The 144,179-nt window shown below is 39.3% G+C and overlaps 1 protein-coding gene across 3 annotated transcripts; it reads left to right on the top strand.

Annotated features, from left to right (window-relative positions):
• Positions 1-36,314: 36,314 nt before the first annotated feature.
• NECTIN3 (nectin cell adhesion molecule 3) lies at positions 36,315-99,299 on the top strand. 3 transcript variants are annotated; one of them, XM_084306045.1, is made up of 9 exons: positions 36,315-36,596; positions 61,266-61,604; positions 67,597-67,893; positions 69,788-69,905; positions 72,638-72,789; positions 86,501-86,639; positions 87,955-88,036; positions 97,914-97,976; positions 98,515-99,299. In XM_084306045.1, exons 1-9 carry the CDS (start codon positions 36,428-36,430, stop codon positions 98,689-98,691), a joined length of 1,536 nt encoding a protein of 511 aa, XP_084162171.1. In that variant the 5' UTR covers positions 36,315-36,427; the 3' UTR covers positions 98,692-99,299. The 3 variants fall into 3 exon arrangements, with proteins under 3 accessions (XP_084162171.1, XP_084162172.1, XP_084162170.1); XM_084306046.1 differs by lacking the exons at positions 97,914-97,976; positions 98,515-99,299 and adding an exon at positions 90,665-90,721; XM_084306044.1 differs by lacking the exons at positions 86,501-86,639; positions 87,955-88,036; positions 97,914-97,976; positions 98,515-99,299 and adding an exon at positions 81,524-82,880.
• Positions 99,300-144,179: the final 44,880 nt, after the last annotated feature.

Genomic DNA, 144,179 nt, shown 5'->3' with positions numbered 1-144,179 from the left:
CCACATTTCCTGCAGTAAGCCAGTTGCACTATGCCAGTGATCCTACGTTGTGGAAGAAGGTGTCATATATAGTTACCCCTCAAAGGCTTCATATATCAAATATTGACTAGTAAAATGCTTTACCTGTCAAGTGTGCAGTCTTTTTAATATTGCTGGATTTACATTTGAAGCTTGAGGAGAAAGTCATCTGAGCAGAAGTATAAGAGACAGTATGTCTTTAAACAGAGATGCAAAGAAAGAGAGAAAAACAGGTCCTTCCAAGTAGCACACAAACTACATTCTTTGACAGGAGAGTAGAAAAAAAAAGAAAAAATACAAATTAAAAGAGAAATATTTGATCACACAATAAATTGGAATGGGAGGAGGTACCTCATTCAAACAAAAAGGATAATTTTCTTGGAGAACGAGGTTCAGGGTCAATTTAAAAGAAAATCCAGAATAGTGGGCAAAACCTTGGTATCTAAATATTGGCTTGGTACATGGGGCATTATTCTTAAGCAAGAAAAGTCTTTTGGCACTCGTTTGTAACACCTGGAATAAAACAATGTGTTTTGCTGGCAGAAAGGTCCTTGCTTGCCCTTATGCAAAGCACATGCAAGTTTGCTTGCCTGAGTAGTGGGACAGGGTGAGTCATATAGCCACACTGAACCCAGTCATATACTGAATTTTAGCAGGGTTTAGCTCAGCCCACTGGAGAGATTAAGAGAAGGTTCATGCCTGGCTGCCCAGATTATGAGGTTCAATCTGTGTGCATAGTTCTACGTGGAAATATTCGCAGATACTCCAGAGATCTACCCAAATCCCCTGTATTAAATCTGTGGAATGTCTTTGACTCTACAGTGAATTATTCAACAAATCTTTTTCCTTTGCCAAAATATTCCCTTTACTTTTATTCTGTTTTTTCACCCATCTGATCCACAATTACATTTGTCCCAAATACTTACATCACCTAGTCTTTTCCTTTAAACGCCCAGGAGAAACATTTTGAATGTTATTTACAAATTTCTACCAGCTGTTACCTGAACCTAAAAGTGTTTCCAGCATGTCCAGGTGAAAACCCCCCTTCTCTCTGGGCCCAGCAGCCAGCGTCCCCCTGGGGCTGTTATTCATGGTGCTTATTTCCGCATGTTTGTGCACAGCATGTGGTGCCTGTGGTGCTACATGGCAATCCTTTGGAAGAAGAAGCTGCACAGTGACAGGGCAGGTGGGCAGATCTGGACAGAAAAGCTGGGCATTGCTCTGAGAGATTGAGCTGCTGCTCTGGGGCAAGCGTGAGCCATGAGAGCTTCAGACCCCTCCATTCCGACCACTGGTGCAATTTTTGGCAGAGTTGAGAGGAATTTTTCATCTCCACCCTGAAAGAGGCAGCAATTTTTATCCATGCACAGATCACATTGTGTTCCTCATCCAAATACACGCTATGTAGAAATCTCCCAAGCAGATTAACAATTATGTTTTAATGTCTTGGATTAACAACCTGAAAAACAAGTGTTATACAAATACATTTCTGAAATTAGCAGATGTGTAACTCTGCAAATTTAGAAGACTTATATAAACCAAGTCAACAACATAAATCAGAAAAATATTTTGATGTCATTCAAGCTGTCAGTAATGTCCAATCCCATTTTGAAAAGATATCAGCATATAAAATGGATCTGTCAGAGTGTATTGACAAATGAAAATCTCATGTAATTGAATATCTCTGTTTGGACTACTGTTCTGTTTGCTCTTATCAGGACTAATTTATCAGTTCATATCAAAGATGTCTTCAGCACATTTGGAATAATGTCCTGTCTTTTGTTATCTGCATAAGCACATTTGGTATCTTGCAATACTCTAAGATGAGAGAAGTGTTTTACTACTGTACATCACCAATAATTCATCTGTTTGTAGCAAAAGTGTGGCAATGAAATTACTCAGCCAAAACAACTCTTCTAAGTATACTTCACTGGAGATTTTGTATGGTGAAAAGCAAAATCAATAACTTACAGAGCAGGAAAATGCTTAACAGTGGTCAGCACCATCTCTTGCTATTCAGTGATAAAGTGTACAACAGGACATAATAGTTTTCTCTAAAGGGGGTAAAGTTAAGGACGGCTTCTGGGTGTACTCACAAGCTCCAGAAATTGTTGTTTGTTGTTTTTGTTTTCTTTTTCATTTGTTTTTGGGAGGAATGTGGAGAGGAATTGTCAGCACTGGGATAACTTCCATTACTCTTTGCTTCCTTCTTTAGGATCTCCTCAAGGTTATCCCCAGAGCCAGTGTGAATCTTTAGGATCTTTTGGACTTTTCCTGTGTTTACAATTATGTATCACAGAATCACAGAACTACAGAATAGTTTGGGTTGGAAGGGACTTTAAAGACCACCCAATTCCAGCCCCCTGCGATGGGCAGGGACACCTCCCACCAGACCAAGTTGCCCAAAGTCCCATCCAACCTGGCCTTGAACACCTCCAGGGATGGGGCATCCACAGCTTCTCTTGGCAGCCTGTGCCAGGGCCTCACCACCCTCATCATAAATACTTTCTTCCTTCTTACTGATCCAAACCTATCCTCTTTTAGTTTAAAGCCACAACCCCTTTTTCTGTCCCTGCACTCCATGACAAAGAGTGTCCCTCAAGCTTTCCTGTAGCCCCCTTTACGTACTGGAAGGCCGCTATAAGGTACCCCTGGAGACTTATCTTCTCCAGGCTGAACGTCCCAGCTCTCTCAGCCTGTCTGCATAGGAGAGGTGCTCCAGCCCTCTGGTCATCCTGTTGCCTTCATCTGGACTCTCTTCAATGGGTCCATGTCCTTCTTGTGCTGGAAGCCCCAGAGCTCAACACAATACTCCAGATGAGGTTTCACATGAGCAGAGTAGAGGGGGAGAATCACATCCTTTGACCTTCTGGTCATTCTTCTTTTTATGTAGAATATTTCAAACCTCTTTATTTACGTATCACTGCGAGAGTTTGGAAAGACTAACATCACCAAGTTGAGAGACCTTCAAGTATTCACAGGTTAAAACTTCAAGGAGACTAAAGAACTGCTGAAGGATGGAAAGAAGAAAAAAAAATTAAGAAATCAGGAATAACTTCCTGGTCCTTCAGTCAAGTAAAGCTGTGAGATAGATAGCCAAGGGAAAAAAATGGAAACTCCACTGACTAGGAAAACTTTTTTTTTTTTAAAAAAAAAAAAAAAGGACAAAGAAAATTCAAGTAAATTAAATCCAATCTATGAGTTGGTTATTTGGTTTATCCCCTATATCTACATCTCCTACTGTACTTTAGGTCAGGCTAGGTCTACATGCAGAAAGTTCTGCTGATATACTCAAGTCCATGTAGTAAAAGGGCAACTTCTTCTTTACATCACAATGCCAGGAAAAAAAAAATAATAATAAAATAAATAAATTATTGTGGACAGTTGTTCCAAAAGAAAATATTTTTATATAATTTGGGGCCATTGAAATTAGGCCAACAGTTAGCATCTCCTAAATATATGATCTAGGTAGTGAGGCTATGCCAGCATAGCTACATGAGTGTCTAAAGAAAATATTTTGAATATAAGTTTCACTTTCTATTTTTCAGCCCTAAGGGATAGCTGGCCCATGAATAGGACCCACAAGACTATAGATGGACTTACCAGACATAGATGTACAGTGTCCTACTGTATATTGGTTAACACAGTGAAAAATATGCTTTGTTTTATACAGTCCTGTAATTCTTCTTCAGCAGAGCTACAGCTCAGTTTTTGCACCTGAATGAATGTCAAGCCCTGGCATTTTAGCATAATCATTTCTATCCAGTGGTGATTCTAGCAAGCTTGGTAAACGTATGCATATTTTACACATAAGCAATGAAAAACTAGCTGAAGCTTATGAACACAGTGATGAATTTATAATCTAAATCCAAGCTACGGTGTATTAGTGTAACAAGAGTTCATAATTCTTTCTGCAGGCTAAGGAATGTCAATAGGCTGCTTCATAAAATAATGAATGTTTGTAGTCATAATTTCATGGGTTGACTGCAATTTAATAGCCTTTATTTCCAATATAAGTTCATGAAGGATATCAGTAGTAAAGAGGTTCGCAAGAAATATGGTCTGTCAAAATTACTATTAAGCTGTAGTTGGTGTGTTTGTTGCAGTTTTTTGCATGCTATTACTGTTTATGTGATGATCCAGTTTCATAAAACTTTATTTGCCAATTAAAAGTCAGACATCTGCAATGGTTTTACTGCGTATTCTTATCAATCAATTAGAAGGTGACATGACTCTGGGTTGCACCAGTTTTATGCCTGTCCAATACAAATTGCTTCTAAGGGGCTTTTGATTTATGCAACGTGAATCTAAGCACATGCACTTTGCATTCTTTCCCTCTATCTCCCTCTGAGAATTTGTGGTGTTGGAAGGTGTCACATTCACTACCGAAGGGATTAATTTCCTAGTTATTCAGCAGAGACAAAGCAAGCAACAGCATCCTACACACAGACCTGCCAATGTGCTCAGTCTTGACCCGCCTCCAGGGCAGAGCGGATAATGCATTCCCTGTGCTGCTGACTCCTTAGTAAGAGCACAGAGCAGAGCGAAAATCAGTGCTATTAGCACTCTTCCACTAAGAAACGGACCTCAGAACTTGTGATTTGAACCGGTGACCTAAAGACTTTGTATGCTTTTATCAAACCTTTGAGATAGCCAGGTTCAGCATTTAAAATGTATGATCGTTTTATGTTCACTAAGTCTAGGACACACCAAATTCACTGATATATTCATGGATTTCTTTTTCAGCAACAAAGCTGGCCAGGGCAGTTCTTGTTGCCCACTGCCACTCCCTCTCTCCATCCCACTCCCTCCATTGTGTGTCAACAACTGTGCAGTGAACCAAGTTAAAAAATAGAGTGCCATGAAAGAATTAAAGGAGAGAAGAAAAGTGAGAGTTACGTATACCAGTGCTGATGTTGAAAGAAAAATATGTGTAACCATGTTCTCGGTTCATCACATGCCAGTTCTGATGAAGCTGGTCCTAAGTATTTATATATTAACTATACTGCATAGTACAGAAATTATTTTTACATTCTGAAGCTTGCAGGATAAATCCTACAATGAAATAACAAATTATTCTGCAACTGCTCTAAACTTATCCTCTATATGAAAACAACAAAAGTGAACAATAAGCTAATTAAAGTGGTAGTGAGGAGGATGAAGCAACGTACAAGAAGGAGAGCAGGAGACTGACCTGAGTCTTGACTCAACTCTTTGTGCAAATCAATTACAAGTGCTTCAGGTTTTTTTGTATTATAAGTAAAGAAAAAAAGTAATAATAGTCTTTCATTCTTAAGAAGCTCTGAGCTTTGGAGGAGATGAAAAGAGTTACAAAAAAAGTGCAAATTACTGTGCTTACTCATTTATATTAAGAAAACGTCAGTTTTTCATTAAATATTTTGCTTTTTTCAGAAGAATGAGATCCATATCTTCATGTAACAGAACTTTTTCAGCCCATTCAGATGACCAAAGTGTGTGATTCATTTGCTGTGTGCAGCAGCATTAAGCTGTGCCACAGTTTTGTCTGTGCTTCCTGGTGAGATGGGCTATGATCTCAAAGACTGGCAGCCTAGGGCACGATTCAAGCTTGGATGGGAGATCTATACGAATGCATGTTATAGAGTCTTTTTGCTTCAGCAGGTGTCACATTTCTCTGAGTCAGTATTGAATTGAGACCTTAATTTGGCAGTAGAAAGCAGCGTGCTTTTGGAGGTGTCCTTTAGCCAATAATAAAGTAATACCAGGAACCCAGCCACACAGGCATACTTCGTTTTCAGTGGTTGTGTTTTATCAGAGATACCTGTAGGGTTCATAACCCTTATTAGCTGCAAAGCAACATCTCATGGGTGTTTTCTTTCAGGGAAACTTCAAATATTACGAGGTCTTATCTTAACTATGCTATTTTATCTTAATCCTCTTGGAAAAATATACAGTTTCTACACATCCTGGCTGTAACACTGGCACACCTGCTAATTCTTGCACAGTGTGCTTGGCCAGCCTGTTGCTCAGTGTTTCAGAGCTTTGCATCCAGTTTGTCTTGGTCTATTCCATCTTTTTTGCTGTTTCTCAACTCCATTTCTAGCAGCAAACCTTAGATTTTCTCCTCCTTAATCCACTTTGATGTAGCAGCACCCACTAATTGACTGAGCGTTCAGCAACGACTATCAGATAAAGTCCTGTTTTCAGGGCAGGTGCTGCCAGCTGTCCGAAGCAGAATTATCTGTCGGGCCAGTCCAGAAGCGTGTATGGACTGTCCATTTCAGGCAGTCACACATTGTTTATATATACATATTTTAATTTACTATTCAGCATCCTCTAACATGATGAATAATAACAGTGCCAACAATAAAAATGAGCTGTACTTATTAGTTTGGGGACAAGAGGTAGAAAAATTGAGCAGATAACTCCTCCATACAAGTTACAAAGTACTGAAGATAGAATAACAGGAGGGATAAAATGCTTTGAACCTACCCACTTTTTGACCTACCCATCCAGAAACTGGTCTTGACCCCAGTGCATCAGAATGGTCCCTGACCTCCTGATATCAGCCCCTCACAGCTGAGAGGAGCGCATCTGCCCTTGCTGGTGACATCCTGGTAAGATGTGATCACTAGGCTGGTGACACAGAAACAGTCTTGCAGCAGGGTGGTAGCTCAGGGCCACCTGGAAACCCAGCAGTGGAGTGAGATGCTCTGAGTGAATAAACAAGACATACAGGAGTCATAAGCAGAGGGTTGTAAAGCAGCCCATATTTGACCTATGAATCTCTAATGTAATGTGTGTTTCAGTGGAAAAAAAAAAAAAAAAAAAAAAGTTATATAAATATAATAGATTAACAGGTTTCGTCTAGTGTTACTTGATTTCTCATTTTTCTGTTGTTTGTGTTGTAAAAGGTATTAGATGTGCTCAGTATGCTAACAAGAGTAATTAATGCCGACTTGTCATTTCCAGTGACTTGCTTTTGGCATACAAATGCGCATCCCATTCCATGAGCTCTAGTAAGTGTATATGTTACTATTTCCTTATATAAAGCTTGTTTATCAGAGGAAATAATGTTTAGCTATTTAACACTTGCTGTGCCTGTTGTTCATCTTGCTAGTTTTTTCATAGCAAGCCCAAAAGAGATCTGAAATCCAGCTTAGCAAAGGCTAAACAGCCACAAAATGTTTAGTTTCTGTTAAACCAGTGGTACTGACAAAGTCTATTTTGGTTGTGAGGCTGGTGAGGCTTTTGCAGAGACATCAGAAAAACAGCACTCCTCACTTTTCCTTCCGTAAGCTTAGGAAGTATTTATATGCTTATAAATACAGACGCTGACCAGGAGCCAAGGTTCCTGCTGGCTTCATTGAGATGGTTAAATGAATATTAATAAAACCAGCCATGACAGGGTTTTCTAAATTTTGTGAGACTTTTCCTCTCACTTCTGAAGTTGGAGAGGGGATTTATACTTGAGCTTTGAGCCCAAGGAAATTCCTTTTGGCTGTGTCAATATCACAGCGGATTTTGAACACAAGTAACATCAGTGGGGAATGTAAACAAACCTTTCAAAAGAATAAATGAATATAAATACATACAAAGGGATATTACCGGGCACCTTAGTTTCATGGAGAGCCAAAGTTCTCTATCATTTGCCATCTGAAGTGGATTCTGAACTGAATCCAAATCTGAGAAGTTTCATCTTGTCCTCCCCAACGTCTGCTTTCCCATCTGAAATTCTGTGAAGTCACTAAGTCTCAGCTTCAGTGAACCCAAGGCCATGTCCCGAACAGGCTTCAGACTCTGACTCCTTGCCCCAGAACAGCAGAGCTGTGAATACTGAATCCAAGTGTTAAAATCACCACCAAAGCTGGGAGCAAAGCAGGATTTCTTTTATCAGCTGCAGGGCTCATGTATGGCAGCTTAAACTGATTACAGAACTATGGCTTTTTTTTTTTTTTTTTTTTTTTTTCTGAAATTTAGATTTCAGTAGCTTTAACGTGAAAGAATTGCATTGCACAAGTCAAGTAAACAGCTTGGTAATGATCCACAGAGCTGAGCTTTGGATCAAGATTACGAGTTTTGTTAAGAAATTAGAAGAGTTAACAAGTTTTGGTTCAGCAGGGAAAAACAGGGATGAGTGAAAACCCCTTAATGAACCCTATGAACAGGAACTGTAAGTCCTCACAGGCCAAGTGACCAACTGAGCAAGGAGGCCGAGGTCCTCCTGTCCATGACTGAAACATGCGGGATATATTTAGCAGTTGTTAAGCGCAGTTGCAAGTTGTGAAGCTAATAAGTCGATCCTCTCTGCCAAAGCTTTTGGTCATGTTTTGGGCTAAAGACATTGCTGTCCTTAGAACAGAAGCCTGAGGCAATCTAACGGGGTTTTAAAAAAATTGTTTGTAAGCACATACACATGCCACTTGGCGAACTTCTCTTTCATTCTTGCTGACAGCAGGAACTTGTTGAATCAATATGATTCCAACATATCAGCCCACAGACTTGTGGGGTTTATATTTTCATTAGGAGTACATATGTGTGCTCCTTTGTCCTCTCCTCAGCCCATTTTTTTTTCACAGTAGGAATTCTCTCCGCATATTTGGCGTGGAGGCACATCAGCACTGTACCACCTCCGGCGAGCATCGAGAGGCTTTCCAACATAAAGCTGATGAATCTGCATGGCTCGGAAAAATAACTACGAGAGGGGAAGCGTAGTTCTGTTTCATTGTGTGGCTCGCTTTGGAGACCATTTCCCAGGCAGCTGTTTCCAAGAGGAAAAATCTTGCCCCATCTCTCCCGCTGCTGGAGGGCCTGTGCCAGGCTGCAGCCTCCTGCAGGTGCCTTGCCCACCAGGGCAGAGGGGTGGAAAGGGGTAATTACTCATTAGCACTTAGGGAAATGATGGAGGAATGCTTTGTATCAGTTCTTTGCCTTGGGGATGTCCTGTAGCAGTCCCTGAGCTGGAGGCCTAATTTACTGCTGCCCTCAGGGTAAGTATTTCTGCCACCAGAAAGATGTTTGCTCCCTGCAGCTCTCAGGAGAAAATAGAGAAGACAGGCACCAGCTTGGTCTTTAGCCAGTTTCTTCACGTGTCACCGTACTCAACATGTGTTTCTCTGCTGAAACAATCCTTGGGTACTTCTGAGGGTTTCACTCAGTCATTTCCCCATGCTTTGCTGTTTTTTTTGTTTGTGCTCTGGTGCTGCTGCTTCATTCCTTGTATTGTTTTCTGTGGGGAGTGGAAAAGGCATGTTGTCCTGCAAGCTAAAGGTGGCACAGACTGTTTTCATCATCACATTAATGTAAACATAGACAGATAGACAGATAGAGGTTTTGTTTTTCTGTTTCGAGCTGCAGGGAACTTTCCTAGTTTTGCTGCTGCCACAAAGCGTGCAGCTCTCTGAAATGGCTGTCTGCCTGTTCCAAGCTTGCTTCCAGAAGGAAACTGGCATTTAGCATTCATGACAGGATGAGACTTTAAAGGAAAAGGTATTTTTTATTCTCATTTTCACATACAGCTTTCTGTTTGTCTTCCCTCCCTAAAGCAAATGTTAAAATCAGACACCTGCAAGGCAAACATACCACTTCAGCTGCGTGACTGTTGCAATATGCTTCCAACACTTAATACAGACATTTTTCTGTTGACCACTTCACATGATGACTTAATAGAAAATAAATGATGGTCTTATTTGATTGAAATTTTCTCCCTCTCTCTCTGTCTCTCCATTTCTTCTTTTATTTTATTTTTCCTTGCTTTTTTCTCTTAATAGGGAAAGAAGGATAAAAAAAGGGAAATAAAAATGGGTCAGAAAGTGATGAATGACATCTAATGAGTTGCATGGGAAAGTTAGGAAGTTCCAAAAATAAGGGTACTGAATTAGGATCACATGTGTTAAGAAGTAAGTGTAATGGAATTAAAGCAAGATGTAGTTTAAAGGTTCATGTTCCTGAGGTATAACAAAAATGAAATGCTAAGTGAAGCAAAAATTGAGAAAGTATCATCATAAGTTAATATTGGTTAATATTGGAAATATTGGAAAATATTGGAAAAGGAAAAGCTAGGGTGAGCTTCTCTGGACTGAGGTAAAGAAAGGAAGAAAGTGGTTTCTGAGTGTAGCATGCTGTCCACAGGAATGCAGGCAAATGGGGGTATGAAAAAGCTGCTACAATGATGCTAAGGCAGGAGGATTAAAAAAAATAAAATATAAAAATAAAAATTAAAAAAAAAAAAAAGAAAAAAAGAAAAAAAGAAAAAGCAGTATTCTACTTGCCTGTCTGTCACTGAGTGCATAGGCCCTCAATGATCTCTTGACGGCCCAGCTTCAACAACACTGTGAAAAGTGAAGGAGAAAAACAAGTCCAGGCTCTGAAAACACATGAACTGCTCAGGGGGCACATAGAAAACAAGGAATTGGATCTTTTGTGAGTGAGAAAAAGCCACGTTAGTCAGGGAAGGGAATGACTTTGATTTATTTTGTTGCTAGCTGATAGTTCTGTTTAATCTGTGGTTAATGTAAAACCTTTAGACAACGTTTTAGACAATGTTTTCAATCCTAGGTGCTTAAACAAAGGCTGTTAAATCCATTTTCAGCACAGAAATAAAGGAGGACTGGTTTTCAAAGGCAATGTCTTCAGTGAGGTTTACTGGTGCTGTGTCAGCTCCCAGTCAGCTGCCAAAATATGGATTTAGTAGCCCAGATGCCAAGTCGTCAGCCAAGTATGAAAAGTTTGGCCACAAAATCTGCTGTTGTAGCCTTGGTGCCCGAAAAGCTTAGGAAAAAAAAAAAAAAAAAAAAAAAAGAAAAGGAAAAAAGAAAGAAAGAAAAAAAAACTTTGGAGAAAAACACAGTCCAACAACATTTCATTTGTTGTTTTCACCTGTTCAGAGCTTGTGGTGTTTGTGACCCTGGGAGGAAAATCCATGACAATTCCTAGGACAGCTTAGGAAGCACTTTGCTTCTCTTCTGTATATTCCTTTAAATATTCTTTTGTTTGCCTATCTACAAGCAAGGTACAAAGAGCTCAGAGAGTAAATTAAATGGTTATTTTGTTTCCTGAACTTCATTGTATTTGTGCTGCTCTGGAAAACTAACAGTCTTGTAGGTTTCCGTTCTAATCAGAAGGCAAAAATCTTTTGTAATATTGAATCATTGACAATTTAGTGAAAAGATTAAAAACACACCAAGCAGAGGATATATAATTTAATTTGCCTGAGACAACTGCTATTAATTTATTCTATCCATTAAACTTTCACTTGTTAAAAACCTAGAATGCATCTATTTGTGAGAAAAATTAGATTATAACTCCCTCCTGACTCATGCAATTTTTCACATCAATGGCAAAACCCTAAGTTGAAGAAAAGTTTATGAAGCTCTTTTTATAGGTATTTCTAAGTTTCATCTGAGAGCAATGTCCACTTCAACACATTTTAATAGTGACCAAACAGTCTGAAAATCATCCAAGAGTATTCAGCCAGTTAAAGTCTCCAGCAGGCACGCTGGAGACATAAGCAACCTTACTTACAGGTTCCTAGAAACACCATATAGGACCTCACCAGAGTTATGAAGCCAGCTGCTTTATTGATCTTGATGAATTTGATCAGTGCAAAGCTGACAGCCTTCGGCTCACACTGGAGTCAATGCATCTAGGCACATCTTCTGTGAGCCCTTAAAGGTCCAGATTAACATATTGCTTTTGCGTATCAGCATTTGAATATCTCTTGCAGAAAGGGCCTGACAAAAGTGCTGAGCACTCAGAGAACAAAGAGGTCTGGAGAGCAGAGAGGACTGTCATGTAAATAGCTGATGGAGGCTTTTGATAGAGACACTGTCCACAAAACTGCATCCGCAGCCATGCTGAGCATCCTTCAGACTAAGGATCTGCAAGAAGAGTTTAAGCAGCAGCTGAAGAGGCGGTAAGCCAGGACGTGATACCCAAGGACCAGCCCCTGGGTTAGTCCTGCAATATAAACAAGGCAATCCCTGAGGTCTGCTCTGAAACTGTTTCTCATCATCCCAGGATTTCCGTTGGATTAATTACAAGATTAATGCCTGGAAAACCTTTGAATTTCCTTTCAGCAGCATAAGGCAGCAGTGAAGTTATTTGTCCAATTAAAAATCTCCATTTGACCTTCCACCCTTATTTTAAAAGTGGCAATTTGGCAAAACAAACGCATGAATACTAATGACAGTTGTCATCCTTTCCCTGGTTTATCTGCGCTGCATCCTCAGCTGCTGCTGTTATGATGATTTGGGATTTTATTTGTATTTAAGCTTAAGTAAATGCAGGTGCAAATTGGACACAGTGTTGCAGTTCCTGTCATGGAGCCTTAAAAACCCTCATTCCAGAGATGCTTCTTGTTAAATACACAAATGGGAACAACTTGCCTTTCACTAAGTCCTTCCTAGACAGTGAACTACTGCTCTCCTTCACAGATTTCTATCAGAGGATCTTTCAGACTGCTGACCGCTATAAAATCTTGCTATTGTCCCTACCTGCTACAAATAGCTTAGCCAACTCTGAACTAAAACCGGAGTCTTTTCACTGGATTATGCATTGCAAAAGGCTTTGGATTATTTTGTATGACTAGACCCCTTATTTATAACAAAGAAGATTATGGTATTAAACAATAAAGAATTTTTGGACTCATGGGGGTTCAAATCTTTAATTATTTTGCTAAAAACTTCAGGATAGAAGGCTCTTGATAATCTTCTAGTGCAATTGATACCATAGCAATTGGTACATTTCTGAACACTTAAAAAAAAATACTATGCACAGCTCCTCTGATACTCTAGGTGGCAAAACAAGTCCCACTCACACTGTACCAATACTGAGTGCACCACTGAGCCATATTAACAGGAGCCATTGCCCAGGCCTGGTTTAATAAAAGTGCTTGAGAACTGATACATTTCAGCACTAGTTATTGTTCTGTTGTTATCAGCATTTACATAGGGCTGGCTGTCTCGCAGCCTTTCCATTTATTCACTGTTATTTACACATGGGACATCGGATGCAACTCACAGAGGTAGAAGAGAGCCCCCAGTGAGCAATTCCTCACACGGGACATCCCACAAGCACCAGCCTCGTGAACCTTAATTTTCTGTGAGGAGTTTACTCGTGGTTGACTGTCTCTGGCTTTTTCATTCTGAGCTCAAGGTGAAATTCCTGCCATGGGCATGCATTTATCACACTCTCTGATGTGTGCATTCTCAGATACATAAAAAGATGGGAGCTCTAATGGTAACATTTACCATAAAAAGACACAAAAAGGCTCTTGTTCACCTCTCTGACCACTTATTTTCTTTAAATTTGTAGGACCTGAACTATCTTTTAAACCTGTACCTCCCTATCAAAGGTTATTGAAATTGGATGGCTAGTTCAAATCTACTCAATGGAGGGAAAAATGCGGTGGAATTACATTATCCAGTTTCCATAGGAAACGGAGCTAAAAATTAAGTGGCCTACTTTACACCACTGGTGCAGATGAAGTATATTCCAGGAACATGACCCTGATGAGGTGAGAAACAGAAAGTGCTGGAGTCGGACCCAATGTGAACAGGGGGAGAGGAGGAAATCTGCAGGCACTGATGGTGGCCTGTACAGACAGGCTGGTGTCCATCCACGTGGCCATGAGGAAGCATACAGATCCCTGAGGCTCAGGAGACCTTTGTGAGCCAAAATTTCTGACTTTTGTGCAGCACAGAATGTCAAGAGAGATGTTAGAGGAAGAATTGATGGTGATCAGACAAATGAGGAGATGTTTGGGAGTCAATGCAGTCAAGGACTTGTACAAAATATGATTACATCGGTACCCAACAACAGATAAGTACTTGAGTAGTGGTAGGAAAGGATTTTTTTCAACAGGGCTGAGATGGAATAAATGCAGACGTCCTCCAAGAAAACATGCTACTTTATTTATACCACTGCTGAATTCAGCTTATGACCTCTTGCCCCATAGGAATTTTGGTCCAGCATTCACTTTAATGAATCTGTCCCACACAGGAGAGCAGCCTGGAGAAATTCCTATTTACTTGTAGCAACGTGCAGCCAAGCCATGTAATCTGCATTGCCTGACAATGTGTTCTCCTACTGTAATAACCAGCGACCTTGGAATGATTTAAACTGTAAATAACTTCTGGGGCTTATCAGAAGAGGAACAGTGAAGAGAATAATAAAACAGTTAACTGTACTTGATACGCTGAGAACTCACCATTAGTCTCACCTACGGTGAGGCAACTACCTTCCCATGAAAAACAACAGCAGCTCTCTTCTCTGCGACAAGGATCCATGCTTTGAGAACAGATGGTGCTACTTTGCATGCCAAGAATTCTGTAGTTCACTATTTATTAAATTGGCCAGAGAAGACCGTATGACCAGTTTGCAGATATTTCACATGAGCTGGGTTGTATGCATTGTTCACTCTGAGCTCCTGTTTGCTCTGAGGACCTTTTACACTGTTAAGGAATGGAGTCTGCACGTGACTGGAAATCAGGTCCTCAGGTCCTCTGATTTTTCCTCCAGCCTTTTTTTTTTTTTTTTTTTTTTTTAATCCTCTTTCTATTTTATACCTCAGTTCCTTTTTTATTTAAAACATTGTTGGAAGATGATGTAAATTACTTTACTATGTCCCCAGTACAGATGATGTCGGGGTCTAAAGCTGGTCAAGAGGAAGCACTACTGCTTTCACTTCATGTTTGTCTGGCGTCTCGTTTGAGTTCCTCCTGTGACCTAGGTCCACAGTTCATGATTGCTCTACTTCCTCTTACAATAAGTGCCAGAACTCCTACGTCTTCAAAAGCAGCATGCCCACAGATTCCAGCAGACCAAAGAGCAATCCTTCTAGCTCTCTGTTGACTCCTCTCCCCATAGTGACACAATGCACTGAAGTCCAGGACAGCTATAGATATTTCTAGAGGGAGTAACTGAGATGTTTAGATGTGTGGTGTTTCTCAGGATTCAGCCTGGATGCTGAAGTTTTAATCTTCTCAATTTCAGTCACCTTTTCAGCACTGTAATATACTGCAGTATTATGATAGCTACAGGAAAAAAGAAAAAAAAAGAAAGAAGAAGAAGAAAAAAAAGGCCAGACTGAGCTAATCTCTGTGAAGCTGCAGTTCTCTGTAAAGAACAATTCCTGTTATTGATTTTGGCTATTTGATATTTCTGTGTTTTGGAGATTGCTCTGAAAGGAAAGTATGGCCCTCCAGTAGACATTTACAGCACTTCATAAGGTCCCAAATTACTTGACAAATGCAGCTTTGCATAACCTGTAATCACCGTCTACAAGGGGGGCCTACTCTGCCCCTGGTTGTGAAAAAGCACACACAGTGCTTCTTTACAAATGCCTGCAATTGCAGTAGCGAGGCTCCTGAGAGAGGCAGCACGTGCCACAGGCGTTACAACTCGGACCTGTGTGTGCTGAGCACCGAAAGATCGGGCTTGTTTGAGAACAGATGTGCCCTCGGATCTCTTTTCTGTGTTCACTGCCTAAGCTTCTCAACTTTTTACCTTTCCTTTAATGAAAAAAACTGTTTTGTGTTGCATTAAACAGCGCATTTCTGTCTTCATTTTGAAGACTGAGAATGGATTTCATTACAGATCTACATCTCTAGACAGCTTAGCTCCTTAAGTAAAAGGATCCCAAGCCTTTGGAGATCAGAGCAGCTAAGGAAATGTTTTAAAAATGAGGGGGAAGTTGTTCAGTGGCCGAAGTCTCAGATTTACAAGCCAGCAGATCCTGTGTAATCAAATCACGTTTCTTTATGGTTGGTTCCAAAGTCACCTCAGCAGGCAGGGCTGAGGGCCTGCAGGATGGGTTTGTTGGAATTGCAGCCTGTTTGGAAATGGGATATGGTGGTGGGAGGGGAGGGAGAAGGGAAGCAGCCGAGCAGGCAGGGAAGAAATAAAGGAGCTCTGACTTGAGATCGCTCATGCTGCTCTCCATGCTGCTGCTGTTAGCCATGCTTGTTTCAGATTTCTTAGCCCTCTCTGGCTACAAGACTTCAGAAAATTATCTCTTTTCGTGTTTGTTCAGACCTGGACTAATGCATAGACAGAACATGAGACAGAGCATTGGATAACATGGTTACTAAAAGGAAAAAATCAAACAAAAAGTACTGGGATCTTGGCAGGACCAGGCTTGCAGTAGGAACCAAATGTTCCAAACAGGGCACACAGTCACTGTCCAGTGGTGATGGGGGTGTCTGTTGCAAGAGTCTTTGGAGCTGCATCTTCAACAGGATCAGGGGAGACCCCTCAAACTACTGTTTTTCTCATGTCTTGCAATCCAGCAGGTCATGGTCCCATGTGACCAGCCCAGTAGTGATGAATTATTCATCCCTATTCATACACCTTAACTATATTAAAAAGTTCCTTCAAATATCCTAGCTACAGAGTTCAGGCTGTCCTACATGGCCATTTCTGGAGGAATGATTTCTATTGACTATTTACAATGTCTTATCTATGTACAGTCTGATTATTTCTGCAGTAGGGACGCTTTGGGACACTCCATCCAAAATAAATGCAATTAGGTGTATAAATTAGACTAGACACCACAGGAGTTGCCCTGGGGGCAATTTCTAGAAGAAATATTCCCATTCAATGGGGTCTTGTAACAACATTCTGCCAGTCATTCACCTTGTTTCAAGTTGCTTCATTGTCTTGAGCCAACTTATTATCTCATCTATGATGAGATGGTTGGGATACTCCTGAACACCCAAGAAATTCATGATTTGAGAGCACTCAGTGTACATACAGGCACAGCCCTGTAACCCAGCTATGCCACTATTATTATTAAACGACAAACTTGATTTACCTATTTACAACTCACAACTTCAGTCTCATAGTTCTTGCTACACCTGGCTGTCTTGGATGTGGAATGATGAAGACATGAAGTTTTTCTGCTGATGACGATAAATCATTTTCTGAATTAGAATGTCTTTTTTGCAAATAATTTTTTCAGCAATAGCTGGGAGGGATCACAACGATCACTCAGCTATTGGTCTGCCCTCCTTCTAGATACTGGTGGGGACTGAACTCAGAGCTGCAAGCTGGAATTTAATTTCTGATTTCTGATGTACTTTAAAGGTAAAATTCCAGTTCTAGCATACCTGTTATCACAGTTCTAGCATACCTGTTATCTCCTACAATTTGAGACAAGACAGAATTGCAAGCATGATCTGGACTTCATTTGTCTGCTTTTAATTGAAAATATATTGAATCTTTCGATTCTCAGCAAGACTGGAAGAAAAATCCAGTCTGATCATTATTCTGCTAGAGACATGATTTATTAAGATGAAGTAGCTTATTCATATTTGAGAGTTACAGTATCCTATAAAGTATTGCTCTTGATACTCATTTTTCATAATGAGTGCATTTCTAAAAAGAGCCACCCAGAAAATGGTCTGAACAGAAGAGAGTGGGGATTGAAGCAGAGGAAGTGGGAGGGAAGAAGACATTTACTGTACATTTCAATGTAGTATCACTTATTCCAGCAAAACTACACTGTTTCACACTGAAGAAGGATCTAGGTTGAAGTGTCTGTAACTGGGAATCTAAGCCTGTATCTACCACCTGAATCAATATGTAAAAACTCAGATAGCTGAGCACCCACTGATCCTGGCACTTTCTCTTTTTATATGCACATAAAACAATCTTTAAAGATTTTCTTGGTAGTACATTTAATTCTTCCTCTTCAAATAATGACATTTACATGGTAATCTTTCTTATCTTCAAAGCTTTTATCCAAGCTTTACAGGATTTCTACTGTACAACAGCAGTGTTTACTGAAACCAATCAGCAATCACATAACTCCTCTGTAGATATTCCAGTGAATGTTCTTTGGGACAGTTCCTGCTAACATAGCAGGAAACATGCAGTGAATGGGAAATGACGTGAATGTCTTCATTTGGATCAGGATTCTGTCAGTTCCCCAGTGGAAAGGGTGTGACCTTCACAGAATCAGGTTCCTTGTTTTAATGTTGAAGTATTTTAATAACCTACTTTAATAATGCAGGTAAAGACAAGGAGCATTGCTGATTTCCAAATTATATAATAGTTTTGCATCAAAGCAAAATGAAATGTTTTCTTACTAATTCTTAACCATAGGTATTCAGACAGCTTTGTCTTTTTACATGAAGATTCAAAATATGACATTCTGTCAAGTCCTGTAGCTTTCCTGGAAGATTGGTGATATTTTCCTCTATGCATAGCTAATAAAGTATTAAAATAAATTGCTGGACTCAAAATAAAAGCAAGAAGAATTATCTAGGGGACAAGCATGTCATTTGAAGGGGTGAAAAGTTTCCTGAAACAGTTCTTAGGGAATAAGCCCACTCTATTCCTTCTTCCTGCAGCGATCTGTACAGTACAGCAATATGGATACGCTATTCTGTGCAATTTCACAGATCATTGCATCAGCGTCTTGTTTTAACTTATTACCAGTACCATATGATAAAATCCAAGAAATCACTGAAAATGCAAATCATCTTAATCACTGGCAACATAGTGATTTACGGAGAAATCAGTTAGAGCTATACACCTCGCTTTCTAATCACATCTAGGTTTGTCCTGCTACAAAGAAAGTATATTCACTGATTTATTAAATCACCTCAGACAAGATGAAGTTTACTGGAATGAAAAACTATGGTGTCAGTAAAGCAGAGAAGATCGTCTATCTGAAGAGACATCTTTTTATTATTATTATTGTAATGTTTGTGTTCTATCTTTATTATTCTACAATTTACACTGAAGACTGGTAAACGTGAAGGAGATCTGTCTCCTAACTAGCTAGTTGTCTTAACTAACATTCCTTTACTAAGTTTTTAGCTTGTGCTTTTCTGTTCTTGTTATAACAAACATCTTCCCATTTGAAGTGAGAAAATGCCATGCATTCCCGTGGACAAAACCAGAGCTTTAAAAAAAGCTCAGAAAAGATTTTGCACAGTTCACATGTCAGACAAACTTGTGCAGGCTCAAATTGCAAAAGAAGACAAAGATCAGAAATTCCTAGAGGTCTGTACGTAGGCATCCACAAAAGATGTCTGTAATACTTGAGTAATATTGGTACAATGTTGTGCAGGCACAGAGGATACAGTGGGCATTTTATAGAAATCTACTTTACTAGGAGTTTGAGGACACAAAAGCAAGCAGAGAATGAGAAGTCTGCATGCAGATTTCAAAGCAATTTCAGTCATGGGAATGAAAACATGGGTCAGTCTTGTTTTTCAGTAGGACGTAATGAAGTGACTCATAATACAGAGAGCAAGTATGAATTAGCATGGTATTACAATGACATGGATACTAAAAATGGGAGAATTATATACAAATGTTGCTAGGTGAAAGAGAAATCTCAAATTAAATCAACATTTTCTGTGTAAATAAATGTGCATATGGGTGTACATGCGTTAAGTGTAGCAACCTCCCCCTGACCTCTAGGAGGCAAAAATTTACACATTATTTTTTTCTTACACCTTTTAGTTATAATTTTTCTTATTCTGGGTCACCTTGTGTCCCAGCCCACGGGAAGATGGAAAAGAAAGTTTAATCATGAAAATCTGTTCTCACTACACTGAATGGCAAAAACAGAACTGCTTTTCTTCTCTCAAATAATTTACTCAAGAGTTTTACTTTCCCAGGCACCAGTTCTGCAACATACATCATTGGAATGATAACTGGAGGCATGGGGGGAACCACTGTCTTCTCTGTGCCCATAGCAAGTTGTAGGAGTGCTTCAAATATATGGTCTACTGGAGAGATGAGGTTCTAGGTCTCTCCACCTTTCTTGGTTTCAAAAATTGCAGCTGTTAAGGATTTCAAAGCATGGAGTTTTGAGCTTTGCCTTTCTTGTGGCCCTTGGGTGTTGGGCCCCTGCTCTTCCCTGCCAGCACCACTGTGATGGGACCTGCCACCAATTCCCATGCTTCCATATTACAGGAAATATTGCAAATATGATTGCAGCTGCGCACTGCACACTGTTTTGTACCTTTCCCAGGGCTCAGCGAATGGTGAGATAACAAATTATTTTTCTACAGAGTGCTTGAGTGTGCACTTGTATTTCCTGCACTTATATTGAAGTCCTAGACAGAACTGTGATATAATTGATGGTGATGGCAATGTAAATTACATTCTGGATATAACTCAAAATATCTGAGATAGATATTATGCTTATTACTGACGTAGGTTTGAAATTATATCAATGTCATCTCAGAAGTATGATAAATATCTGAGACTAATACCTGCAATTGCTTTTTAGATCTGGCTTTTCAGCACAAGGACTCTGAAGGGAGCAAAAACTGAGTTCTCTCAAACATATGGCTGTTAAGCAGTACTAGACACTGACTTTCATTTTCAAACTCATAATTTTGTAATTTGGCCACATACTACTTCATCATGAGGAACATAAATCAGACTCACAGTTTATACACAAGTATTCATCTTAGTATTTATGGTTAAAACACTTTCTTATTTTTGCTTACCATCTTTGTGTGGAATTTTGTAATTCTGTAGCTCAGTACTTTGAACAGTAAGAAATCATTACAAAATTGTTTTGAAAAAATAATATCATTAAAATAATAAAGATTTTAGCTGCTATGTATGACATATAATGACCCAAACTGCAATAACAAAAATAAGCATCTTGGGTGATGCATGTAACACAATGATTATAATGTACCTCATCAAGATACATCAAGGTGATTTATTCTGAGGGGAATATGTCATCTATTTAAATGTATATATATATATATATATATATATTTTTTTTTTTGACTAGGTCTACCTGTTAGTCTCATGAGTAAGCAGTGACCAAAATTAGTAATGGGATAAAAAATTTTAGAGCATACTTAAGCAGCTATAAAAGTCCAACCAAGACATTTTCTGAGCCAATATTTAATTAATTATTAATCGTGGCAACAGGAGATCTTTTCTGTTGAAATAGCCACACTTTCCAGAGAAGCTTATTCAAAGAACTCAAGCCTCTGGCCACCAATGACCACAACAGTACTTAATAAATTAATTGCAAGTATAGATCTCAATATTGAGGTCAAATACTATTTCAGAAATTGAAGTCCTTCCAAATTTTCCATTGGGTTTTTACATTTTACTTCCTCTTTTAAAACAGTGCAGCCATGCCACCCCTTCTAAATGCCATGGTTTTAACACTGCAAAGTTGATCTCATCTCAGGAAGATTGATGAGAACTTGAAAACCTGTGAAACCTCAGCAGGTTTGATTTTAGTTTGGTGAGGCTTTTTATTATTACTGTTTTACTTTCTATTATTTTCTTTGGTAGTTAGCTTTTGTTCAATAGAATGTGGTTGCACTCTATCAAAATGTCAAGACATTTCACTATTCATCTCAACATAAATCTTAATTGTGTTAAAATGAGCAAAATGTTCCCTTCTGGCAAATCTAACAAAGATTTTAAAACAGTCAGTGAAGTCAGTTGATGCTGAATCGGTACTGTTTGATATTGATATGAAGTTTTCATGATAACCAGACAAGTGTTACATGGCTCAGGTTCAGGAACTACAACCCAGTGTCATGCCAACAGTCTTTATGTATGGCACTAAGCTGGAAAATAAATTAGTAGGAGATCAGTAAAAATGACTGTGATTGTATGTCAGTGTGTGTAGGTCTCCAAAATGTTAATCTCTCCTGAGCTTCATCCTCCACTGGAACTAAAGGGTTTGTCACATGAATTAAAAATGTAGGGTTATGTTTTGTAAGTTACTTCCCTAGTGGGGTGCCAGAGAACAGGAAAAAAAAAAAATTAAAAGGCATGAGACTTCAAATTTGAGATGGATGTCTCAGAAGGGAGAATTATTAGAGTGGAGAATGGGTTTGTAGTGCCATTTTTGTAATCAGTTAAGGGCAAATGTAAGGAAGGAGTGATTTCAGATCTTAAGTCATCCATGTGTATGCTTATGTCTTTATAAATGTGGAGAGAATAGAACCAGCAGACAGCATCCCTTACATCAACATCCAAACAAACCCATGCATGTTTTGGAGCCCAACCCCCTGAAGGTGTGTCATTTTAAAAGATGCATATACAAATGCTGCATAGACGCAGTTATGTTTGGGTTTCATGTCAAAGCATGGAAAGAAGACTGATTGCTATTAGAGCCTCCGAGGCTTCAAACATCAGGCTGTTAGTCACTTCTTGTGTAGCCCGTGAAATTGTTGGTCTCAACAGTTTCCCTTGGTGCTGATGATATGCTCTCAGGGGACAGCAAAGAAAGAAAAATCTGCCAGGAGTCTAACTGTAGTTAAGTGGAAATAAGTAAGCAAGATCAGAGCTTACAAAAGGTAGACTTACTGCATTTCTTTTCCAGCTGACAAAACAGAAATTGCTTTTGGCAATGTTAGCGGAGTTAGTACTCCAGTGTGGAGCAGTGTTGGGAACAATACTAAACAAAATCCTGCATTGTTCTTTCCAAAGCTGTCCTGGGCTCAGGTTGGGTAACACACATGATACCTGCAACTGGCCTTGTAACGCAGTCAACATCGCATGTACTTACTAGTGACCAAATAGAGTAGCAACAAAGTTCAGTCAGAGTGTGCAATGCCTCTTCCTTTTGTCTTCTAAGTCATTGTGCCAGCTTTTACGTGCTCAAGCACTTTTCACTCTCCTTTTCACACTTGTACAGGAGGCACTTGTCTGCCTCCAGTCACATAATGTCTGCTCAGAGGCATATTTGTACTTAAGAAAAAGATACAAACTTCATATGTAAACAACTTGCATAAATCATGATGTCTTAGTCCAAAATATGTTCACAAGGGCAGGCCTTCCCTTTCCCTAATTTGTATGCCTATAATGCAAATGCCTACAACTAAGATAGTTAGTTCAGGCTTTCTAATTTTCCAAGTAAGAAGCAGACACTTTTAAGGGTGTGTTCACCCACCCTACTTCAGATACCCACTTCATGATGAGATGAACTCCTCCACAGAAATGCTTTTTCCTGTCCTGCATCTATGGAGAAAATCGAGGATGGGGAAAATATATTTACTTTTCATTACATGAATCCCCTTATAAGTCCAAGAACACCTTGCATATGATACAAGACTCTTCCTCTAGGTGTCTATGGTGTCATCCTACACTGTAATACGTTTGGGGTCTTTATGTAGAGTCCATGTGAGAATACAGTGGCCTTAGTTTTTTATTTTTTTTGTTTGATTTTCCTGAAGCGATAAGTTGGGCAGGGCACTGCTTGTTAAATTACTGATTTTTTTTAGAAGTTATCACCTGTTACATGACACTGACAAAGCCATATCTTCCAGAAGAAGGTTATCCATAACTATGATGGCATTGACAAACACCTTTGCAAGGCTTCCTAGTGGCAGCTGGACATGCTGTAGGGTAATAGTCCCATAAGTATGAGAATGCAGTTTCTCAAGCTCATTGCCCTGCTTCACCCCCAGAGGAAGTAGCTGTCCCAGCTATTCAAAGGCTGAAATGGGATCTGCTGTGTAGCTGGGGTTTGATCCATTAATTACTCCAAGGATTACATCTAAGGCCTGCAGCTGACTTTTGAAACAGTCTGGAGCCAAAGGAAGGAAAAAGACACGAATCTTTTATTTGCAAAAGTCTGACACTGGTCAATGTAAGGTGCCACATTTTACAACACAGGAATTTTATTTGTCATCCTCACATCAAGCTCCAGATTACAGTAATCATGCATGGAGGTGAACAATAAAAAATCATTGTTCCCTGGTACTTCGATAATTTTATGAATTTTGCTCATATGAGATATCAGAAAATTACACGTTTATGTAGACTTAAATGTTTTAATGCCATTAGGATCTACTCTAAATGGTTCTGGCTATCAGTTGAACACTCTACGGAGAACAACAAAGAAGTTCTATTTACTAGCAGGAGAGCTGTTTCTGAACGTTCATATTCTTGTATGGAGTCATCCCCTTAGTTTGAAGCTCTAGTTTGAAGCTCTAGAACTGGAACAGTTTTGCAGAAGATAGCTGGCTGCCTGACACTCAAAAAGTAGCTGCTGCAGCAGTAAATTTCTGCTGTATTTTTACATAAAGGGAATCTAAATGGGAAATCTGAGAGTTATTTGAGAAACGCATATGAGAAATGACAACATCACAAGTAACCAAAAAAATGGCTATTTCACCTGGGAAGGGAGAAATATAAAATCAAAGCATGCCATGAAAGTGGATTCTATGGTACATTTGAAAATGGAGAAAAAAACGAGCAGATTAGCAGTTTGTATATTTTCAGCTGTCCTGCAGTCACCTTGTACTTAGCGTTGGCCATGAAATGATGGCAGAATCAAACTTGGTAAATATTTATTTAGCTCTGAGGTATTAGGACTAATCCCCTCAGTTTTTCTTTCACACAAATGTGAAAAAGTTGGCACATGCAAAGTTCAATTCACTACCAATAACCCAGGGGGATACTGAGCCATTTCAACTCATAAAGGAGCTTGCATAAGCAGTTACAAAACTGTTATACTTTAGCTGTAATATAGGAGAGAGAGTTTGAACTTTGCAGAGTGGTGTCTGTTGGCTGAAAGGAGGAACATGGCCTTCTGTGCCAGGGCTTGATGCAAGGTCCCTGAACGCCACCATTTCATGGGGAGAATTCTGTAGAGAGGATTTCTGTGCTCCTCCAGGAGCCAACAGATGCTTGGTGGAGTTCCACGGGATCCGCTTTACATCACTTCAGAAAAAAAAAAAATAAGTGAAAGAACATGCTCCAACCCCTCCTTTTTATTTTTTTCTTCTGCATCAGCACAGCTTCTTTAATACTTAACACTTGTATACCCTGGAATTGTGCCATGCATCTTAACTCTTCTTTGCCCAATTTATGAGATCTGCGTGTTATGCTTCCATGCCAAAGCTCTAAAGTGGGCTCTGGTGTGTTTCAAACACGTCTTTCAGAGATTCACTTCTGAGAACATCAGGCTTTCTGCTCCTGTATCTATTGCATTCTGCTTCTTCAGCAGATCTCCAAGACTCGAGGAAATAAATAAACCCACGCCTTCCCTTATAACTGTATATACCGTACGAGTTTAAGCCAGTTTTGCAATGAACCCTGTGGGCTTTTGATGAGGTCCTTACTATGACAGTTGTTCCTGCAAAGCTGCCACATACCCTGCACATCTTACAAAGGACGGAGTGAATTAAGGCAGACCTCTTCAGAGCTCTTGTGCTAACATACTTCAGCTCTCAGGAACTCATTACGCTTGTCATGCATTTACACACGGTGTAGCACCTTTATTTCTTTGTGTTGCCTATGAGCATTGAGAAAATGTACAGTGGCATTGACATACAGTTTTCTTTGTTTGTTTTCTTTCCAAAATGCAACTAGATCTAAATTGAGGTGCATACATTGACTTACTGACACCTACAGTCATTAACAATGCAGAAGAGCAAATTATGTATTTTTATTACACTAAAAATAAGGGGAAAAAAACCTCCTGTTCCATTGAAATCAAAATGGATTTTTTTGTGTGTTTTTCATGAAAATGTTGTATTTTGATCCCAGAGTATGTACCTCTTATTCTTTCTTCTTTAAAAGATATATACAACTCACTAATGAAAAATGTTATTTGCAATGGAAAAGAAAAGCGAAAATGATTCATTAAAAAATGTCAAAATAAGCAGTTGGTGTTTCTGAAATGACACATTTCAGGTCTTTTTATACTGCTTCCATATTTTTTCAGTCGTAAGTATTTGCCAAATTACACTCAATGGTGTGAGCAATTTCGGTCACTTTACAACTGTACTTTCAGCGACTTTTCCAGTAATTGAAAAAAAAAATTATCTATCCCTGCTGTTATAACAATAAAGGATGTAAAAATATTCACTTTAAAATGGAGCAGGAACAATAGACATAGTCATAACAGCTGAATAAGAAACAGTATTTCTCTTTCATGGAAGTAACCTAGTAGGCATTTTCCAAGCTTACTACTCCATGTCTACACTTAGCAGTGGTGAGTGGTAGACAGCTGCCTCTAAAAGCCAGCCTTCCAGCCCCTTGTTTTCCACATTCCTTCATCACCCAGGCTCAAGTGCCTTTTTTGCCCTAGCTAGAGTCTGTATGTGGGTCTCAAGTAGCAAACCCTCATGTGAATCCTAATGTGAATACTCCAGTGACTTCAGTGGTTTTACATATAGTTAACTTTTCTTACAGATCTCTGTCATTGGAAATTTCAGCCTTTTTCAAACTAGCACATATGCTCACATTGGGAGATTTGAACTCACCTACGTTTTCTTATTTATTTATTTATTTATTTATTTATTTTAATTTCCCAACTCACTCTAGCTAACACAGATCAGGGCTTCTCCATTCCTATGATTAACACATGGACCAAACTCTACATGTGTGAGCAGCACTGCTCTGGTCTCACTAACCTAATAAAATAAAGAGTATGCTTAAGTCTTTGCAGGATCAGGTCATTCATAAGAAAACTTGCAACTTCCAGACTTATTTAGATAAATGTGTCCGTACATAGGTAAATAAATGCCACACATTAGAATGATGACTGGGTTTCAGTTGTAATTCTATTTTGCTTAGAACACAAAAAATGTTCCTCTAGTAATACATAACAAGAAAAGCATAAATTACCTAGTCTTCTAACTCTGTGCCCTTAACTCTCAAAATATATACTTATATATTACTGGACAGGGACATGGAAATAAATATTTATTATTACAAATTAAGGGCATAAGTCTCAGCTTATAACACACCAACATTAAGTACTGGAGCAGTTTTTCTTCTGGGAAGGAGTTGCACAGTCTATAATTTAAACTGCTTTCCACACATACGAGAGGGAGCGATATCTTCTGCTTATCCACAGAACAGGCAGAGGCAGCACCAAAGCCACCTTCACTTCTCACACAACCCACCCAAATGACAATACCCCAGTTCTTAGACAGGATGTATACCCTCATAAGTGAAATGGTTCCTCGGTTAAGTCACTTTTCATAGGCATTTCTAGGATTATTAAGGTGAGCGTTATCAGTAAGTATATCAGATATTCTGATTTTAGAGACACTTTTTTCTTCTGTCTGAGAGCTTACAGCCTTAATGAGGGGTAATCATGGGAAATTGAAGTGCTAGAACCAATAAATGATGCAGGCTAAAAATGGCTATCAGATTTGGGACTGAGTATTTTAGATTAGTCTCAGCCAAGGATCCATGGAAAATTTGATTACTATTGGTTAAACATTTTGTGCTATCAAAGTGTGAACATTCTCTGTCCAAGTGAAACAGTCTCTGCTTGCATAATGCAAACTGTTTTCTAATCTCACTGAAATTATATATGTTTATTTGGGCTAATTTTTAAGTTGGCATTTATTCTTGAACACCCCCATTCTCACAGTATCTGTTAGAATCATGACATTACTCATGTAATCACAACTATTTATTTAAAACTTAGCTTATTTAAAACCCATGCTTGTAAAACCTTAAAGCATTGTACCATTATTCACCTCATGGAAAACTGTCAATTTCTGAAATATTGAGAGTCAGACTCAGAGGTGGGGATTAAGTATGATTGGAACAATCTGATACTTCTCTGTATCTATCTTATTTACCATGAGTTCCATTCTATGGACTTGCAAGCAGAGGAAAAAACATAGCTATTAAATGAAAGTGTCTCTAAAACTAACATAAAATGGTCATTTCAGCTTGAAACAACTAAGTGAAAAACCCAGCCCACTCAAGGCTAAAGGCAAATGACACAGTCTTTGGTGGGAATGTGGAGCCTTCACTGAAAACACAACTCATGGACTGGATGCTGTCCTTTGTCAACCACAGGCCGTCATTTACACAACCAAGACGTAAATACTAGCACATTTGTGTCATTCATCTAACTGTAAGGAGCTAACATATGAAGAGACTAACAGAAAATCATGCAATTCCACACACTTGTTTCTAGCCTTGGAAAAGCATAAGATTATGAGACTTAAAGCTCTTGCTGAGGCCATAGTGAACACAGCCTCTGTTGTGGTGCTGCACGACTGGGCAGCTCTGGAAGAAAAATCTGAAAAACAGGATTTGTCAGTTACAAGTTGGCATCGCTTTTTGTGTTCATCAAAATGTTTAAAGAGCTAATCTGAAGGAAAAAGTGAAACAGGATAGCAGCTGGTGCAAAAAGATCCTCCAAGAACATTTGATAGACTACATACGTGAGAGAAAGCATGGCTCTTTAGCCAACGTAGGGAGAATTTCAGTAAAGACATAAATTTATTATCACTATCCTACCTGTTATATCTAGAATTACCTTGAAAAACAAATAAATATTGCCATTTTTCCTTTCAAGTGCAAAGCATAGCTGTGTTTCATTACATTATATCCCTTCCACAGATTCAAGTCCAAGAATTAAGAGTGTTTTCACACCAAAATATAGATATATGAATAAATCAGTAAATAAAAGTGATCATCTGCTGCAGGGCAGATGTTAACAAAGCACCTGTGGTACAGAAGTGAAAATGATATCAAAAACATTTGCAAACAACTCTAGGATTGGCAACCATCAAAAGCCAAGAGATTCACATTTAATGCTGATGCTTTTCTCTAATTCAGCTGCATAAAAAAAGAGACACCATATGCTCAGGGGTGGGAACAGGGTGGATATACCAAACTAAGATTATATAGAAACTATAATAAAATCACTGTTGAAGAATTGATCCCAGCTGACATGCTGTTGAATGTAGTTGGATGTAAATGAGCTGACAGAAAATATATAATTAAACATATAATTAGATCTCAGAACTCACTGCTGAAGGTTATTATTGAAGATGCAGCTCATTTTAAGAGGTGTATTAGCAGGTGTGAGCTTGTGGGAAGGAGAAATATGTTTTATAGCCCTTGTTTAGCAAGATATTTACAGGCACATACAACAAAGAGCAAGTTTCCTTTCTTTTAATTAGATTCTTCTCCTACCTAAAGTTACACATCTGCAGTTTACCAGTTAACCAGTTATTGTTCCTCAGTTGTGGCTCTTAAAGAATGAAATCCTAAGAAAGTCAGGTCTCTATGTGTTGTACAACTCATGTAAAATATTCCTGCAAAGTGATTTTTTAATGTAAGCTTAAAATATCGCTTCTGAATTTCCATTGCAGGGTGGCCTGTTTTGGGTTACTTAATCCTCTCTGAATGGATTACAATAAATTCAAGGAAAAAAAAATCCAAGGCCTTGTGAACTCTTTAGTACAGTGTAGTGTAGAGGTACCCTTGCCCCCTCCCATCCCACTCCTGACAAAATAATATTACTCCAAACCTCATTTTTGCAGAATCTGAAAACATTTGTGAATTTGGGATAGTTTCCAGCAAATGGCAGAATGTCTAGTTCTGGAGAACTGAAACAATGAGACAGTAAATATTTCTAAAATGAAACATTGATACTTCACATTTAAATGGTACTTGTGTTTAGAAATGGACCTACTTTGAAGGGGTCAGAAATGCTTATAAAAGCCAAAAAAATTGAGCAATGTTTTTTTTTTGCACAAATGAAATTTCTTTCCTTTTTTTTTTTCCTTTTTTTTTTTTTTCCCCGATATTTTGGCTGGACCAACAAAGAAAAAATCCACTGCTTATGAGCCCTTAATCTACATAGTTTTTTTGTTGTTATGTAACAGTTTTGATCATGAGATTTCTAGGTAAAAGTGTTACGTAAATTTAGATGTTCTCATCAATAAAAGCACTCCTTCCTTACAGGAAAAAGGGTATTCATACCCCTATAAATGCATCTTTCTTTTCTACATGGGAATAATTTAAGTGGTGCAAGATAGACAAAGACTTCAGTAACATTTCCTGTATGGACCAGTGTACTTCTCTTGGTTCAAAGGCACACCTTGAGACAGAGCAATGACTGCTCATGTTAAGCAGACCTTACAATATATTCTTATAGATTACATATGTTATGTTATGTTAATATTACGTTAATATTATGCTAATATTATATTATATTATATTGAGATTAGTATGCTTACAAGGCATTTATTACAAAGCTGTACAGAAATGAAGCGCTCAGTGCACAGAGGCTAGCTTTTAAAGTTTAATAAGGTTCCTTCAGTTTACAAATCTTTTTCAAAGGGTTAAAAGTATGTAGGCACATTCTAGGCTACTCTTTTCAGGTTGAAGGCAGACAGGCAAATTCTGAATTCAATTATGCATGTACAAGTGCAAAAATAGCTGTCTAAAATTAATACACATTTCTCTTTCCCACTCAAAGTTTTAAAAGGCTTGATCTGCAAAGGATTTAAAATGTGCTTAAAAATAATTCAGAGACTGAAACCTTTGTTTAGTTTCAGGTCAACACTAATTTGGACAGACATTCAAAAGTATCACAGAAACCACGAGGTACACTGGCTTAAGACAGCAGAAACCTGCAGGTATGATACGGTGATTTTTCCTTACTGAACCATGGTATATTTCAGTCTTTCACAGGTCTTTGAATTCACAGAAGTTAATATGGTTTCAAGTACAAAATGTGGATGTAAGCAGCAGGAATATGGTGTGTTACTGCAGTTGCCTTGTGACTTTACCTCGATTCGTCTTTCATATATTACATATCCAAGCTGTGTTCCTAGGACACATGCAGGCACAGCCTTCAGGTTTGCATAGTCCACACCTCATCCTGAGGAATACCTGCAGCATTTAACAATCAATGCACAGAGGAAAAGACAATGGAAAAGAAGAAAAGGAAAGTAATAAGATTACATCACTTACAGCAGTTAAAATCTCCCCCAAAATGTGCTTATTCCTAAAGCTAAGTATAAGCACTCTCAAGGAAAATTAAAAGACTAAGGGAGGAGCAGCTGAGAAGACAAAGACAGTAAGTCTAAGAAGAAAAAACAGCAAGTTTCTCTGGGGAATTGTAAGCCTGCTTCTTCTCTCATAATTAAGTAAAGCTGGTGTAACAATAATGATACTACAAATGAATAAAGGATCCCCTTAAAATGAATGTTAAAACTGCCTTTTCCTTGAATCGAGAACTAAGCTCTTGCCAGAGGTGGGATCACGTCAGTGAATGGAGACAATGAAAAGATTGCCGTGACAGGTAGGCAGGCACTATGAAGTTGTGACTTCACTTGGCTATTATTATTTTTTCAGGAGCTTATCTTTGTTCTTTTTGACTCTCTAGAAGAGGAAATTCCTTTAGCCATGAGCAAAACATCTAGACGGATGGGAAGAACAGCACAGCATCAGGACCACCTTGGGCCATAGCCCCGGGCTCTTCGTCCACCACCTCGCACCAGGCAGGGCTGGAAGGAGCTCAGCCCTGTGGAGGCAGGCCAGGAGCTCTCTTCTGCATGGGGAAAATGATCAGACCACAGAGCTGTGGCTGGGGCATCGCTGTGGCCACAACAGAGAACTTTTTGATCATCTTAAATATCTTTTGCCTGTGCCTAGAGAGAAATGCAATTGTTTTACAATAAAGTGCAAAAACTGTGCATTTGTTCATGCAGATATATACAAACCAAGGGTGTTTTTGTATTTATTAGTGTAAAATATCACAACTCAATGCACGTAAGTATACCTAAATAGTTAAAGAGGAAATGAGGAAGCACAGAAAACAAGTATACAGAAAGAGGGCACGAGAATACCGTAAAGGGAAGCAGAGCAGAGAGAAAACAGAGGAAGTATTGTTTGGCTTGCAAATGTCCTTCCAAGAGGAATCCTTGAGTTTTCTGTCCTCATTTCAGAGAGGTAAGTGGTAATCACAGAGATCCTACTGCAAACCATGCCATTTCCTTGCCTACTATTTTTTGCCTGTCAGAAATGCATAAGGAATTTACTTGCTTGGCTGGGAGTCCTAAACCTCTTGGCTGAGACGATAGGGCTCTCTGTTTAATTGAAGAGGGGATGATATATACTTCTGACCACAGGTATGAAACGTAAGGTTGGGGATGACTATTGTCGGTGAGTACATTACTGCTTTGTGAGAAAAAGCATGAGCTCTGGGACTTTGCTGACACACATCAAGGATCTTGCACAAACACATGAGAGCGGGGCTGCTCTGTGTGTAAGAGAATCAAAGTTTTCTTAATCACGCTTTGCAATAAAGAGGCAGTGAGCCGCTCAGATTTCTCATTAAAGGGACAGTCTTTGATTGAAACAAGATTTAAATGTCATCTTTAATAAATAAAATATTTGGCAAATGGATTTTAAAAAATATCATATACCATGCAACTGTATGCATGTTATTCTTGGCTAGGCTAGCTTATGATTTAAATCAAAATATTGTGATAGATTTTTCTAAGAGATGACAAGCCAGATCATTTTGCATCATATTGTATGCAAAAAGCTTGGAAAAAACTAAGAACAATCCAACTTAATGACATACTCCTAATCTTAGTCATTTGTTAGTAAGAGTCATGGTGGTAGAGCATCCTTTACCCAAAGATTTCTAAGTGTATCCAACTCTATTAAAAACATACTTTGCGGCAATAAACTGAACTTTGTGCGTGGCGAGGAGTTGTCTGAGCCCTTCCCATACAAGTTCACAGATGATCAGAGCACCAAGCCCACCACAGGGACAGGAGACGCATGCAGATAAATATGCAGCCCACGTTTCTTTGCATCCTTGGCCCTGCTGGAATCGGTGTCAATCACGCCTGCACAGCCAGCAGAGATGCTTTTCCGTGGCTTCCTCGAGAAGGAATCATACGGGCACCTTTCTCCATACAGCAATATTAACTCTGGCTGCAGTTTTGCTGGAGCGTGGACAGAGACATGACAACTCCGACTTCAGCTGGAGGAAAGATGCAACGAGGATTTCACTCACTGCAGAAATGTAAGCACCTGTCAGCAAGTCACAGAAACTCTACCTAACAGCAGTATGATCGTCTGGTCTGGCTGAGTGTGTGGAATAAGGCAGCTTTTCTTTTGGGCTGTTTCACTGTATTTTTATTTTAAAAGGTCATAATGGGTGGTGGTGCAGAAACATTGCTAGGGAGGCCCATCCCATCCATGCAAATGGAAGTGAGAGTTTTCAGAAAAGTGCATTGTTCTGTTACAAATCTATTTACAAATTCCCACTGCAGTGAATGGACCTTCATTCCAGTGGGAATTTGTGCCGTCACTTCAAATGTTATGCATATAAGTTAATTTCACACTGCTTCAGAACTTTGTTTTCAAATGACCAAAAGGGTTAAGAACTGCAAAGCGAAGGCTTGCCAAAGACCCCAAGCTGAAATTAAGGGGAAGGGCCTTTTTTTCATGGGGGGGGGGAAGGGCAGGTGGACGGACAATGGCCAGAGAGGGAGGAAAATGTGGGCGGGAAGGAGAGCACAGGCTTTTGTAGCTCTGCAGCTCAAAGATGCATTCAAACAGGACTGCTGCCAACTCTGGAAAAAAAACATCTTTTTATGGAAAAATACGCCTGTAACAATGGAATTACAGAAACTGAGCTAGTGTGTCCTATATACACTTACTCAATATTATGCGGGATTCATTGTTTGGAGCATCATACCTTCAGGAGTATTGTAAGCATCGGAGAGCCAAATTTAGCCTTGATATCATGAAGTCAAATTTCCTTTTCTATCACATAGTCCCCAGGATGCCTGCCTGCAACAGCACTGAACTTGGCACTAGAAGATGTTACCTACAGACTGGGCACAGCTTTAAATATGACAAGCCGCATTTGCTTCCTTAGCCCGGGTGAATAGGTGTACATAATTTAGTACCAGACCTTCAAAACATTTCATTTTAATGCAATTAATGCCTTTTGTTATTTGGGAATGAGAAGAACTGAAAATAATATAGCATATGACAATTTGATTATAGTTGTCACAAATAGAATTTTAAGGGTTGCACTCTCAATTACACTATGGCCCCTTTATATTTCCTGTCCAGCTTAAGACTGCCTTGAACTTGGCGTAAACTTAATTATGAGATGTAATTTGCTTCAACTGTTAAGTAGAAGGGATTTATCTATATAGGACTTTTCTATATGTGGAAATGGAATAGTTACGCACAATTAATGCATTTGCCTAGAATGTTACATCAGCAAAGCCATATTAGTATTTTCTCCTACTGCTATGCTCATCCATTTTCTCATCTTAAAGTCTCTATATAGTATAAATAAAAATTGGACTCTCATGATTAATTCAGTCTTACATTTATCCAGATTTATTGGCATGGTGGGATATATGGGTTTCCATGGAATCAAAATGGCAAAAATTCCACCAACAGGGTAAAAGGTCAGGCTTTGAGAGTATCAGCAGAGCAGGAAGACCACGCCACTGCACACCCCTTTTTCCTCTGAACAAACTGTCCCCAAAAGTTGTTTGGGACAAGATCCTACGTACCACCTGAGCAATCCTGAATCCCAGTCCCAGAGCAAACTGGGACGGGAAGAGTTTTGCGCAATAACCCCAAGCAGAGCTACAGACTGGGAGAGGAATGGTTGGAGAGCTGCCAGGCAGAGAAGGACCTGGGAGTGATGGTGGATAGTCAGCTGAATATGAGCCAGCAGTGTGCTCAGGTGGCCAAGAAGGCCAACGGCATCCTGGCTTGTATCAGGAACAGCGTGACCAGCAGGGCGAGGGAGGTGATCATCCCCCTGTACTCAGCTCTGGTGAGGCCGCACCTCGAGTACTGTGTTCAGTTTTGGGCCCCTCGCTACAAGAAGGACATCGAGGTGCTTGAGCGGGTGCAGAGAAGGGCGACGAAGCTGGTGAGGGGCCTGGAGAACAAGTCCTACGAGGAGCGGCTGAGGGAGCTGGGTTTGTTCAGCCTGGAGAAGAGGAGGCTCAGGGGTGACCTTATCGCTCTTTTTAGGTACCTCAAGGGAGGCTGTAGCGAGGTGGGGGTTGGCCTGTTCTCCCATGTGCCTGGTGACAGGACGAGGGGGAATGGGCTTAAGTTGAGCCAGGGGAGTTTTAGGTTAGATGTTAGGAAGAACTTCTTCACTGAAAGGGTTGTTAGACATTGGAACAGGCTGCCCAGGGAAGTGGTGGAGTCACCATCCCTCGAAGTCTTCAAAAGACGTTTAGATGTAGAGCTTAGGGATATGGTTTAGTGGAGGGCTGTTAGCGTTAGGTTGGAGGTTGGACTCGATGACCTTGAGGTCTCTTCCAACCTAGAAATTCTGTGATTCTGTGTGATTCTGTGTATTAGCTGATTTATGATTAGCTGATTTATGGAATGGAAGAGATTTCACAAAACTTTCAGAATCCTCTCAGTTACGTTTGATGGCCCTCCAAAATGGTGACAAATGTAGAACACCCATCGTGGCTAAGTTTGCCCGTATGAACTCTTTGCCTGAATTTGGTTTAGTTCCACAGCTAAAAAATAATGAAGGCAGCTAATTGGAAAACATTTGGAGTAGCTGAAGACTGGATGAACATTGTGAGCCTCTGATAAGCTTAGCCATGCACGCCTGGGAGAGAGCTGCTTGTGGTGCCCAGCACGGGGGTAAGTCAGTATTGCCCTGCCGTGTGGAGAACGTGGGCTGGTTGGGAACACCTAACCGGTGGGTATCCCGGCATGGTATCACCAGGCATGGTATATTGGTGGTATATTTGTGGTAAATGGTAGATTGGTGGCATATATATGGTATATTCATGGTATATGGTACATTGGTAGTATATACATGGTATTTATATGGTATATTGGTGGTGTATACGTGGTATATTGGTGGTATATGGTACATTGGTGGTATATACATGGTATATATATGGTATATTTGTAGTATATGGTATATTGGTGGTGTATACGTGGTATATTCATGGTATATGGTACCTTGGTGGTACATACACAGTACATGCATGGTATGTTCGTTGTATATGGTATATTGGTGGCGTATACATGGTATACTCGTGGTATATTGAGTATTTTTCGGTCACTCTTTAAGCACAGCACACCCAAGATGGACACACGTGCCCTGCGACCCGTGGGCACCCAGCCCCTGCTGTGGGCCCCTCAGGGGGTCCCGGCCTCCCCTGGGGCTGAGGGGGGTTGGGGGGGGGGGGGCGCGCGGCGCCCCCGGCCCGGGCTGGGCGGGCGGGGCCGGGGGGAGTGGGCGGTGCGGCGCGTACCAACAGACCCCCAATGGGGGGAGGGGGGAGAACACCGCGGCAGCCCCCCCAAACTAGCTGCACCCGCCGCGTTACGAAGGGGAACCCCCGCGTTGGGTTTGGACTTACCCGCAGCGCGGACAGGGGGCGAGACGACTTGCCCGAGGGGGGGGGGGGGGCGAGGCGCGGGGAGGGCGGGAGGGAGGGGTACGGCGGGGGCGGGGACAGGGGGGGCGCGGCGCACGCCTCCCTCCCTCTCTCCCTCCCCCCCCCCCCCAGCGGGTGGTGCGGCCCGCTCGGCGGAGGGCGGGGAGTCGGGCGCGGCGCCTCCCTGCTCGCTGCTAAACGCGGCCGGAGCCGGGCGCGGGGCGGCGGCAGCGGGACGGAGCCGGAGCCCGAGCCCGGCACGGAGCACAGCGCCTGGGAGCCGAGCCCGGAGCATGGCCGGGGCTGGGGCCGCGGCCGCGGCTGCTCCCCCCGCAGCCCGCGGGGAACTTTTCCCCGCGGCCGGTGCCTCCTGGCGGCGGCGGTGGCGGCGCTTGGGCTCGGCGGCGCCCGGCGGGCCGGGGCTGGGGCTGCTGGGGCTGCTGGTGTCCCGCCTGTGCTGCGGTAAGGCCGGCGGGAGCGGCGGGGAAACTTCGCGGCGAGGGGGGAGAGGAGAGGAGAGGAGAGAACGGGGTGGGGGGGGGGGGCGCGGCGCTCGCTGCCGTTGGGCTGCGGCGGGGACCGTTAGCGCCGTTAGCACCGTTAGCAAGGGGGGCGCCGGGGAAGTTGGGCCGGGGCTGCGGGAGTGTCCCGGGCCTGCCCCGGGGCTTCCCTCGGCCCCTCCCGACCTCTCTGTGGGCAGCCCCCGTCCTGCCCCGGCTCGGGGGCGGCGGGGAGCGGGGAAGCGCTGGGGCAGGGAGCGAGCGGCTGGCTGCCGGCTGCGCTCCCGCATGCGATAGTCTCCCCCCTCTGGCAACGATGCGGCGCTCAGGAAGGTGGCAGCGCCTGCCCCAGCCGAGCCGCCTCGGGACGGCCGGCCAGCCCCCGGCGGGCCTGCGGGGGGGCCCCGCGCTGGTGGCGTTTGTGGGGTTTTTAACGGGGTGTCAGCCGTCGCGCCGAGTAAGCGGAGCGGGGTCGGTCGCCTTGCGGGGTGCGCTCCGTGGCGGAGCGCTGCAGGAAGTGCTGGAGACCTAGTTTCGTCCCCTTGTAAATTGGTCCGGCAGTGAGCTTCCAGCATGAGGCTGTGGAGCTCTTAGGCAATAGCAAGCGCTTATCAGGCAGAGTTGGGCTTTGTTTGTGGTGACTCCCTCGCTATGAAGGAGGTGCTACAGTTGAAAACGAGGGTTTGAAGGCTTAGTTTACATAGGGTTGGCGAACTTGCTGTGGTAGCACGTTTTGCACTCAGGATCAAACAAAGGGTTCAGATTTCTGCTCTTTTAAGGTGAACAAGTTTTAGATGAAGACTTGACATAACCTTCCGAAGCTGTTTATACATCTAAATGTGAAGGTAATAGTAACGCGAAGTTCAGAGCATCCATGTGCTGTGTCATGTGGTGGCTTTCTATTTCAGTCCTGATGAGTGTAAATCAGATGTCAGTTTTCCCAGATTGCTTTTGGCATATGTGAACTTGACCGATAACACTTGAGAACATCTGCCAGAAGTTTTGAAGTGTAATCTAAGCAAAGAATGAGGAAATCTTAAAGTGCAAATGACTCCTGGACTGAGAGGTCAGGAGCAGGGGAAAAGAGTTTTTGGTCACTATCTTAGTGCTTAGTGAACTCTTTTCCTTCCCCTGAAATTTCCCACAGTTGTTTTCCTTCTCTCTGGAACTGTCAAAGATAAGTGTGAAGGGGCGGGGTGTGTGGGAGGGAGAACGCATATATGTACAATGGCTGTAGCTTTTAATAATGCTGGTGTCATCTCACATAAATCGGTTCTGAGTGTGATTAGATGTTGACGGTACCCAAGACTGCTCATTACTTTTCATCACTGTTTTTTTCTGCTGGCTGGTCAGTGCTGATAATGCTGGAAAAAGGAAGAATTGAAAACAGCGCCACCAGAAAAACCTAGCAGAAAACATTCAATATAAAATCAAACCTTTCTTTACTCAATCACTTTTGACTGACAGCTAGAAATGATGATTTATTTGATCTGTATTTCATCAGAGAAATATTACCCCAAAAAAGCTCAAGTGGGATGGAAGAGAAAACGTATGTGAAATCTGAAGCAACAGCAACCCCTGGATTTTCTGAGTCAAGACAGAGCTATGTTAATAAACATTGCCTTTTTTCAGTAAAACGGGGCTACCAAGTTCAGCTTATGTGTACAATTAGTTCTACCAGTTACTTCTCCATATAATGCTGCTTGATGCAATGAAGTATGTACTAAGCTTATACAATAAAAACTAGTGTGGTTTGGAAGTAGGGGAAATGCATGACATGCATAGCAAATGTTACCCTAACTCTTGATCGATGAAATAGTGTGTGTATTGTCAAGTATTTTTCAGCTATGCTGAGTAGGTGGACCTGTGAGCTACGGAATAAGGAATTGGTCATAATTTCAGTACACAACTAGTTTTCATAACGATGTTGTTCTTGGAGTGTAAGCATGAATTAAAGAGAAACCAGGCAGAATTTTAAGGTGACCAGAAAGAAACAATGTATACTGTGTTTTTCAGTGACTTTGTTGAGGGAAAAATGTATCTTGCAATTTGAGTACTTGGTTATGTTTAGCTTCTTTATAAAACAAGAAAAAAATAAGCATTTGTGGGACATATCCTTTTAATTTTAGAGGGGTAGAAACAGTCTCCTAAAACATCCTGCAGTACAGACTACCTGGGTGTAGTGGAGCTGGAAGGACAGCTACATGGGTTGGGTTAGAAAGGTGTGAAAAAGATACAAATACAAGTATGCAGCGTACCATATACAGAAGTGATGTTGTCAATAAAGCTAAGGAAATTCCTGTGTAATTATTAACCAGAACAATCTAGTTGACTGGGAATTTTATTATGACTTTCAGGCTAAGTCATGATAAAAATATGAGATCAAACAAACAAGGTTACTACGTGGGGCAAGAGGAAGTACAGCCGTGCACTGAGAAGACAATACAAGCCTTTTGTGTACAGGGAGGAAAGAGGACAGTGATAATGGCTTAGGAATTCGTGTCTGAGTATGTGTTTTCAGAAGATGGAGGGGAAATAAATGCACTTCGAAAAGGCTTTAGGAGACACAATAAGACGATAGTAAGAGGAGGAGGAATAGTGTAGAACAGATTCCAATACTTGGGGAGAGTGAAATACTGGTACGTTATGTAGCTGGTACAGCAGTGTGTGCAGCATCTGTGTGGTGAGACAGAACAACTGCACTGGAAGACACAACAGTAACCTCTGACAGAGGAAGAGTTAAATACGGATCGTTTCATAATCAGCAAAAAATGAAACCAGAGGTTTGTCCAGCTCATACTTCAGTTTAACTCGAAATAATAAATAATCTACAGTTTTGGAACAGTTCTTCGCTCTGTTTCGTTGCGGTAGGTCTGTTGTGTTTAAGATCACTGTTAGCCTGTATTTATTTTACATGAGCACCACAGTTTAACTACAATGTTAGCATCTACATTTACTAAAATATATTGTATAGGCTTGTTCTTGACTGCTATTTAAATATTAGACAAGACTTTTTTAACATGCAATGTAACATGTAAATAAAAGTAACAGCTGAGGTGCTCTAGCTGGTGGAAATGGTTATAAAACTTGCATGGAGAGGGTGAAAGCAGGTGGTAGGTTTTATATTCATCAGTGTTAATTGGCATCCTTATGTTTCATTAATACTAAACTTCATGATTGCTGTAACACTTTAGCTTCTGATATGCAAGAACACCTGTAGACATATGGAAGTGAAATGTAATGTTACCTTGAGGTGCTGAGATCTGAATACTTTAGGTATTATAAAAATTTGTGATGACTTGTTACCCACTTAAGCTGTGTGAAGATGGAGCTGTTTCTTGATCTAAACAATGTGTTTCTCTCTTTATTGCTGCCTTAAATAACATAATTGTATGTCATGGAGTGTGAATGTTTCCTCTTGAGCAAAAGAGGACTCAGGCAGGATTTATTTCTTTTAAGACTGCAGTGCCATGTATCTCTTTCAGATATATGATCAGTGTAAATTTTTTTTCCCATCCCCTCTATGTATCATGGCTCCCAGGATGATACTGGAAAGCAGGGCTGCTCTACAGCAGGAGAAGCGAAAGTGTGCTGTCTCTGCAGAGCATCTAAATCAGCTGATTACCTTTTGGATGCTGATAGTCGAAGCTTTCAAAGTATGCAACATCACGAGTGTAAATGGATCTGCTGGGGATATGCTTTATCAGCCAGCTATGTATGGGGCTGATGAGCATTTCTAGGGTCTGTTGAAAAGCTCAGTTAGGAGCTCTGTGGTCTGAAGTTTAAGTCTCAGTGCTTTCAAATGAAGTCAGTAGTGAATGAAAGTAGGGCAGTATACCCGCTGTACAAACTGGTGCAAATTAATCTTACTGATGGCTGACAGCTTGCTGTCCCATTCTAGACTGTCGTTGCTGTGGAAGTAGCCCTCACCTCTGTCTTGGGACTGAAGGCAACCTTGGGTTTCTCCTATGTGCAGACACGGTTTGCACCACAATCCATGGCTACTGACTGACTAGGCAAGTCTTCAGTGAAGTGAGGGAGCTCATGTCAATTGCGTTGCATGCAGGTGTCATAGTCCTGGTACATAACATCTCAAAGATGAGCTGTGCGGTAACCCAGAGCTTGAAGGCATAGCACAATAAATTCCGAGTCACAGTTTGAAAACAAAACTTTCTCATGCTATTAAACAGATAACAACTTCAAGTTGTTCTCCATCTCATTCCTTTCAGCTAATTAACTTTTAGACTTGGGACTGTTTCAAATATCAACTGATAAATAAGTCTCTGTTAATGAGTTACTAGCAGAACAAAAATATCGGGAAGAATAAAGTACTTCTGAAGAGCCGAAACCTGGGTCTCTGTCTTCTGTCCTTCTACCTGTGACTTCCTGAGTATTGGAAGCTGTTATGATCAAGCTGTACATCGGCAAGATAGTGAGAAAGTTGCTATGAGTTCAGGTACTGAAAAGTAATAAGCTTCCGGACTCGCCTCCTTAATCACTTCTGTGTTCTTCTGTTCAATATTTTTTGTGCCTTTGGAGCCTTCTCAAGTACTACATGGAAGTAAAAGCCATTTAAATACTGCAATACATAAAAATAAATGGCATGGCTTTGCCTCTGCCACATGAAACCCAGTCAAGTGTAGTTTGTCTAGAGCTGAGTGGAGTATTAGAATTACTTGCAGCAGTGGATGGTTCTCGCTGCTTATTTTTGTTCTTCCTATATCAGATTTTCTTGTGAGTTTCAGGAGACCAAATGGTCTCCTCTTCTCAATGAGTCTGTTACTAAAAATGACAGTTTTTAAGCTTGTCCTCAGTATCTTCCTGTAGTTAGTTTGAACTGACAGGATATTTTCCTTGAATGACTGTTCTATATGTCTAGTGTGCTAGTGGTATCACTGTAATGCAGTAGCAAGCACAGAATTTAATGTTATCCAAGTTGCAGTCTCTGCCCAAGAAAGGTACTGAAAGGCTAGTCAAGCAGGTTTCCATGTCTGAAGTGCATAATAAAAGGGTGGAGGTAATGAGCTGAACTAGCTTGATGAGCTCCTTGCTTTCTGACCTGTTGTCTTCCTTAGTCTTCAGTCAGAGGATTACAAACTAGAGTTTGGCTGAAGTTCTTAATCTTGTTCTGTGTGGGCCATCTTTGTCCACTTCTTTTGCTGCTTTAATTGGAATACCATGTTGCATGTGATTAAGCTGGAAAATAATTATTGCTGAGACAAGCATGCTTCTGAACATGCTATTGGACGAATGGCTGCTGGAGGTCGAACTGGGAAAAACCGAGGTTATTTTTCTAAGTAACCAGCTTTGCTTGATTTCTCTGCAGTGTACTTCATCTGGTGGAACAGTATTTGCCTTGATCAAGTCTAAGTTAAATAGCAGCAAATGCAAGGAACTTCTTCATGGTAACAGATGAACTGACTTTGGACTTCTGTTAATCTTTTTCTTTTTTTTTTTTCAGTTACTTAAATGAGATTTCCTCACATTGCCCTACAATTTCTCCTACCTTCCTGTTGGCCTTTGCAACAATAAAAAAACATGCTTTATCAACTCTGCTACAAATGATTACTGGAGGTCAGTGAGGCCAGAAAAGACCTGGGAAGCCTAATTCTGTGTCTGTATGTGCTTCTGATGGTTGATGTTTGTTTGTACTATAAAAACTGACCAAACAGCCCTTCTCCAGCGGTGTCACTTCTGTGCTTTAAACACTTTAGTGCACTTGTGACTTCCTAAGGTAGACTTCCTTGAAACAGGAACCATGTCGTTATGCCTTCATTAAGGTACTGTAGCATTTATCTCTACAGCTAAAGAAAACAAACATGGGAATTGAATGGTTGTAAACATACCATTAATCACTTCGTACAAGATGGGAGTACACACAGTTGCAGTGCGTTGTTGGTAGCTGAGGTAGCATAGAAGAGCCTGCTTCTGGTAGCTAGGAAGTGCTATACACCAATTGGTTCCAGATACCCTGTACAGGAAGGAGCATACTAAGTTTAGGTGGCATTCTGCATAGCTGCATTTTGGCATTTGGTGGTATCAGAGATAGCTCAAGCTTCTGGACATAGCTTATGTGTCTAAGACAACTTCAGTTCAACAGCTGTAAAACAGGCTTTTGACTATAGTGAAATGTCTTGATGATTGAAGCTGACAAGTCAGTGGTTTCGCATAAACATCTAATAGTGTACATTAGCTCCTGACAAATGTGAATGTACTCAAGTGTGGAAGAAATTTTATGTAAGCTTCTTATAAGATCATATAAGAATACTGCTGAGAGTATTCTCTTTTAAAGAGGTGAAAACTGTGGGACTCAATGGAAATATTAACAGAAGTTCCCTTGGTTGATGAAGTTTGAGAGCTAGTCTACTGCTGTGTTTCCTGAGACTTGGGAGGCACACTTCAGGTGTGTTAAACTGATGTGTCTGCAAATATGTGAGTAAACACAGTTCTGTTGTCTCCACAATTTGAGGCTGGTATGAAAAGAGATCATGAATTGATTTCTGTGAGTTCATAGGATGTGGCTATGGGCAAAGGAACAACAGTATTACCTTAGTATGAGAGTACTAAGGCTTCAATAATTTTTGAACAAGATTGCTGAGAAAGTCCTTGTAGCCAGACTGAGTTACAATTTAAGTAAGTGGACTAAAGTGAGTAAAAAAAGCTGTGTGTGCAGCTGGCCTTAGAAGGATTGTATCAGCTATCCCATGTCCAGCTGGAGGCTTGTTACTGGTATGTTTCGTCAGGTATATGTACTGGGACAGTCTGTCTTAACACCAACCATCCATGCAAATCAGTAAGAAACTTCCATTAAGTTTGTGGATGATAACGTGTTGGGAGGGGTAATGGGTATTATGGAGGCTAGGGCTAATTGAGTCAGAGGTCTGCAGGTGTGAACCTCAAGAAATTCAACAAAGGCAAAACTTAAATCTTTCTGGGGCAGAATGACCCCATGCAGCAGCAGCATGGATGTGGTGTGAACTGGAGAAAAGAAGCTTTACAGGAGAGAAGCTGGAGTCCTTATTGGGTCAGCAGCACACCTTTGGGGGGTGAAGGCATAGCCACACAGTTCTGGGGAATCCAAATTCCTGGCTACAGTGGCTTAGAGGGTGAGAGAAAACCAAGGCTAGATCTCCTTAGAGGCCCGCAGAGGAAGGGGAAGAGGAACAGACACAAGCTACGTGAAGGGAAATTCCAGTAATGTGTTAATGCTCCTTCCTACAAGGCAGATTGAGCACTGAAACATGCTGTAGAGTTTTTGTCCTTGAAGGTATTCAGAACTAGATGATGGTATGACCCTGAGCCACGTAATCTGAATTCAAAGTTGGTCCTGCTTTAGGTTGGGGTTGTATACCCTACAGAAGTCCTAGTTGAAATAAGCCTTAGCTTTTGCACATGAGTAGGCAGCAACTAGAATAACTAGTAGTTGCTTGCTGTGGAAGAAGTGTAGAACTACTTACACATTTCAAGCTTAAACAAACGTGAAGTATTTGTGGAGTCTGAAACAAGGTTGTCCTATAAAGTGGCTTGATTTATAGATTAAGAATGATTAAAAGTTTAAATGAAAATTGGTTCTCATTGTTAACCCCAACAGTATGTAATAACTTAGGAAGAATTTCTGCTAGTTCAGTACGTAGCCAGTGAGACCAGTCTCTTACAGCACACAGCACAAATATGGCAAATTGATTTTGGCAGTAAATATAGAAGCTATTATAAAGCATTCTTGTGCTTGGCTATCAGTAACAGACTTATGGTCCTGATGTAGATCACTGACAAAAAAAAAAGGGTTAACTTGGTGGAATGATTGGTAATGCTGCCCTCCAGTGCAGTGTCAGCAATGCAGGAAGCAGCACACATCCCTGTAACTTTGTAATGTAATAGAAAATTAATCGGATCTTGCAATGGACAGCTGAGCTTTAGTCATTGTATTTCATGACTTTGCTGCTGACGAAATGTGGTCACTTCATATTGCATGGTATGGCTGAAGTTGTGAATTACTGACAGATAGCATTCCAGCTGTACAAGTACAAGGAAATGCAAAGCTTATGCTTAGCCACCTTCGTGGACTTGTGACTTCGTTGATATCTGTAGTACAAATTACAACATAACTTCTCCTGTAAACCTCAGTTCCTAGAGTAGGTGTTACATGCTTAATATCTGAGGAAGGACAACACCGTGTATAGAAAGGGAAGGACTGGAGGAGTAGCCTCCTGCTTGAGGGAATTGGAGCTTTCCTGGGGAATGAGAGTTTCATCCCTTCACTTAGAAAAGCATTACGCACCAGTGTTCCTCAGAAGTTTTCTTTTTTCTTTTTTTTTTTTTTTTTTCTTTAGCAGTTCTGTAATCCCTGTGGGAGGTATACTTGTGGGGACAGGGAATGCTGAATGCTTAAAGCTGTTGCAGTATGCTTATAAGGACAGTTTCTTCCTTAAAAATCAGTTTCACAAAAAAAAAAAAAATATAAAAATGGTTGGGTGCTTAACTTAAAAATTCACGTCTGTACAAATTCTTTTGGTACTTCATGCTAAAGTTTTCTGTAAGGACTGTTCACTCCATCAACACCAAATGCTGCTGGCGGTCTCCAAGTGTTCTGTCTCCATTAGTACTGGCTAGGCCTGTCAGCATAGCGGGAACTTGACTGACCTTCACAGAAATGTCAACTGAAAGGTGTTGTGACAGCTTTTTTCATGTTTAAGGAAGCTTATTAACTTACTGGCTGCTAGCTGAGGTTTGTCCTGATGGAGTTGTAACTGAAACTGTGGTCTTAGCAGTTTTAATCATCAGATGGAAGACATGAAAATTGCTTAGTGGTTTCATTGTGTGTTTGCACTTTGTTCTGTGCATCTTAATAGTCTCCTGTTGTGTGTAAAAGACTTCATGCCATTGGAAAGAAAAGGGAGGTAATAGTTAACAGAGTTTACGCTGGGTCTTTGAGGCACCCCATCTGCTGACCTGATGTGAAGTCTTTAGAGGTTTCTACTTTGGATCCAGGTTTTAGTGGGGAGAATAACTTTGATTTAAATGAGTAATCTTTGTAGATATGCTTGCACCCACCAAGAATGGTAACCCTAAGCATTTTCAAGAGTGACTAAAGAACTTGGGGGCAAGGGTGAAGGATGGAAGTGCAGAGACAACAAACCAGTTGGCTTTCTGAATGAAGGAAAAAGATTTGGGTTAACAGTGAATGTATCTAGCAGGTCAGCACCTGGCTGCATGGCTGGTGCTGCAGATTGGGCTTTGACTCGTCTGACCACTGTTCTCCTTGAGAAACAAGGACTGCTGAGGCAGAGATTAGGTCTATTTGAGAGATTAAAGTGGGAGTTTGTTTTCCAATGGATTTGTTAACTTCTGAGGAGGGCTTCAAGCATGTTGGAATACTCACACGCTTCTATGTAAGCCAAAGTGAAAACATGAGGAATGATGAACAAGTGTACAAAGGGGACTTAATGGGAGATGCTTTTGACTCCTGTTGACAAGGCAGCACGAAAAGGAATCCTATCTGTACTGCCCATGTGCAAGTGCATCCAGCATGGCAAATGAACAGCCTGAATTGCACATCTGTGCTGAAGTAGTATTGTAGTGTCACAAACCATCCAGGGGATGCTTGGGATATGTTCAAGTCAATTTTTTGTCGGAGGTGACCATGGACTGACTAAGCAAGAGCCTGTACTTACATTCACAAAGAACTGGTTGTAACAGTCGATGGTAGCCTTGACTTAAGTGATTTTGAGTCCTGGGTTTGAAATCCTGAGAGGACTAAATAGCCTTGATAGTAGTAATTGTGGACTGTGGAAGAGATGATTTCACCTTACACAGTAATCTGCTTGTCATGTTCGCATGGGGAAACTGCTCCAGTGAGCAAATGATCTGAGAACAGCTGACTGTCTTCAAGGGGGAAAAAAACCTGCAAACTACAAGAAATGGCTGCCGCGATGTGTTGGAAATCCATGCTGATAGTCTGTCAGACCTGTTGGAAGAATGGAGAACTCATGGCTGAGGCTCAGCAAAATAAGCCAAGTCTGTGGAAGGTTGAAGCAGGAGAACCATGAAGGAAGTATCTGAGAGCGCAGGTACAGAGCAGCAGAGCTCAAGCTTGGTGCAGCTGGAATGACTAAAGGATGCTAAAGGCTGACAGGAGGGCTTCTATTACTATATTGGCAACAAAAGAAAAATTAAAGGGTATGTGTGCATGCTTGTCAGTGGGGTTGGGGACCTTGTAAGGAGGGATATGGGGAAAACAGCAAGATGTACAATACATTTTGTTTTGGTTTTCACCGGTGAGTCCTGCCCTCTGGCCTCCTAGTTCCCGAAGTATACTAGTAGAGCCATTGACATGTAGCATTATGCACTGTAGAGGAAGATAATGTTGAAGAGTATTTAAGTCATTGCATGTATTTGAGACCATGGGCTGACAAATCCGCTTCTGAGGGTGCAGAGTGAGTTGGCTTATGTCACTGCTGTTGCCTTTGAAAACTGTTCATGAGCTGAGGTTTCTGGCAAGTGGAAAAAGCAATACCACGTCCATCTTGAGGTAAGGAGGACTCACGAAACTATGGTCTGATCAGTCTTGCCTCAGTCTTTGGAAAGATTGTAGACCAAATCAACCTCCAGGCCTGTTTAGGTGTGTGATGGCCAAGGAGGTGGTTGGGAGTGGCTTGAAGGGTGGTATTCAGTTAAGCTGTGTCCAACTGGTGGCTTAATTGGTATTGGGGCGAATTTAATTTCCTGTATTTAAAGACAGGGTGGTGTTTACTGCAAGTTTGCGGGAGATGCCAACCCAGGGTACCATTAACAGTAGGAGGCAGGAGTGCTACTTCGATGGACCTCAGTATGCTGGAGAAACAGGCTGGCTGCAGCCTCACGGAGCTCAGCAATGGCAAGTGCCAAGTCCCACATCTGGACTGGAAAAACCATATGCAATAGTATGGGCTGTGGTCCAGTGCTCTCAAAGGTAGCCTAGCAGGCACAGATGTGGAGTCCTGGGGAACAATAAATACAGCATGTGTCAGCAGTTTGCCCCCACGGCAAAGCAAGACAGCCATGTCTTGGGCTGTTGAGCGTGACTGCAGGTCAAGGGAAGTGATCCTTTGCCTCTGGCACTGGAGCACAGTGCTTAGCTGAGGACTTGCGAGTACAGGGAAGGTGCTGAGGTACCAGAGTGAGCCCTGCGGCAGGCCACGGTGCTCACTGGCTGGAGCAAGAGTGTATGAGGAGAAACTGACGGAGCTGGGCTTCCTCTTCCTGGAAGAGGGGAGGGAGTCCTGCTGCCTGCAGCTGCCTGAGGGAATGTGCCAAGAAAACGGAGCCAGGAGTTCCTCAGAGGTGCAGCACAAGGAATTTATAAGGAATATAAAGCTGGAGTGTGGGAAACTCCAGGTCAATGTAAGGAGGGAAAAAATGCTTCTGAGGGATCTCAGATACCGGAGAGGGTTCCCAAATTGGCTGAGGACTTTAATTCTATGGCAACATGTAAAACTTGACTGGATGAGGCTCCATGCACAATGATATAACCAGACCGTATTTGAGCAGAGCTAGGTGGCTTGGTCTGACAGGTTAAATCTGCAATGGGTGTAGAACACGCTCATGCAATTTATACTCAGAAATAGACAGTAGTTTTCTCTGTTTATCTAGTAGGATGTGTGTTGCAGTTACCCTTGCAATTACTATAGCAGTGTTATAACTGTGGAGCAGGACAGTGTTGTTTTAGCTTACAGTGAAAGGCAGCAACTTGCAACGATAGAATCTTAGTGATGATTTTGCATTTTGTTTTCAGTTCTGGCTGCAGTTGCCTTGCGGTTCTGTGTAGGTAATGACAAGTTTATTATATGGTAGTGCTGAGACAACAGCTATGTAACTTGAAAGGGACATTGTTGGACTTAAGTGTGCATGCTGAAATAACAAGCCCTGTTCTAGCAAGTTAGTGGCTAAGTTACGTAGGTTACACTGCTAATTCACTGATCATGTCCTGATTTTGCAGTGACGGAGGAGTGGTAGGCTGTAACTTCTCAGATGTGACTTATTGCCAAACCCCTTTACTCTTCACATTTAAAAAAATAGTTAGCAGGTATTGTAATAACATGAAGTATCTTTTAAGGAAGAGATGTTTGAACTCTGAAAGTCTCAGAGGAAGTGTGGGGAGGGTATTTATCTAACCAAACCTTCAGTTAGTAGTTACTGTGGCCTTGCTAAGCCTTGTCCTGTGAAGAATTCATTCAGTGAAAGCTACAGTGCTGGGCCATGCTGGCGAAGACTAGAATGTTGTGTTTGGTGTTTTTCTGGAATATGAAACCTTGTTCAACATGCTGTCAGCAACAACAAGTTACATATGAATAAAGGTAGGTTACCTTAAGAAACAGTGGTAGATAATTAAAGCAATCTGACTAGTGTAGACGGATGTTTGATGTACGCAAGGCCTTCTTTGTGGAGGAGAGGAGTAACTTAGATTCCTTATATCCTCTGAACTGTTCGTGTACTTGGAGACAAAATCTGGAATACATGATGGATGCTTCCTTGAAGTGATGGCTTTGTGTTATCACTGAAAGAGCATATGGGGCAAGACACCCTCTGTAGTTGAGGAGGGGGGAACTTAGCATGTTATGTGCTTACATATAAATAGGTTGTCTGCCCATCCTTCAGGTACTGTATTCAGTTTTGCTTCCTTGATCTTAAAAAAAAAAAAAAAAAAAAAAAGCCTTAGGTTGAATAAATCAGAGGAGGGCAACAAGGATCAAAGGTATGGAAGGGGGCTTGTATATGTTGCAGGCAAAGAATCCTTAGTTGAGGAAAAGATTCCTTAGGAGGAAGGAGAGGAAGGGATATGATGGCATCAGTGAAATCATAATCATGAGCTACGTCTAAAATGTGTGTGCACTACAATGTGTCAACTAGTAGAGTGCAAAAAGCAGGGCTACCTCAAAGCTAAAAGGGGTCAAGCTACAAACACAGATTTTGTTTTTTCTTTTTTTGTGAACTGATGGCAAGGATGTTGGTACGCCTTGTCAGAGGATGCTGTGGTTGCAAAAAGCTGGTGATACCAATGAGAGATGGACTGTTACTGAGAAAACAGTGGTGAGTTAAATTGACAGGTCAGGTTAGGGTTGGGCCACCTGAAAGTATTAGGAGTAAATGATTGTCCTGACATCTTGCTGTTTGCTATGCTTCCACACTAATCTCATCTTGTTGATTATTTCCCTTGTGGGAGCACAAATGCAGTTTCCCTAGTATGACAACTTAAGCTATTAGGTTACCAGGTCATGAGGAGTGCAGGGGAAAAAAATCTCAGTATGGAACTACCTTCTTCATCAAAGGTCTTTCTGTTACAGCATCTTACTCAATTTTTGAAAGTTGAGGCTACAGAGATGGTCTTGGTGACTTAATGCTTCACATCTACAGGCATACTCAGTAGTAGAAGGGTTCTTACTTGGTAGTAGTTGGCAGTATGTGTAAATCAGGACCTTCACTGGGGTGTTGTCTCTGAGAACAAAGATGACTGCTTCCAGTCCTTCCTTGTGGATCATATTTAAGGGCTTGGAACATGCTTTGTTAGCTTTCAAACCTAGATTCCCTAGGTGGCTACTATGTGAAGTACAGTGTTGTGGTTGAAAAACTCCAAATGAGACCTTACTGATGTTGGCTAGAAAAGAGTTTCTCTTTGTTGGTGTAGTCTAGGCTGGGACTTTGAATTATTGAAATATAATCACCATCTACTTAAACTTCATTTGACTTGGTGAACCTTCTTTGTTCTCTAACCAGCTGAGTAACATCCTGTGTCTGTTACTGGTACATGTTCATACTGACTATTGTTCTAATTTGGTCCCATTATAACTTGAAGTTTTCTTTTGCTTTTCAGGCTGACTGGGAGAGACTTACGTCTAACTTCTTTTTCTGTCTCTAATGCAGTTAGCAGCCCAACAAAGATGCAGAACAGAAGCACAGCGCTCCTTTTGACCTCCTGCTGTATCTGTTAGCTAGCTGTTTCTGTTAACTATTCAAACTCGATGCCACATAGGAGGACGTCAGTATTTTCTTCCGGCTCAGTGTGTCAGGACTACTTATGTTGTGTTTCAAAAGAATTTGAAGATCATTTGGAACTTTATAACAAACCTTCCCATCAAAAAGTTTGAGTGGTAACTTGAGCAACTGCCTGTTGATCTCCCTAGTTTTTCTTTAAGTATATTAATACCTATTCATTTGGTATTTGGGGATAAATACATTCAAAGAGGAAGAGGAAGCATTTCGTGCTTCTGGGTGGAAGAGGTATATATATCTACAGTGAGCTTGTATACTACTAGTAGGATTGGAAGAAGTAGGGCTGAAGGTATGTTCTCCTCTAGTCCTGCTTTTGAGCCTCACCCAATTCCTGGGAAAAGAGCACCTTGCTGTCTTGCTTGCTCTTCGTTAAAGGGGATGGGATTGAGAGGTTTGTCTGTTTAAACTGATGTTTGGAATGTTTGTTGCAGAACATCTTCCAGCTGCCTTATAGATCACTTCACTCATTAGTTCAACATGTCTTGTAAACATCTGAACGCATGGTATTGGGGTAAACATAAGTACTTTAATTTGCAGTGTGTTAACATGTGTAGAAGATTATAATTCAAGAGCATGTAAAACACAGTGATGCTAGCATGGTTTAAGTTGAAATTCCAGAGGAAGTTTTCAAGTTGCTAAGGCTTCATAAACATTCTCTGTGAGTAGTTAGATTTAAAGCTTTAACCTTATAAAACTGGCTTTCTGAGATTGTCCTTGACAACTCAATTTGAATCATGAGCCTAACCTTCTTTTTTTTTTTTTTTTAATTTTTTCCTTTTGTGTCTTAGATTGTATTTAATTTTCTACTGCCTGTTGCTGAAGGTCTTCAGAGAATGGTAAGAAGCAGAGTATGCGGGGCACAGTGCTTGCCATACATAGAGGTAGTGTTACCTTGTGCTTCGGCTCTAGTTTCATGTGGAGAAAACAGCATTGGGAAATAAGAATAATGGCTCAGATATACGGACCTCTGAAGTGTTAGTGTGGGAGTTGGGATCAAGCTATGTTAATGGTGAACTCCGAATTGAATATTTTTTTTACATGTATGTTACACTGGAATAAGAGAGCACTTGTTAATGCTTCTCCTTGCCTTCCATGATCAAAGTTTGCATTTACTGGACAGAAGGGTTACATTTGCTTTTGTAAATATAATAGCTGCATCTATTTTGGAATTAAGACTGGAGCTTGGTTTTGGTCCAGTTGTACATGGAACAAGTGAACGTTCAGAAGTTAATAGCGATCTTTCGAGGAGAAGAACGTGTGAGCAACCACAGTGGGGCTAATATATCAGTGCTGTGGGAGAAATCTAGGAACATGGCATGGCACAATTGTTTTAATGTTCCTGGTTTTCTTCTGGAATCTGGTCAAGACCCCTTGATACAAAGGCTTGGGTCCTTGGAATGCTAGTACATTTTTTTTTTTGGGGGGGGATAAGAGACTGATAGCTAGCTAGTATCATACGAGGAGGGGCTAATAGGGCTGGGCCTGTGTACCTTAGAGAACAGAAGACTGAAAAGACATGAATGTGTATAAATACCTGAAGGGAGGGTGCCAAGATGATGGGGCCAGACTGTTTTTTAATGGTGCCCAGTGGCAAGATAAGAGGCAATGGGCACAAACAGCAACACAGGAAGTTGCAGCTTAATATGAGGGAACACTGCTTTACTGTGAAGGTGATGGAGCACTGGAACAGGTTGCTCAGAGAGGCTGTGGAGCCTCCTTCTCCGGAGAGGTTCAACCCCTGCCTGGATGCGATGCTGTACAATGTGTTACAGGTGACACTGCTTGGCCAGGGAGATGGACTAGATCTCCAGAGATGCCATTCTACCTCAACCAGTCTGTGATTCTGTTACTGTGTAATGCAGAAAAAGGCCAACAGGATTTCTTTTGCTTTAGCTGAGGTCTGTTGAATTGCTATTCCTAATTTTCAAGACGGTCTTCTGATCAGCTTTTCCATGCTGGTGATACTGTTGAAATAAAAACTGAACAAGGTTTTAAGAATTGCTCTTCAAATATACAAGTATAATACTTAGTTTCCTTGCTTTCTTTCCCTTACATTAAAAAAGGAAATGTTTTAGGTAAAAGGGGAAGTTGAGTTAATAAACCTAAGGGTTATAGAAGGTAACACTCCCTGTTTCTGTTCCTCATTGCCTACCTCCCCCAAAAAATTTGATTGCCAAACTAGCATTTTGCTTGAGCTGGGGATTGTGACCAGGCAGGTGATCACGGAAGAGGAATATGCTATGATACTTGCTCTCTGATTTAAGTGCAGTTTTCTCCTAAGGACTTGGCTAATGATTACAATTGGAAGCTGATGTTGAAGCATTTTGAGCTACGTGAGTCTGTTCTGTTCCGTGGTTGTGATCTTTGCTTGAGACAGTAATTTGATTGTTCTCTCAGTTGCTGAAGACGCACACTGAGTGCTTCCTAGTAATTTAAGAATATATTTTTATAAAGCCTCAAGTGGTGGTTTGAGGGTTGCTTTCTGTTGTGTCCTTAAGTGATTTCATTCTCTAGCTAAACAAATCTGAAAATACCACCAGACTGGGTGGCTGTGCTGTTTCTGTCTCTGTTGCATTGCCACTTGTAACTGACTAACAGGGGAGAACCCAGCTCTGAAGGATAAGTCAGGAAGAAATCAAGTGATGATTTTGTAGGGTGAGCTCTCAAAGGTACCTGATAAGCACTGATGCAGTAGGGGGAAGGGCTAGAAGAATACTTATCCTGATGCCAGCTGAAAGTAGTCTGAGGTAATGATGTTTAGCCTGACCTTAAAACTCTGCTGTGGGAAGCTGTGCTGACATAGCAACTTGTTGCTACCAAAATGGGATGTGCTTGTTCTGCCCAGCTCTTGATTGGAGCTCTTCTCATTAGCACTGGAGCAGGATACACCCAGAAGCTGAGTAACTTGCTGATGTGGGGGAAAAATTGTTTATTTTTTTCCTACTCATGTGCTGTTTGGCTCTATCTTCTTGTAGAAACAGTTGACAGCTAGTACAAAATGAGTGGCTAGGAAGTGGCCATGTGGTCCCTTTTCTTTACTAGTTAGTGGTGGACTGGTAAGTAGGCCACAATTCTATACTTGATAACAAAAATGGATTGCTGTTGTAATTAGAAATGTATAACCATTCCATAAAGAAAGATTTCTAAATCTTTTGTTTATTGCAGTGAATAACCAAGTTGGTCATGTGGAGACTAAACTCTGTTTTCATAGCATGAGTGCTTTGCTGCAATGAGGAGGTCACTGTTTTCATGACCCTATCTCTTTTCAACTAATGAGAATTTTGATTAAGAATTACCAGCAGGCCGCTTCTGTTATCATGGCAACATTTGATAGTCCTGAGTTCTGTTTATAAAAAAAAAAAAAAAAAAAAAACACACAACAGAAAGCAAGTCTTTGGGATTTTTCTCTGATTTCTTCTTTTGAAGTGCTTTCTGACGAGTGAAATGATAATACTAAGTGCCTTGCTGTTTCAAATCAGGTTCTTGGAGCAGTCTAAAACTGGCGAGTTAAAGAGCCCGATGTAAATGTTATTTTAAAAATAAAACATTCATTGTTTAAACCAAGGTGAAACTTGAGTCTTCACCTCAAAATAAACAAATGCAACTAGCTTGGACTGAAATGTATTTGCAATACCAGGCCTTGAAATTTGATCTCAATTTCAACTGTGGTAATGCAGAAGAAGATTGGAAGGATGAAGAGATACGGTTTATTTGAAGAAAGAGGTGTGTCAACTCAAAGGGCCAAAAAACGTGTTCCCCTAGAAGGTATTTCAACTGAGTTACTAGAACAAGCTGCTCATCCTTTCCATCCCTGCATCCACAACGGAGTGAAGTCCCTAGCTCTGTGATGCTCTTTTATTTTGAGACATCTTGGAGCAAGTGTGGAGCCAAGAGTACTAAATGAATGCTTTTTTTTAAGTTGTCTATGCTCATAAAATTAGAAATAGAGAGGGACTGCATCAATTGGAGAAACTGTTGGTGTCTACATGCAACTAACATAGCTGTCTATGAAACAGGCTGAGAGGTGTTGTAGCTGACTGGTACAGACAAGGAGTTCTAAAACATCTGTCCAAACTGGAGGATAATAGTTAAGTTCAAAGATTTAAAGATAACGGGATTCGGTATGACTTCGCAGTGTGTTAACTCAGTAATTATTGTAACTCACCAGTAGAAGATGCCTGGTAGTGTCAACTACCTTTAGGTAATTTGTAAGCGAGCAAACAGAAAAGATGGATCTGTAACAGCTTTGACTTAATTATTATTCCTTATAGTCTTTGAGCAAAATAAGCTCTTGAATGGAAATATTTGTGTCAAAGTAAGTAGTCCTCATGACTCCTGGTTCCTTTAATAGAGAGCTCTGAGTATCAGCTTAGTCATTAACTTAATAGTTTGAACAGTTAGTTCAGCAACCACAAGTACTTAAATAATAGCAACTAGCTGAAGGCTAAAACCAGAGAGTTGTGCAAATGGAAGATGTTGTTTCCACTAGGCTTTAGGAGGGACAGAGTAAGCACAGAGATGTAAATGTTACAGGATGGAGTGAAGAGCTATTTAAGTGATTTTTGCTAAGAAGTCTTCTCTGGGTGTAGAAGGAACTGAAACAGAGCAGATGAATCAATTTTGAAAGGCTTTAAGTCGTGGCTTACGGTACGTTTACCTGGGTTATTTGGAAAAGCAGCCTACTCATATTTAATGAACTCTATAGTTTAAGCATAACATCTTAAACATGAGAATCTTTCAGATGTCTTCAGTAAACTGCTTTCATTATTTGTGCTTTGTTTTAATTTCTTCAGGAAACATTTAAGGGGAACAATAAGAGCCCCTGAGAGTTTGAAGTGCTCTCCTAAGCAATAATGTGTGTAAAACAGTCCTCCTTAGAATGACTTAAAATTGAGAAACAGGTGACTTCAGTGGGAGTCAGAAGTGTGAAGAAATCCTTGAGGCAGCAACAAGCCTGAGCTCTTTTAGTGAACACAAGTTCCTTGTTAGTATGCAGTAGAACTGAACTAAAATCTCATGACTTCACTACCTTAGGTTAATCAAACTGTAGTAATTTGACTTAGTATGTGTGTTCAGCTAAGTAGAGCTAAATGTAAAAAAAAAAAAAAAAAAAAAAGCCTTGGATCAGAACATGAGCTCAAGAGATCTTTCAAGGTACAACTTACTTCAATAAAACAGATTTTGTTGTAGAAAGTGTTTAATTTCTGGTAGCATTCAGGCTAATGACCTGGATGGTACTAGCGTAGAGGTGGCATTACAACCAGAACTTCTTGCAAAAGCAAGAAGTGTAATGGAAGGTGGTTTTGCCTTCAGACACCAAATGGAAATAGGAACCAACTGCAGGAGCTGCAGAACAATGGGCTTCGGAAAAGGCTTCTCTAGACTAAAGCCACATTGTGAAAATAATGTGAGCTTTTCTGGTTTGGGGGTGGGGAGGAAATAGTGGGAAGGTGAGTACTGTTGGCAGGAGGGTGTAGACATACCATCATTCATAAAGACCCCAACAAGTAGAGGTGAAGAGGACCAGAACTTTAAGTTACTGAATAACAAGGACAGAATCTATTATTTCATGTTTCTATCCACTACTAATTGTCAGTACTAAGCATTAAACATATGTCTACCATATCATGAATGGATCATTACTGCTTTATGGAACCAAGTAGGAAATGAAGAAAGGTGTTTGATGTATGGACTTGCAGTTAAGTCATCCACAGTCACTGCCTTTGGAGAAGTTCTGCGTGATACAATGTAATGTTTGCAAACATGAGTGCTTTCTAAAAGCTACTGTAAGAATTTTAATCTTGGCAAGTAGATGGTAAGTGTACCATTGTTTGAAACTATCTGTGGTAGAAGTATAGAATTGCCAGTACGTAACATCCTCCCCACAAAGTAACTTAGGTCTTGCTTTCCTACGTGAGTTATTTAGTTTGGAGCAACAAATCTTATGCAGTCATAGCTTGTCTGTCTTGCTCTGCTCTGACCTAGGACTTGAAGCCTAACGAGATCATTAAATACTTTTATCATTTCCAGTAATAGGTAGGTTCAAAACATTCAGTGCAACTATGCTTTGTTCATGCAGTACTAGTTCCTAGATATGTTCCTAAAATCATGCAAAATAGAGTTTTTAGATTGCTGGTTTGCAACGAACCACATCTTATAAAGGAAGAGAACCTTTTGGCCAGCTCAGGATTCCCTGTTGTGAAAACACGTTGTGTGGCCAAAATGGTCTTACCTGTTGGTATTTGATTTTAAGATGTGTAGTTGCTTATTCTCATTTCAACTGTATCTGCAGTGATAGAACACTGTGGTGTTTGTTAATGTGTGTGGAAATACACAGGAAGGACTCAGTATTAGATGACTCTTGAGCATAATGTTAAAGAGAATCTGGAAAAACAAAATCTCAGGTGTCTCATGTAAAATCTCTCTTAGTGGAAACATTGAAAATGCCCAGACAGTTGTGAGCAAACTGAACAAAATTGCCTTTGCTTTAGTTGACAAAATGACTTTCAGAGGTCCTATCAAGCCAAAATTATTCTGTAAAGAATAACAATGCTCAGCAACAACTGAAAGATCTATGAACTTTATTTTTGTCTTAAATCCAGAATAGAGCATCATATCAGCAACTTGGAAGAAAATTATCCCAGCCCAAACCAGGACAACTTGTTTTCCATGATTGCCTCATACTATTATTTTGATCTTTTGAAGTTCTACCTAGTATATGCTGTCTGCATGTGTGCTTATTTTGGATTGGTTAGAGATGAATTATGGTTTAAGCTTCATGCCAATGCTGAAAAAGTTGTAAAAAATACAAAGAATGAGTGAGTAACCCTCCAATAAGGTTAATAGCAGCTGTATAATGGAAGATACATCTGCAGCAAGCAGTTTGCGTTTTTGGAAGAGCTCCTGAGAAGGCTGTTGTGTACACTGACAGAATCATGAAATTCTCTGGTTGCTACTCACAGGCTGTTTGAAAGGATATTTAAGGATAGTAGTGCTTCTGAAGTTATATTCACCATGTAGTTAACAATCTTCTATCTGCTTTGACAAAACAAAGATTGACAAATTCCCCCAAATTTATAGCTGTGTAGATAGGAAAAACAGCTCTGAGTTGCAAAGGTGAGGTGCACAGGTAATTCCGGAGGGGTGAGGAGAAAGTACTGAACTGATCAAATGTCAGGAAAGAATAGCTTATATTTACTGGAGTCTGTACCTTCCATTTTTAATGTCTGTATAATAATCTGTATACTTAGGAGTAATGTATACAAGCATTTGGAACTGCGATGTTTCTTGTTTTGTATGATAGTAAAGAAAAGTAGTGCATATGTTTGCTCCTAGACTTGATATAAGTTAATGGTCGCAGTTGACAAGTGCTTTTTTAAACATTGCTGCTTCTAATTGTGCTAGATGCTGGCATCTTCTTCAGAAACTTTTTTTTCCCACTACATATTTAGCTGCACTCCTTTTAATATTTAGAGAAGCAACTAGTTTTACCTGACTTCTCACAAGCCTTGCTGTGTACTTGAGGGAGGCTCTTCAGAGTCTGTATTAAACACAGCCAATACCATTCACTTACCCAAAAATTACTATGGATCATTCTGCTAATCCTTTGCTAACAGATAAATTTTCTTTGTGCATCCCTTGCCTCTTTCATTTCCTTACATGCAAAGGATGTGTAATTGCAAGTTAAATGCCTAACATAGGTGAGCCGATCTTGTCTTCTGATACATTCAAATTCCAAAGAAAAGACACATTTGTAAAACTTGGTTTAATGTTCTGTTAGCTCTATTTCCTGTATTGTCAAAGGTAAATGAAAAACAAAATGTAGCTGGTGAATGTTACATAGCTGCAAGCAGGTGTATTTGAGGCCTCTTTGCTCCAGCTTGTACATCTTTAAAAGTAGCAGTGAAGTTGGACTGCTGAAAATATCCATGCAGTCCATGTAAGAAATAACACAATGGTCTCAAAGCACAAATGAGCTGTTAAATGTATTCCATAGTGAAAAAGATCAGATTTCTCACAACTGAAGAAAACAGGAATAATTGTTAGTTCAGTAATGATTTTTTTTCAATGTGCTTCCGTCATCTTCATGTAGCTAATGCCTGTAACTATTGCAATTGGACTCTTAAAAAGCTAAGATGTAATTTAAAAGGAAACAAATTACTTGGTGTGCTGCAAAGCAGAATGATTTCCCTATTCAGTTTGCCTTCCCAGAAATCCAAGCTGCTGTTGTGTCAGATGGCAGGGCTTTTCTGTACTTAGTAGTAGCTGGTTGCACTTAATACAGCTGATCTTTCTATGTTTGGTGCAGATGGAGACTTTGTATAGGCCTGACATTCTGAATTGGTGCTTCCAGAACAAAAATCACTTTGTGGAGTCCATGACATCATAGAATACATACATTGTGAACACTGTGAAACACGCAACATGGTATAATTGGAGATGTGTCACAGAAATAAAACTTGTGAGCCTTCTTTATATGTGAAGTAGAAAACAATAGTTAGCGTTTCCAAGGAACACCCAAACTTGTCCTTAAATGTAAACTGCAATGGCAAGTGGAGACCCAAGTTTGGGCAGAACTCAGCGTGCTTTAATCAAGTGTTTAGACAGCTGCCTTGTTTTGAGTGTCTGTCTCAATGTGTACTAGTTGCAGAAGTGTGAAGAGGCTAGCAAGTGTTCTTTGATTACACCTGTTGAGTTTTTTTTTGATTTTCCTGGCCTTTTTCCCCTTAACAGCCCCTACTGGCCTGTCAGCTGTCTTTGTATGAAGTTCTCCTTAGTTGGATTTACTTGTGGTACTTTGTATTTTCATAGTACTGCTGTTAGTCAGGAGTTCTGTACAGATGAAATCTCCTATCTGAATCTTTAAATTACTTCACAGAAACTGATTTTCACAGAATTTCTACGTTGGAAGAGACCTCAAGATCATCGAGTCCAACCTCTGACCTAACGCTAGCAGTCCCCACTAAACCATATCCCTAAGCTCTACATCTAAACGTCTTTTGAAGACTTCCAGGGATGGTGACTCCACCACTTCCCTGGGCAGCCTGTTCCAATGCCTCACAACCCTTTTGGTAAAGAAGTTCTTCCTAATATCCAACCTGAAACTCCCCTGGCGCAACTTAAGCCCATTCCCCCTCGTCCTGTCACCAGGCACGTGGGAGAACAGACCAACCCCCACCTCTCTACAGCCTCCTTTAAGGTATCTGTAGAGAGCAATAAGGTCGCCCCTGAGCCTCCTTTTCTCCAGGCTGAACAAGCCCAGCTCCCTCAGCAGCTCCTCGTAGGACTTGTTCTCCAGATCCCTCACCAGCTTCGTCGCCCTTCTCTGTACAAAAAGTCACTTGTTCATGTGACTTCTTTGACTTAGTTATGGATTGAGCACTGAATAATCAATTGATGGGAAATTCAGAGCTTTCAACAAGGGATTCATGTAAAGTTGTATAGAGAATTTCTCCTGAAAACATTTTTTTCCTCTTGAGACTTTGTGACCAATAATATGGTTCATGTCTCCAGTTGAATGACCTCTTCATATATGTGAACGCTGTGCTACTAAAAATTTGGACCCATGTTTTGTTCCCATGTGACTTCTTTAAGTAACAGCTCAAGTACCAATTCGACAACTGAAGAGAAAATTAGAGCAGTTGAAATAGTACCTTGAAAACTTAAGCACAGTAAAAATAAACACAGCATGGATTAAGACCTTGATGTTTTTTTTATCATTGTGTTAGTTTAATGGGAGAATGAATGATTGAAGTTTCTGGAACATATGTTTGGCAGAAGAAGTTGGGAACTTGTGGTTTAATTAACAGGTACAAACTGCTTTGTCTAGTGGGTTTCCTGCCTTGAAAGGAGGTAGTGCAAAATGCTGACCTCAGAATAAGACTTCTACTGTGGGAAATATTTTAGGTCTTGAATAGAAGTAAATTGAATCTTAAGTGAATGGTAAGCATCCCTACTGTTGTGTTTTTACTGTCTTAATACAGAGGAAAGACGTAGTATGAAGGGAGCGCTATAGTTCAGCGGGAAGTTTATGTGATGGTGTGTCTTCACTGGAAACTAGAGTATTCAAGCTAAATTTGTCTTCTTAGGTTGATGGTGAATGTGGGAGATGAAGTAGTGTAAGGGGCAGCTTTTTACCTGTAGACACTTAAAAAGCAAATTAATTTATGAGTGGTAGAAGGCTTAACTTATATATTTTGCACTAAATGGTCTCTTAGGAGTCTTCTGAAGTTCAGAAATAACTGCAGTTGTCTTTTTTTTAACCTCTTGCTCTGGATATAGATGTCATCTCATACCTAGTTGACTTGATAAAAGATGGATACACCAGTTACATGATCATCAGGTTGTCATGGTAGGACATTACACAGTGATGCTAGTGTTCTCTGAAGAATTATAGATCTACATCTAGTTTGGCTGCTACTTAAAGCATGTCTTTCGTAAGAGCAATACGTGTTTGTATTTTGCTGTGAAACAGCTAGAATATGGTTCCTCAGTAGAAGTAGGACTTCTCTTTGTAAAAGGCAAGCTGACTAAAAAAGGAGGCTTAATATGAAGTCTTGGAGGTGTAACATTTTTGTATACAAACTAATGATTGCTTTGTTTTTAGGTACCTTAGCTGGACCAATTGTTGATCCACATGTGACAGCAGTTTGGGGGAAGAAGGTTGCACTGAAATGCATAATTGATGTAAATGAAACAATAACACAAGTTTCGTGGGAGAAGATGCACGGTAAAAATTCAGAGACTATTGCTGTTCATCACCCTGAATACGGAATTTCTATTCAAGGAAAATACCAAGGAAGAGTGTCATTTAAAAACTACTCGCTCACCGATGCAACAATCGTCCTGAAAAATGTAAGCTTTTCTGATGCAGGAGAATATATTTGCAAAGCAGTTACATTCCCACTTGGAAATGCACAGTCATCGATAACTGTAACAGTACTAGGTAAGTAATCTTCATGAAAGGAAATAGAATTAATAGCATTAACTTGGTAGCAAGACTCTGCAGGCTTGGATGTTGCGTTGCCAGGAGGTTAAAGAAGAAAATGCAAGAATATACTTGCTACTCGTTCAGAACAGGTATCTTGATATTAACAGTTTCATTGAGAAGGCTTCTTTAGAGCCTTGCTTTTTTAGAACTTACTCTTTGATTGTCCTAATGCTTTTTAGGAAAAAATTCTTTTTAGACATTTCGTATAGGTCTTCAGAACTTAAACCTGGCCGTGCTGATGCTAGGGACATGCTGTGAAGGTTTTGAAGGCAGTGTTAACCACTGCTTGGCCTACATTCCCTTGCGACTTTGCTGCTAATATGGTAAGCTAATGTAGTTGCTTGGGGTTGGTGATGTAAACTGTTACCTATGCAGTATAAAAGCAGAGCTGTCTAAACTGCTGTTGTACTGTTGGAAGAGAGGTAATTTAAACCCTTGTCTAGATATGGGTAGCTATAATGTGAAGCTTAAATAAAACGCTTTATTTTATTTAAACTACTTTTTGTCCCCCTTGATGGTTTTGCATTGGAATGCTATCAGAAGGACTAGCACTGAATTCTAGGCTGACTTGGGTAGTTGTACAGTATGAAATGACGACTTTAAAACTTAAAAGCATATTACTTAACTGTTCTTGATAATATTTGATTATTTTAAAATAATCAAATCAGTTGTTTCTGCATCTACTGCAAGTAGGTAAGTGCTATTTTGTTCAGTAGAGCTGGCCTTCTATTTTTATAAGTAAATATGTGTTTTAGGATATTCTTGGTCTCTGATCTCTTCCACGACAGTAGAATCCCATACAACATAAGTTAGATGGCTTTAGTGTGATATGTGAACTGTATTTTTCACCACAAGGTGGGGCAAAATAAATGCATCAAAGCAAGTGACTTGATGCAATTTGAAACGACTAACTTCAAAGAAGTGCTGTGTGATATAAAGTATGTGGCCTTGTGGTTCTTTCTTCCACCTCTTTTCCATCTGCATTACAAGCAGTAATGACCATGGCTACTTTAAAAATCTCTGTGCTTTAGGGTTCAATCCCATTGGTATACAATGGGAGGTTCTCATTGCTATCCCTCATCTTTTCTTGTCAGCCCTCCTTTCTGGGATATTTTCAGACCTTCCTAATAGTTGGACATTATGTCTTCCAAATCTTAAGTTTGTAAAAAAAAAAAAAAAATAAAATAAAAATAATAATAAAAAAAATATATGATGAGACTCTGGAACTTGGAAAGCAAATACATGCCCTGTGTGATCCTTGTTCAGCATTTGAGAATAGCACTGCAATGCATTTGAGCCATCTACTATGAAAAGTTTGTTAGAATAGATGGAGTAATCTGGCAGGTATACAGTCACCTCATTAGTAGTTTTTTTCGTAGTTGATGTAGATAGTTGCTGATAGCTGTAAGCTTGTCAGTGACATGGTACCTACCTCTGAATTTTAAAACTTTGCCAGTTCTTGGCAAGGATCCATCTCGTACTTTGAAAAGTTAGTGCCAAATATGCATGTTTGAGAGTAGTACCTCTACCACAAAAGACTAGGTACAGCTCTCTAAGTGGATAGGAGTAGGAAGGGACGAGAGTGCTAGTGCATCCTGGCACAAAACAGTCTTTATAGGTGTTTTTCCTCCTCTAATTGTCATTCTTAAAACAACTTGCCTTTCCATTCTGGTTAGCAGGTGCTTGGCTTGCATGTAGAGCTGGGTAACGCTGTGGGGCTTGCTCAGTCTCAGTGTTTTTCCCTTCTGGGAACTTGTCCCTGCACTGACATCTAGAGTTAAGTACTAAAAGTAGTAGGAGAGTAATGCTATTCCGACTGGTCTTCAGAATATGTGTGTAACAAATTGTTCAGCTTTCATAGCCTGAGCTCAGCAACCACAAGCTTAATCTTAGGGCGTGGAATAGCTCCAATCAAAACCTAAAAACCTAATGTGACTTATTCAGTGTTATCTGGACTGTGGTTTTCCCTTGTTCTAAAAATTTCTCCCTTAAATGAGGAAAGTTCATGTCCTGGGGCTGAAACTGTTTATTTGCTGTCCAATCAGTCTCCTTCTTATGCTCTCGGTATCTATTTAGCAAGCAGTTGCCTTAATATGCATAGTTTGGTACATGTAAGTACATTGAACTCCATGGTGTAGAACGTGCTTGTATGCTGTATAGAAGAGACACAGAAAACAAATGGAGGGAAAAAAATATATAAAATGTCATGTTTTACCACAGGATATTGATGGTATTTTAGGACATATCTTGCATTCTAAGTTTAAAGAGTTACCACATGTGCTGACTTTACTAGTCACAGTTTGCTTACCTTAGTATTTCATGTCACGTTAAGAAGTGCACATTTAGAAGTAGAGGCTAGGATGATGAAGAAATGCAAATGCTTTTTGGGTCAAACAGGTATACTAATCTTGTCCAAAACACTGTTTTCAAACTTAACTTGGTAAACTAGGGCCAAAAATAAGAATGTCAAAACGCTGTTCTGTTATTACCTATTTTCCTGATTATTCACGGGGGTTGGGAGAAGCTGCCACTGTCCTTCCACTCTTACACTGAGGAAGCAGACCTGTTCTGCTTTTGGATATTTGTAGGAGTGGTGGTTCCATTTTACCCAGCAACATTGTTTTCATTTGATTGGGATGTAATGTTTTAACTGATCGTTGAAGCAGCTTCTGTGATGTTATCCTAATCTATTCCATGTCATACCCTCTTTGCTGTTAGCACTGAGCGATGAAAGGAATGCCATTTCTGTACTCATGTAGCGCACACTTAACGGTCCTGGGGCAAAAGTGGACTGCTGCTTGTGCATACAAAAGCTATACTGGAGGAAAAAAACTTTCAGTGAAATGCAGGGTTGGGCAATGATACCAAACACTTGTGAGTAAGGATTCATTCAAAATATATCTTCCTTAATCCATGAATAAAACAACCAGAAAAGTTATAGAATAAGTATTCAGTTGTCTGTTGCTGGGACAAAGCAATTGTGAAGGATATAAAAGTAAGTTAGGTGGTTATTTGGTTATCTTTTAGTTGGTTGTAGTCCAGGAACCATGATTTATAAGAAGATGTGATAGTGGAAGCCTAAATATTAAGTATAAAACACTAAAGCACTAAAACACTCTAGCCTAGAAATGGGTGTTTCACGTAGTTGAATAGTTCGTGAATAGTAGAAGTTGGTGTTGTTCTGATGAATGTCAGACTAATGATCAACTGAAGCTGGGCCACCTCACAAATATTGGATGTTACTTGAGCGTGTTAAATTAACTTCTTTCAATTGACGATAAAAATGAGGAGAAACTAAGCTTTTAAAACAAGCACATACCCTAAATTCTGGCACCTAATATTTGAAGACAACTTCTTTTAACAAGCATGGTCAGTGAAACAGCATACTGAGTAGTCTCTTTTGGATCTGGAGATTCCAATTATGCTTGTTAAAACTTGTAATTGAGCCTTGTGTTCTCTCATAAATGGGTAGAGGGGACAACTTGGGAGCTGTGTATTGGTATCTTTGAGGAAAGTTCAAAGAAAATATATGAAGGTTTTACTTCTAGCTCAAAATACCTCTGGAAGTTCTGATCTGAAAAGCTAATGCTAGCTGCTAAGTTGCTTGCATCTCTTTGTAGTGATGGAAATCTTGGAGATTGGGGAGGTTAGTGGGTGGTACAACAGAAGTAAGTATCCTTATGCTTATGAGACCAAAGTGTAACTTTGGGTGTTTACTTCTGAGTTTCAGTAATGCTGCTGATAAAGCCTCTACAAAAGCTATTGAAGAGGTTTGTTTGGGGAGAATGAGGGAGTAATGCTTAAGTAAAATCACGGAAATGAAAATGTTTGCCAAATAGTAAAACTGTAAAAATGTCCAGTTATGTATGCTAGGTTTTGAAAGCTATTTCAGACAATGGGATGTTTTGTATACACATCAGTTTGAATATCCAGGCTTGTTACAGAACGCTTCATTTGTTGGTAGTGTTGGAGTATACAGTATCAAACTCTGAAAGATGATGCTCTGTTGTAGATGGTTCAAATGGAAAACAGTAAATGTAGGACTTTATGGAATAACCCTGCTGTTGGCTTATTTATGGTAGGGTCACTAACAAATCACAAAGGGGTAGGCATTCAGAAAAATGGCAGGAAGCAATTCGTTCTAAATGTTTCGTCCCCAAAACACCTAACTTTGAACTTAGGAGGTATATTCTTCAAGCACCAGATATATCTTAAGCATAGGAGAGAATAGATTTTTATATGGTTTTCTATTGAATAGTTGCCTTTCTTTTTAATGTAATTGAACATATAAACCAAATTCAGTGACTGAAGAGTGGTATAGAGTGAGCGAAAGGCAGACAAACTGATTATTTCAGCTAGAGTGAGTTAATTTTTATAATGTGTTAGTTGCCTCTTACAGGTATTGTTATTTGGAGAAGTATCTTGGGAGGTCTTGTGAACTCCGTTCTGTCGTGTTTTAAAACATGCAGGCTAGCTTTTTTGTAAGAAGCAGAGGTCTAATTCACTGCTGTTCTTAAAGGATATTAAAATATGCAAGTGGCAAGAGTTGCCAGTGGCCTGTTATTGAAGGCTGGTCCATTGCGGTAGACTGCGAAGCATTGTAGTACATACTGATGGCTTCACTTCAGAGGGCTCAGATAGCTTAATTGCATCACAAGACAAGGGTTTTGAAATAAGCTAGTATGCTACAGGGAAACCCATATGTTCCAGTATTGGATATTGAAACAGACCATCCGAAACACCAAAATCTTAGTTTGCGTCAGAAACAGCAGATGGTCTGGCTGACTTAGGCAGTAACTGGTGGATGAGTCTCATGGGGCTGGAAGAGACTACTGAAACAGGAAGGAGTCCTTTTTAAAGGCTTTACAGAATGCAGTGGTCTGTGCATAACGAACCTAACCTTGAGAAACAAGCATGCTCTAAACCTGGGGGTAAGCAATAGGCTTAAAAGGAAGTTAGGTTCTTCAAGTAGAATTTTCTTCGTGTTGCCAAAGGTATTGGGGTCAAGTTTTTTTTTTTTTTTTTTTTTTACATTTATAGCTATTGACATTCCATATCTCAAATTTATGTCTCCATGTATTTTACATAGATGGAAACTTTTCATTTAACTTCAATGCATAAGTTGTTGTACATGTATATTTTTGTTTATAATTAACATAATGATTGTGTATATACATATGTTAAAATGATAATTAAAGCTAATTCCTTACTGCTTTTTTTTAGCTTGGAATCCGTCTGTATTGTTGCAATGACCAATTGAATGAAGCTGAAACTCTTAAGTCAGTTTTATAACCCCAGAGCACTAACTTTAAAATGATAGGAACTGGCAGTATAGATTCATAGCTTAAGTACAAAACTTCAAAGTGAAGCAGAACCCTAGCATTCTATAAATTAACAGCATATTCTCAATCTAATATACTAATCTGTCAGACACTGGAAATGAAGCACTGTAGGTGATGTTTTGAACCTAACCTCTCAGGAATTTTTTTTTTGTTGTTGTTTGTTTTGTTTTAAGATAACACTTGTAATAATAAATTAAGTTAAAAGTGTTTATAGCTAGACAAGAAAAATGGAGAAATCAGTTGTCTGTGGAGAACCAGTAAAGAGATTTTTTTAGTGGTTTCTCAGTATGACCTATGAGAAAATGAAGGCACAAAATTAATTCGTTCTAGCGTGTTTCAAGATGGTTGGACTCGATGATCTTGAGGTCTCTTCCAACCTAGAAATTCTGTGATTCTGTGAATTCACTGTCAGCACACTAAACACAGTGAGTGAAAAACCTTAAACTCCAGTGTACAGCTTTCACCCTTAGTAGCTCACGTTATTTGTTGCCAGGATAACTGATTGGCATGGGCTTTTCAAATGGTTTAGATGTCTGCTTAATTCTTCTATATACAGACACTTTTGAAAATGTTGTTGATTAAACTTAATTTTATCCCTTCCCTAGTTGAACCTGTTGTGAGCTTAACAAAAGGACCAAACCCTTTAATAGATGGTGCAAATCAAACAACAGCAGCAATTTGTACAGCAGCCACTGGAAAACCTGCTGCAGAGATCGACTGGGAAGGAGGTCTTGGTGAAATGGAATCCAGCTCTACTTTGTTTCCAAATGAAACAGTGACAGTTGTAAGTCAGTATAATATTGTCCCTACACGATTTGCAAGAGGAAGACGTATAACTTGTATTGTGAAGCACCCAGCTTTGGAAAAGGAGATAAGATACTCTCATGTGTTGGATATACAGTGTAAGTATACTGCAGGGTATTTATTTATTATGACTGCATTCTTTATCAATGCGTACCTTCCACAGGGAGAAGAGCATTTACAGCTACAGAAAAAAGAAAACTGAAGAAAACAATGTGACAATAGGTAGATCAGCAAAGAGTAGGAGTCCAGAGTCTGTTTTAATTTTAAATAAGTCTCATCAATGTTTCCACTATTTGTTTTGGATACTGACTCATGGGTGAACTTACTATCCATGTTTATATTTAATATAACAAAGATTACAGACAAAACTAAGTTGATCTATAAACTATTTGGAGTCCTATGATTTCAGTAGTATTAAAAAGAGTTCTAATGAGGATTTGTGTTTTTGAAGACAAATGGAAAAAATGGAAAGTATGGCTTATGGGGATTAAGTTACTTTCAAATTAGATGTTAAGCTTTTTCCATTTCATTATTTGCATAATGAAATGTAAATATAATATGCAGTGTTAACAGTTGCTGATCATACAACTCAAACTTGTGTACCAGGCTTGTTTAATGAACTTGTATCTTGAAAACACCTGAATATGAAGCAAGATGGCTTATAACTTCTTTGATAAAAACATGTTAGGGCAAGTAAGCTTCAGGTATGTGATCAGTATTTTGTTAAGCAATGAATGTGTGACCAAGATGAGCCATGTTCAATTTCTTCCTTTGATAGTCTTTTGTTTCAGCTTTGTGATGCTTTAAAGTTCCTAAATCACAAAAGCTTGTCAATTCAATTACAAGAAATAGAATGCATAGAAAAAGCAGACCTTACTATTTTAGTATGGTGAAAACCTGTTGTGGATTTGTTACTCTCACTGTTTAGTGAAGCTTAGTTCACCTAAGCATACTACTTTGAACTGAGATGGCCTTTGGAGCTGTTCTTCATTTCTCTCCTTTTGGAAATGATGCTGGTTAGGACTTAAGACAACTTAGCTGCATGTGAACATTAATACTTGAAAGATTAATACTTCTGAATTTCTAAAGGATCAACATTTGGTTTTTGCCAAATATGTACAAACTTCTCTTAGCACAATTGAGAAATCAGTTATTTGGGTACTAAACAGTTATCAGTACTGGTTTCTCTTTTCAGTATTGAAGTTATAGATGTCTCGTTCCCTCTGCTTCTGACACTGAATGAGACTCAAGTTATATATTTGAAAATTAGTCAGGTTGATACTAAAATACATGAGATGCAGTGCTAGGTCATGTTTCAGAACTTGTAACACTATTGTATACTAAGCAACACAGCAGCAAGTGAGCAGAGCATCTAATTCTTTTTCTTCTGGTTTTGATTCTTCATTTCTACTCACAGCTGTTGGGAATATTCCCATGCCTTGGCTGTAGGAGCTTATACCAACTATACATAGTCCTAGTGGTGGTTCTTCACAGTGTTTTCTGAATATTTCAGATAGGTCTCTCACTAATCTGAAGCGGCCTTCTTGCTCTTCAGAGCCATAATAACATCCTGCCACAACACAATGCCAGTGGCTGACTGCTAACCTTTTCAGTTAGCATCTGTGACCTTACTGGTTTCTTAATTACTTCACTTTGCTTCTCAAAACACTATTCTGATCTCTCTTACCTGTATCTTGTTAGTGAGAACTAGCTGTAAATTAACACAGAATATTAAACTGATTCTTCTCTTCTGAAGTTCTTTGACAGCATTCAAATGCTGTTCATGGAAAATGAAGTGGGACAGTTGGACCAGTTCTAACAACTGTTTGCCATTTTATTTACTGCTGCATATCGTGCTATAGCTCGGAACTGTTTGTTTCTGCTTTTTTTATTTAAAAACTAACACCACTACCTTCTGCACCAAACCGATTGATACGCAGAGCTTGTTTAAAGAAAATACTGTGGTTATTGATGGGTTTCACCTTTTGGCAGATGCCCCAGAAGTTTCAGTAACTGGCTATGATGGAAACTGGTTCATCGGAAGAGAGAATGTTCAGCTCAGGTGTAATGCTGATGCAAATCCATTACCTATGGAATTGATGTGGACCAGGTAAATATTTCTAAAAAGGGCCATGCCACGTAATAGTGGTGGTATAAAATCCTAGTTAATAACTTTCTTTCTTCGTGGATTTTTTTATGTGACTTCTATTGAGATGTAATGGTCTTACCAAGTCTCTTTTAAAAAGGGAGTACAAGAGGCTTATGTATGAATATCAGTGGGTAGATATCTTTTAAGTTTACCAGCCTGGAACAGTTTATCATTAACTTTGAAAGATTTTATCTTATGAGTGCTTGAGAATAAACTATGTTGCAGTATAATACAAAGCATGATACATCTAGTAGGGATCCAATTACGTCATTAGTTGTGTTCTATTATTACTTCAAGATTATAGACACTTGACAATATCTGCTTTTTAAAATCTGTAAACTACAGTTGAGATGGCAACTCCTACTTACTGAATTATGCAACTTTTTATGTTTTTCAAGCAGTGTTCAGCTTAATGTAAACTAGGCTTTGAATGTCTCAAATGAGTAAATAAAGTTGCATAGAAATTCTTAAATAACAGCTTCATTACATGAATGTAAGGATTGGATGGCTCTACTCTGAAACTTTCTGTGTAGCTTTTTGAAGTCACGTATGTATGTGGGGCAAGAGACACAAGATGACAAAAACAAACAAATCAATCTGTACTATGAAAATAAAATAAAGCCAGCTACTTTAAGTTGATGTGGTACCACTGCTGGCACCAAGGGAATAACTTTGGTTATTAATTTCAGCGTTATGAATTTGTAAGTCACAACATCACAGTGACCTTGTAGGTAAAATCACAGGAACACTTACTGGTCTAAAGTTGTAATCCATTTTCCTGCTTGCCCAATGGTAGTTATAGTAGCCTACAGGAGCACTCATAACATGGTTTGAAAATGTGGTATTGATAAGATGAGAACTACTGGATGGCAGTCTGACAGGAAACCAAAACATTGCTATAACAACTCCATCCTAGATGCAGGCATAGGAATCTTAAGTCAGTATTGCAGGTAACACTAAAGGTAATGGTAGGGTTACACCTAAAACAGGAAAACGAAAATATATGTTTTACCTATATGCTACAGTAATCTGCCATTCCATTACTTAATTTGAAATTTAGTGTGGTGGAAATGATGACAAAGAAATTTGTGTTTAAAGAAATATGCCAGGTTATAAAAAAAAGCAATACAGCTGATTTATTCAGTTGAACTACAGCCTCTCACTTTTATTTGAGCTTGAGATGTATATGGGAACTAATCAATACAATTCTAACTTCAGTAAAAATACACCCAATGCTTAAACACTGGAAGCTTTGGACGTCACTATTGAACTTCCTAAGGCTCATGTGAACCAAATTTTACAAGAGAAGTTTAACCTTCTGGAGTCAAGTGGGTGTACCTCTTTGCTTAAACAAAATCCACTCAAGCAGTTATAATACTGATGAATGAGGAACTATGAGGGGAGGAGAGGAAGTCCATGTGAAAGAAGGAAAGAATATTGAGATAATAGTACACAGTTTGAATATCTTACTGGCTTAAAAATGATAACCATTCTTTTTCTGTTGTAGTAGTTCTAGAAGCTCTATCTGTTGGAACTGGACTGTACTTCCTAGGATTGTAAAATGCTCTTGTTTACCAAGATTTAAAACTGCTGTTTATATGGAAATGTAAACATTACAATGTAACTTTCAAAGACTGTTCTATAATCTTATTTGAAATACATCGCTGGTATTATAAGTATAAGGTGAATCATTTGTTTATCAGCTTCATATGGCTGATGTCCAGCAGTTATGGGCAGTAATCATCAAGGAAGTTAAGGAAGGCTCTAAAGCTGATGGAATATCTAGTGTAGTGTTGGAGTGGCTCTTGTGTTTTGATACAACTTAATATTTAGCAAATACCATCTGCTTCCGTGGTATGGAGACCTGGTGATCACCTGTTTGAATATTAAGTTAGTCCTTGTTAGCTTCTAACAGATCACTAGATGAAAGCAAAATAAAATGTGGTGGTATAGGCATTAAACCATACGGGTGTTTCAGTATGTAGTTGGCAGCTGTGTTAAAACAGTTCCAGTTCCTCTGCTCTTTCCTTTGTATTGTCCTTACACAGTTGTTACTGCTACCATGTACAAAATGTTTCAGGTAAGTAGTAGGTTTAGAAAAGGTTGGGAACAATTTTTTTTATAATTAGTAGTTTCCCTAATTGCATTGCTAAGCATCAAATCCAGTTACAGAGCTGTAATTTAGAAGGGAAAGTTCGGGGGTGGTGGTAAGAAAAGACAGGTTGAGGGGTAAGAAACTGCTTGAACTCCTGCTGACAAATGCTAATGAAATTATCCTGTAACTTCATCTTGCACTGCCAGAAATATTATTTGTGACAGCTGAACTGTCTGGAAGATAGTCAGATAATCCTGACAGTAATTTAAGTTCACCTTGTTGAACTAATAGTCTTCACAACTTGATTTGGATAAAAAAAAAAAAAACAATCTCAAAAAGAACTTGAAGAAACTTAATTCGAGCAGTGTTAATAGATGTTTTACTATTGCCAGCAGATTGGATGCTTAAAGGATTTGACGCAGAACTTGAAATCCTAAGTATTCAGTTACAGACTGAGAACATCCAGTGAAGGCCTATTGAGAATCAGTGTTCAGTGCAAGTTCACTTTAGCCTACTTTGTATAGTATTTAACCCAGTTAAATTAATAATTCAGTCTTGAAGATTCGCAGCTCAGGTATGGCCAACTGTTTCATTTTAGGTTGGATGGACAATGGCCTGAAGGACTGCTGTCTGTCAACAACACGCTGCAGTTCACCAGCCCATTGACTTACAACTACACTGGGACTTACATCTGTAAGGTGACTAATGCACTTGGTCAGAGAACTGACCAGAAGACTATCTACATATCAGGTAAGTCTTATATCTTGGCAACATCAGTATGTTAACTCTGACTTCTGTCAGTAGTTGAAATAGCCAACTGAAGAGCCAGCTGATGCATGGAATGAGCCTTTCCATAGTATGGAAGTGAAGTAGAAATACAGAGTGAACACCTGCAGCAAAACTTGGGAATAAACTGACTCTTCATAATGGCAGCATACAGCACAAGTTATTGTGGTTGAGGTTGTCTCCATAGAGCTTTTGAAAGTGCTACCTACTTCTTGGTAGGTGAACTTTGTTTTGCCAATCTTAACCTGTTTTGGCAAGGTGTACTACAACCAACAGTACCTTGTATATAATAATCAAAACAACAGTTATTAGTGGGAGAGGAGTGACCAGCTTTAGCAAAGTCAGAGATCTCCTTCGAGGAAGTTTAAGTTATGTGTTCATTGCAGTGCCTTAACTGGTTGTTTGCTTTTCTCAGGCTACAGGTATCCAATAATCATAAAGTTAAGTACCTCATACAGAACATCTATTTGATGAGCTCTGTATAGTATGGCAAACTTGTGCATCTGTTTAGCACCTGTGCTGTTGGAAAACATCTGTGCATCTATATAATAATGTTTTACCATGATAGTTCTGTTGAGAAATAAAACTAATATAGCAGGGTGTACGTGAATACTGTTGTACAAATGTTTAAAGAAAACAACTCTCCAGATTTCCATGAGAGACTGCCTAAATTAACTACTACCTAGCTAAATCATCAAGTGCTAATACAGCACTACTTCCCAAGGATCTAAGACACAAATTAATGTTCATTCTCTTGTGTGGTCTTTCAAGTTGTTCAATAATTTGATGTTAGTTCTACAATATAGAATAGCATCAGAGTGCAAGTTGACCAGTTCCATGATACATGAAAGCAATCCTGTGATCTTACTCTGAAGACACCTACATGTAAAACTAAGTAGGAAAGTCAGATGGATATGAGAATGGAAACTTAAGACTGAAACTGCAGGGATGCTTAAAGCTGTGTCAATCACAATTCCTATTTGGTAGATACCTGTATGCACAGAAGGGATGGTTTCATTTCCTCATAGCGACATAACTATGCTGAGAGCTGTTGCAGAAAACCAGTATGTTCCAATTAAGTATCTAATGAGTTAGTGTACTGGAAACTTTTAAATACTATGAAGCAGTAGAATTAGTTGTAAACAGAATTAAAGTTATATAAAGTTTAACTCACAGGTGTGTAATGGTCTGAAAGCAAATAAAGACAGTTACACTGTAAGAAGTAGTGAGTCAGACAAAAACTAGAAAAGCATCATTAATTCTGGTGAAATCTTCTTCTCGTGTGTAACATTCAAATACTTACTGTGTTTCTGAAGTTTAGGTATGTCCTCAGCCCTGTTTTAACCTTAAAGAAGGTTATTTCAAATCAATGATTCTTGAGGTTGTCAGTTCTGTGAATATGATTTGCTGTCAGTCGTATGATAGTTATGCATGAAAATGTAAGGCTATCATTCAAATTACGTTTGCAGCCTTTGCTAACAGACTAAAATGGGCCTGAATTCCCAAGGTTTCATAAAATGATTGAGTTTTTGAAAAAGTAGAAATACGTGCCTGTTGAAAGCTTATGTTCTAGCATATGGTAAATAAAATGTAACTTTAGACTAGTTTGCAGCAAAGATGATGAAGATGCGGTAATTTCTGATGTGGATTTATGGATGTTGTTGGTATGCATGCTTTTCATCTTGGTTCAATAACTTTATTTTGTTGGAGTAACTTTATTGCAAATACTTAGCTGTTCTTAGGGAGAACCAAAACTGAACTGTAGCTAGATAGACCATAAAGGGCTATGGCTCTACAAGTTAAAGGAATAGATGATAACAGCTTATCAGTTGAAATCAACTTTTGTTTTGAAAGCTTCATCATGTTAATCTTGGTGTGTGTATATCATCATGAACATCTAAGAAAATATGGGTGACTTTGAGACAATCTGGCACCACACCAGTGCAACTAGTGCTTGTGTGAGTCATACACATCAGTTTAATACCAAGTATCTAGCACTTGGCAGTTTTCCTTAAGCTATGTAGAGTAACAAACTGATAAAAAGCACTGTTAAATGCCAGTATATGGGAAACGTGATTGAAGTGAGTTGAGGCATTCACAAAGTATAGCACCTGTATTGTTTTCAGAAATTAATATTAAACCCATTAAAAAACCCATTTAACTGTGACTCTAAGGCTATAGCTGTTCAGTGTTGACTGTCTCATTAAATAAATGACATCTACTTAAAATGGTGTAGAACAGGTAAATGAATATGAAACATCCATTTTTCATAATTACAATTTTGTCTCCTCTAAAAGGAACAGACTGATGCTAAGAGTATAAGGAAGTAAGGCAAATAGTAAACTTAAACTGCTTAGCAACTTTATTCTCAACTTAACTGATCAGGTATTGTCTAGTAATGGTGAACATGGTACTCCTGTGAGTGTTATCCATCTTACTCAAACCATCTAAGACTACAGCAATGATTTCATTAGTTTATTTTTGTATTTTAGCTGTCTCCCACTTCACAAAAACTTACTTAAAATATTATGCAAAAATATTACATGAAATTTGGAAACTAGCAGGCAAGCTATGTGATCACACCATCTTCTAAATCTTAATTACAAACTTGTCTAAGAAAACTTAGGAAGCCAGCATTACTGGCGAGTCATGGTGTTGATAGCTGTAAAGCTATTTAAATCCTTCGGAAAATAAGTAGCTACTTTGAAATGTGTCAGGATTGCAGTAAAACCTGATCAAAAGTATAATGCTAATATGTGTTGAGACCAAAAAAGGTAGTCTAAAATCCTGTTTTCCTTTTGACCTTCATCTTAATTATCTTAATACTCCAAGTCAAATGGGTAGCTATAACAGTAGTTGACAGGGATTAAATGATTGACCAAGTTTTAGTTCAAGTTAGTAGTAAGTCTTTAGATGGATAGGGAAATAGTAAAATGTTAAAGCTACAGGTTTTGTAATAACTGTTTAGAGGCACAGATATCTTAATCGGTGATGTCAAGTTACTTTCTGAACTACATGAAGATCACATCTGAATCTCCTGAGAGGTGTTCCAAGTGTTGAAGGTCTCCAAAACTACCTGTCAGCTGGATTTGCCAGGCAGACAAACCTTGTAATACAGATTTGTTCAGTGGTTTACACAAGGAATCAAATTCTGTGTTGTCCTGGCTCTCTGCTGCCTTACTTTCTCTGCTGTGGCCTTGTTCTTCTATACCTGGGAGAGAGAAGTGACCTGTGAGACTTCCATTGATATAGAATCATATTTGCTTCCTTTGTCGTCATCTCTGCCTTCAGCCAAGACTGTTTTTGTTGAAAGTCAAGCTGGACTGGGTTAGCCAGCAATCCTAGAAGTTCTAAGATGATCCAACTGGTAAATTCAGAGCTGCCTTGTTTTAAGATGGATATTATAAGGATTAACATAACAGAGCTTGTTCATTGTTCTTACTTCTTTCTTCCTATATACACCTCTTCTTTGAGGGAGTGTTATGAATACAAATACTCTTATATTCTGTAAAAATAAATATTTAAAAGTGGGAAGAGTTTACCAACACATTTAGAGTTGTGTTCACAACAGCAGGCAGATAACAAACACCACCATAGCAGATAGAGACTAAGGTAGTCACTGGCACACTGCATGAAGATGTGGCACTGATCCTGCCTGATTCCACTAATGTGGAATGAAGACTAGTGAATTCGTTGCTCTTAATTCCTCAGACAGAACTGAAATGCATTGTTAACTGGAAATCATGAACTTCTTGTTCTCTTACATGGAATATCTCAAGAACCTCTTCTCTAACCGAACTTTTATGCAATCTGATATAACAGACTTCGGACTTAAAACATTGTTTCTGAATATCACAGATTGACAGATCATTGGGTACAAACCCTTTGCCAAAGGGCAGGTTGCACAGATAGGTGTCCAGACAGGTCTTAACTTCCAACCTGCAAGGGGTATTCAGGTAATGTTCGTAATGGCAGGCTTTTCCTGTGTACTATGGAAAAGGCAAAATGTTCCATTTTCTCTGGAAACCCCATGTTGAAACTACACAAGTATGTTTAACCTTGAAGAATGAATGATTGAGTCCGATTGAAGAAATGGTTACTTGTTTTGAGGCCAGTCTCACATCATCTTTGAATCTATCTTTTCCAAATTGGGAAGGGGAAACAAACTGAAGATAACCCAAGGGAAATCTTGTATCCTAATCTGATGTAAAGCTGTGTATATGGGACTAGGGAGAGGGTAACACATTGTCATTACCCACTAGTTGATTTCCGTAATCACAGTGGTTGGAGAAACAGTGCTAACTTTTAAAAAAGATTCTTAGACATTCAGAAAACAGTCACAGAAACATTTCATAGAAAGCCTACTTCCCCTGCTCTAATAAGGCTGAATGGTAAGTTTTTTGGCAGTTCGAAGAAGGGCCTTTGTCTATAATGCCCAGCTACACAGAGATGTCAGGTACTGTAATGTTTAGGTACTTAGCATGTAAGGGAAATTTAGCAATAACAGTGGGTGAAGGAACAGCTAAGGATACTGCTTTTCAAACATGCAGGTAATAAATGTACAGGCACAGTCTCACTTTCAGAACTAGAACTGCAGAGCAGTAGATATGTGCAAGACAACTGACATGCAATTATAATTGAGACCAAGTCATCCTCTTGTCCAAGGCTAAGAAAGGGGTGTATGAATGGAAGTGTGGGGTCTTGAATTGTGTAGGGTTTCTTTTTAACAAGGAGAGCTAGACTTCATTGTGCTATTTGAAACTATGCAGCTTTTAACTGTTACTGTTAACACACAATTAGGCCAAATTATGTTTGACTTGAAAACATGTTTTCAAGAATGCCTAAGTGACAACTTTTAGCTGAAAGATAGGTCTGCCAGTATTGAATTCAATTTTACCTTATCCTTATACAGTTGGTCACTGTAGTCCTGAAAGAGTTGAGATAGTACAAAATATGAAATGGTTTGCAGTCCAAAAATACTGTGTTCTATAGCTGATTTTTACAGTGGTAGCCTTGTTGGTACTGAGATAGGGCTTAACTGAACTTGAAGATTGTTCTCTGTCTAATTCTAAAGATGGCCCATCCATTTACTTATACGTGTTTGAGGCTGAATTTAGACTGGCTTTGAACTTCTGGCAAGGAGAGGATAGGTACTGAACATCTGAACAAGGAAATATTGCAGGGGGATTGAGAAGACCAGATGTCAGTGGGGATATGAGGTGAATCATGCAGTTGGATATTTCTAGTGGACTTAATTGTGGATTTAATCCACCTAGTGTAAGTTGCTTGTACTTAAAGAGCTGGGAGAACTGTATCAAGAACCTTCACTGAAGGGAGGAGTAAAATAAGTAAAATAAAGGAGTAAGAGACTGGAGTAGAGTAAAAGTACTGTTGAAAGCTGGTACTGATTGTCATAGGAAATATCTGGGGGAAAGAGGTAATAGAGTAAGAACCAAGTACACTGTACCACTACATGTTTTTGCAAAGCTACCAGAGCTTCACATTTTGCGAAGAACAAATCTCATTCTCACTTTCCATGGTAGAAAATGAACAAAGGCTTTGAAATGAAAAGACAAACAGCTCTGGTTTATGTGCCAAGGGAATGGGTGGATTTATTCTACCTTAGTGGAAAGCTTTTGTGTTCTTCTAGTTGAATCACTTATGACTCTTATTTTACTTTAATGACGGTAGTAGCTATATAATCATGAAATAATATTTCTGTGCTTCTTCATTTATCCTTATTAGTACAGCATGCCTATTTTAGGGATATGAATAGGGCCCCACAGTAAGAGACAATCAAAAATCAAGACAGGCTTAACCTAAAGATAAATTTTTTCAGAATTTCTGCTTTCAGCTGCCTTGCCTGCATGTTTAATTTGGTATGTTGTTATGCTTTGCACAATAAGAGAAGCTTCCATCAGTGAAAGAGAAGAGATGAATATTCAACGTTATGTCATAAGTTAAGAGGTTAAGGGGGAAAAAATGGATAGCAAATGATGCTTTTGAACAAATCACTATCTAAAGCAGTTAAGTTCAAGTCAATTTGGTGCTTTCTTGATGTTTTCTACAACAAATCAGAATGCTAAGAAACAAATACTGGTGATGACCTGAAATGTTACCATAATGAAAACAGCTGATTGGCTGCTTTCAGAAGACATAGTCTGTTTCGGCTATTGTTTAATGCAGAGGGCAATTGTCTTCATTTGGAGACAGCATTTCAGACATGTTTTGCTAATGTTATGGAGTAGATTTAGGGAAAAGGAATAGCAAGGTTCATTGCATTTTCTATTTCAGAAACTTCCCTAGTGCAGGAAGTGAGGGGGGAGTTCAGTGGGGGGATGTAATTTTTTCCCTCAGAAAGCTGGGGTTGAAATAAGCAGGTAACTTCACCTGTTCTTACTTCTGATTAACTTTATAAGCAAGGAGAGCTGGTTTTCATGTTGTCATTCTCCAACAATAAAAGATTGACACAAATGACAAGTATTAATTATTATATGCTTTAGGAATGCATATAAATGTTGAAGGTGTTGTATATATGTAGTGAGTTGAAGATCAATTAGTGTTCGTAGATGATGCAGTTGTCCAACCTGACAACTAGTGGATGAACTGTATTTTAAAGGAAAGGCTTTCTTAAACTGGTATTTATTATAAGTGTAATTGCTGCTGTTATTTCACATGTGGCAATTGAACTTCACAAGGTGATACCGCTACCGAATTGTGCATGTGTATTTTATGCTGAGAATGTGGAGGGTAAGACCTAAAACCTTGGTACCAAAGGAAGGTAGATAAAGAAATACAAAGCCAGTTAGAAGCAAGTGTATGTATCTGTGTGTGCATCTATATCCTGGAAATAAATACATGTATTGGTGGTGCTGTCTGAAATTGTATGCTAAGCAAGCAAATCTTGCATCTAAAGCAAGTACGTTCTCAAGGAAGAGAGGTTTGAATAACTTCTTGGCCTTTGGATTTATAGGACATGGGAACCCTGGTAAATTTGGATTTCTTAATCTCTACTTCTTTGTTAAATTACAAAATTCACTTTATATCCATTTTACTAAAATCATAATCTGAATTCCTCTTGTTCATTTTGGTAGTGCATCTTCCTTGTTCAGTTTCCTGTCTTCTGTCAAATTAATTTCATTTATGTATACCTTCCTAACAAATCACCACTTCTTTTACATAATCAGATAATAAAATTTTGTGCTTTGAAACCTGTATAGAACTTGTCAGGCTTAAAATATTAAATTCAAATGAGTTGCAGTCTGAAGTGTGATTTGCAGTAATCATGACAAATGTGGCAATTCTGCCTAGTTTGAGAGAACTGCATGACTGTCTTTGAGTAGTAAGATTACAAAAAATATCCATGAATTTTTTCACCTTAAGATTTGTCACGTAACTGGAAGCATAACAAATCTCCAGTTCGACCTGTTTTATTCTGTGGTGGTAAATTCAGGGTGACTCTCTGCTCTCTAATATGGTAGTACTACTTCGATGAATCTTGCTTATAGGCATTTAAATAACATGATTTAGTGAACTACCTGGCTGTCTGTAATATTCTCTCTAAAAGATTCAAACTATAATAACATGTTTAGAGTTTGTTGATTCACTGATTTAATTTAACAACTACCTTGCATTGGGCAAAGTGAAGATCTTCATAGTGCAGCGCTGACATAGCAACTGGTGTTGCATGTCACATTGAAGTTGACTGGGATAATCTAAGGAAGCATCTGTCATCAGCCCATCACTTGCAACCTTGTCTTCAATATAGATGCATGCATCTTCCCCAGTAGATCTAAAGAACAAAGGAGAACGCTGAGTAGTGGACAAGCTCGGTATCTGGCAATCTCTTGCTTACTTGCATAATCTGACACGAAATCAATTGATATTCTGTTTCATGGAAGTAATATGGAATTTTCTTCGTGCATGAGGGATCAAAGTGCCTTTAGGGGAGTGCAAGATACCTTTTTTTTTTCTTTTTTTACTCAAAATGTTCCAGTTTTAATTTTAAACCCTGAAAGCTCCTTGCTTAGTAATAGTGTTATTTTCAAATTAATACATTGTATTTTTAGTTATGCTTCATCCACTAAAACTAATGCAAAGCTGAGTAAGATGTATTAATGCAACATGTTTTTGGAGAGAATAGCTTAAAATCAGTCATTCATGTCCTGCTGACTGAGCACACGACACATAGTTTTTCATTCTTATAATACTCAGTGCCATAAACAATTTCTGAAGGGGGAGTTTGCAGAGTAATTTCCTCTATGGCATAATGAATCAATTCGATCTGGTATTCCAAACTGCTGTCTGGAAAGGTAGGAGACTGCTTTGATTGTATTTAATAGATAGCATTTCTCCAAGAGGGAGCTAAATATGATGGTGAACATACACAATCAGATAAGTGGCATCTGCTTACTTTGAGGAGGGCCAGATGACTACTTATGCATGACTTTTTTTGAAATTCATCAAGGAACTTTCCTATGCTGTTGCAACATAACTAAAAACAAATCATACTGAAGCTGGTTCAAAAACCGTTTGAACTATGAGACCTTTATTTCTAGTAACGTGAACTTGAGAATGAAAAACTATTGTAGGATGTACCCATCAACTTTGCTTTCTTATAAACCCTTAACTGATTTAGCTTGCATTGACATTCTGTGCCTTTTCTGTGTCTTGTCTACCTCTTTGCTCTTTTCATTAGATCCTCCTACTACTACCACTCGACTGCCCACGGTTCCCTGGCATCCTTCGACTGATGGCATCACAGGTTTAGCAACAGAACCTAGAATAATAGATTTCCCAACATCAACCTTGCCAGCAATGCAGGAAGACACTTGGGGTACCGTCATCGGTAGTGCGGTGGGTGGGGCCCTCTTCCTCATACTTGTCAGTGTTCTGGTTGGAATTATCTGCTATAGGAGAAGACGGACGTTCCGTGGTGACTACTTTGCTAAGAACTACATTCCACCATCAGATATGCAGAAAGAGTCTCAAATAGATGTTCTTCAGTCAGATGATGTGGATTCTTACCCTGACAGTATAAAAAAGGAAATAAAGCATCCAATGAACAGCTTAATATCTAAAGATTATTTAGAAGACCCTGAAAAACCAGAGTGGAACAATCTAGACAATATTAACAGGTACCAGGAACGTTATGAAAGACCAATGGATTACTATGAAGGTGGAACATTGGGGATGAAATATATGGGTGGTGAATGTTATGATGACAATGAAGAAGACTTTGTTTCTCACATAGATGGCTCGGTAATATCCCGGAGGGAGTGGTATGTGTAGTAACCACTGAAAGCTAAACTTGTATCTACAATTCATTTCATTGGCTGATCACTTTCAGATTGTTTATACTTAAGCATAAGGAGGAATAAACTTTTTGAAACTGATTTTTTTGAAGGTTTTTATATTGTGACTTGACATGCAAATATTCAATCTCGGGAAAATGTATTTGAGCTGCTTATTTTCCCAATGCTGTACTACTGTTGAAGATTTTTTTAAATGCAGAGTGCTTATATTGGTTTATGTCACAGGTTAAAGAAAAGATAAATTAAACTTACCACTCAGAATTGTTAAAGAATAAAAAGTGACTGTCTTGGGTCTCTGATTGGAGAAAAGAAGTTTATATAATGTAGTGATAGAGTATTTTGGGACATTTACTTCGCAGATCTAGTAAATCAAATAGCCACATCTAGATACCATCTGTGGTAAACCTAATGCTTCTACATAGCAAATGCTGTACCAGTTAAAATGAGTTAGAGGGGAGTCAAAGCTTTATTTTCAGTTTTCCTGCACAAAAATGAATACCTCTTAGCGTTTTAATGAGCCTTCTTGTAACTATGTATTTAAAAAGTCATTGCACTGAAAGCAACTTATCTATGAGCAAGATTTTGAGGAGTAAGTATAAACCGGTAAAAGGCTTGTCTTTGAATAAGAAATTATTTTTTTAGTCATTGATTGCCAAAAGCTTGTGTGTATGTATGGTACAGTATGGTATTTTGTTGGGCCTGTACTTGGCAGGATGTCAACTCATTAGTAAACTTCAGGCTCCTTCTTGCAAGTACAGTACAATTTAAGACCACTTTCTGAGGTGTTACAGGGATCACAACATTAAATTTGAAAGCCGGAGAACTAGACATAACTAGGAAGAAAACACCAATGAATTTTGAAGCTGAAGGTAAAAGCCAACTTAAACATTTACCAGGATGCCATTAAACATGAAGTGTGCTAAGAGGTGTCAAAACACTTGCTTGAGTTTTTACAACCAGAAGTCAAAACAGATGTTCTACCCTACTTCTGCGTAAGTTACATGGTCCCTCTGAAGAGGGTAACCAGAACTTGAGATTAATAGGGAAGTGGATGTGTGCATTGCTACTTCATGTACTGAAAGCCTACTATGCAATGATGCAACTACAGAATGTAAGAAACAGCAGTTTCAGTGAACTTTACAGTCTCTGTACAGCAGTGGATTTGTTTTGCCTGCAAATAATTCAGTGTTTTAACAATGTGGTTGTTTTTTAAAAATACATCATATGTAGGACATGTCATTTGACATCCAAAGTAGTTCTACTTTGTCTTGAGTGGTTGCACCAAACTAAGTCTGTGACTACAAAGACAAATTGGGCTGAAATACGATAAGATAAATTGTACAGAAATGATAAACTCAAAATTAAAAAGAATGGTGTTCAAGTGCCATCTTCAAATGCTTAGCATGAAGAAAAGAAATGGATGGGCCTATAAAGATTTGGAACCTGAGAAGGGCAAAACCTTTACTACATTCACAATGAAATGGGCTGTGTATTTATGACTGCTTCATGAGTGGAATTTCTTGCTGGAGTTCCTTCTATCCTCATCATTTTCAGTAGCTTACAGCATTTAGAGCTTGACAAAAGTAGTTGTATTAAGTGTTGTAGACAATGCACTGTGATTGCATATGACTGCATGTCTTTAAAAAAAGATGAAAACAACAGCCTTATTTGAAATTCAAATGGAAAAAAACTTCCCTAAAGAACTTAAGTTCACATTTGGATTAATTGGTTACTGATACGTTACTAACCAAAGTCTCAAACTTTTAAGTAAATGACAGTGTGTATCAGTAGCTTGAGATCAAAATTTGAGGAAAAGAGTGAAGTTTCTAGCTGAAAGTTCTGATCCAAATTCTTTCTGGAATAAAGATATTATACCTCTCTTCAAATAAAAATACTTGATATATCATCTTTAAAAGATGGTGTTACTTAGAAACAAACACCTATAAACCTGTTATCCACATGGGATATCTTGCTTGTCTCTGTGGAGTTTGTTTTTGTTTTTTAAGAAATACATATATATATATATATATATATTTAATTCCAATGGGTTAAGAAGTTGAAATGTTTGAGTTGAAGCTGATAATAGATATAGGGCTTACAAGTGTTGCAATGTTTTGTACATGGTCATGTCTGCTGTAAAAAGAAATGGTTGTAAGTACAAATGGCTCTTGTGTGAATAAAATTTTTGTTACGTTCTCAAATGTAGGCAGTGTTAAAAACTAAAGTTTGACAGATTTTGTTAAAAGTGAAGGTAAACAAGCATAAGAAAATGGCTAGAAGGAGCTGCTATAATGAAGCTGTTGAAATGGGCTTCTGAACATCTCTTCCTCAAGATCCTTACCTTATGAGTTGCTTCAGAAATGATTTAAGTCTGTGTACTTTAGGAATCATGAACAGGGATACTTGCTATCCAAACAAATGCATTTTAAGCACAAAGGCTACACTATCTAGAATTCCAAATACTAAAAAATTCTTGTTCTCAGCTGCTGTAGTTCTGATTGAACCACATACATTTACTGTCAAATCAATTTTCATCTATTTACAACCAATTGGTCATTAAATAGCTGTGTTGTGTGCACCATACAGCTTAGGTACTTTTTAGCTTGTTAAACGTGGCATTAGGGGTCTGGGTTTCTGCTTGTTCATCTGGTTACAGTGAAAATCTGTGTGCCTACTTCGTTGCCAGAGCAATTCCAAAAGTAATAATTCCAAAAGTAATTTAAGTGAGCGCTCTGATAATTGCACTCCAGTTCCTGTAAACAGGCAGGTACCTCTGCTGGCAAATACAACTGAAAGACAAAAGCAGGATCTTTAGGGCACCTTTATGAATTCTGGACTTAGTGCTGTGTATTAGTTACCAGCAGCTTTCTTACCTAAGTAAGATGGAACCCAATATGAACTAACCCTAAGCCAATTAAAATGCAGTAGTTAATTGCCCTGTTAATTTTTTGACATAGCTATTCCTCATAAAAGTGGAATTATGGTTCTTCTGTGTACAGACTGGTATCTGATGGGCAAGTTAACAAATTGAGCTCATATCAGGAAAGATGTATGATAAAAACACCATTTTAGGTGACAACTATTTTATGTTACACTGACCTTCTGGAACAAGTCTGTTAAAACTAAGGGATAAAGTCATAAATTAATAGATCTACTAACAACAACAAAAAAAAAAGCTGTTGAATACAGATTTTTCCTGCTATCTGAACATCAAGGGAGTGTTGCTACAGGGTCTTTCTTATATCAGAAGAGGATAGGAATCCCTTTTTCAGATTGGGAATGAAGTACTCTTTAAAAAGTGAGGGATGGAAAAAAATTAGTCCAGCTTACAGGCAGAAAAAGGTATTTGAAGTAAGAGTAATTAATAAAACAACTTGGTTAGTTGCTTTGTTTCTGGACAATTGAGTAGGATGTATAGCTGAAAGGCTCCTAAAATTTCTTGTGGTAAGAGACTAAACAGAGGAGGGGTATACAGTGTTCAGAGAAACAGTATGATTTTTTCTGAGGGGACATAACTAAAGTATGCTATGTTTAAAAATACGTTACAAGCATAGAGCTGTATTAACTTCAAGCTCTGATGCTGTTAGTTTTCTGGCATAATAATGAGTATACACCACAACACTTTTGTTTGTTACCTGCATTAACAGTCTTAGTGAAGCTGATGTGAATTACTCCTGTTGTGCAACAGCAACATCTCGATAAGTGGGTTAATCCAATATAGGAGTTGATAATGTAGAATTTGACACCAGTAAGCTCAAATGAAAAATGCATCTTTCACGAAACAGTTTTACTTTTTTGTTAAAGTTTACTTAAAAATTAATGTTTCTCACTAGCTTTAAGTGCTAGAGATGATAGGTAGTCTTAAGAGTTGCTTTAAGCAAGCCATGTATTAGTACATTTTGTGTGTTCGTTGCTCCATATAGCATATCTTTCCTTGATCCATATTTTTCCTTTGTGCAGACTTACGTGACTTTAAAGACAGATTGTCGGTAAAGCCATAGTTTTCTAGTTTTTTTTGAATTTACACTCTGTTCTTTCATGTAAGTGCAAAGTATGTGTTTTGTAACTTCATTTTGTCTTAAAAACGAAAATTAGAGCATGCAGTTAAAATTCATTAAATGTAGCCAATGGAATCCAATGGAATGTTTGAATTGATAATAACGATTTATGAACTCCCTTAATTTAACCAATTTTTTAAATGGATGGCTGGAGCCAAGATAACAAGTGCTAGTGCAAGAAGAGACTTTCTGTTGTTCGGTGATGGAAGGAAGAGACATCTCAGAACGACAGTGAAATAGCTTACTTGACTATAGAGAGTGCATAAACTTCATAAAGGTGTAATCTGTGCTATCACATTGCAGATGTGCCATTTAAGCAGACATCTTCTGTTGCTGTAGCAGGGGCTGTGATTGGAGCAGTCCTTGCTCTTTTTATCATTACCATCTTTGTGACAGTGCTGCTGACCCCAAGGAAAAAAAGGCCATCTTATCTTGACAAAGTGTAAGTATGCACTGCATTTCTTAAACTTGAAAGCAATTCACAGAAAATACTTGTTTTATTGGAATTCACATGACTGAATTGCCTTAACAGTTGTACGGCTGTCATAATTTCAGAGTCGTATTTGCAAGGTAGTCAAATGTGTTATCACTTGCATTTCTGAAAAATAAATGAGGAAGCTAAGAGGGGGGTTCAAAGGTAGTATATATTCTTAACATGTTGATATTAGCTTTATGCTTTTCATTGTATTTGCTTGTAGTTGAAACAGGAGGATAGGGAGAGGCCCATCTCAACTTTGTTACTACTAGTTTATCATAACCGTAGGTTTAATATGGAAGTAAACTAGCCATGCTTTGCAGAAGTAACGGTCCAGTAGGATTTATCCTGCTATGTGTGTGAAATGAAGCATTCCGATTTGTATTGTTAGAAACAAGTGGCTTAATGTGCTTTCTGGCATGTTGGTTGGCTGTTCACATTTCTGATGTTGACATGCACTTGAGTTTTAAGCTTCTGATGTGGTCAAACAGAAACAAGCAAACAGTCTAAACAGATTTTGTCAGTTAATGTAGCTGATGTCTAGACCCTGTTTGGAGCGTGCGTACAGCATGCATAAAAAGTGACAGTGGCTTAGAATATTTGTAAATATAAGTCCCTTCATATACAAAAGTCCCTATATACAATTAACACTTAAACTGAATAAGAAATGAAAATGTCTGTCATCTCCCTGAATGCTTAATGAAGAGTTGAATAAAATAAAGTATGTAGCATAAAGTAACTTACAGGACTTGAATCTCTTGAGTTAGGAAAATAAGTCAGGTGTTTTTGTAGAACTAAGTAATTTCTAACATGATTAGAAGTAATACTGTTTTCATGTTTGCTTCTCAAATTCAATAGCTGAAGCATAATTATATGAAGAGATTGAGACATTTGTATTCTATAGCCATTTGCTTTCACTGAGCTCATAACAGAAGTCTTGCATGTAATTCTTTGTAAGGCTTCTCAAAGAAAGCTTGTACTGGTAAACATTGTTCAGGCTGTTTCATGACATATAAATGATGGTTACCTATTGCTTACAGTAGTCCCTATTCTACTTAGTTGGAGGGTAGGAGGGCAGTTCTCTCCTACAAAAAGTGCATGGTTGAGTTACTTCCAGTGATGGATAGGTTATTACCATGTTCCACAATTGGGTTATTGCTGACTGAAATGTGTGTTCATTAAAGTGAGCACTGGGTGACTTCGCAGCTGGAGAAACACATTATGACCCTTCAGTTGGACTTCATAAACATGGTATGTCATACTTTGTTCTCTTTTAATATAGGATTGATCTTCCACCCACTCAAAAACCATCTTCTTGTGAGGAGAGAGCATTCTCTGTACCGCAGAAAGAAGCTATGCTTCAGGTGAGTAAGGGGTTATATATAAGCAGAGGTAGGAGAAGTGCTAACTATTGAATTACTTCAGTCTCATTTTGTCTTCCTGATAAAGTACCAAGGCTTTCATTTGTTAACTCACAACCAAAAAGTTTCTTTGCCTATGTGATACCTGAATCTTATGTTCTTGGTGTTAATGGGATCCTTAAACTTAAAGGTTGGACAGCTAGTGGATAGATCTCTTTTGTATCTTTAATAGTGTTTGACAGTCAGCTGTTCTTGATGTTGAAGCTGTGTATGAAACTGTGGTGATTAAGAGAATGTACATAGCTTTATAAGAGGCTTTTCATCTGGGGAACAGATACGGAACAGATATATTTGGTACACTTAACAAGAGACTTCAACGTAGTGATCTTTGCTGGTAACAATTGCCATTCTTTTAAGTTTTTGTGTTTGGACTGATTGGAATACATGGAAATTCTGGATCCATGGTTTACTTAATATGCTTTTTTGATTCTTAGTGAGGGTTGCTAAATAATTGTCTGCAATTATCTAGATTCTAACTTTTTAAATATATTTTTTATATAATATACCTTCATCAGCACCAAAAGATTCTATACTAGCTCTGTGACAATTACTTGAATTTTTAGTGCATTTGCATGGGTAGCTTAATGTGATCTAAAATAACGCTGTCCAGGCAATATTGGCATGCGTTTTCTGCTAGGTGTTTAGTGGTTGTTCAGTTGTAAACTGATGTGGAGATCTTAATTACAGATTTTCTTAAAAGCACTGAAGATACTTCTGTAGATTTTCTTCAGGGGGTTGTTGGCTACTAAAGCTCAACAAATATAAGCTGACAATAAAACCTTTTCTCTTCTTAAAGCAATTAGTGCATGAAAATATTATTGTGTTACAGGTATTGTGTTGAGTAACAGTTGCTAGTTTTGTTCCTGAGTGAAGTAGGAAACGAAGACTCACTGCTATTATTAGTAGAAGCCAGATGATTCTAATATTATGAATGTACAAAAAATGTATTTGACAAATAGTGTAATTTTTGTCTTCTGCTTTTGAAGGCAGTGTAACACCTAAGATGATACAAAGTAAACAATGCTTTTTGTTCCTCGGGTTTGACACCTGTGCTAACTATGGAGTAACTCTTCTGGCATTACCATAGCTAGTGAATGCAATAGTGATGGAGCATACTTCTGCTAATACAGTCCTCTGCTTGAAATATTATGTTAAAAAAAAATGTTATCTTGCTTACTGAATCAGAAGGTATGTACTATTGTAAGTTAGTTGTACATCTACAATGCTGTCAAATATCAAAATGACAGCAGAAAGAAATGTGACTTGCTATCCTTTACAGGGATATTCAGAAGCATGTTAGAGTCACAGAATATCTTAAGTTGGAAGGGACCATGCAAAGATCAAGTCCAACTCTTGACTTCACACAGGACCACCCAAAAATCAGACCACGTATCTGAGAGCGTTGTCCCAATATTTCTTGAAATGCAGCAGGCTCGGTGCCATGACCCCTGAGGAGCCTGTCCCAGTGCCCGAGCACCCTCTGGGTGCAGACCCTTTCCCTAACCCCCAGCCTGACCCTCCCCTGTCCCAGCTCCATGCCGTCCCCTCAGGTCCTGTCGCTGTCCCCAGAGAGCAGAGCTCAGCGCCTGCCCCTCTGCTCCCCTCGTGAGGGAGCTGCAGGCCGCCATGAGGCCTCCCCTCAGCCTGCTCTGTGCTGAACAAACCAAGGGGTCTCAGCCACTCCTCTAGACCCCTCCCATCTCTGTAGGCCTCCTTTGGACACTAATAGTTCTATGTTTTCCTTATACTATGGTGTCCAAAACCACACACAGTGCTCAAAGTGATGCCAAATCAGTGCAGAGTTGAGTGTAAGAATCACTCCCTTGACCAGCTAGCAGCAATGCTGTGTTTGATGCACCCCAGGATAAAGTTGGTTCTCCTGGCTGCCATGGCACACTGCTGGCTCATGTTTACCTTGCTATTGACCAAAATCCTCAGATCCCTTTCTATTGGGACTGTTCTCCAGCCTCACCCCCTAGTCTGTACACGGGGTTCCCCTTCTCCAGGTGCAGAATCTGGCACTTGCTCTTGAACTTAATGCTGTTGTTGATTGCCCATCCCTCTAATTTGTAAAGATGTCATTGCAAGGCATCTTGAATCTCAGCAGCTGCTCCCAATTTAGTATCATCTGCAAAATTGGTCAAAGCACCTTCCAATCCTACATCCCGGTCATTTGTGAAAACATTAGAGAACTGATCCTAAAATGGGGCCCTGCAGAACAACACTAGTGACTGGCAATCAGCCTCGTGTAATCCCATTTTCTATAACTTATTGAGCTTGACCCCTCAGACAATTGTTCATCCTTCATGTTGCGTTTTTATGTAGCTGTATGCCAGACATTTTCTCCAGAAGGATACTGTGATAAACAATATTGAAAGTTTCACCAAAACCCAAAGTTACATCAACTGGCTTCCCTTTGTCAGCTAGATGGGTAACCTTTTCTTAAAAGGAAACTAAGTCTGTTAGGACCTTCCCTGTCATGAACTCATTTTGGCTAAGTTCAGTGACTGCATTGTCCTTCAGGTGTTTTTTCAGTAGTTCCCAAAATAATCTTCTCTGTAATTTTAACAGGCACTGAAGTGAGACTGAGATGCCTGTAATTACCAGGGTCGTCTTTCTTGTCCTTGAAAATTGGAACGGTATTTGTCAGCTTCTAGTCAACTGGGACCTCTCCAGATTCCCAAGACCACAGAAGGAAGAATTAAGAGGTCTCATGATGACATCAGACAGTTCTGAGTACCCTGGGCTGAATCCCAAGGGGCCACCCAGACTTGTATGCATCCAGGTGGAACGGCAAATCCCACACAGCATTGGGGTTGGCTGGGAACGTATTGTTCTGCAGTCAGTCCTCAAACTCAGGGCACCTGGAGTCCCAGAGCCTATGGCTAGTGTTGAAGACAGAGGAAAAGAAGGCATGAAATGTCTCTGCTTTGTTTATGTTCCTGTTTGTGAGGTGACTGTCTGCATGAAGTGACAGGCCTGTGTTTTCTCCATTCTTTTGCTTTTCTTTTGCTCTTCAGATATTTTTAACAAGCCTTTTTTATTATCCACCACGGTACTGTCCATCTTCAACTCTAGTTGAGCTTTGGCTGCACAAAATTTCTCCCTACTAAGGCAAACAGCATCCCTGCAGTTCCTCCCACATAACCTGACCTCGCTTCCAGCAGCCATATGCTTTTTCTGCCTAAGTTCTAGAAGATCCCTGCTAAGCCAAACCATCCTTCTGCCGTGCCTGCTTGACTTGTGATGTTTTAGAATTTCCATTGCCTGTCTTCTTAGGAGGTGGTACTTGAAAAATGACCAGCACTGCTGGACACCATTATCTTCAAAAGCAGTTTTGCAGGGGGCCTTACTAACTATTCACTGAGCAGCCTGAAGTCTGCTCTCCAAGTATCCAGTGTTGAAGTTCATGGTTTCTTTTTCTGAACTGTCTTTGAATTCTCTCTGGTTTTGCTTGCTGTGGCTTTTGTTAGTGACTACTTAAGAACTAAGAAAAGCTGAAGTTGGCTGTAATCTTTGTTGAACAAAGAAGAATATGTTTTATCTAAATGCATTTTACAAACTGAATACTAAAACCAGATTCAGTTCAATACTCATTTCCCTCAAGCTGGATAAATACTTCCTAAGTTGTTTTGGGAAAGGGAGAAGATATCAAATTCTCTATCACGCTACATGTTCACTATTCTTTATTTAGAACTAATGGATGTTGGCATAACATTGTTAGTATACCTGTTTTGTTTTTCTTCTGTGGAATTTCGTAAAATTGAAAAGAACTGGAGCTGGAGGCTGTCTTCCTATCTGCTAATGATACTATCCATACACATGTACTGTCTGTTATGCTTGAGGCAAGTGCTTCTGCTTAATCTAATAGACGTAAGTGTCAAAATACTACCTTTAGTCAAGAAGTGATTGGTTGTATTGTTTTGTCATAATAAGCCAACGCTTGAATAGCTATAAAGAGGGAGAAGTGGCTTAGTGTGTCTGCCTTGTCCTGTTTGGCCGTGTCTGCAGTGGCTGTGTAAATTATGTTCTAAACGCTGTTTGAACTGCAGTGTCTAGACAGAAGTGAGAACCGTGTTGGTAGGTTTCTTTCCAAATAGCTCAGATACAAGCTTATAGCTATGCTGAAAAGAAAAGCAGGTGAAGCGTTGCTGTATTGACAACAGCAACAGATGATCACATAAATCTGAGCAAAAATAAAATGCACAAAAGTGCAAAGTGAAGCTGAAGGAGACTGAACTTAAATGGTACCTTTGATGTGTTTAGAGTAGCTGAGGAGCAATGCAATTTAAGCTGATTCTGTTGATACATGTAGTGTGCAATATTTTTAATCGTTGATACAGTTAGTGCTCAGGTAGAGTATAGTAGTTTTTAGGGTCATGTGAATTATTTCAGATATAACTGAATAAGCTGAAATGCTCCCATTTGTGTGCAGTAGTTGATTTTTAAGTAGATCTTAATGCATATTTGAGCATATGAGTGTTGGTATTAAAAGAAAGGGAAATGTTATACACATTTGATAATAGTGGAAAACAAATGGTTTAATAGTAACTTTTTCAGACTTGGAAGCTTTATGTGTAGTTAGTGTTTGTACTGATGCTGAAAATTCAACACGTAAGTGGAAGTATGTTTTAACTGAACGCTCCTAATTTTTTATACTGATGTTTGTGGATACCAATTGGTATTTTCCTGTGACTCATGTAGAAATTCAGAGGAAAAAAGGCCCTAAAAGAGTGAGGGAGTAGGCTAAATCAAAGAGATAGTAAACAACAAATTTAAAAATGACCGTGTAAATAGCTTTTACTGTGAAAACTGTCTATCTCTAAGGTCTTGCTTTTGTGCTTTTTTTCCTAATCATTGTTACGGAAATACTATTTGTTTACTCAGAATGGCTTGTTATGTGCAATGTGAAAGAGCAGTGAGCAGCCTGAAGGTTATATTCTTGGTGAGGGCACAATCTTTGCTTGGCAACTGAGTTTTGAGGCAAGTCAAGAAGCTGAGCAATAGAAGAGTTCCAGTAGCTTGAAGAGAAATTTCTCTGCAGCATAATATTAATAAAAAGAGTGGGAGAGGGAGCACTAATCCAGACAAATGATTTGATTATTCAAGTTAGTTAACTATTTCATAGAATATATTGCAAAGGAATATATTTCTAAGAAGCCAAGTTGACTTGTTTAGAAACATGACTGAGACAGGAACTGCGTGACATTATGGGAAAAAAATGGTATTATGTTATGCTTGACAAGCCTTTCGAAAGGAAATAGAAAAAAAAATAATACTTCAACTGTGATTTTATGTAATGCAATGCATGAATATTCAGGATTCTTGAAACACTCAGGAATTATTTGGGCTTCTTTTGTATTTTCTTTTATAGCAGCAGAAAAAAAAGCAAAGAAAGGAAATACAGTCAAGTAGGTAATTCTAGCCCTGAAAAGGCTGACTTGAGTCTTGAAACTTCAAACACCTAACATCTATAACCAAACTATCCTGTCAAATGGTAAAGCTCTTCAATGGTAATACAAGTATTCCTTTCCAAAATAGGAAAAAAGTGAACTTGTAGCTTAGTTAAAAACATAAGGCTATGCAACACCCCTTTATTGAATGATATTTCTGGACCATATGCAAAAAGTAGTCTTAAATAGAGGAAAATATTGATTCATTTATGGCATTTGATATTGATTATTTCATGGCGCTCCTGCACTCTTCTACTTGTTTCTCTAACGATCTTTATAAAGGTAGGAATTTCTCTTCCTTGATGGAAGAGGAAGCATTATTATAAACTGCTTTAGACTGCAAAGTTGTTTAGGCAAACAGGATTGAATAGAAAGAAGCACAAAATGTGTGCAGATAAACTCATCCATATTGATGAAGGATCTTAAAACAGGAAGGAAACATTAACTTGATAGGGACTAGAATGAGGCATGACTTTTTATTAATGGATCTTGAATGTATGAAGACAATGATATACTCTGTGGGATGGATTCCTATAAATAAGATCTCTTAGACATGGGGAGTAGATAGGACATATTTATAATGGGATTTGTGAATTGGAAAGGATGAGAAAATATAAGATGATGAGATAATTGGTTGAGCCTTTTAAAGGACTGTTTGAGAAGAAGCATATTGAAAGTAAAATTCAGTGCTCTTAAGAAACACTGAAATGCATAAATTAAAGCATAAGGAAGAAGATACAAGAAGAAAAGCAACACTTGGAAATACCAAGTTTGCAGCGAAAAACAATGAAATAAGACATTATGAAGATTTATGGCACTGGAATAAGTTGACATTCAAGTTAGGAAGTTTTAATTGGCAGAATAACACTCCTCACTTTGGTTTGTCAGTTTGAAGACTTGGTTGTTCTTTAGGAAACATTGATTTCCTGAGGTCCTTTACTTGCCTCCAGTTTAAAATGTAAATGTCCAATTAGCGTAGAGGTCATCTTTAATGATTACAAGCTGTTACTTTTCTATATGGTATATAGACTTTTCTATATGGTATATCTTCTGTGCTGGAACCGCATGTTTTTATATTCTTGTTCATGATGTGTTAGAGTAGACTGTTAGAGTAAAACAATATTTTGACTTGTTCTTTACAGGAGTGGAATGTTCTCATGCTTGACTGTCCTCTGTGTTGTTTAAAGCAAGTCCTTAAATGTAAAACCAGCAACTTTTACCTTAGCTTCCTTTTTAACATAGAGGTGGAGTGATAGTTAGTATTGTACTTAGAGGCAGTAGCTCCTGAATTGGAAAACAAAATGGAAAAAAAAAAAAAAAAGCTGAAATTACAGATTTAACCAATACACTTTTTAGACATTGCATTTAGTATTGAGGAAAAATATTTATTTCTATTGAACAGGGCTTTAAACTGTTACTTAAACTTTTTTTCACTACTGACAAAGAAATGGGAGAAGAATGACTCTCTCACATGCCTGAAGATCTGGAGTAGACAGATAGTTACTGTTCTTCTGTATTCTTCCCACAGTGCTATCCGGAACTAATATTAAAAAAAAAAAAGTTCACATTTTTACATTATTTTTAATGAGTTGATTCTTTGTTTGGATAGAAACTGACTGACAGAGTAGAATGGATTGGAGATGTTGAGATTGACTGAGTAAGGTTTAAATTTGGGGATGAAGTTCTGGTGAACTAACTACTTGAAATGCTGATACAGAATTGTGATTTGAGTGGTACAAGTCCCAAGATCCTGCTTAAGTGAGACCCAAGCAAAATGCAGATGCCTGTTTTCTCCTGTTGGATTGGTGTTAAATTGCTCAGATAAAATCTGTTCTTGTCTTTTAGCAGCTGCTGAAAGTTTGTTTTCTGAGATTGGAACAAACTTACACTTCAAACACTGAGAATATCAGAAGTTATGCAGGGTGCTTTCTTTAGTCATGTTTAAAATAGATACTTGGAGCAACATACATGTAAGTCATGACTGAAGGACTTTTAGCCATTGACTAAAATGACTGTTGGCCATTCTGAAAGAAATATTGAAGAACAAGTGTTTACCTACCAAGTGAAGAACCATTTTTGAAGAATAGAAAAATCTGTTCTCTCCCCTTTGGTCAAAACAAAAATCTATATCCTGTGAGGTATTAGAAAAGCTTGCTAATACAAAAGAAGAGAAATATTTTTCTCAGGCAGCATATCATCTTGCTTGTTGTCCAGCATATCTCTGAATAGTGTTTACAACCACAGTTCGGGCTGGAAGGATGATTATACTTAAAGCAAAAGTCTGTATGAACTCTGGAAGTGCCTTCCTGCCATACTTTTCTAGCTTATTTTCAAGAGCACAGTATGTGTGCTGCTGTATATACCGGTAATGCTGATTTTCTTAGAATAAAGCAATAAATATTACTTACTCTATTTCTATCTTAACAATAAACTAATCATAGACAAGTTAGTTGTAGTTAGCTCGTTTTTCTTCAAGTGTTTGCAGTGAGGAGGATTTCCATTTGGTATTACTTCATTGAAGTTGGATCATTTCAGCATAGTTGGTTATGGTGTATTTGTGTACTTCAGTATGGGTTCTGGTTGCCATCACTATGTAATGCATACCCTAAATAAGCCACAATATCTTTCTTACAGTATTAGTAGTACTAATAGTCATAGATGTTCCAAAAGCAATAGAGTTGACAAGTTGATAAGATACAGAAACTATCTAAAATCCTTTTTTTATATCACTAAGTTTTTTTCTGCAGTCTTGAACTTAATCCACTGTTATTTGATCCTTACTGAATATTCTGATGGACAGGAATAACATCTGTGTTTTAGCTTTTTATGTACTTGTAATTTTATTGATATGCTTCTGTTCTCTGAGGGCTAGCACAAGCACTTAGATCAGAACAAGGCAGCGTCAGTCACATGCTTGGGAATGTTGGTGTTTGCTATTTATGTTAGTGCTAAATGTATTCGTGAATAGAGCTGACACAGAGCCCAAGTACGTAGAGTTTCAGTTCTGTTATGAAATGTAGTAGATGCAGATAGTCCTTGTTCTCTATCTGCTATCAGAGAACCTCTGTGTTCATTATTGAGTTTCTTAAAGACATGAAGAAATAGACTACGGATATGCCGTTAGGGTAGGATAGTGCTGCTTGATCAGTATCTACTGCTTGATTGGAGTACTGCTTGATTGGAGTCAGCTTTAAGACTTCTTTGTTACTATAATAGCCATAAGTTTAGAAAATTAAGAGATCTGTAAGAACTACATTGATTCTGGTCATGGAACTGTTTTTCAGAATCCAATGAAAGGCAAATAATGGAATAAGTGAATTGACTAGTGTAAGTACGAGAAGGCATCAAATAACAAGACGCAATCAGATGAATTAATTACGGCTTTTCTTCTGTTACAACATAGCCAATATTCCAAAGGATTGATAGGCTTAATAAAAAGAGCAGTGGACTCCTGTTTGGATTACCCAAGTTTTACTGCTGTATATGGCTGTATTTTTATTAGCAAGCCACACTGTACAATAGGAGCAGACATAGTTAACACTGAGATTGTAAGATGTTCATGCTATATGTGTTTTGTGAAATTCTGATGGCTGTTAGTTATTGTCCTGTTCTGTGAATAGAACATCCAACAGCTCCTAACGTGCATCTAGCTATTGGGCCTTGCAAGGAGTCTGAAGTAATACTTCGGAGACATACTTTGAAGAAGAAGTTTAGGCTCCACAGAAGAAGTTGACAGCAGAAGATCTAGGCAGCATGGAAAATCAATAGCAAAACTAGTCAGCAAAACAAACTTAAGTAGATGAGATATAAATATATCTGCTTTAATTAACAACAAAAAAGCACTTTTGCATTGGATATTGCCTTTAGAAATTTATATTTTTTTCAGAAGGAACAGCTTTATTTAATTTTATCAAATAAAAAAATATTTTATTTCATCAAATGGAGAAACCAACATGTTATCCCCTTCTACTGTTAGTAGTATCCAATTAAATTCCTTCTCAGTTAAATACTTCTGTGCAATATCAAACTGTATTTATCCATATGATGATAGCGATGATTGTGAAGACTTGTACTGTATGTTGGATTTGACTTCATTTGTCTTGTCTAAAGTCAATGTCATAAATTTAAAAAGATTCTTAATCTCACTCAAATATGCTCATATTTAAAGTCAAATTCATGAAAATAACACTGGTATGTTGACAACAGCATTTTTCTTCCCACCAGAGATTATCTTGTACGGAGTGCTGTAAAAGGTGGTCAGTTAAGATACTTGAAAATGACGAATACGTTTTTGTGATGGGTAATGTATTTGTGTAAAATAAAACTGTTCTGCAGTTTTGACTTGCTTCCACTAACTTTTCTTTCAGAAAGAACATTTTGCTTTGCAAAGCCAGTGTGGAGAGAGAGATACTGGGAGCTTGCAGCACATGGTAAATAAAATGGCTCAAATTCCTAAGCAAAACTGATTTCCTCTGGTTTCTTAAAATAAGTGTGAGGATGTTTTATGGCATGAAGAACAAAATACTTGTCTGTCCAAGGCAATAACTGTTGCATGTGTGGGTTTGCTGTCCATTAAGTTAAATTAGTCAATAGGACTTCAAAATACTGTATTTGCCAAGTAGTTTTGCTGGCGAATTTAATCATATAATCACTAGAACTTTAAAGTTCTTGTTGAATAAAATAACAAAGAACAGAGATTCTAACAGACACTTAGATAGTCTGTTTTGATTTTTAGATTTGAGTTAAATTCTAACTTTGAAACAGAAGTTAGAAGGTCAACTTTGAGTAGTTATTAACATTTGCCATATAATAGTCTTAGTGATAGGAATTTTCAAGTTCATGTTTCTTTATACCTAGGATTATTTTGGAGATCATAGACCTTTCATTTTCATCAGAGGTTTAACAAGAACAGAAATAGTGGGTTCTATACATGAAATATGAAACTGTTTATTTCTTGTATGTGCTTAGAAAGCCATGAATGGAAGGCAACTTACCTGCGAAGCTGAAGAGCTACAGGAAGAACAGAGTCTTCAGCATATATATCCTGTTTATCAGCACACATATTACAAAAATTGGAGCAGCAGACACCCTCAAAGCTTTGGACCTGGGAAAGTTTACATCAATCCAAGGGAGCATTACGTATGATTCCACATGCAGATGATAACTTGAAGATATGAGTTTTTTCGTACTTGTTGACCATACAACCAATATGGTTTGTTGGCTTTGATCTCTAAAAGATTTTTTTTCTCGTGGAAAGAAATTGCATAGCAATTTTGTGTAAGTGAACCCTATGGAATTTGTGACTTAACTTGATTCTAGCATTTGGAATGTATTTCTTTTAGCAGTTAACAGTACAACCTCAGCCTGCCAAATGAGGAGCGCGATGTAGCTTTATTAACCTTCATAGCCTTAAGATGTATATACTACAGTTCGTTAGTTTGACCCATGACCGAGTGTGGTTAGGCTGTTGCCCCAGTTATCAGTGCATATTCTCTCCCTAAACAGATGTTATAAAATTGCCTATGTAAAAATGAGTAAAAGGCCAGCAACTGAATTCCAGGTGACCTAAGTAGTAATAGGCTATCAGTCAGGTTTTTTTGCATATTGGAAAGCCTGGGGTAGTTACCATTTTGACTGGCCTTAGCAATTGGTTTCTCCACTACCTCTACCTCTCCCAGTCAAATGAGCAACTAGACTACCTCTCAAGTACTGATTTACTGCTTTATAACATGTTGGGTGTCTTCCCACCTTGCAAAAACAGACATAATTTTGTTATATCAGGAATTTTGTGTTCCTTGTTATTTGCACCCGGGCTGTCAGTTGATGTACTTTCTGGTTATAGTTTCAGAGTAAGTCTACATGAAATTTAGTTGCAGAAAGTAGACTGTTAAAGCTCATGACTATTTAGCCATTTTCTCAGTTAAGTGTTTCAGAGTTCGCTCTTGTTGGTCAATAAATATATTTCATGTTCATTGGTTTCCTCTCAATTTGTGATAAAACTATTGCCATGACAAATTTTTATATCTTGACAAGAAAAAGAAAGCTTCAGTAGTCTTCAAGTAGCTTTCAGTGCTGTTCTTTCATCTTAAACAGTACTGTGAAATAACTGGTGAATATACTGATGTTACCAGTACGGGGTGTTCCAGATCAAGTCTTAGGAGTGTGAGTAATGGTTGAAAAACATGCTCAGGAGTTTCTTAAAGTAAATTTTCTTCCAGAGTAAAATACTCTTCAAGTAAAAAAAATATGTTTACCAATGCCAAAATGACCTCATGGGACAGTCTTGAGGTTTAAGACAGCAAGAAATAAGATGCTGACTGAAATTGTTTTGGAGAAACTTACACGTATGTACAGAGTAAGGACTTTGTCAGATGACTTTAAGACAAAACATGTAGTATGGCTATTTCACACTGAACTAACTTGTTACAGATTGAATATAACACCTGTAATATCAGTGTTTTTTTTTCCTGCAGACATGATTTGATTTTTGAGACAGAAGACTCCCCATTGCAGAAGCAATAGAATTGAAACCTTGTACAGTTAAATGTGCTGCAGGCAGAATGCTTTTAGGAAAACATGTATTAATCTCAATTGTAGTAAAATTAATGACGTCACTACAATAGGGTTAGGTAAACGCTTGCAGTTTGGCACAGGCAATAGCTAGAAGCTGATGGTTTAGATGCCCATTGTTTGGGCACAGATCTGGCATTAACTGGTATCTTGCTAAGCAACTTGCTTTTATATGTGGATGAAGCTGACAGCTGAAGTTATGACAAAGCAGAATTTTGGGAAGAACTTGTTTCTTGGGAGCTTTCTTTGGCTGTTCTCTTGTGGACTGATGAGCATGTTCATTTAAATTCTGAGCAACTGTTTTCAACTTTGAGGCCTGCTGCTGTATTTGAGACCTGAAGAAGGGCTTGTACACCCCAAAACTGTTTACAATGTAAGCTGGCTTCTGGTAATTAGAGCAATATTATTGAGCAAGACTTAATGCAAAAAATATGCTGAAAGTGCTTTACAGGGAGGTTCAAAACTGCTGTTGTAGTAATGCTTACAGTAAATTCGTTAGTTTAATATGATACTGAAAAGCTAGTAACTTCCTATTATGATGACATGAAAAAACAAAAACAAAAAAAAAAAAAAAAAAAAAAAGCTTGTGAGTTTAGACACCATTATTCTACTTTCTTTTCTTAATTGCAGATGCGTTTTGTTTTGAGGAATTGAGATGGGGGAGAAAGGGGGAAGGGAGGGAGAATGTTGGCAAAAAAGTCCATTTTCTAGTTATTTCTAAAAATTATTTCTAAAAATGTAAGATTAGCTTAAAGAAAAATGTAGTCTTCCTATGTTGTTCAAAACAACAAAATGTTTGTCAAAATAAAAGTTTGAATTGTAAGCTCTCCATCAGCATGTACTTTGCCCTAAAGTAGTTAATGCAATGTATTACCGTAATTATTACCTGTGAGAGGATTTCTTTGTAATATATTCAGGGACATTTAGAGTATTAACTCTTCTGAAATGTTGCCTACAGTCTTAAGTGTGGCTAGATGTTGGGGGGAGGGTATTTTTGTGTAGAATTCTCTGAAGATAACAGGAGAATGCTAATTAGGATTGCACAAAAGATTGCTCACATAGAAGTGAGTTTGATCAGCTTTTTTAAGGTGTAGAAAATGTCTTTTTATTTTTGTATATCTTTAAATGTATTTGGATTTTGATTCGAATAAACGTATGAAATATAAGTTTTTATATGTTGTTTAGATTTAAGATTAAATGTACCCATTTTCTCGGCATGATATATTTCTTCATGTTTCATTCTCTGGTTCTGTATGTGGAGTATATGACTTTTTCTAGCAGTACTACTTTTGAATACCTGTGGTGTTGGATGCTGAAGCGAGATGTTCTGCCAACAGTTGTTTTATTTAACAGGAGGCTTATGGTACTTGATGAGAACTGAAGTTTGAGCCTGCAGTCCATTTACTGAGCTCTGAATTATCTGTGTATCTGTGCATTTTACAATTGCATTTGTTGTATGCATTTAAGTGGGATAATGTGTGCGTGTAAATCACTTGCTGATTCTTGATTGGGTGCATGGTAACCATTGACTTTGGGATGACAGTTGATTTGCACTTACTGGTGTACCTGATTATTATTATTTATTTATTTATTTATTTATTGTGAAGATACTGCCATGTTTTGTGCCAAAGGACAAGAAAAGGGGTAAGGGAGAAAACCAAAACTGACCAAATAGGAAGCTGATGCATATGTCCACACAACTGTCAAAAACAAAGTTTGAGGCTCTCTTTGAAGTGCCACTACCCTTCACTGGAGTAGTGAAGTGATGCTAAAGAGGGTAGTAATTGTTGGGAATTACTGTGCATCTGGATAGCACTTGCTCTCTCAGGATTGCTTCAGTTCTACTAGAGCTTGTATCTCAGTATCTCACCCTGACTAGTAACAGTAAATAATTAAAATATAATTGGACATGCTTCATTAGAGGTATTCTTGAAACCTTTCAAATAACTTTCAAATAATTGCCTTAATTACTCAGTGTTCCTGTAAATCCTGTAAATTAACAGACTAAGACAACCTTGAAGTTTTTTTCTAGCATGTTGACCTCTAATACTAACAAGTGTGTGCTTGTTTTCTAAGTGCAGATGAGGGAAAACTTCTGGATGTCTATACAGACCCACAGAAAAAGACCAGCTCTTCTGTAAGGCTGGAAATTGGAAAATACACTGTTTGAAATAAACTGGTCAAATGATAAGAGATGAAATTCAGCTTAAATGTAATATGAAATGTAATATGTTTAACTCGTCTTGGTGCATTAGTAATTAATAGTTGTTTGCCCTGTCTTCTGGATTTTCCCTACCAACAATTTTATCTTGTACCTAGTCCCCAGACTGAAATCTGTGATACAGACAAGAAGTTACCAAAGGTAGCTTTTTATGTTCCTATCTGCGACTTGCTTCGCTGTTACTAAAATGCTTTTATTGTAAAACATTAAGCGAACATACGGAGCTACTTGCTGTACCTATTTTTTCTCATATTTAGTTGAAACAGTAAATATCAGGACAAAATTGTGGTGTCTTTCTGGTAGGCCTGTGCAGTTACAAAAAGCTGACAGTTACTGCCAGATACGTATGTGGTCAGTGCTACTACCCTCATTAGGTCTGTTGATTGTCTGGCGTAACTATGGAGTTATGCATATTTGTGCAGTCAGTTACAAGATGCACTGCGTAATAGAAAATGTTAGGATTATTAAGTCTTGACAGCTGCTCACAACTTGAAGTCAATAACTTTGGTCTCTGAGAGGAGCTTTTCCCTGCTTTTTGCTTATGACCTATTTAAGAGAACAGTTCATGTACTGCGAAATTGCTTGGGACCAAAGAACCTAAAACGCTTTCTATCCCAGACTGTTAACCTTTAAAAAAACACAGGTGAAATTCTAATGTGCCTTGAGATAATCTGTTGTTGAACTTGTACAAGAGAGCCTAAACTTCTTTTTAGCCTTTGTGAAATCTAAAGATGTACAGTTTAATTGGTAATGAAGTATTGGTGCATCTCAGTCAGGATCGTGCTCAAATTCTGCATATCAGACTACAAGACAATGTCCTGGAACCAGCAACAAGTTTGTTTCATTTCTCTTCAGTTTCAGATTTGTTCTTTGTCAGGATTGTCACTCATTCATTTTTGCCTTTAATAGCTGTGTCACAGAAATGTATTCAGCTGTGACATTTTGTAACAAGTCAGACATGTCTCTGAATTTTGTTTCAGTGGTCTTTTGGTGATAAATTAAAGTAATAGTCTAGACAGAGAATAGATGTCTCCGTAATTATACATCTGTTCATGATGCCACTTCTCCCCACTTGATTGTGTGATGTGCACCTTAGGATGCAAGGGTGAACTGGGGAAAGAAAATGAGTCTCATTGCATCAGAATGGGGTGCCTTCTATAGCTGAAGATGATAATTGCAACAGACTTTGTGCCTTGAAATATGCTCAGCAGTTTCTGTCTGTCACAGGTATAGTAACTGTGAGTCAGCCTAGTTTCCACACAAAATTGATAGGACAGCAGATATTTTCAGTTAGTATGTTACTAGAGTGTTTTCAGAGGGGTGGGTGGGAGGTGAAGTGTGCTACTTCAGCTTGAACAGTGTACTTGCTTCATCTCTCAAGTCAGAAATGTCACAGAGAGAGGTCCATGCATGATGTTTTTGTGGCCTGTGTTACTGATGACCCAGCTAAATATGTTTATGATACAGAGTCCAGCCATTTCACCATGCACTGGATCCACATGAAGTGGAGTTGTGGACATGTTAGATACAAGAGTCACATCCAGCTTTATTTGCTTGGTTTCTGTTCTAGGCCACGGTGTTGGAATAGCAGAGGGGGAACCTTGCAGCCACTGCAGTAGTGGCCTTCACTCTGCAGTCATTCTGAATGGAGTTACCTGATGATACAGCTGCAATTTTTGATAAGGGACTGAGTGTGGGTTTGCCGGGGCAACCTGGTTTCTACTCAAAGAAGCTGTTTGAAGTTGGTAGGCATGTTGTCATGTTAAGCAGAGAGAAGAAAAATATTTTCTCCAGAGGGCCTCAATTTCTCTGCAACTGCTTAATAGATTTCATGACCCTCTTCTCTCTGTCAAGTAACTAATTTTTATCTATATTTTCCAGGTGTAAGAAAAAAAACAGGTGATGGTGGTAGTCTGCAGTTTTAGTCTCTTGGACCTCTGTAACTCAGTGCAATGGAAGCTTCAGAGATTTTGTTCTTTCAAAATGTCACTGAAAAAAAATGATGGTTTAAAGCTGAAGTCCTAGAAAAAAAAAAAAATGAACAGATGAGTGGAATCTGTTTTCAAGTTGTACATTTTAATTCTTTATATTGTAATTGTTGTAATTAATATTGTAAAGGCATTTATAAAATTTGCAATGATTTAAATGCAGGGAGAAGCCCTCCTGATTACCAGGTTCACAGGTTTGAAAACTACACGAATGATTTAAATTGGGAGGGATGTCTGGAGATTATCTAGTCCAATTTACCACTTGCCTCAGAGTTGTATCAGATTACCCAGAGCCTTGTCCAGATGAACTTTGACCAACTTTGAGGATGGAGCTCTGTACAACCTTTCCTGGCATATGACTACCATCACAGGGATAAACTTATTTGAACAACACTTGCTGTAACTTCTCTGTTGCCTCCTACACAGTGAAGACACCTCTGAGAAGAGCTTGGCTCAGTCTTCGCTGTAACACCCAGCCCTGTTAGGTATCTGAAGACAGCAGGTAGCTTCTCACACCCCTCAGACTCCCATCTGAACAGCCCCAGGGCCCTCAGCTGTTCACTATGCATGATGTGCTACAGCCCCTGATCTCTCCATGGCTCTCCCTGGGAATTATCCCAGTTTGGCAACATCTGTCTTGTACTGGGAGGGTTAAGGCTGGACAGTACACCATGAGGCCTCACAAACACTAAAAATAGAGAAGACATCTCCCTTGACCTGCTGGCTACACTTGTAGTTACAAAGACCCATAGGCAGTTAGCTGTCATTGCTGCAAGGGCATTCTGCTGACTCAAGTTGTTATTCACCAGGACTCACAGATCCTCCTCTGCACAGGCCAGATCTTGTTCTCTGCTTTGTCTCTGTTCCTGCATTTTCTGAAGATAACAATTGAGTTAAGTTTCTGTAGCTGAGGAATTGAATACTGCTATATACTTGGTTTAACATGTGTACCATGCATATAGTTAAGATATGTAGTTGCCGTAAACTTTGACCTTGACTTTAAAAAAATCAGTTGGCTCTCATAAAGGGGAAAAGTTGCTTTGTGTGTTGTTTGACACTGGATTTGTAGTTTTCTTGCTGTCACATTGCAGGCGACACACTTTGCTGCCATGGTAATGAATCAAAGGTTACCTGCAAGCCAGACAACTGTGGTATGTGCAGCTGAAGATGAGCTTATTTTCTTTGTGCCTTTAAAAATACTTAATTAACTCCAGAGACCTTTCTAGCTAAGACATTTAATTTTCAAAAAAATAAATAGAAGATAAAAGAGTAAAGATGGAGTCACACTTGATTGTTCCTGTTTGTTAACAGATTCTCTGTAAGGACAAAGTCACTTCAGTGCATCATCCCATAGTATGGGTCTTGGTCACATCTATAACAGGATAACTTCTTGTAATGATGACTTATGAATCTAACTTTCCATTTCCCTGTATTATGGGTTTGTATTGGATAATTGATTTGTAACTAGCACTTCTTACAGGACTGGTATCTCCAGTTTTCAGGAAGGTGTCCCCACCTTGTTAGGTATGTACAACTCCTTGTATGATAAAATTATTTTGCTCACGGAATCCCTGGATCTGCCCAACTGCTGCATTCAGAGGTGGAAGGGGAAGATACCTGAAAGACACGGCAGCCTGGCACAGTGATATGTGCTGTCCTGCAAGTGTCCTTGTCCACTGGAAGAATTTCGTGCAATCTATACTGGATTAAACCACAGATGGATTTTGCCCTCTGAATCAATGGAGCATTCGGATTAAGGGTCTGTGGAAAAGGGAAGCCATATGAAGGGCCAAGGGTCATGACTGAAAAGACAATTTGCTATTTGTCAGAATAAAGACTGATCTACCTCTTCATATGTGACAAGTGTAATTTATTTAAGAAGAAAAAGAAACAATGTTTAAACACACGCTACCTCACCTCCTTATCCTCCCCTCAAAGAAAACAGCCCCAGGTAGCATCATAGCAGGATTTCGTAACAAATTATGAATTATTAGGTTCAGAAACACTTTAAGGGGGAAGAAAACATGATGTACTTCAGAACTACATCACTTTAAATTGTGCTTTTCATATTTTTTCTTAACTGTTGATTCACTCTGCAGTTTCTGGAAACAGAAGACTGTTTTGTCTTGACATATGAGGAAAGTTCCTAAATGCTGTTTGCTGTTTAGGGTTAGCATCTCAGTACAATCTGCAGTAGAAACTTCTATCACATTTGCAATGCTCACACTTGGAAGACTGCAGCTGCCAAACTTCACTAAGGCTGCCTAAAACTGACAATACAAAAAATCTTGTAAATAATATGGTAAATGGTGGAAAATAACAATTAGTTCTATATTGGTGGTTAAATATGCTAATGTACAAACAGACTTATATTGGAAGATCAGGTAATTTTTATGAACCCAGGGAAAACGCTGTCTGAATGGGCAGCAGCAAAATTAAGGATGTCTGCTGAATTACCCAAGATATAAATGCAGAGAGGGTACTTTTCTGCTTTAGATTGTTATACTATGTGCCTTTCAAGCCTTACAAAATGTTTATTACAACTTCAATATTATTTGTACTCATAGCTTTATCTGCAGAAAATATAATTAGTAGCCACACTTACCAGAGAGTTCAAATGCTTTTGTCTTTGTCTTTTAAGTAATACGTTGATTAAAAACCACTTCCCTTTTTTAACAAATGTTTCAACTCTGAAACATTTGATTGGGGGAGGTGGGCATGTAAAAAATGCCCCAGTGAAATCTTCTGGGACATACTACTTTAATGTAAGAGTAACAGGACATATCAGGCTGTGAAAATAACATTCCCTGCTGTCACATCTAGCTGCTTGTAAATTCACAGACTGACATTATTTCATCTGTAAAGCTGTTTTGTGTCCATAACTTTAATAGAAAGACTGAGCACCTGATAACTATTGGCTACGGACCTCCTGATTTCCAGGTTACAGGTGCATTTGGTAAATCCATACTAGTTACTCCTATGATGAATTTGCTGTCAGTTTGTAGTTTTCCTTTCTGGAGTCTGTTATCCTTTGAGTGCATCTATATGCAATGCCTGTAGTTTTCCCTTGTACTTCAGTGTACTGGATTAAAAATAGTGTTCATTGATGGTAATGCTTATCTATTGGATGTAACCACTGTAAGAGACAAATAGCTTCTGAGCCACCTTCTCTCCTACTTTGTCCTGAATGCTTAGGCTTTTAAATTACTTATCAAATAGCCCCCATCAAATCTCACACCCAGTATCTATATCTCAGGTAGTAGTGTTGTTAAACTGTAGAAGAGTTGCTTTTTTCCTACATTCAGACACATGGGAAACAGCATGTGGTTCCTTAGCTGCATGTAGTTCCTTGATCACATGTGGTTGTATATCTTCCCAGGGGCTGGCAGGATAATTAACCTGGCTTCAACTACTTGAAATGCTATTTTTGTTGAAGGAGGATACATAATATGAACACTGAGGCATTAGGATGAAATTAATTCCATCAGAGTGGCCAGGGAGTCCTGAAGAAAAGACTGCTATTGCACTCAAAATCCTACCAATTAGTGCTCTGAACTACTTGGGCATTTCTTGTGTCACTGGTTGGTAAGCTGCTAGTTGAACAGTGCACCTCAAATTTAAGTCAGGTGTTGCTGGGAATGTAATTACTTGTTTGCTCCCACCTGCTACTTGCTACTCTTTTGTGGTTTTCACAAGTGTGCTGATGTGTGGTAAGTAGTGACTTGTGATTTAGGAAAAAATATATATTTTTTGTCTGATATAAATACTTGGTGTTCACTAACAACAGGGATGTGAAGCTAATGGTTTTAACAACAATGGTGTCTTTGGATGAGATGTTATTTAAATAGCATAGCATAGCAAATAATGGAAAATGAAACCATATAGTACTGTAACTCACTCACACAGCTCTGCTGTTAACATTGCGTGGAGGGGAATCAGTGAGCTTTCCATTCCACTGTTGCTAGCATTTTGCACAGTAGATGAAGGTAAAGTGAAGAACAGTGGTTATCCAGCACTGCACAGGTCTGCAGGTTTCTGTGACTCACACTGTCAGGGACAGGGGAGATGGATGTGGGTGCTGTCAGTGCTCTGCTGTGTTTTAAGTTGTTCTGATGTGAAAGTGGGAAGAGTGAAAGGCTGCCAAATTCTGCTTGTGTCTGCTAAATGGTCACCTGTTCTTTCTCCTATCTATTGTGCAAGGCTCATGAGATCTATAGTAGAAGGTGCAGTGTCAGAGAGGAGCAGCAAGGCCAAGGACTGCTCTGAAATCATTATTCTGATGGAGGTATGTTCCTTCATATAAAGATTAAGGTGTATGCTAGATAAGAGAGAACTCAGTACCCTTGTTAAACTGTGTTGGGGGGAGAAAGCAAGGTTTCTGTCCCTACACCAGCCAACCTCACAGAGCAGAAAAACTTCTTTAGGGGATGTTGAGAGCTCGGCTGGAATGAGACTGAGTAAGAATTATTAATTCAGTGTTGAAGCATCCCTGTACAATGAGGGTGAAGTAAAGGTTTGAAATAAGTATTTGGGGTTGTTCTGGTATTTTGGATTTCTTCATTTTTCAGGTATTTGCTTTGGAATCCCCATTAAGTGCTCTTATTTTACTAGTTGACTGTCCTGAGGCCTTGTCAGCTTATAGCAATATGTCCCTGATTCATTAAAGAATGAGAAGGTACTTGCAGCTTAAAACTTCTTGAATATCAAAAAAGTCTTTCCAGCCCAAGTATATACAGGGTAGTTCTTCATTTTGTTGTTACTTAGTGACTGTTTTAGCATCTGCTGATAAGCACATACCGCTCTGCAGCTCTGAAGTGTCAGTGTTTCACTGCTGGGTGAGTTGTTAGATATTTTGAATGTGCTTCACAAAATGTACAGAATGTCTTAGACTGTTTTCTATGTTGGACGATCCTAAGGCTTAGGTGCTACCGTTTCTTACTACTACAAAGTAGGAGGTATCAGAAGCATGATTAAACCAGGCGTAGGGAAAAACTTAAAAACAAACTTCGCATGTTGTAGCATGACGAGGAGTAACTGGCACCTCCACAGCAGCCCAGCTCTGTTTAAGTGAGGCTGGAACCTGGATTGTTATCAAGCCCATGCCCTTAATTTCAGATGCTTTTCTAGCAAGCTTGAAATGAATCACCATGTGACTAATCAGCTATGAGCCCACTAGCAGAAGGCTGGCTAAGCACTGGTCAATACAAAATCTGCCAATTGCTCAAGCACAGCAGAAGTTAGGCAAACAGCTACTGTCTTCTAAAAATTGCAGCCTGAGCACTCTCACTACTGTTGTTGACAGATAATTTGAAATCTGAGGGTTTGTGGGTTTTTTCTCTTTATGAAGCTAAGCTCCACAAATCAATGTTGCTATGGAGAAGTGCCATGTAATCATCAAGGGCAGACGACGAACTAATTAATTGTAGAAATCCAACTGTAGCACTGACGATACCCCTGGGACAAGGAACAGTTACCGTTAAATTCGATTGGGCATTTTCAGGGAACCAGTGTTTCCTTGAATATACTATAGTGCTGGCTGATCAACTGTGACAAATGGAAGTTCAGGTCATGAAATGTGTGTAACCAATGATGCAGATGCCCAGCTACTTATGCCTGAACAGGCACATCTGACTTCTGCTTTTTGAACAGATGTGGGGAAAGGTCCGGTTTTGCCCAGAAACATGCATGCATGGGTTTGGATCACAAACTGTTCAGCTGAAGGTGTGTAGAAACTGTTATTTGATTGATACTTTATTATTGGTCTAGATGTAATATTTCAATGAAAGGAACCTGCTGATTGCAATGTGTTTTTTATATAATGCCTCTCTCTCCTTTCTTGTTTACTATGTTCAGTTTTGGCTAGGAAATCAATAGTCCTGTCTTCCTGTTCTGAGCTGCTTGAAAAAGAGTAATATTAAGCAGCAGCCTTTAAGATGTTTAAATAGAGGCATTACTTCACAAGAAAGGAAGAAAAACAGTTCTGAAAATGCATTAAAAATAATATGGGGAACTGCTTATGAAGTGTGACTTCTTAAGGTTTTAAATCTTGTTACCACAGAGTCACTGATCAGTTTGATATCAAGAGAATGGTGGAAATCTCAAAAGGCTGGAGAAAGAGGTAAGAGATCAAGTTGTTTTCAATTTGAAAAAGTTATAGTTGCTAAGGTTAGCAATTCAGCATGAGAGGCATCATTCCTGGCTCTGATGGCTGAGAGAAGAGGAAGGTGGGAGATATCATAAATTGCACATTAGTATTGTATCAATCAGAAACGAATTGGATGCCCTTTCAGTGTACTGTGTGCATCCCAATGTGTAACCTCATCAGTCAGGGCCAAAAAGGGCAGAGAGCCTGTGTTACCTCATGTTTGGAGACTCCTTTGAAAGGAAGACACAAACTTTCTTAAAAGGATGCGGAGATGTGTCCTTTCTGGATATAAATCTGAAAAGGCGAGTGTTGTGCTTGGCTTGGCCTAATCAAATCCCCCACACCTCAGTAAGAAATGTTAATCTGTAGTACAGCAGGGCCTGGCTTGGTAGTGTGGAAGAATTGGGAAATTACCATTTCTGAATAATTAAGAGTTCCCACTAATCAGGCCTGTGAGAAGTCTTTCACAGTGCCATGGCATGTCAAGAGAGACACTGGTAAGGCTCTTCCAGGTGCAGGATAAACTGAGTTTACCCACATTTGCCAAAGGTGCATTTCAGCAGCTGCTTTAAGTGCTTGGAGCTTCATTTCCAATTCAGAAGGTGGATTTGTAAATGCCTAATGAGATCTGTCTGCTTTCCAGCTGCGTGTGCTGCTGCAAGTACAGCTGACCTGTCTCAGCTCTCAGGTGGCTCTGAGAAGGAAAGCAGGGCATTAGTGAGGGGGCTTGGCTGTGTTCCCCCTCTCCTTAGGTGGGCGAGGAAGGGAGACTCTGCAGTGGGGTGCTGGAGGCTGCTGTGGACCTGCAGATAAGGCTGCTGTGGGCTGCCCTTGAACCTTAGGGAGGAGGACAGCCTTCTGAGGAGTGTCTTGAGCAGGTACCTTGACTGGACTGTGGTCATTGGGGGGGGAAGTGTATTTAACAGGAAGGGTAGGCCTGTTGTGCATGGCACTGCTAGGCCACAGCTGGGAGCCCTGGGTGGTGTGTGTGTGCAGAGTGATGGGCCTCAGGTGGCAAACCTGTTGTGCTCCTGCCCTTTTCTTCAAGGGGAAGGCCTATCCCTTATTGTAGTGAGGTTGCTGGCCTGGATTAACTAGCAGTTTGAACCAGCAGAAGAAAATGCTGCTCTCTCAAGACTGCTCTCTCAAGACTGTTCATGGTATTAGTGCTTGAAAAATAAGTGTATTTGTAGTGAAGTGCAGCTACGGGGCACAGGAGGAGAGATGGCATTTGCGGAGCAGCAGACCCTTCAAATTGTAGGTCATCTTGCTTCTAATAAATTGCTTTGACATTGAAAGAAAGAATAGCAAATGGCTATTTGCTATAAAAGACTAGTTGTCTTGTTTTGACCGAGTTGTTGAAGTAGTGCTGAAGGAAGCCCTGCCGAGGGAAGCTCATTTGCACAGGGTTGCTGTTACTTATCGCCTATAGCAATGATCTCAAATATTGGAGCAGCGATTTCTGGTACAGCACGAGGAAGGATGGTGCTCGGGATTGAAGAAAAAAGTGGAGAGTGGAGTCATGGAAAGGCTTTGGGGTAGTTCAGTCATAGCCACTACATGTGAATGCAGACAAATAACAGAATAGGAAATCTGCAGAAGGCAGCTGCTTATGGATAAAGAAAAAACAGTAACAGAAGTCAAACCAGCATGGTATGAAAATGGATATAAGGAAATGGGGAAACTGTAGTGCACTTGTGCTGAACAGTGGATTGAAAGGGTTGAATGTTTCTGTTGACCATCAAATAAATGTGAGGGTTCTAACCAAGGTGCAAGTGCTGGAAAGCATATTGCCAGTTGCTGACACCACATTGGTGCTGCCAGAAGAGCTCTGAGTTGAAAATGAGAAATTAGCTGTTCTAGGTGAGGTAATGGAAATCTTGAACACAACCTACAGCCTCATGTGATAACGATAGCAATGGGAAGATGCTGTCACTGCTGTTGTCTTGTCTGAGATGCTTGTACCACTGTGACTTCTTGAGTATAAAACAATTGTGTTAACATCTTGCTGCACACCACAGAGATCCTGGAGTTCCTCTATCTCTTAACCTGATGCTATACCTTGTCTCAAAGCAGTTCAGGCAGCTAGCAGGCTCGCAAAAATGTGAACTGAAAGTTCTCAGGAATCCCTTAGATTTGGTCTTGCATCGTAAGTTCCTTAAGATTGTTCTCAAAACCAAGTAGAGTTGCACTAGAAGGCAGAAAAAACAGAACTGGGCTAGTCTGTATTAGCAGAAAGAAGTTGCTCACAGAAACAAGTGGAGTCATAAATACAATCAGGTAAAGATGATTTTTCCCCCCTGTTAACAGGTAATTACTTCTTGTTCTTGGCATAATTATAGTCATTCTACATCTTAATTTGACTATAATCAATGTTTCCTTACCCCTTTTTTTCTTGAAAAATAAGAAAATATCTTATTACTATTAGCTACTTATTACTATTAGGTACTCAGGTGGTCTGTTAATAAGCCTGAATCTGAAGCACTGAGGTCTTTGTCTCTATAATGGTCTCTATAATGAAGTGGATGTTTGAGTTCTGAAGCTCACCCATTAGTACATGTATCCTGTTTACAGATGCTACATGTTTGACAAAATACCTACATTCATTTTGACTGAGGAGAAAAAAGGTGCTATTTTATCCATTTTTAAAAGATGCCATTTTTGTAATACAGAATTCATCACGTGTATTTGTTGATCACAATTGTGATCACCTCCATGGGACTACTAAGGATTTAAGTCTTTTCTCCAACACTTCTACTTGATGTCAACTGCTTAGATGGAAATCAACTCTTCCCACTGTAGCTAACCAGCTTGTTATAGGTTCTTTCATCCTCCTGCTTTACTCAGCTTTTTTCATATTTCCTGGTCCCACCACCAGTCCTTTCCCTGAAAAAAAAAAAAGCAAACAAACTTCTTCATCAGGTTATAGTCTTGCCAATCCAACTTCTATGTTTATCCCTGTCATGTTTTGTTGCTTTTTCATGCAAGGCATCATTGGTTTTATTTCACTGCCCAGACCTCAAGCCTTTGCTACAACAAGCTGTAAACTCCTTCCTCTTCCTGTCCATTTGGTCACTTTGTACTGTAAGAAGCTACGGTTTTAACTTCTCAGTATAGATGCTGGTTTTTGAAAGAGGCTGAACCAGTCCCCCAGCTGCTACTTCCACCACACAGCAAATCCAACTGTTCATCTTACTTGCTGTCAGGAGTCTGACAGATGAATCAACTCCAGTCTAATTATGGTTGCTTTGGGGAGCTGTTATCTTTCAGCGGGGTTAAAGACTTGCACTGCAACCACCTGACTGCTCAATCTATTCACTGGGCATCAATGACTGTGTTTAGGCAAGACTGATCACCTGCCTGGCATTAGTCTCCTGTTTGGCTGTATTAGGCATGTTCACTCTGAAATCTCTACCCATTAAAACTTGGGCCTGATATTCATATTCACCCAAGAATTAAAAGATACACTTCGTAAAGTCATCTCAATATGATAAATTCAGAGTTCACTGTTGCTTTCTTGACAAAGAGTAGACCCAAACTAACTAACTGTCAGTGGAAAGTCTGGTCTGCAAAATCTGTCTTCTAGGGAGACCAGTAATTACTGAGAGAAGGAAATAGAACATGGGCTTGAGCAATAAATGTCTACAGAGTTAAATTCAGCTAGTTAAGCTGGCAGGAATTAATCTGTTAGAATCAGAAAAATACTCTGTACATTGGTAATTCTTTAGAGGACTAAAAACAGGTCTGCCCCTCAAAGTACAGAAATGTCATTGATATGGTAGTTTGTCAGGTTCTATGTTGCTGTACAGTAGACAGACTCTGGCCAAGAAATGCCAGACCTTGTACTAAGTGCATTTAAAAGGGGGTTGAAAAAAAGATGTAATAGAAAAAAAAAATCAAGTTTTTGTGGGCTGTTCTGAACCTTTTCAGAAGTTATCATTTCTTTCCTCTCAGAGGGTGTGTGGCAGAAAAGCTAAGCACATGTTGGTGGATCAGATTTATTCTCCATGAAGAAGCTGTTAAAAGCTTGTTGGAAATTACAGGAAAGTGCTTTAGAGGACAATAGTGTCACCAGATAATGCATTGTCTGTATAGGTGTTGGGTTCGAATGTGAGCCTGCTACCTCGGAGCTTGGTTTAAAATCTCCTTCCCTACCAAAGAAACAAATCTATTATTTTGATTTGTGTAGGCTTGAATCTGTAACAGTCATTATCTCTCCTAAAGCTTAGCAGAAGTCTGCTAAATCAAGGGAACCCAGTATGTGATTGCTAGCGTGTAGGATATGGTGGACCCCATGGGTGATACCCATGGCAACCGTGCAATATTTTAGAAGTGTGAATTAGCTGTCCTTCAAAAAGTTTCCCTATAATCTCCAGTGAGACTTCTTATTTTTTTTAATTTAAATAAATCTTAGGTGAATGGCACACTTGTCATCTCTCCCACTGAATTATTTATTCACTTCCAGCACCTACTTGCTCATTTGAAATCCTGTGCTGTCACGTATTCATCAAGGAAAGCGGTCTTTGTTCAGTCTGAGAAAATGCTCAGACTCTGCATATCTAGCAGTATCCTCTGCCTGGGAAAGAGGATGTTTGAGAAGAGAAAGCCCTCATTCCCCTGACCCCTCCTTTGGTCTCTTAATTAGACTCGGAAGCTGAATAAAACAAGCATAAAATTTGGCACAGAAGAGCGATGGACTTGGGGTCAGAATGGAAGTAGCAGTTGGGCAAGCGTGGAAAGCCAAGGCACTGATAAATTCATGTGCATCAATATTCTTGTAGAGTGATTACGATAATTATGTAGAAATGCCAGGAAAGGAATGGCCATGAAAGAACAAACCTGATACATGAAAATACTCTTGTATGGTTAGTTGTGGGGATAACTGGGTAACAGAAAGGCTTTGGGGTTCAAATTGTTGATGTTGGGAATCCTACTGTCTGATGCTTTATTACTAAGTGGTTTCCCCAGAGGTTTTTGGTCTAAACTCTGAACCTGCTTTCCAGTTTTCTGCAAGTTTGTCTTGATATAGACGCATTTACTGTATTTCTGGCATTATTGGTCTTTTTGTCATTTAAGCATTATTTAAATAGCCTAAATGTCTGTTCCAGATCCTGCTATTTTCTGATGTTAAAAGGATGTGTTGTCCTTGTGAGTCAGCCACGTCAGTTCTGTTTCCATTTCCTAAATCCTCATGTGGCAAGGAAGAAGAAATTTTTAAAATGCGTAGGTAAGTCCCTAAGGACAGTGATTCTCCCCAAACAGCCAAGTGTTCAGCCTCTCATGGAAGCGACACTGCTGCATGAAACCATCAGGAAGAGGTCCTGGTGGATGATTTAATGGGTAGTGTTTTGTTGCCTGTTCCTGTATTATATGATAAGGTAGGTCCAAGAATGAGCTGTCTTCTTTTCATTACCCTGATGCTGTAGTACCATCCAAGGCAAGAAGACGAGGGCTTAAATGGTGTAGTTTGGAGGGGCTCAGGGGAGAGAAATCAAGAGGAGGAACACAAGGCTCAATGTTCTCATTGCTTTCATGTTGTCATTTGAGTGAGGCTGATTGTTGCATATGTTTGAAACTCCAGTGATCTCAGGACATAGGTTTGAGGGAGGCCGGTCTGCAGGCTGACAGCCCATACTGGTGGGCTGCAGATAGCCCAGGGTTGCTGTGGTGTCGAAGTGCCTGGCATGCTTGTGGATGAAGTTACAGCGTGTAAGCAGGCTTGTGGCACATTCGGTTACATGAGTAGGAGTTGAAATGAGGGCGTTAATAGTCAACCTTGTCAAATGGCAACTGTCAAAAGACAGAATACATCCTACATATTTCCTGCATTTTTTTTCCAAGGGATTCCTGCCTTATTGGGAAAGGTGATGCCATCAGTTAAGTTTTATTGACACTGAAGGTACTGTTTGTATACTGGGCTTGCAAATAGAGGGTTTTTTCGTATGATGATGGTCTAAGTCTATTTGAATGATCTTAATCTAAGAAGATAGGTTGATATACTTTCCATTTGAGCTTAAAAAAAAATCCTGGTAGAACTGGAAATCAGAAAAAATAAATATATATATATATATAATTACATATATATAAAGTTATATATATAATATATAATATATAATAATATATTATTATATATCTAATATATATAATATATAATATATGATAATATATAATTATATATATTGGCATAACAGCATTGTAATACAGCTTCTACCTGTAGTTAGTGGCCTTTTTGGTGTGCCAGGTATCCTTGCCTTGCCAAATTACAGGTGAAGCATGCCCATAGGCAGAACTGGAAGTTGGCAGATCCTGTCTCAGAGGCAAAATGCCACGCAGCAGGTGACCAGCAGTGCATTGCCTCTGAACGAAGCCAGGGCTCCTGCCTAACCCTCACTCAGCGTGCTCAAAGCTGGAGGCTGCTGCCTCTCCCAAAATGCCACAGCTTCCACTGGCATCGTGTGTCACTTCAATCTTGTCACAGTCTGTTGGGCACATGCGATGTGGCAGCAAAGCCCAGAAGCTGCTTTGACAGATCTCTATCCTGAAGCTATATCAGGAACAAATTTCAGTGTAGGGAAACATGCCAAAAAAAACTGCAGATCGGATTGCTCATACATGTGGTTGCCTATGTCGTTGTGAAGTCAAACAGAACTGGACACGGAGAAACCATTCAGTCAACTGTTGCTCAGGCTGGGATGAGTTTTCCTGTAAAACCTTTGAATTAATTTCTGGGGAAGGAAAATAAGTTTCAGTTACTGTAAATAATGATAGAGAAATCATAACAAGTCATTCTGAAGTCCAGGCACATCTTGAAAGGGATGAGTCTTTGTGTCTGGCTTCTTCAAAATGATTGTATTAATACCCAGTGCATATTGACATAATCTCCAGGAAGTTTTCCAGCAGTGCTTTATCTCTTGCATTTTCAGATCAATAACACAAAATTAGACACTTTAAAATTTTTTTTTTTCTTCCTAATGGCTATTGCTGACTAGCTCAAAAAGGATTCCAGTAAACTAATCTTATTCAGAGGTTATTGTCTCTAATTGGGAGATGCTGATTAGTTACAATATGTTAATGACAATTGAGGAGTCAGACCAGTAGTCAGATCAAGAGATGTAAACAAATCTAAATATAGGAGGTAAAAAGAAAGTGGACAGTTTGAAGCCCATTACCAAGGGCATTGCTAGCACAGCCATTGGAATACATGGGGAATGGTAATAGAAATCATGTGCAGTACAAAAATGTCAGTAAAATACTATCATTGCCCCTTACAGTGACGAATCTAACAAGTATCTTCTTACTAAACACATTACCTGTGCAATATACATTAGTATAAGGGTTTGTCCACTTGTTGTATGTGATTTTTTTTTTATGCTGAAGGTCAAATTGGCTTCTTGAAAATCTTCACCTTCTCTTTGCTCTTTTCCTTCTGTTTCATTTTTACCATTAGTAGAAAGGATCACAAAGGCTTATTTGAGATGTTGTAACCTCAGAGCATGTATCCTGTTATCTTGTTGTACAGCATGAGCAAAGGCAATGTATAGGAAGCATCTTTGGTTTTGACATGGCTTAGAAGTAGTGCTACGTCTAGATAACTCTCTGTAGTGTCCAAGTGACAGGGTCCAGGTATAGCCAGATGTCTTAGTTGTTGTAGGTCACAGATGACTGAGGCTGCTGATAGTTCTTTCACAAAACACCCAATAGCCTGGGGGAAGTAAGAAGTGCTAGCTACAAAAAATAAAGTCAAAAGCCTGGAAGAAACAAAAATCCAAATAAAAGTTGGTTTAGAGAGAAGGAACAGCTGAGCTGCAATGCCAGCTAGTAAATATAGTGGTGGAAGGACTGTAACTAGTTTGTCCCTGCACAAGCGATAAGGAGCCAGAGACTAAAACATGAGAAATGCACAGCTTTGACAAAACCACTATTTGCCAACCTGACCCAGCATTACAGAAACCAATACATGTAAAAAATGTGGTATCTATGAACTGTGCTTTCACTTTATTTAAGTGAGGGGGTTGTATGGATCCAGATGTTGCCTTTGGTTCTTTAATATCTTGGAGAACAGTGGAGGACCCAATATGGAAACCTTTTTTTCCTGAAACTGCATGAATAAATGGCTTTTAAAGTTAATTGCACCTTTCCTTTTGGATATTGTTACTGTCTGTCAACCTCTGGCATCATTGGAATAGAGACAGCTTGCTAGGTGCTATATAAATAGCACAGAGAAACCTTGTTTTCAGGAATAATTTCAAGAGGATTTCTGCTTCTAATTTGTTTGGTGATTTAACAACTCCCAATGTATCTGTGTTTTCCTGGGCTTTTTGTAACCCCACTTACAAATTTGAGCTGTTGTGATTTATTTTTTGTAAGGTATTCTCTACTGCATGTTCTCTACTGCATTCACCTGAGTATGCACTTGTACAACTTCTTGTATCTTGTTAGCTTAATATATTAGGAATCCCCTTTACATCACTATATAAAAAATGTAAGATGGTTTCCAATTCTGTTCTGGAGTCATGTCTTCGGCTCTTAAGTTGTGTCCTTTATTCCTTGTGCAAGCTACTCTGCTGATAGTTCTGTAAGTGTTATATTGAAGGGAAAAAAATGGAGTATGTCCTGAATGCCTTGCAGTTGCAGTAGTATACACACAGCATACAGCAAATACTTCTGTCAATACTTGGGCTTTAAGTTCTGAAAGGGATGCATATATGCTACAACTTTGTAAAGGACAAGGAAGTAATGTGGAAGATGAGTTTCCATGTGAATTTAGGACTTATTAAAAAAAAAAAAAAAAAAAAGTATGAGAGGTCCACGTCAGAAAGTAATCAAAACTTTGATGCGCTATAAAAGTGTACATCTGAAACGTTCTTGGCAAGTAAAAGTATTACCAGGCAGTACCTTAACAGTTTTCCTTGTATGGCTCTGCAAGAGAAATGTGGCTGTTGAAAAATTTGACTGTGAGCTTGTGTTAGCTCAGGTTGCCTCACATGGGCCCAAAGTTTGTGCAGCCTCACTCAGAGATAGCTCAAAGCAGTCACCCTGCTTCAAGAAAATACTCTAAGGTAAGCATTTGATAAAACAATGGTTCTTTGAGTGCTGGAAGAAAGATGTGTTCCTCTAAGCTTCACCTAGAGAATGGAGCCTTCCTGAACTTGTGCTTCCATTTCTCCTGCTTAAGAGTGCTATTTCCAAGCCTTTCCTCCCTCAGACATAGCATCTGAAAATAAATGAGCAGGATCCTAGATGAATCAGTCTAAAGTAAACCTGTTTCCAGAAAGAGGGTGTTCCTCTGTAACAACTGGTAAATAGGAGAATGATCTAAGTACATCAGTGTGGGTGCTGTGGAGGATACCATAGGGTACAATTAGCTGGCTGGTGCTCAGAGGTTGCCACTTCTGAAGGGTAGAGCAGGTTGTCTGAAAAACTTGTGGTACCAGTGTAGATGATGACTTGATTGAGAAACTGCTGTGTGTGACTATAAACAGCAGATGAAGCGGGGCCCTGGACACTGAAGCAATGGGAGGTTTCCTCACTCGGCCCACGGGTTGTATTCCAAGTGGGTTGATGTTTTATTGTAGCTATTTCATGGCATGTTGTTCAAACCAGTGGGCTGTATGAGGGAGTTGAGGAATGGTGATAACTCTCGCCAAGCTGTTCTAGACCATGGAAAAAATTGTATGGGTGTAATACGAACTTAAAGGATCAAAGGACTTGTGGGTGTAAAGGGAGTAATTTTGACACCAGAGCTCCACTGAAGGGAGACAGAAGGTACTCATTGGATAGCCACGTGCCCCCTTAAGCCAGAAATATTTGTTCATTGTAGGTGATGTTTAGCATTGTAGATACAGAAGAAGATTTAGTACTACATTTTCTGAGTGTTACTTTCAGCATACGCTGTCTTGTGAAGGAGAAAGGAAGATGTTAAGGCAATAAGACAGACGTTAATCATAATTTTCTTTCTTGGATCACTGTTAAGCAGCTGTCTTATTCATTGCTTCATTTCCACCAGGGGCCGATGATGTGGAATTACAGTACTTTTATAGCAGCATCTGTCTGAGCCCACTTTGGAAACATTGGCTCATTAGCAGGAAGCCACTCAAAAATGTTCCACCTTGCTTTTCTGCAGCTTAGCATAACCAGGATGTAGACAGCACATGTTTTTTTCCTCTGGAACTGCTAAAGTAAGGACTACTGTTGAGCTTTGTGCATGTTGGTCATGCACCATGGGATCGGGACCACAGCATGTGACAGACTGCGGCTTGATTGCAAGTGGTCCTGGGGGGTGAGTGGTGTCTGTGTGTGGGAGGGCCCACACAGCTTGACTGGAAACTTAAGATCAAGCTGTCTCATAAGGTTGCTGTAGTTAGCTTTTTCCAGCTGCGTTGTTCATGCTAAGATCTCTTTTCGTATTACAGCATGTGTGTTTCCCCCATTACTTTCCTCCTCCACCCTTGTGAATCAGCAAAGACTCCATAAAAACGAAAAAAAAAAAAAAATACTAGGGAAGTATTTGGAGGCTTTTAGGGTGAGGAAGGGACAGAAGTGTGTGTTAAAATTAGTAATTGTTCTTTTTTGTTGTTCTTTGTCAGCAATGGATGTTGTCAGCCTGCTGTTGTGTCTGAACCTTAAGCACTAAGCATAATGTAGACATAAGGCCATACCAGTCAGCGAGGTGTCTGGCTGAAATGTGGGCCCTCACAGGCAGGTTCCCAGGTTGAGGTTCAAGGTAGTGCAGTTGAAAATTTCAAGACATACTCTCAGTTTCTGAAGCAAGAAGTTATATTCTACATTCTCCAGCAAGAAGGTTCCTGCTATATTTAGCACTGAATACTGTGTGCAGTTCTGGTCTCCACAGTATAAAAAGGATGTTAAGGTCCTTGAAAGTGCCCAGAGGTCAATGGAGCTGGTAAGAGCTGGAGAGCGTGTCCTTTGAGGAGAGGCTGAGGGCACTTGGGTTGTCTCATTTGGAGAGAAGGAGGCTGAGATGTGACCCCACTGTTCTCTGCTGTGTCATGAGGAGGGGAAGGGGAGAGGGAGGGATGTGCTGCTCTCTGCTCCTGGTCACAGATGACAGGATGTGTGGGAAGGGCACAAAACCTTCCTGGGGTAGGGGGGGGTGTTGTGTTCAGAGTGGACATAAGATAAAAAATTACTTCAAGGGTGGTCGAACTCTGGAATAGGCTTCCTGGAGAGGTGGTTGATGCCCCTTGCCTGTATTCAAGAGGCAGTTGGATAATATCCTCAATAATATGTTTTAACTTGTATTTGCTCTGAAGAGGTCAGGCAGTTGGACTAGAGGATCTTTGAAGGTCCCTTCCAACTGAACTATTCTATTCTGTTATTGTATGTAGTCCAGGCATGCAAACAGATGAGTGTTCTTGAATGTGTTGAAAGGAGGATTTCAGCTGCTCCTTATACCATCCTTTTTAGGAAAAGAAATCATACATAATGTCTGAAGGGCAATCAACACATGTCAGTTATAGCACAGCATAATTGCTGATCCACTCATGGCTAGATGTGACACTTGCACATATTCTGGGCATGCATGATCACTGGAAGTGCTTACAGAAATGACCGTGTCCCTGTGCTAATATGTGTGTAGGTTTAAATGACAGACCATGCTGGAAAGCAGGTTGTAGGCAAGGTTGAGGTAGGTGAACCTTCCCCTCTGCTTAGCTCTACTGAACCTGAGTCTGGAGTCATGTCTAGTGCTGGGGTGCCCAGGAGAAGAGGAATATGAATGTATTGGAGCAAACTCAGGAAAGGGAGACAAAGATGTCTAAAGGACTGGAGCATCTTTCAGATGAGAAGAGGCTGAGAGATCTGGGACTTTAAAGCCATGGGAAGAGAAAGCTCTGGGAGGATCTCATCAATTCATATAAATATCTGAAAGGGGGAGTGAAGGAAAGTCAGACTCTTTCAGTGATGCCTAGTGGCAGGACAAGAGACAGAAGACATGAAAATTCCACCCAGTTCCATAAGAAAACACTTTTTTTTTTTTTCTTTTTTTTTTAATGTGAGTGTGGTTGAATACTGAAACAGGTTAGCCAAAGAAGTTGGCCAAGTATCTATTCTTGGAGATGTTCAAAGCCTGGCTGGACACAGTCCTGGGCAATCTGCTCTAGCTGTGCATTGTAACCAGTAGGAGGGTTAACTAGATGATTTTAGAGACTTTTTAACAATTCTGTGAAAAGAGCTGAGTTGTCTCTAATAGAGAAACTTGAAAGAGGAAAACTTCATTTGAGTAGAATTTGGATTAAGGGTAATAGGCTTAGCTCAAAAGAGCTCTGGCTTTATGAATGTAATGAATGTATGCAACAGTAGAGGGGCTTTTTTTTTTTTTTTTTTTCCCCCCAATCTTCATTATTCTACAAGCTGTGTTCAGTGGTGATTGACATAAGGTTATAGCAGTGCAGATCCTGCTGGGCGTAGGATTTGTTCTTCAATGGCTTTCTTCTTTCCTCGAAGATCTCAAAAGATAGCTGTAGGCAACTATGTGCTTTCTCAAGTTAGACTTCTGTGGGTTACACCAAGTACTCTACTGTGCATATTCAATATCTATGAAGGGTTGGTTTTGCCTGAACATGCACATTTTTCTCTGCCAGAAGGTGGTAACATCTGATTCTCTAAACTACATTTAAAAAAAAAAAACCAAACCACTATTTCATTTGGCTTATGCTGTCGGGACTTTATTTTTTTTTTTTTTTTTCACAGCCTAGTAGATTAAGATTCACTATATTTAGTCTCTGTGACAGCCAGTTAGTTTAGGCAAAAGAGAGAAATCTGCAAGTACTTTCCAGACTTCAACTATTGCCCAGGAAGCACCTGGGTATTCAGGAGAGCAAACCAGACCATCTGCTTCCCCTCCCACTCATATTTGGAGATGGACAGTGAGGGAATACTTGAAAAGAGGTGCGAACTTTGTTTTATAGTCTACTAAAGTTGCAGTTCAAATTTTCCTGGTGCATTTCAACACAAATGAGGGCAATTTTGACTGAAGTTTGGCTGAAAAGTTGTGCAGTGTAGCCTCAACAAGGTGAAAAATTTCAGTAGATAAAACCTTGTCGTAATGAACACACATGATAAATACATAGACATTTCCAGCATTGTGAATCCAGCCAACAGCAGAGAAAACAAGTAATTGGCTGACTAACAAGGCTAATAGGTGTACATTCAGGAATAACATATGTCTGACTGTCCCATTGTACTGGGTCTGGCTGGAATGTTAACTTTCCCGGCAGCAGCCCATACAGTGCCGTACTCTGTACTTGTAGCTGGAACAGCAGTGTTATTACACCAGTGTTGTGTCTACTGCTGAGCAGCAGTGGCACAGCATTGGGCCTTTCTCTAACCCTCCTAGGGGGTGGGCAAAAAGTGAGGAGAGAAACATCACTAGGGCAGCTGACCTAAACCAATCAAAGGGATATTCCATACCATGTGGTGTTACACTCAGCAATAAAAGGTGGAAACAGGAAGAAGAGGGGAGGGGTGGGCTCTCGTTGAGAAGACGTCGGTCCTCCTCTTGAACACCGGCTGCGTGCGTTGAGGCCTTGCTTCAAGGACGTGGTCAATCATCGCTCATTTGTGGGAAATAGAGAGTAATTTCTTTCCTCTGCACTTCCATATAGCCTTCATTTATTTTGTTTGTTTGTTTTCCTCCCTTCTTTTTATTTTTCCTTTTCCCCTCCCTTTTCCCCTTTCCCTTTTTATTTCCCCTTAGTTAAATTGTTTAGTTCATGGTAGTCTTTATTTAATTATTATAATTATTTCCCTTTAATTAAATTATCCTTATCTCAACCCATGAGTTGTTCTTTGCTTTACTTCTCCCCCTCCTCATCTAAAGGAGGGGGAGTGAGAGAGCAGTTGTGGGGTTTAGCTGCCCAGCACGGTAAAAACCACCACACCCGTGCTTGGTGTTTCCAGAACACCTACTTCTAAGGGGCACAACTTCCCCATTTCCAGCTGCTAAACGCAAGATCTCCATCACTTTGAATCTGATCTATGTTTGTAGAAACAAACCCAGTGATTCTCTGGAGCAAGTGTTGCTAATTGAAGCACTCAATGCATTCACATCCATTTATAGCTGAATTTGTATTTTTTTTCCAAATCATCTTTTAATTAGCTCTCGAACATTTGCTTTGCCTGTGATGTGATGTAATTGGTCTTGTGGGACTGGAAGCAACACAGAAGTGCATGCTATTTTTGTGGAGTTTCAGCCTCTGAAAACTTGATGGCACTGAGATGTGTTGTTAGTCTTCTGCAAGACTGGGGTCTATTGGTCATTATAGCCCCATAGCCCACCTTGCTTTGCAAGGCTGCTCACTTCACAGGAGCTCAGGACTGATTTTTATCGGGCTTCACCTGAATTTCTTTGCCAGCGTAGAGCTTTAATTTAGTTTGAAAGAATAATTTCTTTAAGAGTGGGGAGGCTATTGCATAACTTGCTCTTGCTTAGATTTGTGTAAGCATGTGGGAATACCATTATTTTATATTGACAAATATAACAAATAGTTATTAATGAAATATTTATGGCTATGGCATAATGTAGCATAGAGGAATGTAGTAGTGGTGTGATAGGAGATGCCACCAAAGAGGATGCAGGATGTGATGTAGGGAAGCAGAGGCACAGGGAGATGACAGGTCAGAGGATGGTTCTGGAGGCCTCAGAGCTATCAGCAACTCAGATGTACTTGGTTAAAGAACTGCAGAGCTTGACAAAGCCAGTTTTAGTGGTAACAAATTAAAAGAACAGGTATCAAACATTTAAGAACTCCATATGCATGTATATGGCAAGTCAGGATATAATATTGAATTCTACCTCAACAAAGAAAGATTAAGGAGTAAAACTGTTAGAAAGCATATAAGAATCCTTGAGTATATGCCCTGGAGATAGAAAGAAGAAGCTAACAACAATATAAAAGGAAGGAAAATTAAAACAACACAACAATCAGAAGCATTGTGCTCCTCCTGGCAAAGGACTCAGGATGCTGGCAAGCTGTGTTCCCCACAGCTGACTCTCAAGGATGACTTACTGTCATACTTGGGAGCTGGAGGAACAGGGGAAGGGAGAACATAACACCAGAAAATGCTTTTGTATAGCAGTCCTTAACTGTATTACTGAGATGTGCACTGAATTATTTAGGCAATTTGGACTCTGAAGGTTAGTATTGTTGTAACTGAACTATAATAACATTTTATTGTATTTTAGTTAGGCTGTTAAGATTTTAATTAGTCTAACAATAAATTCTTGGCTTCCTAAATGAAGTATTTCCCCTTTTGCCCATAATAAGGTTTTGAGTGCAATAACTTGTCACATAGGTACTACAAGAATTGAAGAATGATTGTGTTCACAGAAAAACAAAGGACTGTGCAGATGCACTGAAAGAAAACATGGAGAGAAATAGACAAAGCCAGAATGATCTTAATCCTGATGACTAATGATAGAATGCTTGCACTGTATTAGGTTATTTTAGCAATCTCCTGAGAAACCCAGTGGGAGGTGTTTCTGGTGATGTATGAAAGATGCCAAAAGAAATAACCGCTGTCTGAAAGAATTTTCCTTCATTAGGTAAAGCAAGGATATGATGAGGGGAAAAAATATTCAGTTGAGATAGCTTGTATAATCCATGCCAATTTCTGCTCCTAGTTTAGTTCACAGTTGATTTGCTGCATACCATTTGCAAGGAGGGGAAGCACTAAAGGCCTGATTCTTTAATGTTCCCAGTACTTTCTTGGTAAGTTTTTTTTCCAGCTGGGTAGTTTCAGCAATGCTATGGAATTGGGAAGGTGCTGCAAAGCTGGGATAAAATAGTGACAACCACAAATTTAATCAAAGCCAACTGCGATTAGGTGCAACAAGATTGTAAGAAAATGTGAAGACTCAACCAATGCAGTCTCTGCTGTTTCTCACCTTCTTGAGAAGTACTATAACTACAGACCATGTCTTTCTCCTGAAAGCACTACTGTGAACAAATAAAAATAGCTGCAATGTTTTAGGATGATTTAGATGCTGCATACCTGCTGCTGGCACCTGAGTAATCAGTCAATCGTATCAAACAAATTTTAGCTACATATCGTGGTGAATCCTAAACAGCAATGAAAGCCTACCTGTTGTGTTAATTGGATGCAAAATAATGCATTAAGCTTTTTGGAGAAGCATAGTTTTATGCTTTATAGCTTTTCTGGTTTTCACTGAGACACTTAACTGAAACTGATAAGTGCTACTTAAGGTCGTAGGGGGGTGAAAGGTTGCTTGTTTACCTTGCCTGACTGCTGCTCCTGCACAAGTAACATATGAAGCTGGCAAGGATCTGGAGGGGAGCACTTGTCTCTCCTGTGGTGAGAAACAGCTTGCTTTCAGTGATGTGTGGCAGGCTGAGGTGGGATACATCCTATACCATGCTATCTAGTGTCACTGGCTTTTTGAGGAGCCAATAGGAGAAGGACCAAGTATCCTTCTGCTCCATGGTGGCAGTCTCTAAGCTTAAGGTAGGCCCCAGGAGCATCACTCTTTAGTGATGGGGGACACCAACGCCCCCCCAGGAGGGGTGTGAGCATCTTATTTGGCTTCAGAACACTGATTCTGCAAAACGGAACAGCTGTTGCCAAAATATGATAATTACACTGCTGGGGCAAATGGTGCTTCACACACAAATCCAGCCAAGACCCATGTTCTGTAGGTCATGCTCCATGGATTAAATATCCATGGCTTGAGTATGGAGCTTGAGGCTTGGAAGGGCCACTAGGATGTAAAACTGTCGTCTTGGTTTACAAAGCAGGTATTTACCTAAGGCACAAAGGAATTGTCCTCCCACCAACTTCCCAGTGCAGAGATGGACTTGTGTGCCGAAGCTGTGAGGTGAGCGTGTGCTCCTCTACTATGAAATGAGATGCTGACCTCAGTCTGGGGTGAGGGGATCTAGAGTGGCCTTCTTTTTCATTTTCTTTAATCTATAAAAGAATTCTACCTTCCAGTGATACATCTGTTTCACTTGACAAAGTTGACAGCCACTGTGATCGAGCATGTTATTTGGTGCTAAAGGAATGCAGTATAAGAGAAAAGGGACTTTATAACTGATTATTAATCCCTTGGCATCCACAGGTGCAGGTAGGTGGTAATTTGGTCTCCTCCATGGCATGAATTATTCACAGATTTGTTAGAATTTATAAGTAGACATTGAATAATTCTTCTGTAGCCAGATGAGATGAATGACTGAATCAAACATGAAAAACAAGAAACAAAAAAAAGCCTATGTTCCAAAGTGAAAAGTCAGTACGTATTCTCACAATGATTATGGTGTTTTTCTTAAAGCTTTGGCTCACGGTAATCTGTCTAGTGAATTTGAGCAAGAGGAAGGGTTCTAACATGCTGGAGGAACCCTGATGAAAAACATACCTGAAAACATGACAGGAATAAATGAACTTGGTGTTCACCAGCACTTGGAGGATGGAGTGACATAGGTATCTATTCCCCCTGCAGACTATTTCTTGGAGGAAGAAAGTCTAGTTTACAGGGAGATCGTGAATCCATAAAGTATAACTTTGTCTTCAGCTTGAGGGGTAGCACTGATGTATTTGGAAGTTAGGATTATGTTCTGATGATTTTGGAAGTCAAGAGATGAAATGCAGTCCAATACATGGATGACCCTTGGCTTTAAATTCCAGCAGATGATAGTTACTGAGTGCATTTGTGAGGGAACAGTGGGAATCTGGCATGACCTACAGTCACCGCAAAATGGTGTTGTGTTTGAGTAGAGTAGCAAATTCTGTAAGAAGCCAGAGGATGCTGTGCCTGAGGGATAGGCATAGGTCAATGCAAATGCCTTCATTCTTTACAGTAATAACTTGGATATTTTTAAATTTCTTGGTCGTCTTCTAATTTTCTAAGAGGCTGGGACATATGGGGTCTGTTCTGCTCTTTCTCTTTGTTCTGCTCTTTTTGTTTTTGAGATTCATTCCTTCTGGATATACAGGTAGTTCAGTTATCCACAGTTTAATCATTGCCCCTCTTGGTATTACTACCATTTTGTAATAGAATCTGCTTTGCTTAGAAGTGCTGTAGCTGCTTGTCTTTGCCACTTCATCTTCTGAAGACAAAGATGCCAAATAAGCAATAGTCATGCTTCTTTGAGGCCTACAGGGATATGTTAAATCAGAGATGTGCTTGATGATGTGGATTTCCTTCTAAAATAGGTGCACGAAAAAGCATTCAAAAATTAGACATACATATTATAACTCCTTCCCAATGGTGTGACAACTAATGGGAATAAAATTTGGGAAGTTTTCATTGCTGGATGTCATGTCTCCTATCAAGTAGACAGCATTAATAAATCAGCTCTTTGAAATACTGAGAGTCCTTTTAAAGTGTGAGGATACGGTTTTTTTTTAATCTAGTTTTTGATAGCGTGAGATCCAATCTCAGATTAGGTAGCTCTGCATCTTCATTTGTGCAAATTGCAGCAAAGGTGGTGTACCCCACAGTGTAACTAGAAGTATTGCCTATAAAGATGCTTGATGTCAGTCTGCCTCTATACTTAGTACTGTTTACTCTTCAAGCAGCATAACGTATTTGGATTTCAGCATCACACATGAGAAAGAGAAGGATCAATTGGAAGAAGCCTTGAGGGGGAAAATAAGAAGACGAGGTCTGGATAACTTGTGGCCACTCACAAGCACCTTGAATAATTGACTGAGAGGGAATGCAATAGCAACCTTCAAATATGTAAAAGGATACTGCCTTGTAGAAGAATATACATACATTTTTATTCCATGTCATTAGTGGATAGGTGAGAACATGTACTGCTACAGAGGAGAATCTATGATTCTGTGATTCAGAATGGGTTCCAATAAAGTTAGCTGATGATGAAGATAGAAAATCCACAGTGGAAGTGGCATGCAGAGGCACAGCTTTTGGATTCTGTGTTGATGAAAGTTAAAAACAAGCCAGGCAAGAGTATGTCTGGACTATCTATAATTAATAGATGTCATTAACTCTGCCTTGCTGACTTCATTCCCTCCTTTAAAATTTGATATGGTATTTCTGCATTATATAGAATGTATTTTTCTGTTAGAACATGGTTGGTAGATTGTGTGTTCAATTACAGTCATTTGTCAGTAAATTACCCTTCATGTTCTGTTAGTAATATTATGCAGCTCTAATACGTGAAGGCCATAATGCATAGTGGGAGTTTTAGCAGGTTATGAAAGCCTGTAGGAAGTCCTTATGCTAACGAGTCTATGGACTGAATGTGCAGGTGAAAAGTGAGAGACAGAATCTAATAATTTTTGTACTGGGCCACATTTTCATTAAAAAGATCTGATCTGAATGATATCTTATGAGTCCTGATATCAATTTGCTGTTTGAGTGGAAGGAGCTTCTAGTAAGGCTGAAGATGACAGGTTTTACATGGTTTCTTTCTGGTTAGTGATAGATTATAGCTGAAAAGCTTACAAAAATGGAACTCAGAAATTGCTGAGAGAGATAAGAGGAAGGCGGTTTTGCTTGTATTGAGTGAGAAAGAGCAATGCAACTTGGCCATGTGGGCTCTGTGCTCACATGTGGTGTGGCTCTGTGGGGGACATAATTCTTCAGCCTGTCAAAGCTCAGGATACAGCAAAAAGTGCTTATGGAACTGTTATTCTTTTTATGGACAATCAATTTGTATGGAGCCAGAGCCTTTAAATCTGGCTAATTGTGGGTTGACTTGCAGACAAACACCACCGGAGCTTTAGGTATTTCTGATCTCCCTGAAGGATCTGGGTTTCCTTTATAACATCCTAATTATTAAAAGCTATGCTTTTTAAGATTGCTTTTAATTAAATATACTTACTTAGTTGTTTCCTGGCATATGGATTTCCCAACTCTAGCCAATAATGGATAGCCAGCGGAGCCCAAGCAGACTGAAGATGCTCCTGAAAATCATTTAAATTGTTTCAAATGGATCATCTGATAAATGCATTGGTGTACTTTTTCTATATTCCATATAGAAAAGTCAATAACAATGATGATACTCAAAGACTAGGCTGGCAGCCCCTCTTTTTATATGTGATTTCACTGCTTGTGATTCCAGCTCAGAAAGATGGTGCTTAAAATTAAGGCTATCTTTCTCAGGAATTATTTGACTAATTTGCAGGCCCTTAGGGTGCTACCAAAACAGCACTTTGTAACAGGGTAAAGAAACGCAGCCAAACTGCGTTTCAAGTACAACTTGTACTTGAGACAAACTGCGGGTAGAATACAGCGCTCGCAGTATCTTCATTTGGCACAGCTGCCTCTGTGCTGGCACAAGCATCTGATGGACAAATGTTTCCAATCCCGGAGAGGATTTTCCATCCACTTCACAACCTTAATTGTGAAATGGGAGTAAAGATTGCCACTGAAGCTTTCTTGTGATTTCATTTATTTGTCTGACTGCACCTTAAGCAAAGACTAACCCCTGAGCCACACTTGTACCAAGTCCTCTATGGAGGAGAAAAAATGTGGCTTTGAATAAAGGTTTTGTCACTGGGGATTGTGTGTTCATTGTGACATGGAGAGTTCTGTCTGCTACTTTTTTGGATCCCACTTCCTGGACAGTTTATAGGTTATATACAGCTACGATGAAAATGTTGCTTTAAGTTCATCTTAGTAGGGGAAATATATAAAATAAAATAAAATAAAAAAGTTTTGTCTACTCATCAATACACCTCTGATGAAAAGTATGTCATTCACATCTGGGCATATATGTTGAAGCCTTGGCTTAAAGGCCTTTTGCTCTTGCTTTAAATGTGGGGAAGGGAACAGAAGATTGGAGAAAAATAAATTGAGCTTGATTTTGGCAGAACTGTATGTTGCCATTTTGAGTTTTTCTGCAAGGTGACTAAAATGGAAATAAAAACTGTCTCTATTCTAATGTAGTCAGTAAATCTGCAAGAAATTTTTTTAATTTTCAGATTTCAGGTAATGACTGCACCCAGAAGCTTTGTCAGTCATTCTTTGATGTTTCTTCTCTCCTATTCCCCAATAATAAAACTCTAGAATTCAGTGCTGCTTTTCAGGCTTTTCTTTTAGTACTGAATATGGTACTAATTACAGGGATTTGACAGCTCTTATGCATTCATCGCTTGTACTTGCTCTTACTTTAGATATTTAACTTAGTTGCAAAATAATTCTTCTGGAATTTGTTGTTATAATGATTGCCATTGACAACGTGGCATGGTAGTTCTCATGACATTACATTAGGGAAAAGTGATAGTAATATAGCTCTTGTCTGAAAATGTAGTCATCCAGAGAATATCACAGGGGTGTTGGTGAGAAAGAGGAATATCAGAAACAAGGTCATAACAGATGCTTTGGGGTGTCGGCTGTTGTCTTATGTAATGGGCTTATGCCATTTGGCTATATTTCTTTATAGAAAGAAAGGAACAAGAGGTGTCATGCAAAAGAAGTTATAGGGAGGATGGATGAAAGCAGAGGAGTGTGAAATGATGTCTTTGGGAATACTTGGAAGCAGAACAAAACCACATGGTGAAGAATGACATCGATAGCTTTTATGTGACAGAAGAGCAAGAAAATTCTTTCAATGGGTAGGCTGCCTATTTCAGCTGGATGAATGTTTTCTTCATGAAAGTGTGATGCTTCAGACAGTGAAATGGGATTCCTGAAAGTTTAAGTGTAACTATAGCTATCTGCTTCTCCACTGATGATCTGATCCTGATTTAGTGACCTGATGAAAGGCCCAGAGAGCAGCAGTGACCCAATCTCTGAAGCTGAAACAGGAGTAAGGCTGCTCTTGATGTGAGGGTGACCCCAAGCTGGGGGGAAATGGTAGAGTTCTTCAGTGGCCCTAAGGTGATGCCCAAGGAGCCTTGGGCCAGCCACAAGCACAGACACTGCACCATGGGGAGCAGAACAGGGATCCTGACCAAGACAAAGCAGTGTATTGACTGTCACTTCAAGTCAGCAGACTGTTTCTGGCTTGGGATATTTGTATGTTGTTTTGTTTTGTTTTGGTTTGTTTTTTTTTGTGGGGGGGGGGGAGGGGATTTTTCTCTCTCTCTCTCTTTTTTTTTTTTTTTTTAAACAAGGATCAAGGTTGTCTTCTCCACCTACCCTTTCTGCTCATCTTGTGTGATCGTTAAGAAAATAGAGAATCATAGAACTTCCTGAGTTGGAAGGGACCTGCAAGGACCAAGTCCAACTCTTGTGTCCATAAAGGACCACCCAAAAAAGTCAGACCACGTGTCTGAGAGCATTGTCCAAACACTTATTGAACTCCAGCAGGCTCGGTGCAGTGACCACAAGCAGACTGAATATGGAAAAATGGGGTAGAAGAATGCATTGCATGACTAATTTTGTTGTAAGAACCAGCAAAATAAGCATTTGTATGTTGTGTATGGTGGACTGAACAGAGGGTATTCTTGGCAGGTTAGTATTGCAGTGCAGAGGAATGCACTCTCTGCAAGACTACTGGGCATGGGGAAGGAGGGCAGTTGATGCTGTTAATTTTAGGACTGTCAGACTCAGGCTTCCTTGTCTGTCTGCAGTTGAGCCCTTTGTTGCCTGTGCCTGCTGGTGCCGTATGACTCCTGCGGCTGGGGAGCACTGGGAAGCACCTTGGACAGCGCCCGCCTTCCCCCATGCCCTTCCTCCGGCCTCTAAAAGTTATTTCCAAGCCCATACGGGCAATGATGGATCTTGACAGAGCAATCCCTGTCCTAGCTGCTGGACCACTGAAAGTAGTTTTTATCTCTTAATTAGAACTGAAAAGTATTGCTTCTTACTCTTTGGTGGAATCAGACATATTTCCAGGAATCATCCAACTGTTCTTCTAGAGACAATTTTATATCTCTTCCTTAAAATGAGTTTGCACCTCCTTCATAGCAATTAAAACCTTCCATATTTACTTAGTGGCGGTGGTGGAAATGATCTCTGTATATCTTAAGCTGTCAAAGCATGTGAGAGCACTATACAGAGATTTCCCTGGTGTCTAAATGCTTTCACGTTGGCCACAAGGGAAGATGGAAGTGACTTATTCCTTGTGCTGCCACAGTTTCATCTGTTGATAAGAAACTCATCCTTTGACCCTCATGCTGGCTGTGATGGTGCAGGAGAGATCAATAAATGGGTTTTCCTTTGCAGACAGCTGCAGAATGGTGGAGTATTTGAGTAGCAAATTGTTACTGGAGAATCTCAAATCTTTTCATATTGATAGAAGTGGAATAACCATGTACTTCTATACTTCTCAATAGCTGGGCTGCTAAAGCCTAGGTATGTATGTCCTCATTTGTAACAAAATTTGAGTATGTGTCTTCCAAAATCTATAGAGAAGGTGTAGCTTAAAGGGAGTAAAAAACATTGTAAGGAGTACTTCCTTAATGTATGGGAACACAACTTCTGTGTGAAGCACTTATTGTATTTAGCGTGGTTTTCTTCCACTTGAACAAATTGCTCTTGGACATCTGAGGTTTATTCTATTTAATTTCTATTACTTCCCTTCTACCTGACTCTACTGCAGGTCAAGTATCTTGCAATTAAAAGAAGTATTTAGTGAAACAAGAACCTGATCAGGAACATAACTCCTCAAAGAGTTAGACTTCATTCTATGGGAGAAAGTTGCCAATTGCACAGGCTGTAGCTTTAATCCGCTGCAAAGTCAGTCAAGCCATAAAACAGAAAGCCAGTGAGTTGGCATTGCCTCAGAAGTCTCAGCTTCCATCCCTAAAATCTCTTGGGGTTCCTTTTTCCTGGTGATTCAAGCCCTGGGATATAAACTTGCAATAAGAGCAGTGGTACATATTTTTGGAATCATGCTCATAAAATCATTGCTTAGATTCAAGGCTTCAGGGGAGTAAGATTTCTGTCCTGAACATTTGACAAGAGATACTTAGTGCGTCTTTCCAGGCTTCGATATTTCATCTTTAATAAATATATATTATATATATATCAAAATGTACCTCCTAATTTTCACCTATTCAGACAGTCTTATCAGTTGACTTCTGTAGGTTATCAGGGACATGTTCAGACAGAAGGCCATTTTGGAATGAAATCTAGATGTAAAGCATGCTGCTAGTGGCTGAGCTTTGTCATTCTGATAAATATAGTTTACAGGAACTATCTACACCCCCTAGTGTGATTCCTTTTACTGTTTTTCTTAAATTCTTGTGAAATGAAAATGTCAAGTTGATCACTGATCCAAAACTGACTCAAGTCAGCAGAAAGAGACAGTATTTACTGCTTGACTTCTGGGATGTGCATTAGGCCCAGCTGTTTTTAAAGGGTGATGTAAGAAGTGTTCAGTACTATGTTTTGTGTTAATAAATCTGTTCAATCTGAGCAATCTCACAGAGTAGACAAAGATTTTTTTTTTTCAAGTGACTGATGAAATAGTATGTCACATGGATGACTTGACAACTTTACCCCTTCCCAAGTCTGGCACAATAAATTATAGGTATATTTTATTCACTCTGAGAATAAATTGATGTTTTTGGCTGTGAGTGTGTAATTTTACTAAACTGAAAGGAAAAACTTTTTTTTTTTCTGTGTTTTTCAAGGAACAAGGTGGGAGCCACAGTTCAAATAAGCTTTGAAAGATGTGGATTTCCATTGTTTGTACCAGAGTCAGTAGACTAAGGCAAGCAGGACTACAAACATACTGCCCTATGCATATGATTTTGCCTATTATGCAGAATCATACAGAAAAAAATTGAGGTTGGAAAGAGCATCTGGAGATCATAGAATCATAGATCATTTAGTTAACTAGAGCAGGTTTTCCAGGATGGTGTTTAATCAGGTTTTTAATATCTCCCCAGGTGGACACTCCACAGCTTTTTCAGGCAACATGCTCTAGAGATTGAGCCACCCTCACAGTAAAACAAGTTTTTCTTCTGTTTAAGTGTAACTTTCTGTATTTCAGTTTGCCTTCATTTAATCTTGTTGACAGATCTTGAGAAAGCTCTTAAAATTCTGATATGTCAGAGACTAGCTTGAAGGATCCTAATTTTTGGAAAAAAAAGATGTTTATTGCTACTTGTAAACTTCTCCATGTTTGCTGGGATTCCTGATTCCACTTGTTCTTGGAGGCTATAAATTTTCAGCTATAAATTTCCTTTGCTTTACCATAACTTTCTTTCCTTGTGTGGTAAAGGCCATTAGGGCAACAGAACTTGTAAAACACTTTTTTTCCATGTATGAACAGCAGACATTGAAGTCCTTGAGACTGCAAATGATATGGTAGAATGTAAGAAAATCATATGCACAGGGCAGTGCTGTTTCAGGCTGCCTGCCTTAGTCCAGTCCACAGTATGAAAAGGATGTGAAGGTATTTGAAGGCATCCAGCAGAGAGCAACAAAGCTGGTAAGAGTGCTTGAGGCCATGTTGTGTGAGGAGAGGCTGAGGGCACTTGGGTTGTCCAGCTGGGAGAGAAGGAGGCTGAGAGGTGACCCCGCTGCTCTCTGCTATGTCCTGAGGTGGGGAAGCGCGGAGGGAAGTGCTGGTCTTTGCTCCCTCATCACCACTGGCAGGATTCCTGGGAAGGGCACAAAGCTGTGCCAGGGCAGGTTCAGACCGGGCAGTAGGAAATATTTCTTTACTGTGAGAGGGTGGTCAAACACTGGAACGGGCTTCCTAGGGTGGTTGATGCCCCATGCCTGCCAGTGTTCAAAAGACATTTGGACAGTGCCCCCAAAAATGTGTTAACTTCTGGTTAGCCCTGAAAAAGTGAGTCAGTTGGACTCAATGATCTTCACAGGTTCCTTCCAACTAAACTATTTTAGTTTGTAATACTTACTTTGAGAAGATTTTTAGCAGTGCATATATAAATTCGAAGACTGAGCATACCAGGGAATTTAAATCTCCTATTTAAAAAAAAAAAAGAAAAAGAATAAAATTTTTAAGTATGTTGAAAATCCTCATCTAAGTCTTGAAAACATTTGGAACATGGTTCATTGCTCTCTTGGAATGCAGTAAAAATAATAGTTGCTGCTCAGATGTCGTCAGAGTGATTCTGCAGAGTGCTAGATATGCCCAGAAAAGTGAGAATAGGTTCAGTTTTCATTCTAGGAGTCAACTCATATTTAGTAATGTAAAAGTATATTTTGATTAGGAAAAAAAAAAAAAGCCACATGGCCTTCTTGACTTTACATCCTTGAAAATCTTAATTACAAATTTCCTCTATTTGAATTATTAAAAATACTTATCAGTTAATTTTGAGCCACATCTGTGTTTCTCCAAAATGTTACTTTTTTTTTTTTTTTTTTTTTTTTTTTTTTTTTTTTGAGGGGGGAGGAGTAGGGGAGTGGGGAAGGGAATGCAGTGACTTTTTTTGGTAGCTCAACTGATATTTTCCCATCTGTGCTTTGCTTATGCATTCCCTTTGTGGGAAAACTGAAGTCACAATCCAAATGCCTGGCAACAGAAGCAATGGGCTTGATATTTATATTAGAACTGTAACACAAGGACATCTGTTGCCTCTACCCTTTAGAAGATATTACTTTCAAAGACTAATATTTGGCTTCTTTGGCTGTGGGCTGCTACTGTTGTGATTGGTGGGAGCCTGGGAAAAGGCTCTGTTGATAACCAAGAAAGCAATGTCTTTATACCCCAGGATGGCCTCTGCCTTACAGATGCCCTGGTGTGGGTGGGCAGACTGGTCTCTGGCCCTGGGACCAAAAAACAGGCTGCGCCCAAACACATCCCTCTGTTTCTGCCCTGCAACAGGTTGCAGATTGATTTTTTTTTTTTTTCTTTTGAAGTTTCTTTGTAGTATTTCTGGTTAGTTGAGGGCATTTTTCAACAAGTAGACTGAGAGACGAGAAGCAGCATGGGGCAGGTGGAAAGTACACTTCGCTCTGTTTTCAACACCAGTTATTTTATGTTGTTTTCAAATGCCATCCAAGACAACATTAAGGATTATAATGCCAGAATTTTTCTGGCAGGGTTTAGCTCATACAGCCTCTATTCCTTTCCACACAACTACAGCACTGTACATTTCTCACTTTTGCATTACTCCCTGCCTAGAAATGGGAAGCTGTCAATCCTGAACAAGGCTTATGTTAATGCACAAAATGTGGGTGAGGGGAGAGAATTATTTCAGTGCACTGAGGGGTGGGAAAGTTAACCTGTTCCTGTACTGTAAGGCTGGCATGCAACGCTGTGCAGCATTTTTCTTTGCTAGTGCTGTATATATTGTTGCCTAACAAGTTAAGGCATTTTGCAGTGGTTATGATTCAGAGATAACCTGTAATGTCTGAGCATTTGGGGAACTTCATCATGGATCTAAGACACTTAAGTCACTGAACAAACTAAGTTAGAGGTCCAGGCTGTGCTGTCACTTGCATGTGCTGCCTTTCACCTCTGCCCCTCTGCATATCTATGCCAGCTGGTAGTAACTGCCTAAGCTGGAGATGTGCTACAGCCTGTCACCTTGCAGTCTTTCACCCAGTTCAGAGGTTAATAATTCTTAACAGGCTGTCTTAGAAATTAGAGCAGACAAGGCAATGAAGCACTGTGTGGGTGAAACAGTCCCTTCCCAGCTCAGAAACATGGGGAAAAAGGAGGCAGTGCTGATGAAGAAAGGTGCTGTGATCACCTGTGGGCATTGAGTGACAGCTCTAGCCACTGCTCTCTTGTCAAGGGGAGACATGAGTTTGTATCCTCTTGAGCGCACAGCAGAACGGCTCCCACATTTCTCAGTAAGCTCTCTAATATCTGACTAGAGAGGGGAGAGGGCATCAGGCATCAGTCGATTTGTTTTCCTTTCTTTGGTGAATAATGCTCCACGTCCTTTTTATTGCATTGCTTTAGGTTAAAATCACCATTATGGAAACATAATATTTTATTTCAGTGCAAACAAAACCCGCTTGTCTTTTTTTTTCTTAAAGAAAGACAAAAAATCATTCTAATTAGGGGAAAAAATTGTTTTTCTTAGGTTAACAACCAGAGAATCATTGGTTTGTATATCCTTATTTCATATCATCACTACAGTTGGTGCCAAGCTGTTTTAGTTCAATTTCATTAGCACAAAGTGTAATCTTTAGTCATTTGAGTCTTGAATTTGATTGCTGATTTTAAGCCTCTTCTGTACTTGGCAAAAGCCTGAGGAAAGACTGTGAGAGAAACTTGCAATGAATTTAATTATCTGTTTGCAAACAACTACATAAATCTCTGCCTGTAACAGGTAAAGCTTGTGATAGTAAATGAATGAAGTAAATAAAATGGTTAGTGGAAACTGTAATTGGCTAGTTTGGCGGCTGAGCGGTTTAATGAGACAGTGAATTTGGTACAAAGACTTGGACTAAAACTATCATAGAAAATCATACCTTGATGTCCTCAGTGAAATTCACTTTGTCTCTTTGTAGGAATGCATATCTGATGAACAAAGGAAATTGATTTGGTAAGGTTTGCTTGGGTTTCTCCAAGATACCTGGAGATATACAGACATATGCATATGACACCTGACTTTTCTCTCAACAGCAATTCCAAAGCAAAAATAGCATATCTAGATCAGACAAGGTGTTACCAGAAAACAAATTCAGAACTGGTATACCTCCGTGTACCTCCCTCAACCTGCTGGTCATGCAGGTCAGTGTTTCAGTTGTAGTGGCAAGCACAACAGTGCTCAGTATAATTTAGGGTGGCATGACAAGCTTGCCAACGAGACTTGGTAAGTCATTCACTGTCATGGTTGGAAAAGAAGAGAGAGGTTTGATGTCAGACTGCAGCAAAACCCAATGGTTAAAGATCATTCGATTGTTTCACGTTTCAAAGTGGAGCAAGCTTATATGTATTGCGCTTCAGTATGATTTACTTATTGAAGAACTTCATTAAGGTAATTGTCATGGTCCCCAGACTTGGAGCTTCAAATGCTTGCCCTCAGGAGCAAATTAGCTACTGCATATACAGCTAGGCTCTGCATATCTTCGTCTCAAAGACTAGGCATTGGCTGTGGCTGGAAATGGGATGCTGTAAAGAGAAACATTAGCTGCAAGTAGTGTATTATCCCTTCCCTCTAGTTCTGCATTGGTATTTCTGCTCAGAGACCATGCATCAGGCTGAGAGACAAGGGCTGGGAAGGAGTTTTCTTCCAGCAAACCCGGGCAGTGAGCTTTTGGACTTTCTGCAGTGTGGTGTGGTTCCTGCATTAGGATCAGGCAGATGTACTAGACCTATTAAGCTCATGGACTTTGATGGCCCCATGTCCTGCCTTTGCCTCTGACCTCCACAAGTCAGTCTTAGAGACTGACTGAAGATTTTGTTCCTCTCTTCCCCTCCTTACAGGGAAAAATGCTGTGGAAAGCTTAGTGATGTTTGTTCATCTAAATATCACTTTTGTGCAGGTGTCTGTTAGGGGATGTAGAGGACAGATAAGTTAGAAATTTCAGTTCAAGGCAACTTTACTACTGGAAAAGAATATTTTGGCATTTTTATTCTGCTCTTGCTTGGTTTATGATGAATGTATCTGCTTTGTGGGATAAATTGTATCTTGCTTTTGACATCCAAAATCAGTTCTGTCTTCATCTCCAAAGCTGCTGCACATGCCTATGCTGAAGGATTATTATTTTTTTTTTTTTTTTTACATTTTCTGCAAGTAGCAGACTTTGTCAGTAGTCTAGAGGCAAAACTAAAGATGATGCAGCTTTGTTTTAAAAAAGTATGATAAGTTTGAGAGTTTCTCATTACTCTTGTCTCCTTCCCTTACAGCAATCAGGAACAGATGTTTGAAGAAATAGACTGATGACTGATGGTTGAAAGGAAACCAGGCAAATCTAAGGCGATTTCCTCCGAGCAGCAGATTTCAAGTCATTAGAATATTTAAGTTTGACCTGCACACCTTTCTCCCTCTTTCCTTCAGCAGCTGATGTAGTTATTTTAGTGAATCACTTGCTCATTTTATACAGTAAAATTGTGATTTGTTTGGTGGAACATGTTGTTTAGGAGGGATATGACCTCTCTGAACTTGATGATGGTAGCTTAGGACCAGTCTGCTGCTGTGAGGCATGAAATGCATCCTAGTCTGTTAAGATCAAATGAATTGGGTACTTGCTTGCAGGGGATATGTCTGCAGTCAAAATTATTTATACTGATTAATTGCTTTTTTAGAACCCTTTGCTTGAATTGCTAACCTTCAAATAAGCCACTTCTTGGGAAATCATTGACACAGCCACTTGTGTCAAAACTCAGCCACTTGATATTTATTGAACTTGATGAGCAAACATTTAAATGATAATTGAGACACTAATTAAATGCTGTGCCTGGGCGCCTGGTTCAGAATTGCAAGGGAAGACTAAATTAGTTAATGACAATTTAGAGAATTACAACTCCAGATCTTTATCAGACTTGTAAGAAAAGAGGGTTTGGTTCAGAATTTTGAACTCTAGCTGCTGCTGCTAATTGCTCTGGTTGTCCTGATCCATCCTCTGGCTTGGAAGAGACCTCCAAGGTCTAGTCCAACCACAGTGAGGGTGGGGGAATGCTGGAACAGGCTTCCCAGAGGCTGTGGAATCTCCTTCTCTGGAGACATTCAAAACCTGCCTGGATGCGTTCCTGTGTGACCTGATCTAGGTGTTCCTGCTCCAGCAGGGGGATTGGACTAGATGATCTTTCAAGATCCCTTCCAATACCTAAAATTCTGTGATTCTGTGATAACTAGGGTCTCAGTCACCAGAGTTTTAGTCAGTGTCAGAACATTATGTGTACACCCATGAGCAAAAAGGAAATGGCAACTTGGTTTTTGGTCTACATTTTCTTATCATTCTCACCATGCTGTCTTGACCCTATTAAACTGCATATGCATTTGTAAGTTCACTTAGCTTTGAAAAACATGATCCTGACTGCAATCACATTGTTTAATTTTGTTTCAAATTCTCTTCCATTTCCTTCATTTCCACTTCTAACAAATCAGTTGCTTCTTCCTACATATTCCAGCCTGTCTGTCTTTATTGCTGCTCTTGTACATCCATGAATTTCCGTTCTTTTTCCCTACAGACCTACTTAAGGCATCTGCTAAGGTAGTCAGGGCATTAGACCTTATCAAACTGTCTCAAGCTCTTTAGTAAGACACATATAACTCTATTTTCAAGTGACAGTAAATGACTTCCTCCCAACTTAGTCATGTATCATTGCAACTCTGCCCAGGAACCAGAGAAGTGAGAATCATGCTTGGCACTTCCATGGAGATCTCAGAGGCAGGCAAAAATTTTATCATTGCCAGTGATTTGTGCCCTGTGCAAAACGGATTTGTTCAACGGGGCCTGAGCAATGCTTATGTGCTTGGTGTAGTGCCAACTTTGGCTCTTCCTTTCTCATCTCTTGAGCAACAATAGCATGCAGCAGACCAATTTCCTTCACTGGGGGGAGTCAGGAAATGCTCCGGGAACAGATGCTAGGGAAGCAGATGGGGCAAGAGTTGATTTGGAGCAGTGTCAACTCCATAACCTTTCAACATGAGCCTGAGATTGCAACTTTCATGAGTATTCTGTAGTGGAAGGCAAGTCCAGGCACCCACAAAAGTACATGTTTATTGCTGTGTTTGGGCAATGGTAACTGGGAGCTAGGGTTCTGCAAAGTACTATGTTGGCCCTGAAAAGGTACTTGATGGTGGAAGGGAGCTTCTTCTATTTTAATGTTATGCTGTAGCAGCAGTTAGTGCAGTAAATACCTCAGGGCCTTTAAGGAGTTTAGTCTGACAGGACTCATCAGCCAGGCAGGCGTATGAGCTCTATCCCACACAAGCTCTTTTGAGGACTGAACAAATGTCAGTTCTGTGGTAAGGGACATGAACTTCTACGCTACTTTGAAAAAACAGAATGTGTTGGGTAGGCCTGAGGTCAGTCAGAAGGCCGATGGCAGAGCCGGCAGTGGAGTGGAGGTGGATGGCCTCCATCTTGGTGTGGAACCTCACTGGACAGGCCTCCGTGTCCAATGGGGCAAAAGCAGTTGGATTTTTTGTTCCTCATTACATGGTTTAGAGGAATCAGAAAACAGTCAAAGCACGTAAGTCTTCAGTAGTGAATTTAAATTTACTCATTCAACTGAGTAAAATCACACTGAAATTTAGTCAATTGAAAATGTGTTTTTAAAATATTTAATAAGGTTAAAGGAAGTTTATTTTTTTCAAAGCATGTTTTACACATTTCCTGCATAGATTCTTCAGGATGTTGTGCAAAGTCTTAATTATGGCAAACCACAGGGTTAAGGCTGAATAAGTGCCTTTTAGATTGCATAATTATTCTTTTAGTGATTTATTCATAAATACATACATATCTATATATTATATAGATATTTATAAAATAAAAGATTGGGAAGACTGAGAGGTCCCTAGTATGTTATTTAAACGTGTACTGCAGACCAAGGCCAAAATAATTTATATTTTTTCAACCTGAGCTTTACCTTGAAATATGTTATAGATAATGGAATTTCCTGTTTTGAACTTGATGGATTTGTAACATGGAATATGACTCAGAAGCTGTTTTCTATTCAAGATTTATTTAAGGGAGAGCCAATGCTAACATATTAACGCATGTCTGAAGATGCTTGGTTCCATTATAAGAAACCCTGAGAACAATGCCACGGGTGTGATGGGACTGGAAATAAAATGAAGCATAATTGTACATCTAGTGCACTTGCTGACAGATCCCAGAGATTTTCTTAATTGAGTGAATGTCACTTAAGCAGCAGCAGGCGAATAAAAATAGTTGACGTTGTACATCAGATCTTGGTTTGCTGTATTACTTTTCAGTGTAAGATTTTAGCTTACCCTGATCTTGGAACTGTATGAATGGTAGTGAAAGGAAGCTGATAGCTGTTCCTCTCACATAAGTTTTCTAATACTGTCTTTACATCACTCCATTCATAAAAAAAAAAAAAAAAAAAAAAAAAAAAAAAAAAAAAAAAAGCTAAATTAAACAAGAATTAAATCAGATATTTGGCTGAAATGTTTTTCTCTATAAAGATATAAATCAAAGACTTGTTATAGGGTGCTGTGTGTTGGAATAAAAAAGCTGTCAAGCTATTGCTTGTGCTGGTGTAATCTACATCAAACTTCAGTGTTGCTTCCTTTTTAATGGTGCTAAGTGGAAGACCAAGGCAAAATGTGCCAGCTTGTGTTACCGGCTGTCAAGTTGAACTGGAACGAGGTGATTTAGGTAGTTCACCACAGGAAGCTGTCCTGTCAGGTGGGCCACAGGGTGAGAATGCTATATTCTCTTGTGGGGGACAGAGACCGGAGTCCTCCCAGGTGACAAGGCCAGAGCAGAGCACTCACTGAGAGCCTGGCAGTCTGCTGCAGTGGTCAAGGTCCCTAACATGACACTTGTCACCAGCCTACTCAAAAACAGCCTCCAAGGTGGGAAAGCTGTTTGGAGAAGCACCAGGGAGAAGTGTTACAATATTAAAATATCTGGAACGATCATGTGTCATGCATTGTTGATTTACAGCTTAATATAAAAATCTTAATCTGTTGCACAAGGGAAGGCTGGTATCAGCTGACAGAGCTGATCTGTGTTGTTGTCAGAAGCCCATTCTTTTCTAAAAAGGCTGCAGAGTGGTAGGGATGGGTGGAAAAGAACCATCCCAACCTGTGAGTATGTTTACTTATATCAGGAGTGCTAAGAGATGAAGGTGGTAGGTTAGAGGCAACCTTTACAGAGGAAATGGTGGTCATCAGAACAGGAGAGGGAAGCAAAGCAAAAAAAGGTCTTGAATGCTTTTGAGTGAAGTCCCTGCCACACCTGAGA

Source organism: Netta rufina (genome assembly GCF_964035555.1).
Source record: "Netta rufina genome assembly, chromosome: 1".
NCBI classification, from domain to species: Eukaryota; Metazoa; Chordata; class Aves; order Anseriformes; family Anatidae; genus Netta; species Netta rufina.
Note: the sequence above shows the minus strand (reverse complement) of the source record. Positions and strands in the feature narration are given on the sequence as shown.

Bases quoted from the DNA above. Each gene is read 5' to 3' on its own strand.
- NECTIN3 (XM_084306044.1), top strand. From the start codon at position 36,428: ATGGCCGGGGCTGGGGCCGCGGCCGCGGCTGCTCCCCCCGCAGCCCGC. The intron at 61,605-67,596 runs GTAAGTAATCTT...TCCCTTCCCTAG, and splicing joins GATAACTGTAACAGTACTAG to TTGAACCTGTTGTGAGCTTA. The intron at 67,894-69,787 runs GTAAGTATACTG...ACCTTTTGGCAG, and splicing joins TCATGTGTTGGATATACAGT to ATGCCCCAGAAGTTTCAGTA.